This window comes from Melanostigma gelatinosum (assembly GCF_949748355.1).
Source record: "Melanostigma gelatinosum genome assembly, chromosome: 14".
NCBI lineage: Eukaryota > Metazoa > Chordata > Actinopteri > Perciformes > Zoarcidae > Melanostigma > Melanostigma gelatinosum.
Genome location: NC_136647.1, coordinates 5,795,423 through 5,939,601, shown reverse-complemented (window position 1 = coordinate 5,939,601; position 144,179 = coordinate 5,795,423). Strand labels below are relative to the sequence as shown.

Here is a 144,179-nt window from a genome sequence, read left to right as displayed (position 1 = left end):
ATCATAGATCATCTCAGGGTTTATTATGAGGCTGTCAGAGGATGAAGTAGGCTGTAACGGGGAGTAGACACTGTCCGCTGCAAGTGAGAAATCATTCAGCGCTGCCATGTCTTTATGTGATTGATATGGAATGTGTTTAATTATATTCTGAAGCAGTTTGATGTGATCAGATGACATGGAAATCAATCCCAGTGAGGCATTTATTTATGTCAGTTCCACTGGTTCATTTTGCAGCCAGTCATAAAATTAGACAGACAGTTGACACATCATTTGCATTTGGTAAAAGTTGTGTCAAGCCGCAGTTTGACGACAAATCTGATGAATTCGGAAAAACATGATAAACTGTGTAGCTTAACCAAATCATGTGAATGGAGCCGGCAGTAAAGCTGTAAAACATTGATTCATATTTTCTTACATTACTTGCACTTCTTCCAGGCAGCTGCATTAAGTTTGACCCACATGTCTGCTGTAGGATTGATACAGAATGAGGTTAATATAATCCACCAAACATGGTTTGCTTTCAGCATGCCTGCTTTAATAAAAGCGGCTCATATCCCTAAACATTTAATGACCTGTTGTGCTTATTCTTATCCTGCCCAATTATAATGTCACAGCTCTAATTAGCTGTATTCAGTTGGACATACTCTGTGCCCTGTCTTGCCAGCTTTCGGGTTTTTTAATTATGTTTTTTGAGCCCCTGAGTTTAGAATGTTTAGTATAAAATATAGTCGACCTCTGTAATTATATACCAACATTATTTTTATGTTGGAAGTTCAAAATGTACAAAGATCAGCGCTTATGATTAATTATTGGCTTTTATAGTGCTCTGAGCAGGTTGTATCCCAGCACTGTTCATCTACAAGTAATTCGCATTAGCAAATATGGTTTTGATATAACAAGGTCCTGTTTATATTGTACATTTTTTGTATATTTTGACTTGTTTATTGAGCTAAGACTTCAGCTGTGTGCCTAAACATAACGTACATAGCCTCATGACATAGTTCTTTCAACATTTGGATCCATAAGAGACTTCCTGGCCCCCTGTGAGTCGGGTGTCAGGCCCTCCTCCACACTCACCACCCCTCCTTAGTCATGTTCACTGCCTAACAAACACACCCTCTACATATTATACAAGGGCACACTCGCAGAAAGGCTTCGTGCTAAACCAAGCTCTGTATTTATCCGCTGTTGTGCAGAGCCGCAGTGAGCCGACTCCCACAAGCTGGCTGTCAAGAGCAAGGTGTTTTTTCTTTGATGGGGGGGCTCCTTGATCTCCTGTGATCCCTCCCAGGCATCTTCGCCGCAGCTGCACTGCTTCATTATGACATGGCAACCACCAGGCAGCCTCCAAACAACATGGCCCCTTTCAAAATATCACATCTGCCACCTCCGTCTGAGTCCACAGTGGTGGTGAGTGTGAGATGGAGAGCAAGAGAGGGTAAAGAGACAGGAAGGAATGAGTGCTTTGAAACCGGCTGCAGGTACGTTCACAGAATGAACCTGAATGTTGGTCACCGTACTGTTGCACTTCATATCCACTCAGAGTGGTCCGGATTTTACCCCCGTTGCGTAAAAAGCCGTAAGAGAGTATTTATACACAGTGGTGGTGCTACCTTTTACTTTAGTAAAGGATCCGAGTACCTCTTCCACAACTAAAAAAAAAAAAAAAGTATGAGAGCAGTGGGTCACATCGTTCACCTCACACGAAGCAGCAGCAGCTAACTTCTGTGACAAGAAGAAGTAATGATGCTTTAACATGTATTGTTGTTCTCACTGTTTTTAGTAACCAGATATGCACAGATGGTGACGTGTCCAAGACACAATGACCTGTGTAACATGTGAAGACTGTTGCTAGAGGTAGTAAACACCCAGCTGGAATGTTGCAGCTCTAACTGCCATTTGTTTTTTTGTTTTTTTGTTTGTTTTCCCCCAATGTAAGACACAATCCTTCAACGGCTAATGTTATGTCCCTGAGATGACCTATTTTAGTTAATTTGCATGACTTTCATTATTAAATTCAACACTAAGCAGGGAGCGCTGTGACACAACACACTTTCTAAATTATGACACCACCAACGGTTTTTGCAATGCACAAAGACAATATTTAGATTAGTTCCTAAATGTTAATAACATGAGGGCTTCTCAATAACATTATCAAATTTAAGCTAATATTCAAACTCCTCCCATAACTTTGACCAAATCTGGACCACGTCTTCAGCTAACCAACCAGCATATTACTAAATACACATGCGGAAACCCCTGACCTCACTCGCCAAAGCGAAATGTATTTTTCTTGAAATACATGGTTGCTTGTATCAAAAAAGACGACTAGGAGCACTTGAGCAGTGACACACAAACACTGCCCTTGTTCTCCTGTGGAGGTAGGGAAAGATCGCAGCTTCTGTAGCAGTGGGTGATCTGAAGGCCAGCAAGGATCAGGGTGAAAGGCTTTGTGTGAAAACAACTCAATAAGGCAGCTTAGAAGGAAAAAGCATTTTATTATGTAACATATTTCTACTTGAAGGACACGATGGGACCCACAGAAGCATTTATTTTAATGAATAGATTCAATAGCAATTGAGCTAACTGTGATTAATGACAACACTTAAAAATATATATCTAAATATTTAAGTTTATATATATATATAATCTATATTTCCTGATGGGTACAAAGACTGCCCCATTGAAAATGAATAGTGACCTAAGAGTGATTGACGCGCCGTGGTGGTTTTGTTACACAATCAGGATATACATGTTGAATCAGCAGTTTCTCACTGTGTATCATGTCATCACTCATACCAATTGCATGTTGCTTTTTCTGGGTCGGCGACCACAATTTCTAACAAGAAGTAACTGTTGGGTCATCTTCACACTTGAAAGGTTTCTGGTATGTTAATGTCAAGTGGAAACAGCAGGAGGGAGTCCAACCGGAACAAGATGGCTGAGATAGTCTTTCAACTCACTCTTGGCTTTCGAGTGTTTCAAGGAGCTCTCTGTCTTTTAAATATGAGAACACTTTTGTGGGATTTATAGCTGGGTTAAAAGGATTGTTCTGGTGTTTTGAAGTGGGGTGTATAAGTACCTGGGTCGCGTTTCTGGTCACCCGAAAAAGTGTTCTGTGGGATAGAATTACAGTTTTATTCAATCGAATCTTGTGCCTTTGGCGAAAGCACAGACAAAGGCTTTAGTTCTCTGCTTGAAATAGCTTTCTCATGGAAAGGTAAACCAGCTATTATTTTGTAAACATGGCTAAGGTTAATCTGATATCGATTTAATTTTTTATTTTTTTTAGGTGGACCTTTCTTTTGAGTGGCTGAGATACAATTAACGGTTGTGCAACATGTTTTTGCCCATGTGAGAGGAGTCAGAGTGGAAAGTCTGACATTTAAGTTGGGCATTTTGAATGGCAGGGCGTTTCATGTGAACACAAGAGATTTTATACTTGAAGATTGTGCCAAATGTAAAAGCATTGCGTTGTAGCCTTTTGGAAAAAAAAGTGGTTTCGAACTGCAATCTGAATGTGAAGCAGGACGTTTGCTTCTGTTTCAGCAGAATTGGCTCAGGGATTTGGTGCAAGATCACTGTTGTGGGCATTGTGTCTCAAGTACCAGTATTAGTGTGGAAACAATTGAGAGACTGTGATCGGATGCGTCTCAAGGATATAAAACTGAACTAAATGGAGCGGATTTAAATATACACAATATCAACATAATGCTTTAGCAATATTTTAATGAAAATGAAAAGACAGAAGTGCAGAAGAAGGACTGATTAAATAAAAAAGATAATGTGACTGATAATAACAGTCACGTTACTTTTGATTAACTCAAAGGAACATAAGAACAGGGAGTACTCTGATCAGCTGTGCCAAAGAGAGAAAAGCCCCCGAGTCTTAACAACTGCTGAAGCGATGCTAAATGTCCCCATACTTTGGGTTTAGGTGGTGACTACACAGTGATTTGGAAGCCTGGACTTCACCTAGAGTGGGGAGGGAGGAGGTTTTTTTGTAAACAAATGTAATTACCCCCGGCCCACCTTGTCTCACCCATTGTGACACCCAGTGAAAAAAACGTTGATGTGCTCCTCTCAAAAACTAGCAGCAGCCACGAATCACAATTGGTTGCAGACACTTAGGCGAGGCACACTTATCATCGCCTGCTCTCTCTGGATGGGAGCATCCTCGGCTGAAGCCGGGGGAAGAAATGATTTGAATGAAAGAAAGAATCAAGAGAGGGGGGGGGGGGGGGAGTATAAAGCCATACAGTCAGCACAGGTGAAATAGGAGCGAAAGAGCCATTAGAGGATGTATTGATCCCAGAGGATGTATTGATCCCAATTCTCGCATGTCTTAAAGTTTATTTTCACCAGAAAACTCATCCACTCTAATTTTATCTCCACTGCTACTTTTCAATGATGAGATCATGGCAGCTTGATGGGTTTTATTCATGACAACCTCAAAACATGAAATATGTATTTATCTCCATTCGAGGTGACCATGTAGGCCATATCAGAACTGAGGAAGTAGGAGATTAAGTGTTGAACAGGTTCTAATGCAGAGCATCAGCTAGTTGTGTTAGCCGTAGTTTTTGTCGTGGCCATAGATTTGTGAGGCCGATTCTCAGGCAACTTTGCCCTTTAATGTAAATGGTCTGGCAATGGAAGATTATAGTTGCCCATGCTGAGCAGAGACTCGTCAGAAAAACTCATTGCTATTTGTTATTCAATCAAACACTTAAAAAGCATATTTTTATCTTGAGAAACGACCTCCTTTCCTTTCTTCGTGTCAGTTGTGACTGTGAGATATTGTGATTCCCAGCTCCTCCTGTAAACATGTGAAAGTGTCCTTGAGTAAGACACTGAAACAAACTCAAATTGTCAGTGATGAGCTGGCCAGTGCTTTGCGCGCCAGCTCTGCTGCCGTGTGTGTGTGTGTGTGTGTGTGTGTGTGTGTGTGTGTGTGTGTGTGTGTGTGTGTGTGTGTGTGTGTGTGTGTGTGTGTAAAGCACTTTGTCCTTCTCAGGTTGGGAAGTGCTATCTATACACATCCCATTTAGTGTTTAAGTGCCGACTGGTAATATGAGACGGGACGTGATTCCGTGACCACAGGGTCGAATGCAAACATTAAAGGATTGGGTTGCCAACAATGTAAAAGATAAGTTCAAAGTTAAGCTAATGTGAAGTTTCATTAGTCTGAGTTCGGCCTGGCAGTCACGTTAAGGTTTGTTGCCACTTTGTTTTGTCCCAGCAGCAAACCTACATGCAACAAACCCCTCCCATTAAGAAACACTGTTTGTGGGAACTCAACGATGGAATTTTGCAGTGAAAAGACAGATTGCAGATACCAACCTTATTGGCTCAGACAGTCCGTGCATATCTTTTAAGACGCATGCCCATCCACTCATGCATGCGCACGTTTAGTTTACACTGCACTAATGTAACACTATTCACTACTCTGGCACTCAATGTTTACTCAACTCAAAATGTCTTTTTTTTTATGGTTTCCTCTATTTCTTTCAGAGAGTGGTAGACATACACAGCATTACAAACAAAACGTGCATAGAGGGCTTACAGAGTACAGGATTCATTAAAGCTGCCATACTGTTTATCTGCAGCAATCTGCATGGCAAGTGACACTGCACTCGATAACTTGAATAAGAAGAGGAACAATTAGCTTTCACATTGTCACCTACCTCTCAAAGTCTCCTTCTACTCTTCCGGCTTATCGCTGCTTTTAAATTAGCTTCATCACCATCAGCTGTAAAAAGTGACAGATCAGATAATGCGCAGCCTTTCAGAGTTTAGACGGACTCTTCCAAAGACCTGACTATCATTTACCTTTTGTCAGACATCTGTGATGTCCTTCTCCTGCTGTCAGATATGATAGAACAAGAGAAGAAGAAGAAGAACAGGGCAAAGGGAGCGTGAAGCTAAAGGTCACCCTCTCTTTTTGTCCAAACGCAGAGAGGATATATATTCTAGTGTGCTCTGATGGAACAATGAATGAACTGTCGGCTGTGTTGTTCACCTTCTGTTTGCCAGGACCGCCGCTTTTCATTTCTGAAGAAGACCACTGTGTTCAACCCTGCTGTGTGAACCACACTGTTCTCCATCGTCTGTCCTTGTATCTCTTTGAGCCGACAGTATTGTTGCCCTCAGCATGTGGAACTGTGTCCTTGCCGCAGTGTCTCAGTGTTTCTTCTCAATGTGTATTAGGAGGCATTTATTCATTCAGCTCATGCTTCTACCACAATGCCTTATTTAGAAGTGACGCATAAGAGGATTATGAGACCCCTGAGAAACGTTTTCTTGTGAAATGGATTATATCTGATTGGCATGGATTTAGTCGAATTGATGGAAGGAAGGCCATTGGCACAGGAACAAGCTATTTGATCGTTGTGCTGTTCAGAATCCCGATCGAGGAATGTTATTTGTAACACTGCAGGATATTTTAAAATTGGTGTTATTGGCTTATGAAATATTTTGGCTCCAGAGCTCTGAATCACCACCAACATCTCTGAGTTGGTAAACAATGCAGAGCGTGTCTAGCTGGTGTATTTGAGACAGAAAAACATCTTTATCAAAGTTATCAAAGTTACAGTCAAAGAGCCAAACAAACAAAGCATCTCTACTCTAGTTGAACTTGCAGGCAAAAGGTTAGTGGCTAACAGCAGCCTTGATGGAAGAGCTGTGGTTTCCAAGGTACTTCCTTGGTTAAATGTTAGGGTTGCTTTCCATCTCTTTTTTGAAGTTGTGCTGGCTCGCGGGGCTGGCTTTCCATCTGGACCCAGCAGACCTCAGCTCACTCAACATCTTGTGGAATATTTGTAAAGAGAAAAGGTGAAACGCACTGGAACATAACAGGAAATGTCAACTCTGGAGGAGAGATGAAATGATTCAATTCTTCTAAATCCGGATCAAATCTTTTTGATAACTTAAGTGTCCAACGTATTAATATCCGGCTACTTGCTCATTATTCTAAACATACATATTAGTTTTCCATCTCATGTTGATGACACCATTTTTGTATGTCCTCTTCCTGCAAACCAGGTTGTATCGTGGTTGTATTTTGCTTGTGGTAACCTTCTGACTTATTTTTAATTTAGAGGGGATATACTTTCTTACACTTTTTTAGTGCATCACTTGTGGACATACATTAATTTTTCTTTGTGGGCTGCCTAGGTCAGAAAACATGGGATTCAAAACAACATCAAAGCTTGTTCTAGAGACCATGATGTCCTACAAAGCTCGTATTAGTCACTTTGCCTAAAATCTAAGAATTCAACTTGGATGCTTGTACTGTTTCTCAGTTCATAACAGAAATATCAATATTGAGATGCTTACACTGCTGCCAGTAACCTTTACCACAGTGCCCTCGATTCATCCATTATATAGCTCCATATATCTTCATCATACCAGCAGCAAAAAAGTACGAGTAGCTTTCCCTCCGGAGCAGCTCTGCCTCTAAAAAAAACAGGTTGCACGCTTTCTTCAGTGCATCTGTATACTGCAGCATTGGTATGTTTTTAATCTGGCAGTATTTAATTCAATTAAATCATTAGGATTATAGTCTGACCCCTGATTTTAATGAGGGCTAACCAGGCTTTTGAATGAGCTACACTAATTAGGGGCGTATTATTCATGTGCCACAATAAGGGCTTCATTGTGCTTGGATAAAAGAATCGAATAGCTTCACGAATGGAAACCAACCATTTAAGTTTTTTTTTTTTTTTGCGAATGTGAAGAACGACGTGTGTGTAGGGAAAGAATAATCATTTGCATGAAAAATAGCCTGCTTGTATGCTGCGCTGTCAGATGGCTCCGTTCAAGGTTTTTCTTGTGTCTTTGTACTGTGAAGTATTGTCAGCAGACCTTTCTGGCAGGATAATCACAGACAGACAGAAGTGGGAAGGTGGCAGCAGCACATTATGTCATGTGCGAAGCAGCCAACAGTATGACCACGTTTTTTTATTTATTTTTTTTATTAGGCCAAACAGAGCATACATTTATGTTGCGATGAAATGCTTTACATTTTGTGTTGCACTTTCAATGATCATAAACATACTTATAATGCATTATGATCTGCTCATTGCACTGTACATTCACAGTAATAAGCACTTGTAAATAGATCATGCTTTACAACATTAATCATAACAAATGTATAATGACTTACAACTTCAAGTATCATAATGCTTCATAAATGCTGGTCACACGTGTTCCCCATTCCCAGAGCTGTAATACAATATAAGTGAGTGATCAGCAATTATGAAAGAAGGATACTTGACCGTATAAGTCATTTCACTCCGTGTTTAGGACATAGTATACATAAGGATTGCACAACTTGTGAGCTACTTCTCATTTACAATGCCCGGACCAACAAGGGCCTTTAAAGTAACAACCTACAGATTTCAACTAGAAAGGGTCGCTCAATAGAGCGCAGATCTCAGAGCCAGGTGTGTCTGCAACTACCGCTGCTATATTGTCGGTTGAATGAATACAACCCATCATTTGCTCACCGCTCCATCTAGACCGCAAGTGTATCAAACGGATACGCTCTCACTTTGCAGATGCTGGCGCGCGTCTCGAGAGTGTAACCGTGACTTGAAGAGTTTATTTTGGTTTGAAGTCTATTTCTTTCGACAATACACATGTAAATGTGAGGTTGGTAAAGAGGCACGGAAATAACTGTCTGCAGAGCAACAGATATACAGTCTATGGTTTTGCACACACATATAGCCGTGCAGTCGTATTCCTTGTGGACAATCCAAAGGCCTGTAATGGTCGCACCATGTCGCAGAGAGCAGGAGGAGCCTCGCCGTGGTGATACTTGCATTGTTTATTGTAATAAAGCATTATGGATATTTGAGTTCTTACACCTATAATTCTACAGTGCTATGAGCCGATTATCACACCTTATAAGTATGTGTATAATGCATTATAGACCAGGGCATTGTAAAAATGAAGTTTTTTTTCCTTCATGTGGTGGCAAAAAAAGTTTCATCTCCAGTCAGCACTTAATATGTGCCTGATGTTCTCGTTTAATGATGCACAAAATCAATTGTGGTGATTCGTTTTCTCATTTCTTACTGGCCGTCTCCCTCTCTCCTTTTCCAATCACTCTCCCTGTGTCAATCTCGTGACGTTGAAGGCAAATACACCCTGGCAATACAGCAGCATCACCTTCCTTCTGTTCATCTGTCAAATCATAATGTAGCCCGGCATTAAAAAAAAAAACCCTCTGTTTTGAGGTTTTGTGTGCCAGAAGTTTCCATGTTTAATGCTTTAAGCTTTAAGCAATAAAAAAAAAACAGAACCAGCGTACACAGATCTATACAAGGCGAGTGCCGAGTGTAAAGAGCCCGGAGTTGCCGTCAGTCAGACCAGAATTTATCAGCACATCAAAGGGGGATGGAGACGGGTAGGCTTTCATCTCTCCACATGTTGTCATTCTACATTACAGCTGATAGAGTGCGCTTAGGTAGATGGGAAAAACAAGGTAAGGCAAGATGAAAGTGGCTGCACGTGAGCAAGAGATAGGATTCGTGGATTTGTCCTCAATTGCACTGTAGGCCAACTAAATGTCAGCCTCTGTTTATACTGATCATGTTGTTAGCATGTTCTGTATGACTGCACGTGCCAAACAGGACTAAACAGGATGGAGTTATTCAAGTGTAAATTGTGTCTTTCTTTCTGTGATTTTCTTTCATTGGTTTCTCTGGAAAGTTCTTCGAAGCAGACTTGAAGCTATGATGCACTTCAAGCTATAATGACTTGTGGCGTCTTTGTGCATATACAAACTATTAAATATGCATTTTTACACAAACACGCCTTCTCAAAGAGAGGAAGAGGAAAACAGAAAACAACCTCTTATCATTGCTATTGTGCTATTATTATTTGTCTGTAAATGAATAGCTTTAAAAATGAATAGCGTAACAGCATAGCAAGCCTCAGTGTACAAGGAAGCACAGTTTTACAGTTATATACTGTACTTTACACTTCTAGAACTAGGGTTACAATGTCGTAACCGTTCTTACCGTCCATGAAAGTTGACTCCATGATATAACTCATTTCTGTCAACATCATGAAAAACTTTAACTCCCTCTCGCAGCATATGTGTTGACTGAAAGTCATTTATGCTGAACAGATACGTCACTTGCTACTCATTACTCAGGGCGAAATGGAGGCGACCCACCCCTCAAAGAACAGATCACAACAGAGGCAGATTGAAGGAAAGTGTAATGAAATGGCAATTCAGTCTGATTGCCAGGCTGCAGTGGATGACAGAAGAAATAGTAACGGTGAGGTATTCTGACCTCAATCCACTGAGCAAAAAAAGCAAACAAACAGAAAACAAAAAGCTAGAAGTGGAGATGGCACAGCACCTCAGAAGATGTCAGCTATGATGGGGTCTTCTTCCCGTCGTAGACCTCAAACAGTCGATCACTGAAAAGGATTTGACAGCAAATGTTGACATATGATGAGGTTTGGTTTGTCCATTTATGTTTGGCTCACTAAAATCGAGGGATCGAACATAAAAAGGGCTCCAAATCCTACACAGTTCATCTGATTCTAGAGGAGAAAATGTGTCCAAATACTTCACCGGTATGAATAATAAGTAAAGAGTAAAGTTCATTGTTGTATATTCTTTTATGACAGCGTTTGACTTGTGGTATTTACTGGTATTTGACTGCATATGTGTACGTCTTGTATGTGTATATACAGTATTCCATATGAATTGACAAAAGTACCGTGTGTTTTTCTCCTGCAGCACTGAAAGACGCTCGCTTTCAGCTGGTGAACTTCTCCGACAACGAGCTGCGGGTGTCGCTGTCTAATGTCTCTCTGTCAGATGAGGGGCGATATGTTTGCCAGCTCTACACAGACCCCCCCCAGGAAGCCTACGCTGACATCACCGTCCTAAGTACAACCGCAAAACACACACGCACATTAAGATATACACAAACACTCAATGTTATTAGTAGCAGCGAGGCAAAAGCCTTTTAATTAACATTTAGACTGTGGAAGACTGTGGAAAACTTCAAGACAAGGAAACCAGAAGTGCAGAAGTGTTAACAAATTTCTGTGTTTTAGGATACTCTCTCTAAATACCTATGCATTGGTTTTCAGATGAAAAAAGTGGTCTGGGCTTTTAATTACTCTTAAAAAAAAAAAGAAGTCGTCTCTCTGTCAGCTCTGTTTTCTTCTCAACATGTCGTGGCCCAATGTTTACAGAGATTTGTTTGTGTGTCCTGTCGCAGTTCCTCCAGGTAACCCCATCATCGAGGCCCGGGATGAGGTCCTGAGCGAGGGCAACGAGACAGAGATGACCTGCACTGCCATGAGCAGTAAGCCTGCTGCCATCATCAAATGGATGAAGGGAGATAAAGAGCTTCCAGGTAGATCGACTCCGCACATAAAGAGACGCTCACAATCATCTATCATGACAGTTCCTGTGTAAACACAATAAACCTGGTATGTAATATTGCAGACAAAGGTTTTTTTTCAAAAATATTTACTCATCGCTCTACTTTTTTGATTGCTGATCTGAACAAAGAATACTTCTGTGTGAAAGAACACACTGTGTTCCATGAACCAGAGAAAAAGGGCTGAATGATGCGTCACCTCTAAGAAGAAAGAAAACTCCTGCTTCCACCGTTACCCTGGCTTTAAAGAAACATGGTAGCATACATAAATTCCACATGAAAGCAAACCAAAGAAGAAGACCATGAACGTTTTCAATTGCAATTCAATGACATGTTCTCTTAAGAAGTCACAATAACCCTGAAATGTGAATGAACCTGGATCTTCACCTATTACCTCAGCCATTGTGAACATAATAATCTGCTGCTTTTTTTAAGGTGAAGTCAGTCCACCAACACGAAAAGACAACGTTTTACATCTTTGACATCCAAGCAGACATCCCTTCTGGAATTCTGAAAAGTCGTAAAGACTTCAACCAGTGAGGTGGATTCTAAAAGTCTCAATTAACCTATTGTTGAGTAAACTAGACTTAAGCTCCCTCAGAAGGCTAAACGACTAGAGATATGGGGGATAATGTTGCTCATAGTTTACCCTGCTGCTAATCGCTGCTGTGAACTACCTGTAGCTGTGAGCCTTTGGCTACTGTTAGCAAAAGGCTGAAATATTAGCAACATCTCCGTCTGAAACACTGAAACACACCAATATTATCAGACTGTCTTTTCGACAAGTCTGTCAACCATTTTTGGGTTGCTTTGCAGTGTAGGCAGTTGTTGCCAAAGCTGGAATAATCACTTTTTCTGCAGGATATTTCGCCATTAAATCAGGCTTTTACTGTCTGAAACATCCTGCATGTGCATTTATACAACAGCCAACAGGGTCACCTTTTGTCTGAAATGACCTGTGATTGGTCTCAGTTTCCCGGCACGGGGTAGATTTTTTTTCAAAACCTGACAACAGAGAGGAGTCTAGTTTTCCCAGACCACTTGAATTACAACATACTGAAAGGTTATTTTGGATACCGTACTTTGCCAAATGAAAATATACTGCCTTCCCAGTTTTGTGATGGAAGAACTCTAATCATAACTTAAACCAACATGGACGTTTAATCTCAGGACTAAACTTAAAAATAGCTGGCAATATTAAAACTGTTGTTGAGACCAGGTTGACTGCTCCGTTTGCTGATTGAGTAATGGCTCAACCAAAAAGACAAAATGCCTTGAGGGGCAGTATGTCACAGCATGCAAGCTCAGAGAGCCAAACCATTTCAGAAATCAAGACGAAGCGGTTGAGATAGATCCCAAAGTCGATGCCAAATAGTGTCTTGTTACACACCGGTAAAGCACAGGCCCCACCGGTGGGCACCAGGGGACACTGGCGCTCGATGCCCTTTCTGAGCATTTCCTTTATAGAGCAGTCTGCAATCCGTTGGGTTGTTCCACCGAGGGCAGACCATGGAAATAGATACAACTGCTGTAGGTGAAAACAATTTTGGTATATGCACAAAATGACACACCTGCTGCTTGTCATTTCATACACGGTTTGTTGAACAAACCAACAGAAAAAAACATTGTTTTAGGCTTAAAAGGTCATCATGAATTGTTGTTTGGAAATGGAATTCAAATAATTCTGTGAAAACGATCTTTTATTTAACTACTTTGCCACTGGTGATCCAGAATGCACCTGCACACAAGTTTCTGTAGGTTTGCACATTCTACTTTTAAGTGTTGCAGAAATTATTTTTGAACAACTTTTGCATGCACGTGTGCATTTTTTTAAGCCCTCGTGCCATGTGTATCAACGAACCATTTTTAGGGACAGTTTCTTTCCTCCCTCGCTGGCGTCTCATATTTACTGCTTGCATCAATGCTGTTGCTTTTCAAATGGAGCTCTGCTGTGACTTTGAATAGTTTCCATTCAGGCGATGTGCGGTGGTGGCCAGAGTCTGTTGGCACCGCGACAACTTTCATGCCTTCATCAAAGGTAGCTGAGCTTCAGAAGTCAGAGCGGCGCTCAGGGGTGAACAGGCCTCCTGCTAGGCAGCTCCACCTTAGAGCCCAGACAGCAAGCTTTGTAAAGACTTTGAAACAAAGGTGCAAATCTGAAGTTGTGTAGAAGGCCCTGAGCAGCTTCACCTTTACACCGCAGCACATTACACCCTCAGTGGTCTGCTCAAATCCGAGAATGCTCCAATGTGCCACGGTCAGGGATAGTCTTAAAACGAGCTGCTAACGCCACAAAAAAAGACTGTTGACATTCAGTCGAATCCTCTTGCATTGCTATGTTTCTGCTGACCACTAAATACTTAAGTATTGGCAATATTTAAGTATTGAATAGCCAAAGGTAGCTCTCATGTGGTCACTGTTCAGTGAAGCTCCTAAATATAGTATCTTAATTGTGCAAATGCTCTTGTGTCCGATGATAGAAACGGACTCATTTTAGACTTAAAACATGAATATTCTTGAATTTTACTTTTCAGATTCAGTAATCTTGTATTTCAATGTTTTGTACACCAGGATTTACAATCCTGTCACAGTGATAATTTCTCTGAAAACATTTTTACTTGACATTAAGTTAAATGAATAAATGACCAACAGAAATCACAACAACTTAATTCATCTAATCCATTATGATGATTAGTTATTGATGAAGAAATCTGCTGCAGAAAGCTGACGGTAACACTGTAAACGTGGTGTTTGGATGCAGGCTAAGTGGAAGCGGTGACCACTGAAATACCGATCCATTATTCAGGGTTGCACAGCATCTCTGTTTAATGGGATCTTGCCACAGTGCCTGCATACAGAACACTCTCCATCCAGCATGTTCTTGTTTTTCGGTGTGCGATGACTTTATTTGTTTTGAGTAATATTCCCCTCCTTCACTGAGTATTCGCCGGCTCTTTAGCTGAGCTTTCAAACAATGGTCATTTGCTTGTTATAATAAATAGCTGAAAAATGATTTGTATAACGCTGAATGCCACTCGACCCCACGCAGACGCTGTTTTCCCGCACTTGTTGGGAATGGAATCACATTTACAGAATAGGCTCAGCACTCTTTGAAGTTCTACAATTGACAGAATTTTTTTTTTTTTACAACAAAACTACACTCAGTGGTACTTACAGGCTCACCTGTTACAAGACTGCATTTAGAGCATGCCATTTGCTTTTATCCATTTCCGCCGCAGGTGAAAAGGTGCTAATAGCTGAAACAGCCTAACACAGTGGCGGGCACATTTATAAAATCCATCAGGGTTTTTTTTTTTTAATACGTTTACATTCTATATAAGCAAAACTTCACTGATATTCCAGCCATTTTAATGCTAGCTCTTTATATGTCAAATAACTCCTCAGTGTGTTTACACTGCAGCCACGTTGTGAAAAAGAATCTTAGTGTTGCTCTGCTGAAAATGAAAGACTGAAAGAAAAGGAATGGCTGATGGACACAATGACTTAAATTATCTTTGGCTGTGGCTTATTGCCTGGAAGACCTATTTCTAATTAAACCTCCCCAGAATGTAACTTAATTACCTGGAGAGATAATCGGGCTCGCTTACTGTAAATACCATCTAAAGGTTGCAATTGTCATGCTTGCCAATGTAAATCCAACCATCCCTCCTAACATGCACAGGCCAATAATCTCACTATTATCACCTTTTCTTGTCTTTTCTTTCACTGTTATCATTTAGTTGGATTTATTAACACATTGGAAGTCATGCAAAGAGCGAGTTATAGCAGTGTAGGCTGTAGCTATGGAGGTCATTCTCTTCTTTTTAAGACGAAAGGAAGAAAAAGGAAGAGCCAGTAGGTAGAGCAAATCATTGACTGACAGGAACCAGCACAGCCACTGGCCTCCAGTCCTGTGGGACAACCACAATGTGATTTCAAATTACCCAGCAGGAAAGACGCCACGAGTGGATTTTGGGCAAAGAAAAGCGTAGAGACTAATTTGTTTAACTAGACACGGCTCCCTTACTGCTCCACAAGAATGTGGTTGAACAATGACGACAATAAGAAGTGAGAGGAGGGCCAGCTGAGTTTGTATGTTAAGGTCGACAGAACACGCAGTGTCACTTGACCTTCCGCTGACTTTCGGTGACGTTCATCTCTACTGGCCTCGCTCCAAAGTTAGTCTCTTCGTCCTCGACACAGATTGACGAGAGCTTTCACTAATTCATTGTTAATACTCACTCAGGGCTTTTCGACTTGTGTTCTATTGAAGTCACATAATTCTATCAACTCCTTGATAGTTTTACAGGATTCGAGATAAAAACAAAGGCACCAGAATGATTTCTGAGCAGTGTGTTAAGTGTATAAATCCATTTGTTGTTTTTATTTTTGTGGTCAGTGCTGGCCTTTGAAGGAACTCTGTCCAAAACAGAGGAAGTCTATCAGCTGCTCTGTCCGAGTAGTGATGCTTGGAAATCGGAAATTTGACTTAAAACTATTAATTTTTCTAGGCTATAGGTAATGCCCTAAAAGCTTACGGACAACATTTACTATAAAGTATTTTATTTTGCCCCGTAAAATAACATTCTAATAATCAAAAGAGCTGATTCAGAAAAAATGTAAACAATGTTTCATCAGTTGGTGCAGGACTGTGCGGTGGCTTGTCCAGGTGCGCTCCACATTGTTTTTATGTTCATGCGGCTTATGAGGCGCGGCGCAAAAATGCTGGCCGTTTGATGAATCGCAAAGACAACCTGATATGGAGAGTGCCGAAACGAGTACCGACAGCTTGTGAGAAGTGCTGATGCGCAAGAAAAAGTCAAAGTATACCAACGAGTGAACTGATGAAGTGCCGGCCCGAATCTAAAAAAAGAGCCACGGTGTGTAGACAGTTATGAGACGAGCGTCGATGATAAATGCATCTCTATAATGACGCTACTGCGGCTATTGCTAGCATGGTCCTGTCTAGCAGGTAATTGGCTCACCAACAGTCACTACGTTGCCAAGTTTCCAGCGTCTCCTTTCTTTTGAGGATTCATGGATAAGCCGCTTTGCTGCATTTCTGGTGACCCGGCCTGTGCCAAAAACCGCAAAGAGAACGAGCTGTACATCAGGGCTGAAGGGCAATTCACACTGATCCCATCACGTTCTGTGGTGTCATGTGATTTGACCTGTATTATTTGATTCCCGTTAGTAGCACAAACTGGATGCGCTAACACAGAAAAAAAGTAGTCAAGGAGCATTAGCTGGGATGTGCCAAACCCAGGGAGACAATGTGATCGAATTGCTTTCGTGGAGTGTTGACTCCGGGGCCCATCCTGAAGCAGCAATGTGCATAAGCCTTGCATGATGCCTCCAGTGAGTGGGCTTCAGTAGAAAACAATTGGCAAATCGGTATCGATGCATCCAGCGTGTTTCCCTCAAGAGCGACATTGTTTCTATTTGAACACATTAATATTTGATGCAGCACATTTGGAGTTCTCTCACATGTCCCTCTTACTGAAACACTCTGTCTCCTCTGCCTCGAGGAATGGGCACCAGCAACTTCTTGTGCTGTCCAGCGCGCAGCAGGGTTTGCTTGTATTATCTCCACCTAGCACACGTGGATGGTGAGCTCGAGGCTGCTCTGTGGTCATGTGACGATACCTCAATCCAGGCCAAGAGAAAACGAGAACAAGACAAATTCACCTCACAGACTGTAGTTACGATTTGTGACCCTTTCATCGTTTCAGGATGGCACTGAGCGGTAGAATTCGTTCTATATTATCACTGGGTGATATGCAACCTGTGCAAATGGAGCCACACGTTTGAAATGTGTGGTAATTAAGGCTCATGATTATCTCAACCACATTACCGTTTACGATACAATTTATTACAGTTATTATACTTTACATGTCTTCCATAGTCACCTGCCTTTGTACAGGTTCCAAACCCACAGACACTTAGCTTCTGTAGGTGAGTGTTACGATTTCACAATGAATTCCTGAGCTTTAAAGAAAGCGATCCAGAGACCGGACTTGAATAAAGACGTCTCCTCGCCACTGTTTCATGCATCTCAAAAGACAATTTGATTTGAGCAAGGCCCCTTCAGGTTCCCGTTTCAGGTGCTTTCATAAATCTGAAGCCTCTAGTGGTATTTATTCATGGCAACCTGTTCCTTTACACCAGGCACATCACACGCGGGTTTGCTTTCCCCCGCACCCCAAAGAGACAGCTGTCACCGCGGTGACGCCATCGCCACAGTGGCAGAGCTGCAGCACCGGACTGGATGGGATGTGCACTTAGTGCATATTTTACAGCTAAAATACAAACTGATTGATGCAACTACTCGCATTAAAACCGATTTTCTCTCTGTACCAGCATTTCTCTCGGCAGCCTCTTTTTTTTTCTTTCTTTTCCTTGTTTTATTGATGTGACACAAACACACACACATGTGCAACAGACTGTTAGGAAGTAGGACAAAGGGGTAAAAATAATCAATCTGTGTTTGTGACTCCGCCGTGCAGCGCTGTCTCCAGCGATCCCTCTTATTTTGTGTGACTGTGATGAGGTATCCTCTTCATTGCTTTTGAGAACATACTGTCCGTGTGATATTACAGAGCGGCCACTAATCAGAGGAGGGTTACTTTGCAGGCTTCAGATCTGGCAGGGCTGCGCCAAAGGTGGCCACACAATAAATCTGGCTTAATGAGCCTAATGAGTGATTCACAGTCGCACAGTCGCCCCTGACAGCAGGCAATTGTTAGCTGATTCACCTTCTCTGACCATTCTCAAGGACACCCTCCTCATTTCCACTCTACATATTTTGTAAGGTCAATGAAAGGAAGACATTGTGCTTGCAGCCACGCTGGCTGTGTTTATCAGCATTTCCCTTGCAGCCTGGAGAACAAAGGTTTCAGCTTCATTGTTTTCTCAAGTAAAACAAGTGAAACAAGTTGTTCACAAAGTACTCTCAGAGGAACCAAGGGTGCATCAAAAAAATGAGTTTCAGCAAGTTGGAAAGAAATCAAACAATATGAGCTTTTGGTAATGTTTTCAAAGAGTTTAACAATAAAAGCATGCCAACTTCATTCATATTTTCTTTGTTAAGCCAGCCGAAACCCCTCGGGAGCTCAGTTTTCTTGATATGACTGGAGTGTGGAAAGCACACTGAAAATCAATGGAGCCCTGAAGGAGGAAGACAACCAACCAGCAAACTATGGGAAATCATTCAAGTGATTAAGGCAAAAAGCAGTGCTGCGTTTATTGTTTGAATTTGAATTAGACATTACAAATTTGGAGGAAAAAGGAAATTGGAAGAATGATGGGGCAGTGGTGATCACTGATGCCTTGCAGCAAGGAGGGTCCTTGGTTCAAAACCTCCGGCTAGGTGGCGACTCATGTGCAGGTTTTCTCCACTCTATTCCCACAGACCAAACCCACAAAGGTTATATTAATTGGAGCCTGGTGTTAATGGTAGTATGTTCATATTTGTGAACCTTGTATAGACTGACAACCTGTCCAGGGTGTACGCTGCCTGTCACCCATTGTGAGCTGGGATAGGCGCCAAACCCCTGCAACCTTGCAAAGGATAAGTGGCTATGGATGGATAGAGATGAGTGTCATGTTTCCAGAACAGCCTCCATGTTTTTCAACCTTCAGTTACTGAAAACCATTGTAACGCCGTTTGCCTTGCTCAGAGTACATCTTTACCGTACCATGATTTAGCAGCTCACGTTTACGGCAGCTCCACAAGCATGTCGGAGAACTACGGTGGCTTTTTAAGATCACGTAAAAAACGCGAAATGTTCCTGCTAGAGCTATTGGTTTGTCCGTTCAGGCCTACTGTAGAAACCTGCCTTTACAACACGACGGCCTCGGTGAAGAGGACCCACTCCCTATGTAGATATGAAGGGCCTCATTCTAAGCGAAATGAAAACATGGTTGTCAATATTATATTCCTTTTCTATGAATAGATCATCACCAGTACATTTTACGGACTTTCTATGCGATTCTTATTTTGACTGGAATCCAAAATGCACCTGTATTGCTGTGTTTAAGTCTTGCTTGTGTTTTGGCGTTTCCCATAGGCAAGCCCAAGGTTGAGCTGACCTACGACAAGATGTACACAGTAACCAGCCGGCTGACGTTCACTGTGAGTAAGGAGGATGATGGCGTACCAGTGGCTTGCATCGTAGACCACCCTGCAGTCAAGGACTTCCAAGCACAGATATACCTGGAGGTGCAGTGTAAGTACTTTTGGTCAAAAATAACTATAAAATCTGCATGGATATTTAAGCTGTATTGTGCTAGTTTTGTGTGCATCATCAGCTTAACTTGGAAATCCACGAATTAAATGGCATAAACTTGCTACTTCTTCCCGAACTAAAGCTTGGTGTCGTGACATGTATGACAGTGTTGGTGAACCTCCTTGCAAAGGTTATGATGAATACAAAGGAACAATTAGACTGCAATGGAATAGATTCTTCCATCGCTACTAATTAAATGACATAATTTCCACACATTTACCATCCACTGCAACTTCTTCAATGTCATTAGAGGGAAACTATCTCAGTGTATGATGAATAGAAAGTGCAAATAGATTCAAACTCATGTTTACGAACATCTTCCAGAGAAATATACTTATAGACGGCATCAGTTTACCTTTGCACTTCTGTCTGAAAATGATATTTTTTTAGTCAAATCCACTTCATGCAATTTCAAGACTTATGCAGTAACCACTTTTAAAATAGGAGAAAATAACACAATTATACTGCACCCAAAAACTGCATTGTTTTTTCTGCATTTGTTTGTAAATGGGAGATGCCCTTGTGAATAAGGCCAAGTCAGTTTTTCCCTTGCCTAAATTCAGCCTATTTGGAGCTTAATTTAGCCTCCTTTCAGACATGCTAGCATGTTATGGTTGGTACCAATGGATTCCTTAGATTGTATAGTTTAATATGAAACCAATAGGTTTCAAGGGCCAAGGACAACGGCGTCCACGAGGAGTGCAAGAGGTTAATTGAGGTCAGAGGTCATGTTTTTATTGCTACAATGGATTTATTTGGAATGACAAAGGCATCACACATGAGTATTTGCAACAATTTACCACGTATCGTGGTTCATATAAAAGGTATGACTATGACATTGGAAATGAATCTAAACTGACTACTCAGCCATGTGAGAAGTAATTAAAATGCTCGGCCTTTGTAATGTGGCGTTTTAGATCTTTTCATTGATGCAAAATGATAGAATTTATGTATTTTATGCTTCTGTAACCTAATGTCTTTGGCCTCTGGCATGTCCTAGCATTCTATTTAAAAAATAAAAGTCTTCTGTAGCTATCTGACCTTTCCCTGGGGGAGCGAGAAGAGGAGATCAGCTCATCTACGGAGGCAGCATGGCATTTTGTTTGCCTGTGATAACAGGGAGCTCACATGGGCCACCTAGCTCTGCACCTCACACTGCTTCAGGCTCTGTGCGTACTGCAATGGACAGTACTGCACTGCACCTTCTCCTTTGATAATATACAGTTGAATATAAAATGTAGAGTGAGAGAATGATACTGTAGGTGGGGATTTCACAATTCTCTTCTTTGACTTCTCTTCTATGTCATATTTAGGAATCTGGAATGTATGTCTTTCGAGCAGTTTCTTGATTTCCAAAATAATTTCCTTTTTATGTGCACCAACTAAAATTGATGAATGAATTAATTGGAAATGTCTCACTCCCAACACTGTCCAGGTGAGACGCTCACACAAGTATTTATGTTATGCACTAAAACAGACCTAATTACAATGTACTTATTCAGATTAGATTCGGGATTATTTGGTTCATAGCTTCATATGTCATACCAAATGTAATGTCATGTTCTAAATAGTTCCGGATGTCTAAAGATCCCCGGTCTCCATTTCCCCTATAATTAGTCCCAAATTGCATCGTCCTTTCTACACACCGTTAAGAATCCAGTTACGTATCATTTCCTCCCCGTGAAACTACCGGTATAAACAACAGGATCCGTAAATTGAAGCTCACGTTTGCTGTCAAACTGTGTTTGTTTACTGATTATATATTATACTGATAGACAAAGTGATTTACATTACAATCACTCACTGCGTTGGCAATTTGTGAGTGGAATGGAGTGCATTGTGTGGTAGGAAACAACAAAAAGGCCATTGTCAGGGGAAAGCAGAATTAAATCAGCCTGTAATGTTTATGTGTATAAGCAAAGCAAGCTGTTTTGCTCCGTTGCCTGGTTGGTCAGCCGGCTGCGAAAAGATGGACAGTGTCATCTTGAGTGCTTATGAGGTGAGGCACACAATAAAGCAAATAATTCAGTTAGCATAATGATAACGGCCTCCTTGCATACTGTAGATGTTGTTTCATTTCCACTGAAGTGGCAGTATCCAGATATGGCAGTGCAGTGTGTGTGTGTGTGTTGTTGTTTTTTTCCATCAAGCAGAGACAAGAAAGCTCCGACATAACTACTTGAGGCTATCAAACCAACTTACAGATGCCTAGCGTCCTTCATGTTTATGGCTCCGAGATGACGAGGTCAGATGACGTTTTGAGCGACGGAAAAGTTGCAGGATGCCATGTTGCGCCTGGAGTGGAAACGAAACCAAAGGGTTGTTTTCTAAAACCGTGCATGCTCACTGAGCAGAAGACTTTGCTTTTCGCCCGTCTGCTGTCCATCACCAAGACTGAGAGTCGGCCACGGACAGGGTGTGATTTAGACAGATGGATGGCCAGACACGTGTTGTTTGTTGCAGAGAAGGTCGGACAGCAGTGTGAAACTTAACAGCCGGCTTTGAAATCATAACTCAGGCCCTCTGTCTGCAGGCTGATTAAAAATGCAAGTAACGAATGGTGCATTTAGACTATAAAATGGGGAGAAAAGAACGATCAGAAAACTGTAATTACACCATTGTGACTCAGCAGTCTGTAGTGAGATGACTCAGGTATTTATCGTGATGGTGTCTGATGTAGGAGCAACAGAATAACATTGTGTTGCAAACAAGATAGGGCGTAATGTGCAGAAAGCATTCAAGTGTGATCTTCAGGTTAATTAAGCTATTGATGTTTTGCTGAAAAAATCTTTGCCATTATTTTAGATGGCACTGCTGGTGAAACAATCTTTGCTTTTGATGAATGTAGTGATTGTTTGAGCGACAGATTCTCTTCCAATACATACACTTTACACATGCACATTAAAGACATCTTAACATTTCAACGAAGGATATCACAATTTACCCTTGACTAAGCCCCGCCCTCCGTTGCTAATCCGTGAAGCTGTAAGAGCTACCGCGGATCCCACTCTGTCACTAACTGCACTCTTGCGAAGATAAAGATAGAAGTTCAAGCCTACAGATCCCAGTGTAAAAGTGAACCGCCCCATAACCTGGAGATGGAGCCAGAAGACATTCACTGTTACAATCATTAAAAAAACATTTAAAAAAACAAACGCATGTATTTATAGTGGGATACCTGAAAAGGTGTACGTTTGAGCAGGACCTTTGTTGTCCTTGTTTTGTCTCAGTCTTCCTTTCAGCGCATGGTTACACTGAACTCAATCCCTAACCCAGATCCTAGCTTGAATGAAACATTTCATTTCTGTCCAGAATAAAGGATCATCTCTCACACCAAGACGAGAAAAAAACACCAGCAACAGTCAAGGGAGTGGGAACAATAGGAACTCCGTGGTAGCAAAGAAAAGCACAGCAGCGACTGTCAAAGCACCCCACTGATTGTCAAAACAACACCTACATTTTCTTTTCAGTTGCCTCAGCTCGTCAACAGTGTCTTCGGTTTTATGTAGCAACTTATTCGGGCAACGTCTTTGGACATACTCGGGGCTATGTGTGGTTCTGCCCTGCAACCACATCGGTCATTCCCCAAAGCTTTGGCTCGTGTTTTGGTGTAAGGGTTGATTTAAAATACCATCAATACTATGCCCGCGGTAGACCCAACAAGAGTGATTTGATGCAAGGGAAGAGCGGGAAAGGCAGGAGTAGGAGGTGAATATTACTCAGCTGACGTTATCAACTGAGTAATAATGTGAGGAGTCAGGTAAGACTATCTGTGCTGCACACCTCCATGGATATGATTGGATGCTATTAGTCAGCAGGTAGCCTGAAGGAGAGTGTGAAGCCAATCAGCTAATGAGTCACTCAACTGTGGCGCTCTGCCTGAACAACGGTGCCTAATGTCTCTCCTGATGTGACATGAATCCTGACTGTTTGCTGCAGCTCCTCTTTGGAAGAATCAAGCCAAACACTTTGGGAAAGTTTGATAATTTGACACGCTACCAGAAAACCTAGATCACGTCGTTGCACATGGACATCATTTGTAGGATACTGGGTTGTGTTATATATTTTAAATCATATTTTACTGGATACAGTGAGAAAATCTTCTCACTCCTCATTTGGTAGCTGTGCGTGTTTATGAATGCTACAAACAACATAACTGAAAATGGGAATCAATCAGAAAGAACAAGATAGATGCAGAGCAAAGATAATGCATTGTCTGTTGTGTTGTCCCAGTAATTCATTCTCTGTCTCTCTCTCCCTTTCCTTTCAGACAAACCAGAGGTAAAGATCATGGTAGAATTTCCTCAGGGTCTTACCAGGGAAGGAGAGAACCTGGAACTGACGTGTCAGGCCAAAGGCAAACCCCAGTACGATACGCACCCACTCTCACACTCACACAATTAAAAATGTGCCATGGGTAGAGAAAACACATTTATTGATTGCTGCATGTCTGCATGCGAGTGTCTTGTTGCAGTAGCATGCAGAACTATCTTGCTGTTTTTTCTTAGCGTCGGTATATCGCTTAGCTTTTTCAAAATTCAAGAGTTCAGTTCATTTGTTTTGGAACCTAAATGGTTCCAAAAAAAATTATAACCACATTATAATTCAAAGTATAATTCATTCAAATTTACCGGCAGGAGAAGTGTACTAAAACGGTCTTATTGTTACAGACAGACCTGAGGCCACACGATTCTAAATGGCCATTCTTGGATACATAATCACCTATTGAATGGCAGCTTTTTTCTTTTTCAGGAATTTTAAGTGGCCTGTAGTTATGATAGCATCAGAATCACTCTGATATTTTGAGCAGATGTTTAATTGCCACTCTTTTAAAAGGTAGAGGACAGAGCAGAAAGGGTAATTATTGATAGTGAATGGACTGGGTCCTAAAATCTCGAAGGACAAACTTTAGTAGAAAAAGGGTTGAAAAGGAAGGAGGTTGTGTGCTAATATTCTGAAGGTATTTAGTGAGACTGAGAGTATGTTGAGTATCTGCCTCTACTGCCTTTATTCATCTACTGTGAATACTTTTTAAAAACAGCTCAAAACCCACCTTTTTAGGCTGGCGTTTGAGTAAAAACCCATGTCCTAGACCTGCTCTTAAAATATGTTTTAAATTTGTATCTTATTTTAAATTTTTTTAAATTTTTAAATTTTAAATTGTTCTCTGTGTATGTCATTTATTGACCCTAGGGTCACATTGTGTTTTTTATGCTTTTAAATTTCTGCTCTGTTAAGCACTTTGTGATGTTATGTCTGTGAAAAGCGCTCTATAAATACATTTCATTCATTGATTCATTGATGGAATCGAGGCACTGTATGTGCACAGATGTGCACAGATGATTCAAGTTAAAAGATTGTTTGTACACAGTGCTGAGGACAAATAATAAGTATCATTTTGCCCCAGTGTCAGAAATGAACTCTCGGTGGCCTTTATCATTTCTGTGATATTTCCAGCATTAGCATCATGAAGCTCATTAGGTTATGATCCCACATGTGTCATCTGTAAACCAAGGTGCAGTTTTGTTTAGATGACATGTGATATGAGATGTAATGGAGTGCAAATGAAGCCATTAGGGCACTCATGGTTGAGCAAAGGAGTGAGAGCGTTGGGTCTCAGGCAGGAGGCCTGCCGAACTATCCAAACATCAGTGCAGTTGTGCTGTTGGTATCAATCGTATTAGTTTGTTGACAAGGTAGTTCAAATTTGAACGGGACAAAATAATCACCTGTTTAGGCTGGAGCTATGAATATTACATCGGAAACGATGATGTGACCAACTTGCAGGTGTGGCTTTGCAGTGGGTGTTTTCATGTTCAAGTAACTTCAAATTTGCAAAAAAGTTTCTCATTCTGAACGTCTGTATGATTCTCTGAAGAGTCGAAGTACAAGAACACGTAAACACACACATCGAACCGAACACCGTGTAACTCAGACTGCCTCCATCCACCAGCACCCCCGAAGTTTTCATACTTGGCATAGAGACAAGCTAACTACCCGTATTCATTTTACAAAGATGAAAACACAATCAATACAGTGAGCTGGGAATTGGAAGTCATTTTCATTAGAGCTGCTGAGAGTTGTGCAGTCATTACCAGCCGATAGCACAGGGGGCCTCGGCTGCAGGCAGCCATTTGTATTCCAGACGCCTGCCCTTCCTCTCTCCTTGCAGCCCCATCTTACCTCTTTCGTCTATCTCTGTCTATCTTCCTTCTCTGGATTCACTCTCCCCATCTCACAACATCCGATCCACCTTTTTCTAGGTCACGTCTCTCACTCCATCGCATTTATATATTCATCATTTATTTCCATTTCATTTCATCTGGAGAGCACTTGTCATAGACAACGCACTCTCTTCCAAGCCAGCCACAACAAATAAAACCACAGCACATGTGGTTTGTTTGCTTTTGCTCTTGAGCTCAAACAGTTCTTTCATATTTTCTTTTCCTTGGTTTTTCACATTATCTTTTATTCCCCCTTTCATATTTGCTTGCTCCCAAGTCACCAAATGCTTTCAAATGGAGGGAAACAAGTTAAAACACCACAACAAAATGCAACAAGAGAGACCATCAGCACACGCTCATGGGAAATAACAGTAGCTGGCAGTGGCCATTGGAAGTTGCAGCAGCGAAATAGACGTGTTTTGTCTTCTTTTTTTTCTCTTCACCCTCTGTGGCTCTGAGCTCATTGTCATAAAAATTGAATCTGTCACCCCGCTCTAAACCTCAGTCAAGGTAGAGGAGAGAACAAATACAGACACTTGATAGGTGCCCACCTACACAGCAACACAAGTATACAAGTGTAGGAAGCCTGTAATTTGAGAACAACGCTGCTTCATAGTTATTGTTGCTTTTAGCTATACACAGCAGGAGAAATGTCATTTTAGTTTTTTATATCTTAATTAACTCTCTTTGATTATCCTCCAGTAAACAGTTGCTTGAAAATACATTGAAGAAATTAGGTAAATTTGTGTATTTAAAGGAGCCAAATGCAAAATTGTGAGCATATCTAGTGCCTCAACATGGCTTCGGCGGGGGATCACAGCTAACGATGCGAACAGAACTCACAGTGCAAACTAGTGCTGACGGTGCTAATTGTTACGTTTTTGGTGATCCTCTGACCTTTTCGTTGCCACCCTAAGAACAACACTTCTGCTTGTTAGAATAAGTTGATTATTACAGAATTTAAGGTGGACGCATTAACATTTTTCATTTTCTTTCAAAGGTGTAAGAGAAAACATTTTAGAAACACTAACTCAAAGGATAAATGCTATTGATTTTGATCAATGGACTTTTCTTCAGGTCTACCCTGATGTTTTCTTGCACACAAGATATTGTGTGAGATATCATTCGATGATCGATGATCGCATGTGATGATCACAACACATGCTGACGAAGTCCATGTTTCCCAGAGGAAGAAAGCTCTCACATGTGGGAATACCATATACATTAAAATTGTATTTTTTAGCCCTTATTATTAAAATGATCGATTTCTGTTTGCACTCTGGGTAGTTCAATATACATTCAATTGGTTTCTAAAAGGATCACATCATCGATCACGTAGATTCTCAGTTTTGAATGTCTTATTCACGAAATCTTACTGGTGCCCTGGTTTTCATTTCAGGCCACAGCGGGTGAACTGGGTGAAAGTGGACGACGATGTGCCATCCCATGCCGTCATCTCCGGAGCTGATCTTTACATCGAAAACCTGAACAAGTCCTACAACGGAACCTATCGCTGTGTGGCTTCCAACACAGTGGGGGAGTCTTTTGACGACTACATCCTCTACGTCTATGGTACGCAGGTCTAACATTGACCCTTCGTCACTTTACTGTCTCTCTTTCTACCTAACTAACTCTATAACTGCTTTTCTTCTGAGAGATTGTCCAATGAACATGTGAACACCAGAATCATTGATATGTAACCTGTTGATATTTACAAGATTTGTGAGTTGAGGTGATTTGAGTGGGGATGAGGGGGTGTGCCATCGCCCTTGTTAACTAAATGAAAAAAGGCATGCCCTTTGTTCACCTGCAACCCTCTTCATCCCCAAGTTGCTTAGAGGGAGCAGAGGAGTTGTTTAATTGAATTTGTTAGCCTAGTCTGTCTGAGTCATTGATCCTTTATCTGACTCAGGTTTGTGCAAGTTAAAATCTATGGCCCCGACCATGACTCTGAAATATCAGTAGCCTTCACCAACTGCGACATGTCCAGCAGAGCTGAACCCAACGAACCGGGTCCTTCCCCCCCCCCCCCCCCCCCCCTGTTAAAAATAAACAAATCGCCTACTGCCAAAGGCTGGAGCCATTAGCATAATCCAAGGTATGCAGACTGACTTTTAAATAAGGACTGTGTTTGTAAAACAGGTGCAGTATACTTTTGATCCCTCCTTGTTTGCAACTGCACTGTGCATATGGCCAACACCAAAAGAGTGTCCCTTTGCTCTGTCAACTTGGTTCCCTTGACTCCTTCCCTTTCTGCCTTGCATCTGGACAGACAAATGGGCTCCCGAGGCTGCATTAAGATGCACACAATAGAAGAAAAACAAATGCAGGCAATCTGTTTTGATCTCTGATAAGCATAGAAGCATATTGTTATTGTTATGTTACTCAAACTGGATTATGTTGCTTCTTCACACCAGTGTAGCAACACACCAACACCAAAGCAGCTCCTTGAGATGTTTTGAACACAGTGCTATTTTTGCTGCAAAAGAGAAGGTCATGTCCTGAGTGTTGTTTCTCTCGCTCTCTCTCTGTATTGTTTTTCCTTATATTTATGACCTGAAGAGGACTTTACATTCTTCATTGTCATACACATTTACATACACATTTTACATTGTGGATTTTCAAATTAAGAAGGGAATTTGTTTGTCAAACTTATCAGGTGAGAACATACAATTTACGGAAACCTCATGATCTCAGCCATGACCGGAGGCAGAACATTACGCCTTGGTGGCAACGCGTTCCTGCCACCGTGGGTCAGAGGACGCCTTTTTCAGCAGTAACCGTTGTATTGCGCTGTGTGAGTGCTGTATTAGGGCTGCGCAGAGCAGGGGCAAACAGCTTCCATGTATATGAATTGCTCTGTTTGTACCCCCCTTGGAAGTGGGGCAAAATGTTTAATAAATAACGAAATAGTTATGATAGTATGCATGTTTATGATACAATTTTCACAATACAATACAGGCCATTTTGGTAGAGGCATTATATATATGACAGTACAATAGAAATAGCTCTACAGTTGCTCACTGATGTTGCAATGGAACAACCAATGCTATTAATGTAAGTTATTTGGTGTCGGTATCACTTTAAGGGTACTGCTATTAATACTGGCATCGTAAATCTACACGATACTCGACCTTAAAGTCTAGTCAGTGTTATTTATATTGCCCAAAATTACAAATCATGAATTGCCTCAAAGAGCTTTACAACCTGTACAGCATACAACATCTTCTATTCTTAGACCCTTGATTGGGATAACACACATTTTAGTGCTAACCACTGTCCATCAGCATGGTGGAAACCAGTTTTGTAATTGCGTTGAGAACCACAGCCACAACCTAGCTGTGGATCAATAGATGAGTGTGGTGTGTGTGTGTGTGTGTGTGTGTGTGTGTGTGTGTTCGTTCTGCCTCCCGCAAACCTGAGGTAATCCTGAACCTGCCTCCACCTACTTCTGACAGATTTATTCATTTAGCTTCCTGATGATTTCGCTTCCTCCAGTCTTTCTCTGTGTTGTTTTCTCTCATCCTCATAAGCATTATCTTAACATGCTTTTATACTGTTGATACCAGTCGCATTTTCTCCCTGGGCAGGGCGTTACACTCTAATGTGCTCATTTTCCCTGACAAAAATGACTTCACTATCACTTTTGGTCGACCCCGAGCCCGCAGAGAAGTTATTTGGCGGCTATTGTCAGAGGGAATTAGCAGAGTGAAAAGGCCTCTTTTTATGTGAGGGGAAAAAAGGACTCTCAATGCCTGACGGACACCAGCTGAAGGGATGCTATTTACAGCAGAGCGAGTTGCTGTGCTAATGGTGAGTGCAATGAAACAACAGAGGTACTGTTGGAAATGAGGAAACAGCTTACTGCCACCTGCAATATTACAGCTGTTAGTCAATACTAACAGTGCAGTGTAAGCCTCTTTGTGTGTCAGAATCAGTTCTCTCTCACCAATTGACGTATGAAAAAAAAGCCTTTAATGCAGAATAATGACACATGGAAATGTTGTATACACGTTTGTTTATAGGCCTGCTTGACACGTAGATCTTCGGATTGAAGACATTTTCCAGTGCTGAAAGAATTAGTCTGTAATTCAGCAAAACCATTTGGGTTGAGTAACTTTAATAAGTGTTTTCAACTTCATGATGGTTGAGGGTTAAAATGGGAGTATTCAAATCAGATGAGCGACAGTATGGTGAGACAAATGCGTGTGCTTCTTTTTAATCAGATCAACACCAAGACTCATCAAAGACCATCAATAAGAGGAACCATTTTACTTTGAGCCATATTGTTGCTCACCTCTGTACGATCCATTATCCACGGCTTTGCGTGAATTGTGAATATTCTGGTAATTGTTGCAGCTTTTGTGTACGTCTCTCTCTCCCCGGGCCTAAACAACGAAATCCCAGTGACGGACACAAGTCGCCCCTCTCAACTACCCACACATCCCCCCGTGGGGAGAGAAAGACAAAGATAAACACGGTAATGCAACATGTGGGCAACTAAAAGCCTTGCGCCAAAAAAACAGCAGCCATTAAAACCATAGAAGGCATCTATCCTTTTAGAGCTCGTCTTTTGATGACTTTGATGTGTCCGTGGCTCCCACACCACTAATGTCGACTGTAATTCAACAGAAAATAATGCCGAACCTTCGCCTTGCTAATGGAAAGACAGGATGTTGTGGCTGGGCTGTCAGAAGCTGATTTCCTACATCCAGACCCGCCACCACCACCACACACACACACACACACACACCACGTCCTGCACTACCACCACCACGCAAACACCTCTGTAGACCAAACAGAAGCTGGGAGAAGGGCATGTATGTATACACGAGGTCCCAAGTAAGAAATCATACACGTAGCAGAGGTGTTAGCATGTACTAGTAGTGATATAAAGCCACCAGCTGATTGTGACCGAAGTTATCTCTGCATCTGCATCTAAGGAATCTACAGATTTCACTCGTTTCATTTGTCGAGATTGGCGCAGAGTTACCAAAGCGATGTAGCTTAAAGCAGGAGATGCACTTGATGACTGTAGATGCCATGCGGCAGCAGAGTGCTTCATACCTAGGGTTGGGTATCGTTTGGGTTTTTTCCGATACCGGTGCCTAAACGGTGCCTGAACCGATACTTTTTCTTCAAATTGAACAATATATTAACTGTTTAAAGTATACTGTAAATAAATACAAAACACTTGGCTTCAAACTACAGCTTCAAACTTGTTAACTATGAACAATATGTTACCTGTTAACAGTATACTTAAATAAATATAAATAAATACAAAACACAGACACACACTCTGTACACACACTACAGCTTCAAACTTCAGCAATTATTTTGCAGAAATATGAGCATATTTTCCTTCTCTGGCAAAATACGACACGTCTGATGACTTATTTTATTTTACCAGTTGGTGGCGGTAATGCGCCAATTCGTCGTTTGCCAACTGCCAGTACACCTCAAAGGAGGAGAAGAAGAAGCTTTCGCGTGCCTGTGTTGTTGTGCTTATGAGCGGCAGCGCTAAGTACCCCGTTGTAATAATACTATGAGTGAGGAGCGGAGGACCGAGTCCTGCTGCCAGGACGGAGTCATCAGAGTAGTGTCAAAAATGTATTTCAATCGGCTCAGGCACCGAAAGGAGGCACCGAAATCTGCGTTTCGGTCCGGTAGATACCGGACGTATAGGAACCGGTGCCATATTGGCACAGAGTTTCGGTACCCAACCCTATTCATACCTGATGACAGTATATAACTATAGACCCCCGTTGACCACAATGTGGGTTGCAATAGAAGAGTAGCCCGTCCGTATTTCTGCTCATTGACTCCATGGAAAGTGAAGCAACTGCAGAAGTGGCCTCACAGTACCTTCGTCTACATTTATATAAGACGATTTGGCAACCATAGTACCACATATGGGTGTCCCCTTTATGACTTCAGATATTTGTTTTATAGTGGAGCCTGTGTCCTACTCTTTGTATTATAGTAACACCCCGTTAAACAGTGAGTAGAACGAGTGAAACATTGCAACCACTCAGTAAACAAACTGCATACTCCCTTTGATTAACCCTTGGAACAAAAAACAAAGACACTCTTATTTGAACCCTAAAACGTTAACCGCCATACCTCCAGGCTATTTCAGAAAGATGCATCCAGTTAAAATGTGACAAGTAAGGAGGGGAAGACTCGAATAACGTTAAAGTCCCTCCAACAGACAAAAAGTTTTAGATTTATTGCACCAAAATGCCCCAAAAGCTGTTTTGAAATGAGTGTTTTCCACGTCTCTTATGTTAAGATCAAATTTTCTTTATTAAAAGTAAAAAATGAGCCACAGCATCAGCCCAGGATCCCAAGCTGTACATTACAGCTGTGTAATTTAATGATAAAGTCCACATGGCGCCTCCACCGCCAACACTCCCCCTGCTTGACAGCCAGAACAAATGCAGCTATGGCCAGCATCTCTTCTAATGCATCTGGTTCCCGAGTATTGTGACCCTAAGTGATGGAGAGCACCGTGAGACTGGCTGACACTAACAATGTTAACACTGAAAAGAATGCGGTCTGTACTGCTCTAAGTCTCACTGCCGCTCTTACTTCACAGGGTAAGAAAACACCACCATCGGGGTTTTCCTCTCGCAGTCGAGTGAGACCCAGCGCCGAGGGGTTTTAAGTTGTTTACAGGCTGCCGCTTACCCAATAACTGAGTTCTCCTTCTCCCTGCTCCTTTACCAGCACTGGCTTTATTGCACACCAGCCGCATGTTTAGTGACCCCGTTGCACTCAGTCGTCTTCCTACTTACTTTACACTTCTTCTCCATTAAAGCACATGGGAATTTCTCCACAAGTCACTGTTAGCGCTTTAAGTGGCTTCCAACATTTCTTCCAGAGGTGCAAAGTGGCCCAAAACATCTTATTCAAGTTGCAAGCGCTCTTAGTTTGCTGAAATTGCACTTGAGTGGAAGTGAAATTGCTGGTGTAAAATGCTCTGAGGAGGAAAAAGTAATTCATCACCAAAAGCAAATTTGCAAGGAAGTTGTGTTTTGAATTCGGTTTGTCGCTTATGAATTTTAAACGCTTGGATTTCTCTGCCATGTATCAAATCATAGCATTACAGTTGTAATTTGGGGGGAAATCTATAATTTAAGATCCCAACATTTATCTCCTGATCACCATAATGCAGGATTATGTCAGAGTGGCTGTGATCTTGAATTTCACACTTTTTATTTGATGACACATTTAAAATGTCACTCAAAATGACCCCAATATATTTGTGTTCAAATAATCCATACCATATTTTCTATAGACAATACTTGCTTCCAACATGTGCAGATTCCAAAATAACCCAGCCTGGAGAAAACTACCTTTGAGTCTTTTGTTTATAATCTGAAGCTGAACGCCTGGCCACCTTTAAACCCTCTGCCTAGACTTTGTACAGTAAGGTGAGCTTCTTCAATCATCCCTCATAGGGCATTAAAAGATCTGAGATGTACATGAGGCCCAACATCAACTTACTTTGAAAGAACTTATACAGTAGACCAACATTCCTTTTGAACCAGGTAGCCAGTTAAGAAATATCAGAATTGAAGTATTTGAATGACAAGTACTTTTGTTATAATTATTACTTCTTTATGTCTTCGTAACTTCTCTCTGGAAAGGTAAAAGGCAAGACTTCTAATACGCTCTTTCACAACGTTGATACCCACGAATGTCACTTTGAGTCAATGTTGAGTTGATATGTGAAGCCTCTAAACACAGCACTTGTCAGGGTTTCTCTCGTCGGGATTATACAGGGGCCGAGGACAGATACTGAAGGGGCCAAGGAAAAACTTACCCAAACGAAATACCGGGAAATTGGAAGAAACCTTGTAAAGGATAAAATATAGAGATAACTCTTGCAGGGCTAAGAGGCACTAAATGGGACACAAAGCAGCAAATCAATAATACAGTTTGATGGTGTATAGCAGGTCAAAAAACTGAATGAGGCAGGGAAACATGAAAGCAAAAGGGGTAGGAAACTACTTTCTGATGAGGACAAAGCATTTCACAAGGTAACTTCTAGATTTATAGATAAGGCTGCACCGCACTGCATTATACTATACTATACTATACTCCACTGCGCTATTACTTTGACATTTACTCTACTACACCTCACTTCTTATCATGTATCATCAATGCCTCTGTGCTGGAGGTATTCGTTCAGGCTTCATATTGTTTGGAGTGATTACTGGCACTGTGTAGATATGGAGTTATTGTGCTCACATGGAGTTCTTTAACTCACCGATTCATAAGCCTCATCAGTAAACAAGGGCCGGTGACTCAGCGGGAAGAAAAACACATTCAGCCTGTCACATTTGAAAGTAAATAAGCTCCCAGTGTTCTTTGATACATTGCACCAGCTCGTCACCAATAGAGAAATATAGTGTACATTCAGACTTTCTTTTCATCTTTATTTATCTTTTTTTAATTTTTTTTTTACTGCTAAGTTTTTAATGAGATGCTGACACTGATGATCCCAAACATCTGCTGGACCCTCACAGTTCATAATGGGATAAAAACCAATTAGACGGCACCACCCCAGAGCTGGAGTTGTGGCTCTCAAGCATGTGTGAAATTCATCAGCTCAAGCCTCATCTGCCAGCCGACTTCCCAATGGATCCTCTCTACCCGCCTTTGTCTGCGCATTGGTGTGTACAGCCCTTTGTATTGTCAAGGTTGACTTAAAAAAATTGAATTGTTGGTCGTTTAAAAATATACCGCACAGCAACAGAGTTTGAATACGGATCCAGAACACCTGAAGGCATTCATTAGCATTTTAAAATTAGCTTCAGGCAGAGTTCTAAGGGACTACATGGACCTCTCTGCCTGTTATTTGAATTACTTAATACATTTTTCTTAAAGTGCATGAAATAAATGATTTTTTCAAATTGTGAAGGGATTTGTGAAGTAACAACTTCTGCCCTCAGGGAAGACTACTTTTCAACGATAAACAAGCTCTGTAACCTTAGGGGAGACATCCTGCTCTACAAAGAGCAAGGTAACTTGTATTATCTCTTTAATGTGACTTTGGGATGGTATTGCATTTTCAATTCAATGATGTCGCAGTGAAAACCCCTTTACTGGGAACATCTACAGGAACAATTACTGGTGGTGTACATTCAGTTATGCAATAACAAAAAAAATGTGACGCATGACGGTTAACCAAGCTGCAACCTATGGTGCAGAGAAATGAAGCCAACGTGGAAGAGCCAAAAACTGCAGTTCCGCAAAATGGCCTCTAGAGGCTGGCTCCAAAAGCGAGTCAACCCACATAGACCACGTTAAAATGCCCAACATCACAGCAGAAATAAACATGTTTGCAGCCTAATACAGAAAACTGTTGTTCTTTGGCTACACAGATGATACTTATTGGTAAGATCAAGTCATTGTTGGTTGTCGGTCTCTTCATGGGCTTTGTTGGAACACCACCAGCCGTAATACTTAATAGTTAATTTTTTTTTCCAATAGAGCAAAAGCGCCACTAACTTTCGATCGGATTTTGTCCAGCTAGTAATTGCGATTTGAATGTTGTAGCTTCTATGTACAACTGGTTAGCAATTAAAACAAAGACAGGCATTTCATCTCATGTGACATACTGTAACCCAGCGGTAGGCAGAAATAAGTGCCACCATTGGCACACGGTACCAATGGCAAACTAGCAACAAGTGTGCGAGAGAGTTTTTTTGAAATTTTGAAGCACCCTATCAAATGAATGCCAAATTACCTCTTCCACAGCCATTGGCGGTTGGCCTGCCTGTTATTGACGGTAGTTTGAATGAATTTTTAATTATTTTTTGTAAAGCAATACCACATGCAGTTTTGTCATTTACAGCTTGTTCTGGTTCTATAGCCACTGTCGTGTGCGTCCAATAAACTTCAACATAGCCGACGCAACATACCATACGCCATCACATAACAAAACGTGTCATTGCGCAGTGCTTGTAACTGCTAAAAACAGCATCTCTTCTGTCTCCCAGACATCAATCTCCTCCCAATTCTCTGTCCATACACTTTCGCCACCTTCTTATAACGCAGTATTTCATTAAAGTGCAGACTAGCCTTCATCCTTATCAACAGCCAGAAACATATTTTTTCAGCACATTTCAATAACCCTAAAACCTTGTTCAGTCCATTCCCCGGCAATCAGAGCAGCATGGGTGGTCTTTCACAAAGCAGCACTGCCAGCGGCTTCATATCAGTGCAGCACCACCACTTCAACAAGGAAAATGTCACTTTTGATATCTCCCCCTGGTCATTGTCAGGGTGGGGAATCTAACCTGGTTTATGAAGTAAAAAAGGAAAGGCTGTGGGAGGAAAAATGCTCTCTGGTCAAAGTTTGTGTACTCAACAGCCCTGCCTGATGCTATTGATTTATTTCCATGCCTCCGCCCAGGCGACAGCCGTGGCCGGTGGCATGATGTTTACGGGTTGTCCATACGGTCCATTTTCCTGAACGTAATATCTCAGGGATGCCTGAAGGGAATTTCTTCAAATTTGGTACGAGCATCCACCTGAACTCACGGATGAACTGGTTAGATTTTGGAGGTCAAAGGTCAAGGTTGCTTGGATGTGGATGTAACGTGGATGTAAACTACTTGACCAGACACGACTACTACAACCGCAAGGTGGTAATTCTATTTGTTTTGTCCGTGTATTATTTCCCCCCTCCTGTTTTTTTGTGCACTGCCATTTATTGTGTCATCATATTTGAGTTTTTACATTAAATTTCGCTTTTTTTTTTGTTGCCAGTATCGTCTGCTTGCATCTCCTTGGAGATATTAAGAATGCACAGACACGTTTGTTTGTCAAGACAGCTCGCTGCATAACAATGACAGCATAAGTACAACACCAGCATGTGTTACTCATTAGACATTTAATCACTTCTAACAACCATGTGCTCGCAAGCATTGTCAGTATTTCATGTCATGGTGTGTAGCCCGTAAGTAGACATAAAAGCGAGGAGCTCCCAACAAATCTTTGATCAGCTCAGTCGGTGTGAGACCTGATGATGCGTTGCGGTGTCATCGTTATGTTTGCAGTATTTAATGCACTGTCATTACCAATCCATCAAAAGGTCTGCAGCCAGCCTTTAACTCACACACACACACACACACACACATGGTGACACACATTGAGCTGTTGGTGATATATCAAACAACGATACCATCGCTTCACAGTGACTTTACTTTATCTTCATGGCTTTTATACTCATTTGTTTCCCCCCCCCTGTGTTTGTCATGTATTTGTCCTCTCATCCAGATGCTCCCACCACTACCCCTATACCCACCACTGCCACAACCACTTCCACCACCATCACCACCACCATCTCCTTCCCTGAAGCCAATCAAGGTACAGTATCACCCTCACACGATCTGTTTTTCTTTGTGTGTGTGTGTGTGTATGTGTGTGTGCTCCGTTATTCCCCGCACAGCCTTGAATCACTCCATATATCTCCATCCTCATGCTGCAGTGGCAGTCCTATTCATGTGTTCCTTTAACGATGGGTTAAGGTCACCCAGTTTCTGTCATCATTCACCATTTTTGAAAGCTTTTACAGTTTTTCCCAATTCTATCTGTAATTTCTCCCTCTTTCTCTGCATAGCGTTTCGTCGCGCTTTACTTGTGTTTTTTTCCGTGCTGTGACTGCCATTTGTGTAGCTCCCTCTTGAATGCATGCTTACAATCTGGCAGATGCTACGTTTTTATTGAAGTCGATGCCCAGAAACGTCCCAAAACGAAGAAAAAAAAGAGAGAAAATACAGGCAGAGGGCATGGTCAACGCCACACCGTTCTAGTGGGTAATAAGTGATGATTGAGAGGGATTCATGAGTCTGCACATCGTTTCTGAAGGAAAATTCCAACCATTCACCATCGTAAGGATGCTAACGTTGCCATTGGCAATGTTCATTATGATTCTCCATAAATGGACGACAGTTCTATCAAATATTGGTGAACATGGAAACATGACGGATAAAAATAGACTTTGATGGACCAACGTCATCTGTTGCAGTCACGAATTATGAGTAATTACAGTGCTCGACTTCACAAAATGATGTGCCCCCCTACATGTTTTCTTTTTCTTCTTTTCAAATAAGTGTGTGGGTGTGTACGGGTGTTTTTGATTGAGAGGACAAATAATAAGCCAAGGCCCAGCTTGCGTTGCTTTGTTGTCAGTGTGCAACCCTCTCAGAGTAACGTGGTGGCTTTGTTCCCCAAATCCTTTCACGACAGGGTTTCATAACAGGTTTCTATTTTTCCCCCACCAAACTGCAAACCTCTCCATCACACAAGAAATGCATCCATTACGGTTGTAAATAGCAGTATGATATCCCCTGACATGGCATGATGGGAAAAGCTAAATCAAACAAATAGAAGGCTGTAAACCATGAAGCATGGATACTGGATTGGCTGTGGTAATTGTACGAGTTTGATAATTGTTCTACAACAATTAGTCACTGCAAACACAAGAATTGCCTTTTTTTTTATGAAACACATCGCTCATTCATAAAGCAAATTATAGATCATACTCTAGGTGGGTTGTGGAAGGAGGGGATGAACAATAACCAAACATCAGCGCTTGAAAATTAGGCCCTTTTGAAATTGGCAAATTTTATCTTGCTCGTTCAGAAACAGAACTCTGGGCTATTGTGTGTAAATCTCCAAAGGGTGTAGATAGAAAACATCACTTTATGCCTAAAGTCAGAAATCAGCCTGAGCCCCAAATGCAATCAAAGCCTCTCTGACAGACCGCTCAATTGGAACAAATCTCACAAGGCTGGCAGAAATCACAGGCATTGTGCTTGATTATGCCATCTGATTGGATTAAAGAGAATACCTATCTGTGCAGGCTGATTGATAGCTCCTTTGCCTCAGATCATGAAGTCGGGAGTCCGCCCAGGCCTGTTCTGATTATCTCCATTCTGACTGATTAACACTTGGATCTCTGCTGATCCATTGCTAATGTGCCTGCTGAGGATACCGTTGTTACTTAATGGGTAAATGATAATACCAATATTTCCTTCAGGTTACTAGCACAAAATGTGTGAATTAGGCAATGAATAAAAGTGAGATGATTTATTTCTTTAAAAAAAGAACACAGTCACAAATAAAATAGTAAATATAGAACATATATTATACAGTATATAATGAATTGATGAGCAATAAAATGTGCTTTTGCTCGATTCAACTCTTAGTGGTTTTGCTGCTACAACTTTTATAATGTCATCTAATTTAAAGGAGCTGTATTTAACATCCTGACCATTCATTTAGCAGCGTACAACTATTTGCTGTGTAAAGATATGGTGAAGTCATGTCTTCCTGAGCAGAGAATGAGGTCACTCTCCCTCTATTGTGTGTTGTTATCCAAGCTTCTCCTTGCTTTGTTGAGATAACCGGGCCGGATGCACTTGATTTTAGTGCATGTGAGCGTGCCGCACTGGCGAGCTTATGGCCGCGAGTCTGCTCTGCTCTCATACAGCGTTTACAGCTCATGCAACCGTCCAAACTGACAGCGTCGTCGCGGAAGCATAGCACCCACCCTCCGGTTCCCCCTCACGTAAACATATTTTTTAATGCATTACTGTGGGAATTATGGAGTATTATAGTACTTCACCTTGTAAGTCATTGAAAAAAGGCTTTATATTGTATTTGTTATAAAGTATTTGTATTTATGAGTGCTTTTATCTGTAATTATACATTGCTATGAGCAGATTATAAAGCTTTCTAACTATTCTTACAAAGACTACATATGGGGGATGTAGGAAAGGGTTACTTACCAATATCAATTCATGGCATTTTTGTGCAAAAGTGCATGCAAATAAAATATTGCTAGCTCTGAATCTTCTTTCTACTCTCCCAACCTTCGTACTGAATGACAGGGTAAGATAAGACGGAAAACACTGAAAATCACTGTGTACAGTATGTTGGCGAGTTATTTCAGTCCCCAGTGAAACAGGGCTTGCGTTGAGATGTGTGGACTCCACCTGATAAAGCAAACCTCAAGTCTTCAGGGCCAATATCTTCGGGTTAAAACAACCCACTCACAGTTTTCTTCCAGATGTCCTCTCTTTGCTTTCAACTATCAGAGGAATTCCATTATAACTGTGTATAGATTGAAGGCAGACTCATATGGCCATAATTCGCTCTGCCAGTTGATTTCATTTACCCACAGCGTGCCGTCCACCGCCAAATGAATCTATCAGAGTGGGATTGAGATTTTTTTTTTCTATCAGTTACCCATTAGAGGGAAAGAACAGAGCACTTCAAAAAATCTATTAGAGCCCCAACACATGGCTCTTAAGTGTTTGGCATGGTTCTGCAAGTGACATGGGGAAATGACAATTGCTATTTTCACAACAAAATACATTTTTTAATTGAGATATCCTGCAGACCATCTCCTGCAATTAGGAAATATTATTAATAGCAATTCATAGTTTCCCTTTATTTTTTACAACATCTTTCAGGGACTGAATGTTGTGTTTCTCCTTTCTTACTCCGTCTCTTTTCTTGCGTCCTTTGCTGCATCATTTTTTCCTGCCATTTCTGTGTCGGTGCGGCGGAAACACTTTCGTTGAAAAGCAACATTTTGTGCTGCACACTCTCTTCAGGGGCACAGCAGTCGATTGCTTTAGTGGTAGTCGGGGCCAAAAGGAGGTATTTTGTGAAACACAAGCCCAAAAGTACAAATGCACTGCTGTCTTTTGTCAGGATTCAACATTCATCCTCCCATGTATTCCAGCTATCTCATTACCTCAGCTCTCTCTCCCTCATCATCACAACATGACTAATCGTTCCCTCATTCAACATGTCGCCAAATGAACAATGTCACTTTAACCCTGACTGAAGAAGAAAGATAATAGATGTGTACCTTGTGCAAAGAAAACAATCATCGCCAGGCTAGCATTACGTTTTATTGATGAAAGGCCATAAGCGGTGCTGACAACTAATTCATTTAACCCACAGAACAACAGAACAGGCAGGGAAGGGGAAATAAACACATATCTATTCATTTTGTCTGGGTCACATAAACACCATCTGGTGAAGTGACTTAAGAATTTTATGGATTTAGATGTGTCTCCACCTCACATGCTCTGGACTGACACATGCACACAATGTGCCAGATAATGTGTGATATTGTTGCCACTTTGCTCAGTTTGATTCCTTGTCTTGTTTTAAGATTGGAGCAGCCAGCCTCAACTGATTTGATTAAGGTCAATAGCAACACAATAAGTGCCGTCATGTGACATGCAACCCTGAAAGAACATCGATGATATTACAGCATTCAGTATCATGGAAAACACGAGTTTTGAGACCCACAGGTCTTCTTCATGTGGAGGCATAATTGCGCTCCAAAATTCGATGAAAAGGGGGGTAATCAGCTAGCTTCACAATATCTGAAAAGTAGCACCAGTGAAAACTATTTCTGTCTTTATTTTCACATATACTCATAATTAGGGCTCCTAGAGCGCATGGAGTTTGTTTAAATGTGTTCAAATAACTGCTAAATTGTGAATGTATATCAATCCTTTGCTGAAAAATAAAGCCAACACTGAAGTGCCAAAAAATGCAGTTCCTCAGATGGCCACTCGAGGCTGGCTCCTGATCAAACCCCATCGACCCCCATGTTAAAATACCCTTCTTTGAACATGTTTACAAAAAAACAGCGATAGCCAATATCCTGGTTCATTACTGCACAGGGGATGAGTTTTTATACAACTCACCTATTGGAATGAAATATCAAGTGAGCTATCTCCTCTGCTGCGTCACCCGGGTCGCCTCAGCTCCACAAACGAGCCACCTCTTTGCCGATTTTTGGATGAGCAGGAAGTTAGGTTGTAACTGCCAAGATGGTGACGGCTGGAGCCACCCATCTTGAGCTTCACCACAGCACTTTGGAAATTCTCCCTGTTTTTTTTTTCTTAGCAACATTCAACAGTTGTTACAGGGAGAAATCTATTGTTGAAGAAAAGAGATAGGCTGCCGGCTTCTCTATCAACAGAGCTCTGTGGGAGACGGCAACATTCTGGGATATGTAGGAAACTACAAACAAAAGCCAAAGTAGGGAAGGCAGGTTAGAGATCCAACAAAAAAGTAATCTAGCTGCCAGCGGGGATACCCGGCAGGCAACCTGTTGGCATTTCCAGCACCACAGGGTTCCACCTAATCCATTTCTGCCAATACAATTATGATCGGCATGCCGTTATCTCTGCATGTCATGTCACAGTGAGTCACCAAAGGGCTCATGGGAAGTGTGGCGACTAGTAGTGGAGCTGATGTGCCCCCATCATATCTGTGAATGCCAGCGAGAACACTGCCGATGTCTCAGTCGACCTGTGAAGCTGGAGATGGTGGATGAGGAGGAAACTGCCCAAAAGTGGACAGGCAATCACTCAGCAGCAGACATACTGAATGGTCCCACATGGCTGCCACCCACAGTGTAATGAGGGTTACCAGGCCATGCTGCCTGACTGAGGCTTTGCAGGGACAGAGGATTCATTTTACATTTTGAAGCCTATGAACACTAGTGCAGCCATTACATGGCTTCTGGGCTGTTGTGTTAAACAATTGTTCAATCTCATGAAAATAGAAAAACTCCAGTCACTCATTTCCCCATTTTAATTGAATATATGGCCTTTCTTAATCAGCATGTCTATAGTTGTGTTCACATGGACCCGAGCACTTACCTCCAGTCTTTAGTATTTTCCATCCTTTTTTCTGAGAACGCTTTGGGATTAACCCTTTAGATTTAGAGGCACAGTGTGTAGGATTTGGTGCCATCTAGGTGTGTGGTTGTCTAACAGTAGGTCCATGCCCAACATAGGGCATGGAAGGAGAGGACTCGAGAGATTGTTTTCCAGCATTTATTTGCTACCGCAGAGGACAATACATAACCCATGAATGGCCCTCTGGTATCTCTTTCTGCAGCGGCACTGTTTGATTCTTCTTCTTCTTCTTCTTGAAATACATGCATTATTTTGACATTACAGTATGCAGTCTGCTGAGTTTAGTGTATCACATTACTGTGTAGTACATTACTAGTCAAGAGCTATTACAATTTACGGGAAAACGTCTAACTTTAATTTTGACAACGAATCTCAAAACCACGAAAAACGATTTACAATAAGAGAAAGAGTAACACATGGTGGGCAAAGTAAACAGGTGCGGTGGGTGACTAAACAGAGGCAACAACATTATAACATTAAACAAAGACAAACGCATCTAAAATGAACAATTCAATCCAAAGAAAACGAGAAAATAGTATGGCAGCATTTTTCTACACAACTTAACCTCATATAAAATATAAACTTTTATATTTGATACACACCGACGATACCTTCAACACAGATGTTAAGAATCTTTAAATATAAAGTTGCTCCTTGCTCCTCGGGGCTGGAATGATGTAGAACGAGTTCAAAGCCGGCTACAATAAACCAAAACATGTCAAGAATACCGTTGTGTCTGAAAGAATGCCAATGCAATTAATATGCATCTGTAAATATCACCCATTACAGCCAGCTTCCTGTTTGTTACGTTACATTGATATGCTACAAACATTTCGTACATCTCTTAATTACTGTGGAAAGTTGATCGGGTAGATGGGCTGTTTTACACACTTTTTTTTATTGGTTAGCCTTGTCGCAAAGGATACTCAGGTAATCGCATAAATTTAAAAAAAGGAGCTAGCCATATGGTAATCTAAAGCCGTGGTTAAGGTCAAACTTAACCAGCTAACTTCCTTATCTGGCTTTGAGTTAGAAGCACTTTGAACTTTAAGCATGATTTCCCTTCATTGTTTTTACTGAGGTGTGATTCAACCAAATATGCTCGTGAATTGTCAGTGTAATGACTGGCCTGTGGCATTATTTAGCGCTGACCATGTCTCAGCTACTCGAGGACCGAGGAGAGAAACGGGTCCTCAGAGGCCTCGGTAATTCTGAAACGGACTCAAAGCAGTCTCCCCTTGTTGAAATCGTTCCCTGAGCCTCTGGCGGCAGAGCTGAGGTGTGGCATTGGCCTACTGCTCCCCGAACAATTACACATACGGGAGCACCGTCCTCTCTTACACAAACATCTGTCTGTCTCTTAATAGCTTTCCGGCACTTTCTGATGTCTCCGCTGAGACAGACGCTAATGTACATTTAGCCTCTTGAAACGACATTGCGGCTGTTGAAACTCTCCTATTTGAACACAATTTGTTTTGATGTATTTTTCATGCCTATATGCCTATGATTTAACCAAATGTTGCTTTTATCATTTTAAAGTAAATTTCAGCACTTTTGCTGTGGTAGAAATTGGCACTAATGCAGACACACTTTGTGAATCACTCGGAGAGCAATGTTTTTGGACAAGCCCCATTTGCCATCAGAAGGGTTTTTAAATGGCATTTGTTTCTCCAGCACAGATTTCAGTCTGGGCAAGGTGCGATCCCTGCTTCTGTTTCCCATAAGTAGTCTGTAGTCTCAATGTAAGTATTGCTTCAAGGGATGGGAAGATGCACAGGGGAAACAAACACTGGACTTTCACCCAGGAGACTGACGTTTTCTCCCATTTCAAATCAAGTCAATGTGGACTTCATTTACCACAGTAGCACTTCTGTTGAATGAGTAAACCTACCTTGGAAGCTTATTTTGAAAAGCAACTGTATGTACGTAACAAGCAGAAACTGTATGTTTCCAGGTTTATTTTGAAAGGGCACTATGCATGTGAAACTGACTCATCCCCGTCCCTGACTCATCCAAAAACGAATGCTTGAGGGGTCCCTAGAGGGTCAGAGTTTGAAGCTTAGGGCCACTGACCATGCTGCTGTAATTGACGAGTTGGGAGTTGGGGTGTTGGAATATTTCATCCATACCCAGCCATCGCAACAGTAAACACTTTTACTTTGGTAAAACTTCACTTGAGTCCTTGCCATACAAAGCATTCCCCTTGCAAATAGATGGTGAAACGTTTCCAAGTCATACGCTGATACATTAGGACAGCTGCACAATGATTTCCTCTTGATAGTTTGTCTTTTCTCCAAAGCAAAGCTGCCTAAAGCACATGATAATAGTCTCTTCCATATCTCCTCTAGCAGCAGCCACCCTCCCCTCTGAGTGGAACGTCCAGTGTGTGCAATGGAAAGTGTATTTGTGTGTGTGTGTGTGTGTGTGTAAGCTTATGTTTATCTCTGCACTGCCTTTGGTTCCCTTTGATTTCCCTTAAGCCTTATGTCTTTTGTCATGTTCTGGTCTTCTGAATGCTTGCTTATGGGTGTCATTTGTTTTCTCCCCCTGCCCCGCTCCCTCCCTGCCTCCTCCCCCATTTCTCCTTTATTTGCATGCTGTTCCTCCTGTTCCACACCTCCCTCCTCAACTGCCATGTCCTCTCCCTGTGTGCTCAGACACTGCGCCCAGCACTGAACCTGCAGCTCATGGTTGGTATCTCTACTTTCCTCTTCATGTCTCTTTTTTGTTTTGTTTTTAACTTGTATGCTTTCTCTGCAGCATGCTTACTTTTCCTGTTGCACAGTTGACAGTTATGCCGGGCTGCCCAGCCTGGAGATGTCAGCTGTGTGCCTGGTTTCAGTCGTTTATTGATCCTGCTGACCTGTCTTTTGAGGCCACAGAGCACCTGTCGAGTTTTAGTTTTTGTTGCATTAATTGTGCCACAAAGATGTTTATGTCATATACTGTCACTGCATAGATACACCATCTTCTCTTTTAAAAGTAAAAGCTTCTCATACTCCTCGATGGAACTGTATTTATTTAATGGTTGTACCAACTAACCAATTGCAGCGTTTCCCTGAAGGTGTCACAGAGGAATAAAACCCACTCTGAGGCCAGAACTGATTATATCAACAGCATGAAATGATTCTGTGTAAAAATAGACCTCATTTACTCGTTTTCATTCATTTGAATGAAGATGATATGCATCATTTTCTCATTTTGCTTAATTTGCATCCCTTTTTTTCATTATTTTGTGGCAGCAGTTTCATAATTAGTGTGAACAAATTCATGAACGTTTGGCACAAACTGTCTATGAAGCATGAGCTCAGTTTTGATCCATCAGGACATTTTAAACTGACCTCTGTCAAGAAGTCCCTCTCTAGCAATGCCTGGATAAAGAAAAGCATCCAGGAGGCATCCTGATCAGATGCCCAAACCACCTCAGCTTGCCCCTTTAGATGCAGAGGTAAAGTGGCTCTACTCCGAGCTCCCTCTGGATGTCTGAGCTCCTCAACCTCTCAGGCTGAACCCTACAAAGGAAGCTCAATTTGGCCGTTTGTATCCGCGATCTCCTTCTTTTGGTCAATATCCAAAGCTCACGACCATAGGTGAGGGTCGGAACGTAGATTGACTGGTAAATCGAGAGCTTTGCCTTCTGGCTCAGATTCCTCTTCACCATAACGCCTGCATCACTGCCTGTCCATCTCACTTCAGACTTAGAGGTACCCACTCTGATCCCGACCGCTTCACACTCAGCTGTGAACTGCCCCGATGCGTGCTGAAGGTTACAGTCTGATGAAGCACATCAAACCGAACCACCGGCTGATGAATCAAATCATGTGCGAAGAACAGAGACGCAATTCTGAGGTCTCCGAACACGATACTATCCTCCCCGCGGCTGTGCCTTGAGATCCTGTCCATAAAAATCACAAACACAATCGGTGAGAAGGGACAACCCTGAACAACCCTGAGGTTATTCAGTCAAACACAATTATATATTTGGAGACAAAACACACACACTGATAAAATAACCAACCAAGAAGAACATTTGACGCCCAAACCCCTGAGGGCCTGAAACCCCAGAGAAAATACCTATTTTGCCAGGATACTTATTTGTCATTCGGATGATTCCGTTGTTTGTTTGTTTGTTTATTTTCAATGGATGGTCAGATTTGATCAAAATGAAAGATAGGGCCAGATGGGGTCAGGGCTTGCTGAGGCATGTGAGGCGTAAACAACAAGTGTCTTACAGGATCAACAGCAGCCACCTTATCTTTATAAATGATAAAATGTGATGATTCAGTTTAAATGTAAAAGGGATTTTTGCTCTTCTAATGCAATTTAAATGATTTTTTTTTTTTTTACAATTCATGGCATGAGTAATAGTGCGTCTTGTAGGGTTTTACAATGAAATTAGCCTTTTAAGTCTGAGTGCATGAGTGAGGGATCCATTTAATTGTACAGACAATCCAATCTACGGTGATGTTTTTAACACGATGTCCCCACTACAATTTCAATGATAATTTCATCCAATAACTATAATGGCGACGAACCCAGAGTTTACCTTTCCATTGCTCATGCAAGAGATTTCTTGCAGTCTGTGAGTATCTACAGATGAAATGTAGATACTCACAGATCAAATACAGACGCTTGGTCTAAGCTTCAAACTATGACACTCTATAAGTAAATCCCTTGCGTCAGTTTTGGCCGTGTCGCAGACGGCGTGTCAATATGTGCTTTATACATGTTTAGTGTCTCTTAAAAATAAAATTCATAGGAAGTTAGGTTTAGGCAACAAAACTATAGCGTTAGGAAAAGAGCGTGGTTGATAACTTATCCTTACTGTCCCATAATCATTAAATATCAGAGAGTAGATTTAACTTTGAAGCACCTTGTTGCATAAATGCAAAAGCAAATAAAAACGCTTTTCTGAAACGATAACGCTTAAAGATAGTAAGTTCATCTTGATATCACACATCTTTCAAAAATATGTTCAAATTTATGCATGAATGAATTGAATTAATGATGCAATCAGCATAAATTGGCATGTTTAATAAATCACACTGATGGTGTTGGGATGTGAGGCAGTTGAAGTGCCTCCTGACACGGTGTTGATTTCCTGTGTCAGACAGACACGCCTGCAGCAGTCGTGGGGCTCTCTCCCTGTAAATGATGTTGGCAGCTTGTATTGGCCAGGCCACAGATGCTTTAGTCTCCTATTTGTGAGATTTGTTGTCGACATTTATGAGTTTTTGAATGGTTTCCCCAGATGTTATACTGTATCTCAGCGGTTCCTAAGTGTTAGTGAGCTGCGCCTTGAAAAAAATGTGTTTCCTCTCTGGTGCGGTAGTCAGAGAAAACGTGTTGTGCATCAAGGTAGGACTCTCACACGCAGAGAACAAAAGAGATTCCGACGAGTACATTACAGGGCTTCACAGATCAAATGTGCATGGAGTGCAAGAGTGCAAAGGTTTCAGTCCAAGATGAGACATGCATGATGAGTCACACTGGGGTTCCTAATGACTTGACCTTGCTGCTGGCAATTTGCTCAATTAAGCCCTAGATGATGCACCTGTAGAGAAATTCACATATAGGGTGACCAATCATGCACAGGAAAGTCTAATATGGGCTGAAAGTCTGCACTTTTGCACATTTTGTCGCCCTAATGTATCAAATAGAAACATTTAAAGACTCTCGTCTGAACCTCAATTCTCTGCGTGTGAGTTCTCCCCTGATGCACAGCTCAACTCATAATAATTGTCTTTATGTGTAATTATGAACTTCATTGATGCATCATGAATATATGTATAGTAATATCAACTGGAAATTTGACTAGAAATGTTGAACTAATTGCAATAAACAGAGGCTGTCTAGAATCAAGATTGTGCATAATTCAAGGCCAGTGTGAAGTTGCGTGACATATCTTAACATTTTCCGCAAACTTGCTTATTTATCGAACTATTTGTTATATCTTAAATACATCTCCAGATCTCTCTGTCTAAAACTACCACTCCGAGATCATCGGATGATTACGAATGGTGAATGGCGTCCAATGCCATTGTCCAGTGCCGATGCAGAAAGTAGTGCTCTTTATGGAGCAAGGTTTTTCCTTCTTCTTCTCTTCCATTGAAACCAAAATAGCTTTTGATGCTACTTGTGTCTGTATCTTACAATAGCCCTGAGAGGTGAGTGAGAAAAAAAAATGGTGAAACATTTTTGACAGAATATTCTTTCTCAGTTCCTTAAAAGAAAACCGGTTAGAAATAAAGTTTTGGCAGGTGGAAAGTGTTTGTTGTTGTAATACTCATCTTGGCAAGATTATCCTGGCAAAACCTTCTTTTTTTTCCCGCCTGTTCTTAATTCATAAACACAGGAGAGAAAACACTTTAGATCAGACTGGGTATCTCTTTAAGTACATTCAAAATAAATCATCAGCTATGTTTGCTGCTGTAATCCATATAATAACAACATATCAAATAACAATGTGAAAACTATTTGATCTGAAATGTGAAAGAGCCCGCTCTTAGTGATGAACCTACAGAGAATGATCAGCATGGTCTGCTGCTCCCGTCGGCGTTGCGGAGCTATAAAATGCGTTTCAGCTCATTGTTGCTCGTTCTAGCTGTCCAACCCAGAACGTTACTCTTCAGGTTCACTGTCACGTTTCATTTTCGGCCGTAGCAGGCAGCTGTTTTCAGTGAGAAAGCTGTTATAAACCCACTGCACACATAGAGAGAGCATGTCCGTCATATCAACTAAAGTGGTGATGAGAGATGCTGTGTGTTGTCTGGCCAATTAAATCCGTTATTGCAGGTTTAAGTTAATTATCAAGTGAAAAAAGAGGTTTTGACGACCTGTCACTTGTTTGACTTTGTTTACAGTAGATGTGTTAGATGTATCCTAGTTCATCACTGAGTGTTGATTTGTTAAAAAGAAGGGGAAAAAGGTTTTCAGTTACAGTATTTCCCTCATAAAATATTTGTAAAATGCAAAAGAACATGGGCTTAAACCAGATGAATGGGTTTTCAAGGTGGATTGATGGAGATGAGATTTCATTAATATGCATACACGATTTGGTGAATGAACATTAGTGAAGGGTTCAGGTGTTCTATCGAATATTTGAATATAATTAACTCAATTATTCCACAGGGCTCATGTTGATGTGAAATCGGGCTTTCAGTAGAAATATTAGGCAGTTTCTTTTTCAGCTGACTAATCATGTTTTCGACCCCTGAAATGCCAAACAGCAGACACACACAACAGAGCCTTGGAACACGTCTAAATTATCCTTAAATGCAAAGCTCACGACGTATCGATCACATTTTATTACGTCAAATTATTTTTGCTCATTTTTCCTTGAAGGTTAAACCTGCTTTCTTCTAAAATAGCAGGAGATAAAACCATAAAGCCAGCTGCTCTATAGAGGTTACCAACAATGACCGTCCTGTGAGAATGAGAATAGGACGTTGACAAGACACCTTTTACTTTGATATATATATTCAAGGTCATCATTTAGATGTACATTTCATTCAAATACAGATACAGTGTTAGTACCCTGTTCATTTTAACACCCAACAGCATGCTCTATGCATGCCACTGTTTGAAAACACAAGCTTGAACACGTGACCAAATTATAAATCATTTCAAAAACACAAGTTTTCAAATTTCCCGTATCGGTTGTACATGTGCTGATACATCGAGGTCAAAGTTGTTTCGCTTTAAAAAAGATTTAATATTGATATTTTCATAATAACGATGTGTAAAATGACAATGTGGCAAAGTGATTTTGCAGCCTCATGAAAAGTTATTGCATTTCGCCCCAACACAACACCTAATTGATGTAACCACACCTCCAGAACCCAATTGACCCATTCAACATCTTTTCACAAGGCTACTCTTTCAATATCAAAGAATACATGTATTAATCAGCGCACACACACACACAAGAGCGTATCGCACTCAAAGTGCTTAACATGTTTTGAGTTCAAAATCAGCAGAGGCGTGTGGAAACCGCAATGAACGATAACGCTGTTGTGTGTCTACTCGACGTGTAAAGATACTGTTTTCAAGTGTCACCTTAATAGGTGATGTGTCAAAATTCACAGCTTGATTCTGTTGCCTACGAGTAAAAGTAAAATAGTTATTGCAAGTTTAACAAGTTTAAAACAAATCGTAGGGTCATAAATATCAATCAAGCACTTTTTTTACACACCAACACAGTCCTGAGGAGAGGTCTGATCAGGCAGTCACTCGTGTGGGTGTCCAGACCAAATACAATGCAGACGTTTTTTTCAGCAAGCAGTGAATCACTTTGTTATGACTTGGATTTCAAGCCCTGATTCAATGAATGTTGACCGTGATGAGTCAGTGACGGTCAATGCCAGGATAATAGCATCAATAGCATCATGTCCCCAGAGATAGAATGGGCCAGTAGGTAGAGAAAGAGGAAGTTATGAAGATAAAGAATCGACTCAACAAACTCAGTCTGCCATATCTGTAAGAATACCTTACAGCTGTTTGTTTGTGCCTTTTATACATTTCACAAAGGTCCGATACCATGGAAACTCAGCTGCAGCTAATAATAACGAGAGCAAATATGTTTGACTGAAGAAAGGTAAATAAGTTGCAATAACAGTCAATTTTGTGTAGATTTCTGTTTTGTTCTGCTTGAAGCTGAACCTGGTAAAAACTTTTGCTGCAACACAATTCATAATCATCTGGCCATGTCCTGTGTTGGCTAATCAAATACCATAGACTGTATATAAACAGTAGACATGCCATCGCTGTTTGGTTTGTGCACTACGGCTTTGAAGCCTTGAATTCTGTATTTTGGCCGTCGCCATCTTGGTTTTTGGAGCAGGAAGTGACATGAGAGAGTGGAGCTGGAGTACAACTGAAAGCTGAACAGATTTCTTTTTAGGTGACCAAAATTTTACATTTGTTTCCACAAACTGAAAAGGGTTCAAGTTCTCAGACAAAAAAACACAGACATCTCCCAGACTGTACAAGGCCGCGGTAGCGACCTGTCAATCACAATCACAAGCTCCGCCCTGAATTAAAAAAAACTAAGTGCATTTCATTCCTTTTTAGTGCCATTTAAATGATGATGAATAATTTGGGTGTCAACAGGGCAATCTCCAAAAATCCCGGTGTATTTGAAAAAAAAATGCTAATGCATGTCTAGGATCCCTGTGCCCAGTGTGTGACACCAAGTCAGAGCCTGTTAGAAAAGCACCGGCGCTGACCGCCTCGCTCCCCATATCCTTCGCAAATGTTGTTGCCATGGTGATGCCCCGCTTGTCACGACTAAAAAGAGAGAGGAAGCCGAGACACCATTGAGCTCGAAGGCACTTCTCGAGATTGTCCATTTCCCTCTAAAATAGGCCAGGTATGGGGAAGTGGCACAGAGGGCAGGCGGGAACAAATTAAACATGCGCCCGAGCGAAGAAGAGGCTCCGAGATGAGCTGCCGGTGGATAGGAGAAGTGGGTGTTGAAACGTTGTGTTCTTATAAATTAAGCTTTTGCTCTGATGCTGAAATGAGAGCGAGCGAGAGAGAGACCCAGATACCCTGGAAAACTCCGACATAATGACTGCTTTTATTATGCATGTGGATAAACACCACTGCACATCTGGCTCTCGGAAGCTCTCGTGGCACAAAGTCATTTTCACTTGTGAGACCCACAGAGTTAAAGGTGCTCATTTGAAACCAAAACTACAGGAAGAGTTACAGGGAACAAACAAGTTCATCACGAAGACTTTCTCACTTACTTACAGTGTTTATCAGAGCAATACGATTACCTCCTTAAACATTGTGAACCACACTTGAGCGCTTGTTATTTAGGAATGTCAAGTACATGACGATCCACACAAATGAAACAAGGTGAGGTTGGTAACTGACACAAAATTGCTTTTGTCCCTCAAAAACCATTGAGATTTGAATTTTATAGAAAATATATTAAAGTCAAACAATTAAACAAGAAGAGTTTACTTATTTTAATTCTCAGGACGGTGGGATTATGCATTGAGAGATTTGTTACTATACCGAACATCAGTATTTCTAATAATCTGTCAGTATATTGGCACAAATCCCAACCACTCCATCGTCCACTACTTTTGTCAGCTTTCTCCTGTTGCATTGTGGGACAAGTGGCCATCAACACCACAGTCAATAATCATGGCTTTTGCTTTGCTGGAGGATTGTCTTTTGTGTTCATGGTACCTGCATGAGGTAAATCAACTCCCTGTACCTCGTTTCTAAAAATGCAGGTGGTCCACGGTTCAGAGCCAGCGTTTCTGGTGTCGAATGTTCGAGCGGCGCTTGCTCGTCTCATCTCACTTCCCTCTCCTCACTCTGAATGAAAGGGCATGCTAGTCGAAGGTGTCAGTTGCTTTAGCGGATGGCTAGCTGCACTGACTAATTTCCCATCCGGAGAGGTGAGAGCGTCTGGAAAGGACACACCTGCCAACACTGCTGTCAGCAAGCGTGTGGAAGTAGTCGGATAATTGAGCCGCGCTCAGAGATCTAATAGTGGAGAGGAAATACAGCAGTATAATGGCCACTTTGCTCACAGCAGGATTGTGGCAGGTGAAGCACGGGACCTTTCTCTTTAATCCCAGGACTCAGCTGTCACATTTGGATGTCATTAAAGCGACAAGGCATTCATTAAATGACAAGGCCATACTGTGTCAGATTACCATCAGGTATTGATGTGCAACAAATGCAGTGATTGTTTCTTCAGACTCTTGATTACTGCTGCACGGGGCAGCTAACTTGGGGAAGTATTTCGTAAAGGGGAAGTGTGTGTCCGTTTCGTGTTTATGTGTGCGCGCTCCATGTGTATCTCAATGCGTGGTTCCTATGCTGAGGATGGAAACGATTGGGGAAGACGTGTTTGAGGATTTGGCCAAATTCCAAATGCTGTCCTTTTGACTTGAAGACTGAGTCCTTGCTGAGTCAGCAGTGCACTGGTGATCTTGGGCTGACTGGCTATCAAAGGGACAGATGGCCTTGCCAACATCATTGACTGCCTGACATATTGGTAGGTTAAAGGGACACGATGGCAGTTTCTTTTCTTTCTTTCTGTTGACAGCCAGGGCATTAGTATGATGATTGTGTGCATACGAAATGTATTTTTTTGATTTGATGTTTTTGACCTTTGTACGCGGTGAACCCGATTTATGGAATTAGCATTAAAAAAAGCCTCTATTTTTAGACTCATGGAGTACACACAGATGATAATGGTGAAATCAGAGCAGCGGTGTGCGAAGCTTAGCAAAGGGTCAGTTCAGTGTGACTCTCCCTTCTGCATTCACCAACATGTATAGAAATAGGAAATATAGGGTTAAAGCCAGGATGACTCACACTATTAACTTCCTGTTTACAGTGGCCAAAGCACGATGGGAACAAATGTTAATAAGAAAAAGACAAACAACCGGACTGACAAAAATCCAGGAATATTAGCTTTATTTTATTTTCGGCTTTATATTTTTGACAGTCTCACTCTCCTATCCATTTATATTTACTTTAGTTTGTAGTATGTTGAAAACCTGCTGAGAAATACCCGACCAATATACAGTGGCATAAAATGTTTTATTTTCACAAAGGTGCTCTCAAACGCGTGCAGTAGCAGTAAACATGACATTTCTGAGTAAACCTATTCTGAAAATATCAATATATGACATTCCATGCTGAGACTATATGCCATAAACCTGTGAATAGTGAGTGAAAACTCAACAAATCCAGATGAGGGCTGAAAGGTTTTTTGTTGAGCATTGGCACAGATGCTTTATTTCTTATGTGTGGTTTGGCTTAAAGGTGTGTTTCTGAAATGGAAAGAAACTGATTTTTTTGAATTATCTTAGCAGGGCAGAGATGTCAATGGGGTGGTAACCTACTGCTGTGTCACTGCAGGAATATTGCAAAACCTTCAAGTTGTTTCACATATTGACTGCATCATGATTTTAAGTTAGTGGAAACCTGTCTCACCGTCCTTTAGAAACGAAAAGAAGGTTTGCAGCTCACAAACGTGCTGTCATTTAGTTATGAGGTTGCAGAGGGGTTCTTGTTTTTGGTAACGCTGTAAAGTAACATTACCCAACACTGATTATAAGGAGTCTGTTCTACATCAGTGCCACTATGGAATCCCTTTCTTTAAGATGCATGTGCCTGTTTCATATGTGCACACAGAGATAGATGTGTTGGTATTTTGAGACCGGCGTCCGGTGGCTTGAAGCCGCCTTCGGGGCTCTCTACAAATGAGGCACATATGCTCCATTAATTAGTTTTAGACTCGCAACCGAGTATGGCAGGTGACAAAGTTAAGTGAACCTCTAAGGTTACGTCTGGCTTTCACATGGTGAAACAGACAGGGCTGGTGACATGAGATCTTTTTAATTAGTCTGTACAGCAAAGGTACACATTTTAAACATGAGGTCAACAAGTGGCAAACGTGTTTTATGTGTGTATCATTTGTTACAGTCATACTTTTTCATGGTCCAAAGGGTCAACACGGGTGTTGCGATATACTGGCATTGATGATACTTAAAAAGTACAATATTTATTTGATTTTAGTAATACAATAATAATCATATTGTGTAAATAATCCAGAGCCCCGTAGATCATTTCCGTGTCTTTTGCTTCTGGCTTTTGTCAGTTCGTCTCGTAATTTGAGTTTACCGGTAATTCATTTGCCAAGGAAATCAACAAAGCACACAATAAATCAATTTTACCGGCATTTCAGGTGACTCAAATCAAAATATCAAAATATTGCATCCATGCCAGTGCTTACTGTTTCCAATGTACATGGACTATCGTACTTTTTTTGTCAGAAGATGTTCAAAATGACCGAATATTACGATATCATTGGTAATAGTGTCATGTCATTCTATTAAAATCTACATCATTTTCTAATGTCCTAATGCTTTTATTGAAACAGTTTGAATCAGACCACACAAACTATCCGTCAATCATCCAGCTCTGCTAACAACATAGCATATTATGCTGTAATCATATACATACATAGAAAAAAAGAATCACATTATGTTTCTGTAATCTGGCCGTAATCTTCCCTTGATGTCTGCGGACCAAAATGTCACTGCAGTCCATCCAACAGTTAGATATTTTAGTCTGGACTAAAGTGGTGAACATACTGACTGAATGGGCAATTATTGTCTGCACATTGTGTATGCCTCTATTCGCCCACAATGTGTTGTTTTAGGTTAATGGCATACGTCTATTAAATGGTAAAACATTTCTCCGATACAATGCAGGTTGTATGTATTCATATTATATCTATTTCTTCCTTAATAATGATGATAATTTGGTGCTCCAAGCAGGCAGACACAGCAGGTGGTGAGCTTGAGGCTGGCATTATTCCTCACAAGTCTTAGTTGCACAATAGGCTCCCAAGGCATGTGACCTGCATGTTCCTTGCTTTTCAATGCTCTTATTATAATTTGCATTGAGGCTCAGTGTTGTCATGACAGCAGCAAGTCTCGCAACTTTCAGCTGAGACAGTCGTACTGTTCTTTTTATTTATTTATTTTTTAGCTTAGCTGGGCCATTGCTGGCCCCAAGGACAGCAGGGCAGAGACGAGAAAACGAAAACACCTTCACACATCTTCCAAAAGAATGAAAATCACATCTGAGGGGAAATTGAAATTGATTATTAATCGGCATTGCAAGAGGAGCCCCTTCTTCCCTATTTCCCTCTCAGCAAATGCTTCCTTCCGAGGCTTTGGTCACTCTCTTGTGCCGTTCTAAAGTTCTGGGTGTTTTGCAGAAAATGCTGGAATTCCCATGATGCCAAAACCAGGGCTTTGTCATTGCAAGGATATCGGTTTAAAAAAGATATATTAATAAACAATACCCTCAGCATTTAGTGTCGTGGAGATCATCCATCCTCACTGGCTTCGCTCGCTGTTAGCAGCTCGGATTCAAAGTCTGGCGAGCTGTGTGTGGAAAACAGCGGATTTTCTTTTCTCTCTTTTTCTTTTTTTTTTCCTGACACCATCCATGCATGTAAACTGGCCTGAATTTCCTTTGAGGTGAGGCTTGGATTAGAGGCCGACACCCTGTACTCAGCCCTGTTATAGGATTTTATTATCACTGCAGGTTTTTTTTGTCAGCGTTGCTACACCAACGCAGAGATTGTGCCACATCGCTGCTCCTGAAAGACGGACAAAATAGCATGACAAAGCCAGCATACAAGGACTAAGATAACAAAGAAAATATCAGCGCTCGGCCTCTATCTTTACATAATGCCTGAAATCCAGTGTTTTTTTTCTCTTGGCTTACCGGCCAAAATGTGTGCAACAAAGGTCAAACCTCACAGAGTCATTTGATGTACTTTTAAACAACCACACTGTGATGGGGTCAGTAAAAATGAAGACCATGTCCACGTGGATTTGGAACAACCGCCTTTAACACACATTGCAGTTGCTCTTATTTGAGTAGATGTGATTTAAACAATCATCTGCAACTTCAATTATAATCGCCCTTTTCAGACTTCCTGACATTGTTTCTATACATCCTTGTTTTCTCTGGTGGCCGCCCATCGTTATGTACAATGTGTGAGAGCATGCAGAGGCGTCGTCGAGCACTAACTATGAAAAGAGCCGTGCCAAAAAAGTGTCAGAGTAGATCTGCTTGTCCTTGCAGAAGAAGTGGCGTTGGAACCTTCGGCTACGTTTAGATTGCAGGCAAAAGAGGCCCGAAGCCAGTCACAAATTCCCTCGCTTCCACTGCACATCAACTTATAAATGAAATCGTAAAACATGGAGAGTGCCTCCATGTTGACTTTATGCTCAAGCGGGCTGGGAGTGACGCTGTTCTTCTTTTATACTGTTCTTCGTTCATAGCTAAACCTTTGAAAAATAATGAGCAGTAGTTCGTAGATATCCCACAATCTTGTTAAATTAAACTTAAAATGTGATTCAATAGGGTTTAAAAATGAATCGTTATTGGTGCAACCAAGCCTTGGCTTTGTTTCAACCTTAAAGCAACTCAAGGGGAAAACAACCCGGTTAAGGCCTCAACAAAGTGGACTTGAAGTACACTCATGAATGAAATGGGTTGTTTTAAAAGGCAACAACTTATCTCATTTAGTTGTTTAACTCAGAGGGCTCTTGCTTATGGTGTTCCCTGCGTTCAAACTAGAAACATACAAGTTTTAATCTGCAAATCATCGCAACGTATTCTTTTGTTTTTGGATTTGTTGAGTCAGTGAGGTGAGATATGAAAGGTTTGTGTGGACAGATCCTCTCTGCATCCATGCAGTCTGTTGACTGCATGGATGCAGATGTAGTCATTGTCTCGCGCTCTTTTTCCGGGATGAGCCCCTCATTTCCTTGGCACAGTTCCTTCACCCAGGGATGTCTCCGCTGAGTACACAGATCTACACAAAGCCCCCAATGTAATTTCACTGATACTATTCTGTCTCACAACACCGGGGCACACACACTCCTGTTATTGTTATCACTATACCAAGAGCAGGGGAGGAGGCGCAGGACTTGACTTAGGGAGTCAATTTAATCAATGCCTTCCATTTCTGTCACGCTGACCTTGATGGGATTGTTCTCTTCGTATCGCTCGAACACAGTTTAATGTTTTCGTGATGAGTAGCGTCACGGCATTTTCTTTTATAATGAATACGTGATCAATTGTCAGTCATTCATTTTGACCTTATCTCTGCTAAAGTCAAAAGATGACATTTTCTAACACGAGGGAATCCTCAGATGTCTGGTGTCAGGTGAGGAATCATTCAACGTGAGCACACACAAAACGCAAACCCAGGCTTCTGGCCACCTTTCACATCCACAGCCATAAATCCTGGGGAGTTTTTCAGCCGATGAAATGACCGGGGCTGGAGGCAGCTCAGTGGCAGCGGGATGGGAGGAGAGCGTTGGTGGGGGTGGGGGTTGATAATCACGCTTGAGAGAAGAAAGGGCAGTCTGGTGGATGGAGAAAAACTCCACTGGGCTTCTTTTCTTTTTTTCTTTTTTTTTTTCAAACAGTGCCCCCATTAACAGGACTGATGTGCATCTCTGCAACAAGCTGCAAACTCATTTGGCCTTGGGAGCCATAGAGAGTCCTCAATGTGTTAGGATAAGTCACTCCTGAGACCACTAAAAGCCATTATTAGAAGGTGTTTATTGAGCTAGCCGTGGCCCAGATACGGCTTAATATCCTGAGAGCAGTTATAGCCCGTAATTATATGACATTTTGAATGAATACCGAACGTGATTAGATAAATGATGAATAGCTCCATCAAAAAAAAAACAAGGTGCAAGGTTTCTTAAGAGATAATGCACTGTTGGCTTTTGTTCTGCTTGGAACATTTGCTTTCCTTCTGACTGCATTGGTTGCACCCAAAATAGAATTCCTTACATCCACTAATCTACATATATAACATGAGGAATACCACAAAAGAAGAAATACCTGTCGTAAATGTGGCAATATATCCATATATAGTTTCATTTTCAGCTGTGTTTTAGCTTTCTATATTCAATGCAGGCCCACAAGTTTGTACCAGAAAGTATAAATGAACGTTGAATACTGGTGACTTGTTATTTCCAGAAGAACAATGCCTCAGTGTAACCGGTAATTATAACTGTCATTTTGCTGCAAAAGAAGAAATAATTATAGAATGAAAAATTATATGAATTCATATTGAAATGAAGTGTCACTGTCCTCTTTGCTTTGTCTAATTGAATTACAGCAAAATGATGTCACAGCCCCCCTCCCAATCCGCAGAAGTGTAGAAAAGCTCATTATAAGTGGAAGTCCAACAGAATTATATCTCTAATAACTCAAAATTAACGTATTTTTAGTTTTTTCTCGGTATAGCGACTTGTGGCTGTTTGACCAAAATAATTTGTCATATCCGCCTTGAAACCATCTGTGTACGATCACGATTTAAAGAAATTAGATCCTCATTGTTTTTCCCCGCAACAAATCTTTAATGAAACGGTATAATGGTAAATGGACTTGTACTTTAACACCACATGTCATCATTCACATCATTTAGTCTTTCATACACTGATGTCAGGGGCTACCATGCAAGGTACCTGCCCATCAGGACTACTCATCATACCGGTCGACATGGTCTGATGGAGCCGGGATCGAACTGATTGAGAGGCGACCCTGCTTTGCCACTGAGCCACGGTCGCCAACACATGATGCAATCTGCGTCTTGTTGCATCTATCCACATGCTACTTTATCCTCCCTCCCCCCCACACCACCACTAATTTTACACATGGCCACATGAAATAACCCCAATGATCATGTGTCTTCTTATCTCACAGTACATATGGAAATGCTGTCTGTTGCATTGTGGGAAATGTAGGTTCCATCACATTTGGAGCTCGACCGACACTAGGAACCTGTACTATACCTGTACTATACTATATGCCTCTCGAAAGCCCTCCGAATTTATACAAGTGTAGTTCTGAACCGCTGAAGTATTATAATATCACACGTGATCAGGTTGGGATCCTCAAGCCAAGTGTTTTTTTCAGGTCACTGCCACATATCAAAAGTAATGAGGCCTTTAAATAACAGACTTCACTATTCGGAATCAGGGATCAGGCTCGCAAAGCCAGAACTGTCTCTTGAATCACCACAAAAGTAAAAACTTGATGACGTTGGTTTTAATCATTTAATTTTCAACTTTATTTGACCCTTTAGCTACTCTGTTTTTAATGGCGCCGCTGTCTTTTTAACACGAAACCCTTTTTGATACTTTGAAAAAGACTCAGTCTTCGGCCAAGTCGCTCTGTATGTGAGCAGTGTAGTGCGCTACCCGAGAGGCAAACGATTTAACTGACATATTTAAATAGGTTCAATGAATAGGTTCATTGGGACTTGAATTACATTCACTCTTTAACCGAGAGTGTTGTGTGGATCTTGACGAGCCAATGTGCTCTTATGACACCCCACCCGCATCGCGCCGCTGTATTCCTGATTGCCCTTCTATCTGCAGGCAGCACGGGCACACCAGTAAAATCACGAATGCTTCATTAGCAGATTAGGAGATCCAATTCGGAGATCTCCTCTTTCTCAAATCAGGCCTCTGTCAATATGTCTTGTGAAAATGAGATACTCCCACTTAAGGTGAGCGCTTCTCCCACTGAAAAAATGACCACTCTTGATTGAATGTTGCATGCTTTGTTTAGCCCCGTGGATACCTTGTTTGATGCCCATCTGTGATGAATCATTTCTATTGCTGCACATTTCAAAGGGAGACTGAGCTGTGGGTCAGCGTTAAGATAAGTCCAGACAGACATGAACGTAATATGAAATTACAGAGCTGGATTCTGCAACTGTTTGCCTCTGTGTTTACATCGGGTTTCTGCTATACCTTGCTTTTAAACTGACAACTTGCGACTCACAGTTTTATTTGGAAAGGACTTTATATGGATCCAGAACAGAAAGCAGTACTGTTGCTTGTGATATACAGTAATAATAAACACCCCCATTGTGGTTATCATCTATCTTTTTACATCCCTACACCCCTGGGTTATTGCCCGTAGATCCATCATAAAATCTCCCTCTGAGCAGCCTCCAACAGACGACACACAGCAGCTATTTATGCTTTAAAGCTTTATTCATTCATATTCGGCCACTAGGGGGCAGAACAACTCCCAAACAAGCTCACTGACTGAAACTTGATTGTTCCCTTATCAACACAAATAAATAGCAATATTTGATCAACATAAATCCTCGTCTGAATGACCTTAAATTGTATATTTAACCATCCTGCACTTTCACAAATTGAAATGCAAGAAAATAGGGAATCAAAATATATTTCCCATCCTCGGAAAGACTTCTACTTTTACCCAGGTTTACATTTTATTTAATACAACATGTTTGCAACCAGTAATCACCAGCCGCAGAGCAATGTTTTCATTTTCCTTTTGGCTCTGGTTTGGTCTCCGCGTACACTGAGAAAGAAACGTACCTTGCTCTCTAGCTACTAGATGCTCGACTTTCTTCAGTTTGGTGATAAGAGTCTGTTGATTTGACACTCTGGGACGAGAAGGTGGAGGAACGGCTGTCAAACTTGTCTGAAAATTCTAGAGTCGAGATCAAACAGCTGCATGGTTCTTTCAAATGTATATATATAAATGGCACCAACCATTTTGGGACATCGGTTGTGTTTTTAGGCTCCACACATGCGTGAAAGCACTTAACTGAACACTGCAACAGAAGTGACTTTCAAGGAAAGGCAATAAATACAATTGCCTTGAATGTGCACTTCTTTGATTGCTAAAACAATGACCCATGCAATTTTGACTCCCTATGTGAGATAATAACACAAATAAACTGTATTTCAAGAGGTGACAGTAATTGCTCATAATTGATACACACTGATATGACGTGCAAATTGATCGTTGGGACTGAGTGCTTCCAGAAACTGACAGCACATGCTCTGCAGCTGTCAAGCAGACAGTTATTCTGGCTTATAAACAGGGCTCTTTAAAAATGGAACCCAGACAACCCTCTTTTCTTTTTTTTTTGTTTGTTTGATTATGACAGAAATTGTTGGCTTTGTCATTCCATCAAGACCTTTTCATGTTAAGCTCTAGCCCTATTTCTAGGATAGAAATGTCTAAAATAGAACACCAAAAATCATCAACAATAGCTCCTCTACCAAAAGGCTTATGTGCATATTTCTGGTGTCCTTTGAAAAGTGCGCTGATAAGGTATATAAATCCATGTAAGTAAACTATTTATATTCCCATTTCCGAGTAAATAGATGCAATAAAACAAAAAATGTAATTGTTATCATCCCCTCGTATGTAATTTAAATTTCAAAGGCAATATCACCATTAAAACCAAGATTTCATGAACAATAATGCACCTGAATGTTCCCTCCGACTCTTTACTACAGCTGTGACTGTATATTTGATGAAAATATACAAAAATACAGGCGGTATATAGGCACTCTCCATGTTTTGGCCAGGTTTCCTGTTTTAATGACGGCTGTTTGCTGGGAGTTTTGATTCAAAACACAATTCATTTCCACATCGCCATGTTACAATTAACGTAAGTCGCACAAAAAACCTTTGAAATGACAGTTAACAAAAGCAGAGTCCCATGCTGTACAGGCAGATGTGTGGAGAATGGAAGGCCCACGGTACTTTACGAGATATTCCTCAGATTTGTCTCAGCAAGCTGAAGAGCGTGATGGAAGGCTTGTCGGTGTAATTGCTTCGATACAGCCAACGAGTGGTCAGCCAGAGTTCCCTTAGTGCAAGATGACGGCTGACTCCTGTTAGTCCCAACGTCACTGTAGAACCCTTAAGTAACTGAATCAAGAATCTGGATGTAAATTGTGAATTGTGCCTGATTTGTTGGCCCATTTAAAGGTACCGGTACTGTGTTTTTGAGACAAGGTGCGTTTAGGTGCATTAGAAAGCTTGGATTTTCTAGTTCCCACCGATACCAAACATCTTTTAAACACAACTCGCGCTTATATTTTGTACGACTTTATTGTTAAGATTTGACAACATACAGTTGAGTTACGGATACAAAGGAAGGTTGTGTTTTGAAAACGGTATCCCATCCGTACCTTCTGTAGGAAGACCATCTTTCATCGCTCCGTCTGTTGGGCTTATTGTTGCTGCGGCATGAGAGACCTGCAAAGGTCTAGATCCAGCAAACAAGTTGAGCTTCGTGCTGACTTTGATTTTGGGAAAGAGACGGTGTGCATCCTGAGTGATTCAATCATGCATCTTATTTTTTCTTCTCATTTTAAAAATGTAAAATCCAACTTTAAGAAGACTTAATTGCAATCAAACTAAGGAGAGAAAACAGGTGCCAGTGCTCAGTCAGTGATTAAAACACACGCCGCCAAAGCTAAATGTACTTTAGGAAACAGCACAAACACGCTACACGAACATTGCACGATGGAATCCTCCTGTGACAACAACCAATACACATGACGTTTGTTTTCGGTAAGAGGTGTTTGCATGAGAGCAAATATATTCTCTTTTTTTGTAGTTTCCTCTATTTTTCTGTCATGTTGGGAGAACAGAGAAAAGGGTGTTTGTTTTTCAACATGTCATGACATGAAGAATATTTCTCAGTTGGGTACAAACTAAGTGCTTGGAATAAGTTGAGAAAAACATGCACGTATTAACAAGCTGTTTTCTCATTAAAGAGAAGACAAGAACTGCTGGATTCATTAACATCTACATTTTGGATTCAGGGTTTATTTCTGAAACTAAACTTAAATCTCACCCAGCAAATCAACGAACAGCAGAACAGTTAATACAGGAAGAAAGGCAACTGGATTAAATAAACATATTTATAAATTGTACCCGACAATGAAGCTGAAGAATCATTTTTGGTTCATCACAACTCTGGTCTTATATATTTTTAGATCATTCTCAGAGATGACAACCAACCAAGTGAGTAATTCTAAGATCTCAACATTTAAGTACCGGTACAGGGTTATTATTACCCAACTTGTATTAAACCATGAATTATCCTTTCAATTTCACTTTCCATTGGCTACATCTGTGCCCACAGTGTGAAAATCAACCTCTTCAAACACACAGAACTTCAGTTTCAATTCTATCGAAGATCCCAAAGTTTCCAATGATAACAAATACGTCGGGCTGAATTTTGGTGAAATGAGTATGAAATGATGCATATGACATGTACAATATTTATTTTTGATGGAATAGTTATGAAAAAAAGATGTATTGGCTTTGAATATTTCTCTCAGTGTAAGCATCATACAACTTCAATGAAGAAGCTGGAACAAACTGTCAGACTCAAGGATTTATTTATTTTTTAAAGATATTTTTTGGCGTCTCTGCTTTATTGGGTAGTGATAGCTTGAAGACAGATAGGAAAGGAGAGAGAGGGGATGACACAGCAAAAGAATCGAACCCGGGCCACTGCGGTTAGAACCCATACTGATACAGCGCTCTACCAGCATCATATTTAATTGAGTGTCGCTTTAAAATGACAGCTCTTAAGCTAGAATGTCTCATTTTGGGGAATGCCCCTCGCCTCGCCTCCTCTCTCCTTGCGTCTCTTCCTCGCCTCATCTGCTGGCATCTCCGGTGCACAAGGGGCGAAGGAAGGAGGAGAGGAGGCGAGGAAAATAGTCAAGGACGTACAAACTGAGTAATGAGAGAGAGCCCCAGGTGAGGGGAGCCTTAAGGATTTCTGACCTTAAAGCAACCTGCAGGGGTGAAAGTGATTCCCATGTAGTTTATCGCTACTTTCAAGCTCTTTCAAAGTAAGAGGAGGTTTTAGTGACCACACAACCTTCCCTCTAGCACCACCAACAGGCCAGACTAGGGCCAGTCGTGTTCACGCAGGTTAATCCACGAGGCTCCAGTTTATAATGGAACGAAGCAATGTATGATATGGACTTGTGGAGACTTTCATGCCCCCCCCCCTCCCCCTTATCAGAGTTTTAACCAGGAATATTTGATTTAGACAACCAGGAATCGTTTATTACAACCGTCCAAGCTACCCCCCACCACTCTAACCACACCGCACACACCAAACACACACACACACACACACACTCTCCTGCTTCCCCAAAAGCCACAGTCCACATTAACATCGTAATAGGAAAGGGTGTTAAAGCACAGCTTTAGCAGCGGCTGACAAGAGCGAATTGGATGTCAGAGGGATTCCTGCTCAGTTTAATTGAATCTGCCCAGCACTAAAAAAGAAAATCTGAAGTCAAAATAACCTATTAGATCCATCAGGTAATGTTTTGTTGAGTCTGACAGGTGGCACTGCTCTGCCTCCCCCACCTCCCTCTGTTATCCCTGCAGGTTATAGCGCCGGTGTGTAGAGGTGGGTGGTAGCTGATGTTATCCATGATGTTTCTCTCTCTGTTTCTGTTATTCGTTAATAAATTGTGGCCTGCTGCTTCTTTTTCCCGGAGCTCACTCAGCAAATCCCTTGAGTGTAGAACTAGGCGGGAGAAGCGTGTGTCGGGGTTTTAGCGAGTTACTATAGCTAATGGATGGTGGGGGCTGATGGTTTCCTCCACGTGATCCGACTGCTAAGAGCTGGCTGGTGTTCAGTGCTCTGACTTTACTTTTTCTGGCATTCCCTACTTTCTTGTCTTTAAAAAAGACATTATCGAGGACGTGAAGGTTAAGTGTATGGTGTAATGGTATCTTAATAAGCTGAAAGCATGAAAATGCATTGGTAATGCACACATTATATCGTATACCAAAGTGCTAGGTGGATGGCGAATCAATTCCAGGTCACATCTCAATGCAACACTTACGCCGAGTAAGTTATCTTCTCTCCACCACCTTCACCTCCACCTCCACCCCTCCCGTTAATTTTACTCCAGCACATCGTGTGGGCTGGTGATGAAAAAATGTGCTCCTCCTTTGTGCTTAGAAGGGCCAATCACATCCCCTAACGGATATTAACTTTGGGTTGTCATGGATCCCTACACTTGATCAATAGCTTTCACATAGCATTAAAGCCAAGACCTTCAGGGGCTTGTTGTCCAGTCCCTGGCGCTTTTTTAAATTCAATTCAAGACTTAAACACATTATCCAACATTCCCACTCAGTAAATAGTTTGTAAATGTGTTGTTGTCTGCACGGTTGCCTGAAAGTTTCTTCTACAGCTTTCTTCAACAATGGCGTTTTTTTTTAAACTGACATTTGATGCAAGAAAGGTTAAATCGACTGTTAGGTCGTGTTAGGTGCATGTGCTGTTTTTATCAATCAGACACACCAGGCTTGAGTCACAGTGTGCATGTTGCACATAGAATTAACGGAGGATTGCACACATACTAAGAGGAGATGTGTTAGCAGAGATTGATAATGTATTCCATTTGAATGTACTGAGGAAAATGATCTCTGGTAGAAAAGGAGGCATAGCTCAGTTGGGATTGACAAGACCCACAGAGAGTTGTCCATCCATTGGCTATACCCGCGGGTAAACACAGCGTTACTCGGGTGGACATGGAGATGGACAACTATTCAAACCTATGGGCAGGTGCATGTCAGAGATTACGTCACAAATTTACTTTAGCTTGTAATGTTGTTGGTTTTTTTTTGATAAAAGTTCCAGCTTTTAAAACTGCTGCCGTGGTTCGACTTTAATTTGTGCGGGTGAGACGGACATTTTGTGTGTTTCTGTGGGGTCAGGCCAGATTTTTCGATCATACCTTTGTGAATGAAACATGCGTTCTACGTAAAAAAAACTGCCTGGCTTTCCCCTAATAACTGATTATTACATACAGATATGAATAAATTAGGCTAAACAGAGTGAGAGTATGAAATCATAATTTTACGAGCATTATTCAGAGTAATAGTAATGAGCTCTCCTTCAGAGTGTGTCTGGAGGGCAGTACCAGGAGCTGATGAGCTGCTGCCTTAGTAAATCAGGCGCTGAATACACACAGATTGCGGCCACAAAAACTCAAGGAAAATCGCAGCGCACGTTTGCCCGACACCATTTTCTCGGTAAATCTGTCCCCGAGTGATTTCACACAGCACGTCGGGAACATCGTCGTTCCTGTCCTGCTCAGTTTAATCAATTCCTGATTGCAAACCAAACTGTTATCGTCATGGCAATTTTGTAGAGTGGTTATTAAAATGTCGGCTAGATAAAAAGGAGCCAAACTTGTCCCAGGAGTAAAACAAAAGATACCAAAAGAAGACGTATTGCAGTGAATGCAACACATTTGGTGTGGATAAGTTCATTAGAGAATCAAACAAAGATACTCTACTCTTCATGATGAACAGCCATTGAGTGCATATTTTACCAACTATTTAGTCTTGTTGGAACTTTTTAATTATTTTTCATGAGTTTGGCCATTAAAGGGATTTTTTGATGTTTTGAAGTGGGTTTCTATAAGGTACTTATCCTTACTTAGTGTACTACCTACTGCTAGACGGCGGTCGGCAGTACCTGAGTTTGGAGGAAGTTTGGAGTGTACGCTATATTTAGAATATTCTCACGGCTCTATCTTGCCATCACACAGCCCTCTTCAACAGGGAACTGAACCGTAAGTTAAACGTATCCATGTTCTCTTCAAAGCAAGATTCCACGAAGAAATACAGTATAGATAAGTTCCCTTTCAAACTGGTGGCCTGCCGACCGCCGTCTACTGTGCAATGCACTGGCTGTAGATATGTACCTGATACAACCTCACTTAAAAATACCGAACTATCGTTTTAAAGTATCATCTCCAGATGCCTATCGGCACATTTGACTGTCAGACGTCCCAGCAGGGATGTGGTGGCTGATTGCTATTCCCACAATGTAACACAGAGAACTGTCGTCTATCCACACTGAGTTTCTTTTCCCTTTGCGTTCAGATTCACGAGCTGGAGAAGGAGCTCCCAGAACGGTGGACCATGCAGTGATTGGAGGAGTGGTGGCCGTGGTCGTCTTCGCCATGCTCTGTCTACTCATCGTCTTGGGGCGCTACTTCGCAAGACACAAAGGTACTGGACCTGAAAATACAGCTTCATACGCACAACTGACGCATTCACCTTTGCTTTCTAACTAAAGCTGCATTGGGACCGATTATCACATACAGCATGCATCAATGAAACTATGGACAGTAGATGGAAATGTTTACCATCCACAGGCGGTGACAGAGTGAAACAGCAGAGCTCTGGACTCAATCAGCCAATAAAACGCCACCCTATCGTCACACGTGACTGCCATGTTACTGTAGTTACTGTAGAAATTCTGAGGTGGGTGGGTTATAAAGATACTGTTCGACTTTGACTAACAACCACCTGGCAAATAAATCTCCTCTTTATTTGGAGAACATGGGACAGGATGTACAAACTGAGTTTTGGAAAATAAATACATGAAGATACATCACTACCGTACAAACCAAACCGTTCATGTTGATTAAAGGGAGTAAAATAAAATCAACAAACGGCATGAAAAACTGAAAAACTCAGGAAACATTTAGAGGCAGTTTAAAGAAAATGCAGTGTTTACAGACTACACTAACCACTAGCGTATATGTCCTCCTTACTTACAGGAATATTGTACCAAAGATTTTCTTGAAATAGCTTTGAAATGTATTCTATTTGTTTCATGTCTCTCAGCATAAAACAATGGCAATGGAAAGTCAATTAAGATCCTTTTTTGTGGCGAAACATATAAATGAAATGCATCCATGTGACTATGCAGCAGTAAAAGTCAACCAGAGACCACTTTGCCTAATGGCATTGTGTATGGTGCGAGTTGTAAGCTTTTAAAATTGCAGTAGATGCCAGATATGAATATTCATGAAAGAGCAATCATGATATAGAGAGGAGATTTTTTCTTTTGGTTGCCACACCTATGCAGAGCAATGTTGAGATGTGAGACTGGAGCCAGGGGAAGTCATTTAGGAAAAACAATACATCTATACTTTCAGTGGGATTAGAGTTTATTAACCGGCAACGGATGCGGATCACAGCATAGATGACATGACGGTTCAAACTAAGGCCAAAAGTCATCGGGTCGGACACCTTAAAGTGCCAATTTTAATCCATATCGGCAAACATTTTGTACCTATAACCAGGAGCACTTACCTCACCAAATATACACCAATCTTCTTCATCAGCAATGAATTTAACCAATTCTGCAAAGAAGGCAACGAACACTAGCCAATCAGAGGCTGAGTAGTGCCCGAGAACATAAATATGGGGAACAAAAAGAAGGAAACAAATAAATAGGATTTGGCTTCTTATCACATCCTCAAGATATCCCAGGTAACCATCCTTGTGATGCAGCACCACCTTATTTCCATCTATTCAAGCAGCACTTGTGCTTTTATTTCCACATTTTAAGTGCCCATCCTCAGTCGATCCAGAATGTCGCCTCCGTTATCAACCTCTGCTGTGATAGGATGTGAATAAATCTTTGAATAAATTCAGTTTTAAGGGGCTCGCAAGCTCCTTTTTCCCCCTCCTCTGAACTTGACAAGGTTAATTTGAAGGTGTGAGCCATGCTCTTCCACACACTCGATCATTTTAAAACCCTGATTTTCATGTGCCAATTTGAATGAAAAGAAGTGGAAATGATGTATAATCTGAATATTACAGCTTGCTGGTGTTAGGTTTGTGTAAATGGCCACACGGAGAAGGATTTACATAATTAGGTGCTGAGGGATGTAGAGGCACATTTTAATCTTTTGTATCATCTACGCAGCAGGCTATTACCCAGTCCGTGACTCTGTCCTCCATCCCCTCTACCTCAGGCACCTACTTCACACACGAAGCCAAAGGAGCGGACGACGCAGCGGACGCGGATACAGCCATCATCAACGCAGAGGGTGGCCACACCAACTCGGACGAAAAGAAAGAGTACTACATCTAATCAAAACGGGACCCCCTCACTCTAGTGTCCTCTTTGGGACCACGAGCTGTCTTTGGGGCCGGGGCAGGGGGAGAGGGGGGTTTGACGGAGGGATTCGAGTTGGTTCAGGATCACTTTTTAGTGAGAGTCAAGGGTTTAGGGAGTAGAAGAGAGGGGGGGGGGTTTAAAGAAAGGCCTGGTTTTAAGCCGTTGTTTAGTCTAGTCTGCAGATGTAGATGGAATGTTTTGTGTGTAAAAAAAAAAAGAAAATAAATCAAAAAAGGATAAAAAAATGGAAGGGTTGGGGTTTTCAGTAAACTGAGAAGGGGATGGGGTTGTGGGTGGGAAGGCTGTGCCACACGTTGCCAGAAATCACTGTAGAGAGCTTCACCATTTCAACACCTCCCGAACTGCTGGTACGAATTTTACTTAGTTCAACCATTTGCAGAAAATTCTGTGCCTTGTTCTATCCATCCTTTGGATTTGTGTTGATCCTCATTTGCATAACCGTGTTGCTCTCCTTTTTCCCCCGTTTCATCTTTCCCCACTCGTAATCATCGATGTGCTGTTGGCTTTTTTTTTGTGTGAGGGTAAAATTACACAGCCACTGTATTAATTTCCCCAAATGTGTCTGCACACACGCTTCCTCTACTGCATAACAAAAACTCTTTCCAGTATACTGTGATTTGTCTCAAGCCATTACTTCCCTCTCCTTCCCCCCCCCCCCCCCCCGAAGTTTTAACAGCTCCAAAAATGCATGGAATGCTTTACATATCATTGTACAAAGGACATAAATGAGAAACAGGTTTGATGTACTGGATATGCTCTCCCTGCCCCCCCCCCCCTGAACATAACCACATTCAAAACATAATCAAAAAGAAGGCAGCAAGGGATCATGTTAAATTATTTTATTGGGCCAATTCACTTTTTAAATTCATGTTTCGCAACCTCAGTTTGTTCTTCAACGCAGTTTTTACTACTGCCTCTTAAAAAATACCTTTCTTAGTAAAGAGAAGTAGTACATGATTTGTCTTCACGGTGGTGCCATTTCATTATTTCAACTATTATTTATTTTTTCCATTAGTGTGGATGGAAGCTCTGTTTTCCCACCAGCTTTTATTGAGTTGTAATGATGTGATTCAATTGATTTCCATCTGCTTTCACTCTAGAATATTTTTCTTACAAATGGGAAAGTAAGAAAATTGTAAATTGTTTTAAAATTGGTTTTGGTAGCCTCTCAGTCAAGATGTCTCAGTAATAAACGGGCTGTTGAAAAAAAATATTTGCTGTTAATATTGGCCAACTAGCAGCCGAGAGATGCTGGCGTATTGTACATAACTTTACCGATAAGAGAAACGGCCTCAACCAAACGCATTCAAATAGATTTTAGGAACACATAAGCTGCACAAAACATCCTGCGTTCATGTTGTCCCATAGACACGCAAGCCAATGGAATCACAGCTGTATTGTACACTAATCCTTACTAAGAAATATTTTTTACAACTTAATAGAATTGCAGTGGAGTACCTTGGTGGATTTTATTCTGTTACACTCATTGTGAGTTTTGTCAATAAGTAAATGTCTTTAAACTGAAATGCTCTGAAAGACAATCCAGTCTTTCCACTTTCCATCGCCTTCTAATAATATTTTTTTCTTTGATGCAGCAGCTTGAGTGCGTAGACAATTAATATTTTTGCATGTACGTATGTGCTAAAACGTATTAGTTTTGCCTCTCTATCTTGCTTTATGTATCACCTGCCAAAACTGAATGAAGATCTGTTTTGCTGCGCCAGCTGGGGAGCACTGAGGAATGCCAAAAGTAATTAATTGTTAGTAACTGAACCTAATACACATGTTGTGCTCCGGGATGGTAATCCATGGGTTACATTAATGCCCTGGCTTCTTAACATGGCAATAAGGGTCTACTCATGGCATTGTTTGTCATCATTATGTGTTCACACAGCAAGCAGCTCGCCTAATGAGCCCTTACTCCGTTATGTCAGCTGTGGGTAGGTGGCAGTGTACGCCTTCAAAGTTTTGGCTCGGTGTGTCACGATATTTTGTCATTTTATACATTTATTCAACACAAATGATCAACTTAACATCAACCCCAAGAGTGTCTGCAACTATTCCTAAAGTATTGATTTTTTAAGTCACCTATGCCTGCGTTTTTTCACAGCAAAGCTGTTCTGAAGTATTTGTACCAGAATCAATTTGACAAACGTAAATCATAACAAATCGGTAGAGAAAAAAAAGAGTTAAATTATTTGCCTTGTACAGTAACATCAGTGAAATTGTACACGTTATTTAAGCGCAAAAATTAATATGTGCAATGTTTATGCCCTGTATGTGTTGTCAATTTGTGTCATAATTTGCTTGTTTTTTAGTTGATTGATGTATTTTTTCTCACATGAGTTTTTAGCGAATACTGTGGCCTATCGCCACCGTACTTCTTACTCTACCGTTAACCTCAGATTTCACTGAAGCCTTTTGGTTTTCCATTTCATATACATGACGTATATCAACGATAATCATAAAATGTACACGGTTTTGATTTATATGTAGCTCGACGCCATTGTCATAACGGTGTTGCTTGCTGTGTGGACACTCGTATCCAAGATTCAATGCTTTTTTGCCATGTTAACACATTTGATTGGAATTTCTCAATGTGCAGCTCAGATTGCAACACATTAACAATGTGATAGCTTTAATATATATCATAGTCATGCATGAAGACAGCTTTCAGTCTTTCCATATTAAGATTGTGGTTTTGGGTTTTATTCTAAACCTAAACCCCATGCATCCTAAAAATTCTGTTCCCATACAACAAAACTGCATTGCCAATTACGTGTTTGCTCGCGGATTACGTTTGCTTTTGACGTGTCACAAATACCTTCTTAATAGTAGTGTGCGGAACTCTGCGTCGGGGAGAAGTGGGTCGACACGGGACTCTCACCCAGGAGAACCCAAAAGTAAACTTTGACTCATTCTAATTTCAGGTCATAACTTCAAAAACGCGACACTTACCACAATATATTGTTTAAAATAGTGCATCCACAGAGATTTAAGAAAGATGCCTCAAAAAAATGATGACTGTGTGGAAGATATCTGACGATCGGTTGCTAATTCAAATAAGGCGTGTGAGTTCATGGTCCAATGACACTGCCGTGGATAACGTTCCATAAATCTAGAAACACCACCACACAAAATCATATCGTTGATGTAGGCCTATAGCCACATGTTGCAAAAAGACTTCATTGCTCTACCGCAAACAATTCATCACTTGACATGACTGCCTGTCTGAGTCTCACTCCACATGACTATATAACATGCAGGTTGTGCAAGAACTTATCAAGTAATGAGTCGCTGTTCTCTGTTTATCTCATTAAGTAACTGCAGAACATGAGGTGAGCCACGTATAACATTTACTCGCCTGTTCTCGCTTCAAGTCTCTATTTACTTCCTGAAACTCCTCCAATCCTGTGAAATCCCAGATATATCACATAGCTGTACTGCAATGGACCGAGGGAGAGAGAGTGTGAAATCTAGTGGCTGAATGTTATCAGTGGCCCCTTTCAGCCAAACCATGATGTTTTGCAAAATTGAACCAAGAATTATTTTTCTTTTTTTGTTGATTTCAATTTACAATGCTAACCATGTTTCAAACTGCAGCCATAATCCAGGAGAACAGTTTCCTCGAACTATCATTCAGAATGCAGTTTAGTTTAACAGAAACATCATTTTGAAGGCGACAGGTTTGTCAAAAGGGAGTTGAGAAGGTTCTTGTGAGGTGCATTACGCAAATGTCCCTATCCTGAGCATAACGCGTCATTTTAAAAGACGTTTGATACTTTTTCTGCAGTTTTAGAAGACAGTCGGAGGGCTGGGTGGGAGCTGCGAACATATCTTTTCCATATGATATAGCAGTTGTAGTCGGGGGGCCTACAGGAGCGATGTTGCGTACAACGATCAAAGATGACGTGTCCAACGCTCTCCAACTGTCAATTCTGATTTAAAGGTTCTGTACTCGCATAGGAATCACCACTAAGTTAACACTGTATGCTGATGACACTGTTTTGTGTTTGTTACGTGGATGGGTGGGGGTGGGGGTGGGGGAATAGTTCAAATTAGGTTTGATGTTTTACAGTCTGGTGTCTGATAAAACTATTAACTGACTTGTTATTGTTGCTTTATGAATCACAGAGCAGATGCCACTTCATCTGCAAGACTGAGAGTGTGTGATTTGTATTTTACAGTGAGCACTATTTTGCTTCAGTGACATGTGGCAGCTTCCATTTTAATCAGACTTCAAAATATGTACTTGCCAATAAAGGAATAGAACTGAGTATTGTCTTTTCCGTTGAGGCTGATGCATTAATATTTTATTTGTGCATATTAAAGCTGTTGTGCGTTGGAACGGCAGGAGTGTCTCCAAATGTTTTACCTACCATCATTTTGCTCTCCCAAAGTTCCAATATAAAATGTACCATGAGCAAAACAACATAAAACATAGCATTCGAGTAGGTTTAAATATTCAGAAGTGATGAGGATTGAAAACCAATATCAATTTGAAATAAATAGAATATTTTAGGTTACTGTATGTATAATTGTATTTTCTAAATGCCCAGTAAAGTAAAAATGGTCTTACAGTGTAACTGGTGTAGTTTTCTCCACATTAAAATCTTTTGATAATGTCCTGTCTCTGGTTCATGCGTTGCTGACCGATGTGGCTGCATCTCAGGTAGAATGCAAAGTTTAGGCCCCGCCGATGACATAAAAGCAAGTACAATGCATCCTCATCGAATCAAGTGCGACCCATTATTTTAGATCCAAGAAGGAAAATTGGTGGTATTTTGCATATATGTTGTACATGTTTTCTGTATTTTTCTCAATATTTGGTGCACTGTAAAAGACGTGTTAAGTATTGCTTTGTGTTGACATAGATCATAAGGAGTACACTGTTAATTGGAATGAAGCAGGCCCAGGAACTTGTTGTGGCTGTACTATTACTGTGGCGTTCAACGCACCGCCGCCTTTGGAAGCGCGTATGATTCCCGAACAGTTTTGATTGTGTCACCAGTCATTGTTTTTAGAGTGATTCTTTTTGTCTCTCTGCTGTTCTTGGGAAATGTTAATGTGTATTAATGGAGAAAAGGAGTTCCACATTCCCATACACATTTTGTATTGGTTCATAAATAGACATTTTTACAAAACAATGAAGAGTTCTTGTCTTAATAAAAAAGGAAAATATTAATGTCCAAAATAATCAGTGTCGGTATTATTTTTTACTCTAAATGTTAATATATTACGATCATGCACCACAGGTGGAGAACATTTTAAGACACACAGCAACACATTATTTACTTTTCATTTTCAGTAACCATTTGCAGATCATGCAGCCTGACTTATAACCTTTTTATGCTGATGAAAGATTTCAGATTTTGTGAAGTCAACAATTTTTACACCCGTTCCAATCAGTTATATCGCCGACAAATTTTCCGCGCAGAACGTCAATTTTGAGCGTATAAAATGCAGCGTCATTTGTTTTTCTGGTCTTCAACCAATCACGTTGTGCGGAACGGACATATTCAAAACACACACTATAGTAGTGAGACTCCTAAGTTCAAACCAATGTCCACTGCAGTAGAGCCTCCGCCGACTGTCCCCAGTTCAATGAACCCTTTTTACTAGAACAGAGTGCAACGTACAGTGAGAGATACAAAGTTCTCTGGCGCTGTTAAGTTTTACCTGCTGATATTTTAAATAGTTTTTGTGGTTGCTTTAATTGGTGTTTTCTGAGCTGATGAAGATCTAAGCCTCAAAACGAAGCTTAACTAATTAACTACTCTGACTTCAGTCAGCCCGCTCACTCAATGGATTATTATGTGAATATGTGCAGAGATGATATTTGGCGTTCAGGCTCTGATTTCATCACTCCTCACGAGGAAACGCTGCACAACAGGGATAACAACTTCCCCTCCCTGGGGAACATAGACTCAGGTTGTGCTCATGAAATGGTTTATGGACAGCAGCAGCAATAGCAGCAAGAGGTTGCACCTGTTGCAGCATCGAGCTTTCAGGTGGGCAGTGTGGCAGCGACGGAGCAAATCACTGACAACTCAGTCACCACCACCATCATGTCGAGGGGGCATTGGATATAGGTTGCAGTGGGAGGAACAGTTACAAGAGAGCAGCAAGAGACTTGAGTTGAATGCCTGGAGTGGCCATAATTTAGCTCTATAAGGAATAACTGCCGTTACAAGGACTACTGGATGGACTTTTCTCGTCTCAGAATGCCTCACAAATACACCATCATCTCCACAGGTTCAGCTTTAATGTTGCATTGCTGGTCCAACACCTCTTTTTTTTCATCTTGAAGTAAACCTTGTGCTGATGTCATGAAATCTTTATCACATGCATAAACCAGTGTAAACAAGCAGTGTAAAGGGAGCGCTCCTAATTAACACAAGTACAGGGTGATACCTTCAGGAGCACCGTGAAGGCTTGACTAAATCCGACAGGGTTAATACTAAAAAATCAATCTCTGCCTCGGCTGCTTGGTGAGTGCAGTGAAAGGCTTCAACTAACATCTTAAATAAATGGGTATAGCGCTATTCATTCCAGCATAGTAGATTGGACTGATGTGAGGCGAGCTATCTGTCATAGAAAAATACATTTCTCCATTCATATTTCATGTTCATGAGTCAGGCTTTACACTAGACATTAATACACCTATAATATTCAGTATTCCGTTGATGACTTGGGTAGAGGAAGATATTATCTTTTTAATTACATTTTCTCCTCAGGCTCCCATTATACCTCAAGTGCTGTACATAATGAGCCAACACCTTAAATAAGAAAAGGTGATACTGCTATTGATTAGAACGTGAAGGCTCGAGGCAAGCTATCAGTCATGGAAAATGTACTTCTGAGTTCATGCGTAATGCACGTGCTAGTTGGTCTGTTATAGACTCATTACTCAATATCCTTGAATAACTTACATTAGAAAGAAATTCCATTCATTGCAAGCTATCTGACTCTATAACAGCAAATGGCTGCATTTAATAACGGCCGAGTATCATCATTGTGCTGTGTGTTTTCTCTACAGTAATGAAAAGGTCAGTGACGCAGTCTTGTCTTCATGTGTTAACCTTGCAAGCTCAAAAGGTTAAAGCTGCAGTATTCTGAAATGCATAATATAGTATTTATCCATTACATGTGCACGACAACCAAATTAGCCATCAGATCCTGATCTAATGAACTCTGTCCTTGTTACCACTCACATGTTGTTCTCGGATTGGCTGTTGAGCACCTACCCAGAGGCCGTTAAGATTAGAAGGCCACGAAGAGGCTCTGCCAAGCAAACCGCTATAGCCTGATCATGTCAATAGGTGAACCAGAGGTGATTATGAATGATTTATTGATTGTGAGATCGTAAGGGGCAGGAAGGAGCAGACCCGTAGGCTCTTGTGGTAATGGCAAACCTTAAGGGCACTCAGGAAATTAGGTCACCCGTAAGGGCTCACGGCAATTAAGCTACTTGTCCTCGCTCTGCAATCAGACCTGGTCCCTGTTATGCAGGGAGCAGTGCTCTTTGCATAAATGGCGACATTTTTTCATAAAATCATTAAATACAAAGGAACCAGTTCAGACTTTTTTGTAGTCTGTTTGAGTCAACACGTTCTCACACCCAACTCGTCAAATACCGCAGCTTGGTCAGTGCCCAGTGTCTGACCAAAACACTGAGGCACCCTTTAGCATCGACGTGCGACACACCGGGACTTCAGCTAACTCCAATGTAAACCCACCCACATCATTGTTAGACAGTCAGAGCAACTGATGCGGTATACAGAGCACAATAATACTTTCACCCAAGAGGCCGCTGTTTGTGTCCGGAGTGCAACTCAGTCAACGTTGACTTATTTTGTCACGTCAGGGCGTTGGTCACGTGACTCGTTAGTATCGTTAGTCCCATGAGTCATACGTGTCTCTTGTCACGTAACTCATTAGTCAAGTTGACATCAACCACCAACTTATCCTGACCCCAAGTAAGTAGTTGTGTTGCCTAAACCTAACTTCCTGTGAAGATGGAAGTTTATTTTCAAAATTCATGTAAATATGTGTATATCGACACGCCATCCCTGACACATCCATTTAACATTGGTTAAATGTTGAGAAAGTAAACAAATCCTCTCTCATGCTTCATGTCACTTTTAACTATTACAATATTGAACGAAGACCATGATCTCAGCCGAACCGTAAATCCTTGATGCCTTAATATAACAACGAAAAACGGTCCCATGTATCGAAGAAAAGGTTCTCTTACCTGTTTATACCAGAGTGTAACGGTTTACAGTCATTAAAACACAGACATAAAACACTCTTCCAAAACCATGTTTTGATCTGTTGCTCTTGCTGCTTCTTGGTTTTTGTTTTTGTTTCTTGTTTTATTTTAAATCAATAGGCCTAAAACGTTTTCCCCTTTTGTCACCATCACTTGGGGGAAAAAAAAATCATTTATTTTAAAAACTTGTTTCATGCAAAACCTTCCTGTCACAAAGATACTTGTTTTTTGTGAAAACATAACATCCATCCAGCCATGACTCTCTTCTCTTTGAGTTGTAATTTGTGAAATCAGAGCTTCAGCCACTTACCGGTTACAACATCACCTTTGTTTGTTTGACTCCAGCAGAAGATTGCTTTCTGCCATTCAGCATTTGTTGTGATTGTTTTGTTTTCCACTGCAATTTGGGTCAAAGTGGGTCATTTTGAATATTTCCATGTTTATTTGATATAAACTTTGCAACGCGTGGGGGCCAACGTTTGGGCTTGCCATTGCCAATGCCATTACTTTGTGTGTTGTGTGAGGTTGCACATGTGCTTCCCCCCTGAGGGTCTAAATCAAAATGTCTTGGTCAGTAAGTCTGTGGTTGATCTTCGTGTTTGAGCTGCCTCCATGTCATTCAAAGTTTCACCATGTTTACTCCATGGATTTCTTTTGCCTGTGGGTTTTATGTATCTATGTACTTGTCTATTGGGCTCTAGATGATCTGGTACCAGAGTCTGTGAAGAACCTTGTGCCTCCTTGCAGGACGTTTGTCCGTTTTGCCATAAACACCTTCACTAGGTGGTACGACCAAGCCAGCCAGCCATGTTAAGAGGGAAGTTCTGTTGCTGTAGGGCAGGGATTCCCAAAGTGGGGTGCGCGCACCCCTGGGGGTGCGCGAGCTGCCTCTAGGCCCTAGAGGCAGCACCCCCTAGAGTCTAGGGGGTGCGCGAGAGGAAAAGTGTAATGGCGGTCTGATGGTGTAATAATATTAAATATAAAAAAAAATGTAATTTTAATTTAAAAACTGTCAGGTGGGACATCTGAAGCTATCAGTCGTAAAAGAGGAGAGGGACAGAGAGAGAGAGAGGAATCTGAGGCGAGGGGAACGGAGAGGTGCGTGGGGAGAGACCGGGAGAAGAAATCGAGTCAGAGGAAGATGAGACGGAGGAAGGAGGAAGGGATTGCACAGACAAATCGGGAGCACATCGGCCCATCGCGGAGTCAAGGTGAAAAAGAGGAAACGAGAGTGAGCATCAGACTGGGAAAAAAAGAGGAAATATGATGAAAAGTATGTGTGTCTGGGCTTCACTTGTATTGGCAACGCAGATTCCCCAAAGCCACAGTGCGTGGTGTGCAGCGAGGTTCTGGCTAACAGTCTGAAGCTCTTATTTACGTCGCCACCTGAACACCAAGCATGCCAGTGCAAGTCAAAAGCCCCTTACATTCTTTATATCGAAATTGGAGGAGTTACAAAACAGCCAAAAACAACTGCAGTCTCATTCATGTGTTGGTCTATAAATGACGCACTACGGGCTTCATATCTGGTTACAGAATAGCGAGAAAGGGGCTACCGCACACAATCGCCGAAGACGTGAGCTTGCCAGCTGCCAGAGAGATGGTGGAATGTATGATTGGGGAGAAAGAAGCAAAAAAGTTGGACATGATCCCGGTGTCCAACAACACTGTGTGGCGCCGCATCGATGCTTTGTCTGAAGACATCCTGGCTACATTAGTCGCTCATTAATTGTAAATTAAATGTGATAATCTGCCTCTGAGCCTGTGCGTGTGTCCTCACATCCGTATTGCTCTTTAAAAGTGACGCCTTGTGTCACTGAAAGTTATTGAAACTTTGTTGCAGTGTTTCAGGGCGTTTTCACACCTTCAGTTCGTTTGCTTTGTTCTGATTCAGGGTTTAATATGATACAATGTTGCAGTTGCTCCTTTGTTCGGTTTGTGTTCACACTGCAACATTTAACAGCGGACTAAATCTTGTAAACAAATGCCACGCGCGAGCAAACTGTTCTCTCATTGGTCCGATTCTTATGCGGCTATGAAGGCTTAAAAGGCTCTGTTGCGTCTTTTTTTAATTTTTTTTATTAATGGGGGGGGGGGGGGGGGGGGTGCGCGAACCCGGTCGGGATGTAGAAGGGGGTGCGCGGCCTAAAACGTTTGGGAACCGCTGCTGTAGGGGTACGGAGAGGAAGCCCCAAGGCCATGCTTGTGAGCTTGGGGCAAGAGACCTGTAACCTCAGGTCAAACCTTGACTGCAGGAGCAAGTCAGTTGTCAAGTTGTCCAGAGGTGTTGATAGCTTGGCAAAGATTAAGATGATTGCTGTAGCTCAGCTGCTGTCCACATTGATTTTGTTTTAGCAGCTGGAATTCTGCACATTAGCGTGATTAGCTAAATGTGTTCTGGACAACAGCAACACGATGACAACAAGGTCAATAACTTACACTCGTTTACCCTCTAAAAAGAACAAGACCAGGCAAAGATGTATTACTGCCCCTTAGTTGACCCACACAAGGATGCTGATTTCTTTGCATTGTGCATTAATACTTATTTCCTATCATCTATGTTCCCTTTGTGCCTTAATTGTTGTTGTTCCCATGTATAGTTAATTTTCTTTATTTAATTTTAACTCACTGTTTTGTTTCGATTTAATGCTCTCCAGAAATAATACCATTGTGCCAAAAGGCTCAGATATATAAATAATTGAAGTAATGATGAAACATATACTCTACATTGTTTTAATTAAAATAAAATGTTGAGCTGTTTATCTTCCCGTAAGTGATTTTAAATAAGGCATTTCGTTATTAATGGTAGCTCTCATTTTTCATTTTGATCTTTATTTTTTTAGACACACTGTAGATCATTCCCGTCTTGTCTTGATTTCTGCTGCAGGTTCATTTCCATCTGTGTACGTCTAACATGAAATCATAAGTATTTCTGTTATATTCATCTTTCTGAGCTTGTATTGACCCTTTTAACAACAGGGCTCGGCAACCTCAAGAGATGAGCTGACTGAATATGGCGTTAGTGCCTCTGCATGTCATTCTGTCTTTCTTCCAAAGAGAAGGGGATTTTGGAAATTGAGTATAGAATTTGACTCTTTGTTTTGTAGGGCTACGGCTGTGTTATCTTTGAAAAAAATGCTAATTGTGTTCAAATGTTGCAACCCTAATTTGGCCTGCAGATGAGCTCTGAAACAGGTGCTGGAGGGCCTTCTTGTGGTCACCTTAGGAATTGCACAATAAAGGCCGATCAGGGGCAGCTCCTCCACACAGAAAAATCTAGCATTTAAAGGAGCAAGCTGACAAAAATAATGAATCATATGAGGTGAGTGACACATTTCGGGAGTATTGTGACTGTTTTCAGTTCCCCCTTCAAAATACATTCAAACTCTGACTTCAATGAAACCTCCAACCAGGAAGTAGTGATTGTCATGTGTTCAAATGCTGCATTCAGCGCTGAATGTTTCTTTTGTTCATTCATTTTGTGATTGATGGCTTTCTACCAATACCACTCAAAAAGCAGAACTGCTATGAGATAAGTACCACTCTGCAAATTATTGTAATTTGAGTTGAACATGACTAATTGGTTTTACGAAATGTAAGGACTTTCAGGAGCCCTGGTATAATTAACCATTTTGAATGATCTCGCCTCTTTTTTATTGACATTTAGCACAATACATGACAATCCTGAATATCAACCTAATGGATCTTATTAGCCACGTCCTCTGGACCTAAGTGAATTAATCAAAGGAGACTTGCTTTATATACCCCGCCCCTTCCTTTCTTCTTCCGCTCTCTCTCTCAGTTTCTTGCGCTCTCACACACCGAGGCAGCTGGGGATTCATTTGTCTTGCTGATTAATGATGAGAACCATATCCTCCACAACACCAGTAAATTAAAAGAGATTGGGGACGGAGAGAAAGAACATCCAGGTCCATTCATCCCAATCAAATTTCACAGTAGGTCCAATTCATCCGAAGCTGTATTTCCATTGTCTTCTATACAAACACAAAAAAGCACCAGCCATTCACTTTCTCCTCCCAGACCCTCTCTGGCAACATGAGGATTTCAACTGGCAACATTCCAGAGGCACGCTCATTTTTCAAGCCTTCAGGATACAACCATGCCCATTACCGTTTAAGGTGGTAATTGTCATCAGCAGCTGCTACGGCTCCCTGTTAGTGCGGTTGCCTGGCTCTATGTCTTCATGTTCTCCCTGTGTGGTGTCCTCCCAGTCTAAGGAAATACATTTAAGGTCATCTGAGGACATTGGCAGCTCTAGATTAACAAAAGGTTCGTGTATATGATGTGGTCTGTGACACAATGATGTGGTGTGTAAAGCTCTGACGCAGTATTTCGTAGATGGGGGTACAAGTATCCTTTAGTGTACTTTGAAGTATTGCAGGGGGTATGTGAGACTTTTTTTTAAATGTGCATTTAAAAAATATCAGTCATGCATAACGTCTAAAAATGATGATGCCATAACAAGTTCAATTTAAATGTCAGTGGAATCATAAACTGCTGTGAACTGTCTACTGTTGGAATGTCTTTGCTTCAAAGCTGGGTGTTCCAAGACCTGACAAATATCTGTTAATATCTGTAAAACACTCAAATGTCCTCGTCAGTATGCTAATGGTTAGCACGCTGAAGAGAAAGCCGGTCTTTTCTTCAGAGCTCCAGGAGGCTTACCCCTTCCTTCATAAAGCACCCGGCAACGAAAATGCTGCGGACCGCACACACTGCTCGCCTACATTTTCTGTTGACCACAGAGGAAATGCCGATGTAAAAGATCATATTGAAACGACCAGATAGCGATTAATAACTGCCAGAGAATGTGTCACAGTCGGCCATTTAGCCAGAAGCCCGTGCAGTAACAAATGCCTTGTGTCTTGTTTAAAAAGGTATCTGCCAATCGATAATTATATTACACCTCTTCAATCCTTGTCGAGACAGTTTTCAAATAAACGATGTTTTGGTGGATTTTGGGAGACAAAACAGTCATTTTCTTGTCTGCTGTCCATAGTGTTGAAAGGTGCTCTTGGTAGGTGTGCTAAGCACTGAAACAATCGTCCCCCATCCTGATGAAAATGCCGATGGTGTATGCATAAGCACATACATATGCACAGGTATGGATATACACTTAAGGGTCCCACTTTGGGTGTACCTGGCCACCATAGACCAGGAGAATATGAATCAGTGTACAGACTTTCAAAACATATGTGAAGCTGTAATTTAACACAATGATGCTTTTAAGTTGAATTATGCAAACATGCTCAAAATGACTTTCCTGACATGCCAAAGCTGAGCAGGTATTGATTAGCCTAAACTGTTGTTGATCTGTTTTTCTTGCCATTTATTTTTCGCAGTAATGCTTCCTTACCCTGGTATATCACACTCTAGCTGTTGCAACAAACTATTCCTCACATTAGGAATCAACGACTCTTCATCTTATTGCATTTGTTGGACACACTGACCGCTCCACTCTCAGCGAGACCTGCAGTGTGTGGATGGTATTTGTACAGTGTTCAGGGACTAATTCAGTCCCTAAATGTTTCATTTATCTGCAGCGTTTGGCAGCTTCCCAAAAAAGCAGAAGACATCTCAAGTGACTGGTGTCCAGAAGAAACAGATGGAAGCTCTGAAGGAGCACACGTAGCATCCCTAATTAATGCTGCTTTCCTCTGCTGCTTTAAAATCAAGTGTAGTTTCCATCTTTTTTTTTCTCTGTAACACTTTCTTCTTTCTGTGTTACCTGCTACTGCTTTCAAAGTCACTAGAGACTCATCTTGGATCAAAAGACAAGGAGTTACACAGAGGAGTTGACAGTATGAAAATGTGCACCTCTGCCAGGGCAGCAGCAGGAGCATGAGATGGTCTGTGAGGTTTGTCACCCACTGACATTCACAGATTCATTGATCTCTGTAAGAAATATGCAGTAATTAAAAAAGGCAGGGATGAGAAAACTATTAAATCAGTCAGCTCTTGTGGAAAATAGTTGTGTCAGTAAACAATACAAGACTCAAACCTGAATATTGTGCTTTTTTAGCTCCATCTGCATGGGCGGAAGTTATTGGACATTTTTGATGATTTTGCTGGAGGAAATGCCAGAGGATCACCAAAGTCTGTCCTCTGGTGATAATGTATGTCTGTACCAAATATATCCCCTGTGCAATATAAATATAAATGATTATGTCATACTTTTGTTGTTTTTGACGATTTTTTACTTATTTATTTACTTATGTCTCTTGTTCATTTACACTGTCCACTCTGCTGCTGTAATCCTGTAAATGGGACAAATTAAGGGTTATCTTATTTTATCTTATCTTATCTCATAGTTGCTAAATTTCAGTATGGACCAAACCAATGGACAAACTGGCATTGCCATCCATAGAGCATGGCTCAAACTGATGCTGATTCACTGTATTCCAAAAAAATCTAGACATTAATATTCAGTCTCAACATATCTCAACAGATTGATTTGCAAGTCCTCTACTTAATCTGCCTGCATTTGGCATATCATGATATCCATGACCCCGAAATGATTCACCTCAAAATGCAGTCAAATGCTCATCAAAGTCTGCAAAACTATTATTTTTACCAAATAAAGCTGCTTTGATAGCAGGAATGTTGTTGCTGCTGCTTGAGTTTTAAATACATTTAGTTGCACTTCTTTATCAGTATGTTGTACACCTCTCAGTTCTAAACTCCTCAATGCATTTGAAATCATTGAATGTGAATACTGGAATAGGTCATATTTATACATTTAATTCTCTTCTCATTCTTCGAACCGTGCAGATGTTTTATCGATTCAGCCAGTGAGCAGCCCTTGAACTTTGCCACCACCCTTTGAATTATTAAGCCAGCTCATTGTTCTTTGGTGTTTGCCACGTTGTTGTCCTCGTCTTGCTTACCTGTGGACCTTTTCACACCTCACCCTTTCATACATTCTCTCCCATCTCCTGCTTTTTTGGATGAAAGTAATGTGCAAGATGTCACAGGGGAAGGAACCTTTTTTTAACAGCCGTCGATAAGAAGGCTGCCCTTTCAATTGTGAGGAAGTTCTTTGACTGCAAATGGCAACTCTGCTGCACTTCCTGCTCACCCAGGTTCTTTGGGAGAAATAAGGACAAAGTCATAGTCCTACTCATATTTTACGAATATCCCAGTTGGGTCCTACAGGATGCTCTGATGCTTCCATTGACAGCCAAAATGGGAACACGTTACTCTAATAAATATATGTACCAAAAATGACAACTTCTAACCAGGAAGCAACCAACATCATGTAACAACATGTTACCCAAAGTAGTCGCCATGTGATGTTTTGGGAATATCCGACATTGGCAGTTCTCTAAGGTTTTGCAGAAACATTCAACAGACGCTCTTAATTTACACCTTTTTAAAATGACATTCTGAATAACAAATTGTGTTGTAGTCAGCCGCAGTCAAAGTGAACAGATCAGATCATGACCTACTAAAACCATCCGCCCTCTAATGGAATATATTTACTTTAGATTAACTGCAGAATTTCAACATGTTTCTTTTTCAAATGTTCACACGTTCAGATACAATATTTGAATTGACACTTGTGAATGATAACTGCCCTCTCCAGGAAAATGATACCCTATATACCTTGTACAGTATAACAGACATACTTTACTCATTATTCCTGAATGTGTTGCCCGTACAAAGCAACATATAATTGATCTCCATCCCTGAGTCAGTGAGACATGAGTCAGCGTTCACACTGACTCATTTCCCGCTGAGTCAGAGCGAGCTGCTCCAGCAGATCATTTTGCACAAATGTGTGTCCAGGTTGATTTATGCTCATCCGTAGTATATCATATACTGTATATGCAGTAAATGAACTCTCAAACTCTTCTGGAGTCACTACACTGTCTCTCTGCTATCATATGTTTTCCTGGTGAAGTTACTTTTCGACAGCACTTTACTTTGGTTACTTTGATTCACTTAAGGGGCAGTAACACTAAAGCAATGGCTAGCCAGGCTCACAATAGCATGCCAGTTGATTCTCCTGACCTTTGAGCCTCCGAAGGGTTTGGAAAAGGCAATGTTAGCTCATAGATCAATCATGACATATAGAGTCAAGACACTGTCAAGCTACTGTACACGGATGGTGACAAATTAAAACAATAGCTGTGTTGGAAGGGGCTCACAGGATACATCCATCTCTGTATCTCTGTTGTGCAGGGCCTTTGCCTTTTCCATGAGGTATATTTATTACATCTGTTGCATGTCATGTCACACAGCACTCTCCTCTTCGGGCTGTACTCGCAGAGATCTTAAAGCATTCAACACCTTCAGATTGCATGACTGATTGTGTTTCTTACTCTCCTGTGGCTTCGTTGAAGTGATGCTGCCGTGTTTCCCAGATGTCAACATTTAGGTACAGTTGTATCATCATTGATTGAAATAATGGCCTCGGCTCTCAAAGTAGGACTCAAGATGTGATAACCCAAAGTATCCTTTAAAATTGGATTAAATGGCGTTACTTTTCGAACTGCATCCTCAGTGTCAAGCTGATCCTGGCCCCGCCGCCTGTACTTCCTTTAACGAAGACACCGTGCTCCTTTCATTACATTTCTTGGACATATTCTCAGCTGAGCAACTGGTGTCTGGCTCATGTTGCCACAGCAATGTACCATCAACTCATACCAAGAGCAGAAATGTAGTGAGTGAATCACTCGTTGTCGGATGTGTTCTCATTTGGTATCTGCTTCAAGCTCACTATCACAGCCAGAAACACGAATACCACAGATGATGGCGCAGCCCTCAAAGCTCAGCAGTACAACAACAGGGTGTCAGGGTTGCAAGATCTGCAAACATTGGCTTCTTTCTACCCGCGGAACGCATACATGGAAACACAGGCACGCAACCCTCCACCACCGCAGCTGCCTCCAGCATGTGCTATTTTGCCAACTGCAACCCTGGGCAAGATAATAAGATGGCTAGCAGACATTTTGTCAATATTTCAGTCTTGGCTCAGAGTGCGCCTGGTTGGCTGCTTACTGATAGATGTGTTGACTGAGTTTTTTTTTTTTTTGGTTCGTTGGTTCTTTTTTTTTTTTTCACAGGAGCTCTGCCCTTGTTTTGCCGGGGACTGCGAGAGAGCAAGTACCAAGAGGCAAGTGTAGAGGGAGGAGAGAAGGGCTCACTAATGCAAAGCAGTTCATTAAAATCAGGCACAAAGCATATATCAGGGGGGAGGGATGCTGCTAATCAGAGCCTGTGGTTAGTCCAGCGATATGTAAAAAGTAGATGCTGCACTCCTCGGCTATGATCTTTTCTGGGAAGCAGCAGAGTTTTCTGATGCAGATGATTGATTTTCCAGAAGCATGCTCGGAGACCCTGCTCTTGGTCTGCCATCTGATTAACATACATAGCATTATTCATGTCATGAATATACAAGGAGGCAATGAACAAATAAATACTGACATGCATCCAGGAGCTGATAAATATTAAATGGAGCACACATGGCTTCATATTTTACCATTTCTCAATTTGAACATTCATGATGTGAGGCCCCTAGCCAAGGTCTAATTTTCAGTTCAAACAGGTTGAGCAGCCATGTGGGGAGACGAGGATTCTTCACAAACATCATATTTGGGCTTCTGTTCGGTGTCATGAATACTGGAGTTCTGATTCCTGTATAATCATTCAACGTTTGCAGTGTTTCAGACACTTCCTACGGTACCATACGTAGAACCAAAAGGCAGCCTCTCATTTGATTCCAACTGAAAAGATAAATTATGTTTTAATGCTGATATGTCATAGCAATAGCCTTTGACAACGACACATGATTGATTGACACACACACCGACACGGATATCTGTTGGGACTCGGGACACCCAGCTTGAAACTGGGACAATCACGGACAAACTGGGCCGTCTGGTTACCTTTGCATGTTGTGTGATGATCCGTTAAACGAATCACATAAGCTCATAATTGACATGATCATTTCTAAATGGTGAGCAGCAGCAATCCACGATAAATCCTGCATTCATTCGCAGTGACTCATGCTTTACGTAAGCATGTGTTCTGTATTATTATAAAGTGTTAGGCTTCCACATTTTCTTATATTAATACATTGTATGCTACATGCCTCTACTCCAGATCTAGATCTGGGATATTGCACCTTTAAGGGACCCTCAAAGTGATTGCAATTCATCCGAAGGGGGGCATGAATGTCTGGATCAGATGTCAAGACATTTCACTAAAAGCCAAAAATCTCAACCTAGAGAAAGTCAGGGGTTCACCAAAGTCAGTTGTATTCATCTTCTGAGGACCCTGGTTGGCTCGTTGAACAGTCATTTGTGCATTAAAATCGTCCTGTGCAAATGTTTTTAAACTCCTGATTGAAAAGCTTCCTGGATGACAATGTGCAGCTTTGAAGTAAGAGGACATTATGTGGTATAAGCGGACCAGATATGAGCTTCAAAACTTCATCAAAGGTGCTAAAAGGGGATACTCCACACTGCTGGCTGGACAAGAACACATGTAGCATGTGGCAAAGAATCCAATCTGTCACTCGCAACAGGAGAAGAACGAACAGGGCCGAGACCCAAGACACCCTACTGGACAACCTTTACAGTTTCTGTGCCAGATTCGACAGACTGAACTGAGACATCCTCTTGTACCCCTGAGGAGACTGCACTCCAGGTGAGACACACACACAGGTTCTCAGGGCTTTGAAGTAAGTACACCCCCACAAAGCAGCAGGACCTGATGGAGTGCCCCTGAGAGTCCTGAGGGCCTTAGCTGAACTGCTGGCAGGTGTGTTGACAGATATTTTTAACTCCTCTTTCACACCGTGATCGTTAAGTCCTCCGTTATCGTACCGGTGCATGAAGTGGTGCCTCAGCCCCAAACTTTATGCCTTGTACACTTGTGACTGTGTTTCCAACCCGGACAACAACAACATCATTATTGTTGAATATGCAGACAAAGACAAAGGGGTATTTTGACACGCAGAAATATATCCAGCTCTGGCGTCATGCACAGGTCTACCACAGAGGTTTCGGATTCAGAGGCTGCAAAAGAGCTACTTGAGAGCAGTAGATGTCAGTTTCAATTTATACTCACAATATCATCAAGAAAATTGTAAAACTGAATTCAGATTCTCACCAATCGGAGTAGAATGACATTTAGAATGGTGAAAGCCAGATTGAGAAAGTTAAGAAACTTAATTTAGTGTCAAGTAAAAAATGAACACAGGGTTTAGCTGTTGCGTAGCTTTGTGTTGTGTAACTCTTCTTTCCATACATATGTATTCAATTAGGTTATCATTCACATACATGGAGCGGTGCCTTCTCTTTTGTCGTGTATAGAAGTCTATATTGCTTATTTAGGCTTTAACATGCCCCACATATCATGAAAAAGTGTTGCTGCATTACCTGATTTTTCATCTTCTTTTGCAGCACTGCTGTTTTATTTATTTTTATTTTTTGAAACCTTCCTCTGATGCAGGAAATTCCTTTTTACCCCTAGTCTGAACAGACCAATTTGTGTTTATTGTTGTTTAATTAAGACTGAATTGTACACAAAAGAAAATGATCTCATGTGAGTAGATGGTAGAAAATGCCTTGCTCGTGAAACCTGGAGGTGAGGATGTCCTCAAAGAGTACAAGTCCGAAAATTCACTGAAGCACCGCACCCGTAGACAGCTTGTCAACATATTGGCTAGCCATATGATGGAAATGCATGGGTAAGTGTTTCTTCAATAAATTGTAGAATTTTAAACCATTTCAGACTGAAAGGGTTTATATTAATAAGGAATGTAATTCATTTTCAGAATGCATGGCAGGGAATTAACAAAGGTGGTTCCCTATAGTTATTAGGGGGCATTTCAATTTCATGTTTTTTTTTATCGTCTTTGCTCTAAAGGAGGATTCCTTCCCGTAACCAGAAGGAGAAGTTTGCCCTGGGAATCATTACGCTCTTTCCTTCGCTGAAGGATCCCTTTTCTCCAAAGGGCTATGTATGTATGTATATATGTATATATATGTATATGTGGCTCCACAGTATCGTACCGAACTGAACCGTAAATTTTGTGAACTGTTACACCCCTATTTAACACCATTAAAGAGTTCAAATATCAACACTATCCAAAGTGTTAATTTAACTTGGAACCCGTGAGGATTATATAAACACCAGCAAAGTGTTAATATTAACACTATGCGAGTTAAATTCACACTTCCGATTTTGCTGTGCATCCTTGGCCCCATCAAGGGTGGGGACAGGTAACTGGTAAACAAAACCTGATCTGGGCCAGAAAACACTGTGGCAACAGTGAAAAAAGCAAAGCGGCAGATTTACTTCATGAGGTTCCTGAAGGTCTGTTGAGGCCGGGTTCATTGAGAACATTCTCACCAGTGGGATCGCCGTGTGTTTTTGGAAACAACACCCAGGCTGAGAGGAAATCCCTTCAACGAGTCCTTAAAAACTGCAGAGAGAATCATCGCCTCTGACCTCCCCTCCATGGACACGCAGCTTTTTTACAGCCGTAGTTAGACTGATTGCAAAGGACATGAAGGCTGGAAGAAAATAACACCCCCCCCCCCCCCACACACACCTCGCTCACAGTATGGACACTTAGCACTTCATGCTCACACCTTACAGACTGTGTTTCTACCTTCACCTCTGTCATACAGCGTCCATTGTTCTGTGCAATAATTAATCATTATTCAGTGTGAGTTATATATGTGTTTATATATGTATTTTTATTTGTATAAAGTGTGCATTTCCACAGATACTGGATTTACTGGAGTAAGTATTTTATGTAACTGGTGTTAGTAAAATACAGAAGTTATAAAAAAACCTCCAATAACGCAGTACACGAACAGCAGCAGTGTCCCGGGAGAAGGTCCTGTGTTTGTTAGACCATCCAACCTCCTCTCCCGCTCACCCAATTATGACTTTCGCAATATTTAAACTATGTCAGTCTCTCTGACCGTCTAATGATGACACAGATGGATTTGAATTGGTGTTAAAAGCCTGGTGCGTCTCACACAGGCACTAAAGGGTGCCTCTGAGCCTTGACTGCTTCCATCTATCAATGTAATATTGTGTTTGGCAGCTCATGTAAACGGAAAACTTTACTGCATGCTGACCACATCTGTTACGGCCGCTATGTAACTCAGAAAATATTATGCAAAAGTTTGCAGTGTACAGTTAGAAACCGTTCAGATAAATAGTTTGAAATTAATTCAACAGCAATGAATTTCAGCTGATCTTCATGGAAACAGTCAAGGTCTTGACACCTTTTAAGTCCCATCTCTTGGCGCATTTCTGCAAGAAAAAAGAAGGCGCATATTTGGATTCAGCTCTTGTCTCTTTATGGGGCATCCGCAGTGTGGGCTTCGATTGGCGTGTATCAAATGAGGTGAAGTGCTGGTATGTGTGTTGTACTTATTAACTGAATCATCTGCAGTGTGGAGAACGTACTTTAAAGTAGAAAATGTGTCCTTTTAAGTTTACTGGAAAGGAGAGAAAAGTTGAGTCAGCATTTAATTGAGGCCAAGGTAAGTTTGAACCAAAGTAGTTTCGAAAAAATTAAAGTTCTAAGACACCAGAAAAGTTGCACCTAAGACCACAATCCAGGCTCTGATTCAAACTCCAGAGAGAAACTACAAGTCAAAGTATTTCTTGCGCTTGCCTAGGTGTCTTGTGTATGCATCACAGAGGTTATTAGCCCACAGTCTGGGGTTGTTGCCTTTGAATCATTAAGTAACGGGTGAGTGTTTGAAGCGCCTTGATATAATGATCCTTGGCAACTCAGAGAGTTCAAAGTAAATTGGCAAGGGTAGAAAAGGCTTTTTTTGCCACTGAGCAAAATAGAGAAATCAGCCAGCTATGTTTAATAGAATTTTCCATCAGTGCTCAACCAGTCTCTCAAATTGGTTATCTAAGATAATGGCTGCACGGGTTCATTACCTCCTTGTCAAATTAAATTTCTTTTTCTCCTCAAGGGGGATTGGATAGTGATTACAGATCTAACCAAAAGAAGGCTCTAACTTTCCCTGTGTAAAACTGGGGAGAGGCCACAATGACAGCAAAATTAATCTATTTCATCTTAAGACCTTTTGTTGTACGCTGAGCCGCTGACTTCACAAAGAGAGTTGGTGTTTAATGTGGTTGCACCGAGGATCTTTGTTTGCCTCTTTTTTCTTTCTTTGTGTGGCTCTTGTTCCTCTTAAGTGAAGGACTTTTGTGAAAATGGGGTGATGTACAAGGCAACTATTGACTTAAATGAAACAGAATCAGTGGATGAGACATTGCTGTGCTTAATGGATTCCTATTCATTGTTTTTTGAAAAAGGAAATTAAAATGTTAAATGGTACGTAGAGAAAACACTCTGCAGTCAACTGAAAATACATACTGAATATATTCACTTACTGGTGGTAACAGTAAGTGAATTTTAATATGATGTTGTCCAGATGTGAGCAGCTTCTTTACTTCATTTGTGCATTGCATTGTGGGAGAATACAGAGCATCTGTAACTGTATTGATATTGATTAAACGGCTGTTCTTGTGCCATGTTCACATGAGAGTTATCATAATTACAAGATTTTGAGTTGTAAATGACATTCAGGTCAATGTCCAAGTCATAATTAAAACAGGAAACTCAGACTGCATCAGTCATTAGCAATAGCCCCTTCCCCATTCCCTGCCTTCCTTCCTTCCTTCCTTCTCTTTCAAATGATGTGTAATACACCAAAGTTTTGGCCACAGACTTGCCTTCAACATTTGGGATGTGCAAAGCCAAGTGAACAAAGCAGCTAGGAGCCACCTCCAAAAAGCATTTTCTTATGGCACTCTTTGAGGAAGACTTACATCAGACTGCACCTCTCAGGGTGAGGAGGATCTACAAATAGACAGCTTCAAAGCGTTGGAGGTGCCACCTGTATGATGAGTGAACTTTAATCATCAAAGTGGAATGGGTGGAGCATGTTGTGTCCAGAAGGCAATTAGCATTTTAATATGTTATAAATTGTTTGAGCCAAATCTCATTTCCGCAAATCCATGGCTCACTGAAGAGTTCCCTAATAGTCTACAAAATATTAAAACACACTGATGAAGGCTTATGATGCCTTCAAGTGCCGTTGTTTTTAGGTTTAGTTTAGTGTTTGAATCCCTCTCCTTCAAAATAAACTAACATATTCACAAGAAGTTAGATTTAGGCACTTGTAGGCACTTGTAGAACTGGAAAAAAAAAACTGAAAGAAAAAAAAACTGGAAAAAAAGAGTCTGCATTTGGGTCCTTGAACACACCACATCATGAACCGGGGCAAATCTGCCCTTGAGCTTGTGTTGTCCTCATTGCACTGTCCCCTTAATCTCATAGTATCCCAGCCTTTCAGAACCTGTTGGTGATGATGGATTCTTTCACACTGTTCCGGGCTGTTAGGATCCACTGGCAGACTTGAGAAAAAGCTGATCTTCTCTGCTCATAGCTCTGAATAGCATTTACGGCTAACTGGCTTGGCCAGTTGCTGCTAGCACAACAGCTATTCAGAGCTATGAGCAACAACAGGTATTGCCTCATTGCTTTTCGTTTGGTAGCCGTGAGAGACCTTAGTCTGTAATGCAAGTATGTCTGCATGAAAAGATGTACAAAGATATATTATATATTCGCTAATGCTAATCGAGGTTAGCATTTCCCCATTGGCCGTAATGTTAAAATTAGCTTAGAAGCTAGCAACATGTTATGATGTTCATAGAAGAAGACAACTTTAGTACTGTTAAAAGCATCTTGCTGTTCAACGGGGACACCTGCGGCTTATAGACTAGTGCGGCTTATCTATGTGCGAATTCTTTTTTTTCTTTTAAAAATCAGCTGGTGCGGCCTGTATACCGGTGCGCTCTATAGTCCGGAAAGTACGGTAGTCACATGAATCCATTCATGGTAGAGGAAAATTATGTTTGCAGTATTCATACAACACAATCTCATTTCAGAGTTAATTCTCATTTCATGAAATTTGATGAGACGGTGTTATTTATGAGCAGATGCAGCCCCATCCCCAAACTGACTAAACAACAGCAGCTGTGGGCTGCACCATCCAAACCCAAAGAGGAGGTGAAGTGCTTCTCATGTGGTGGCTGGCTTCATACGCAGGATACTGTGATCCGGACGACCTTTTGCCCAGGATCAACACGAATCCGGGCCCAATTTTGTCAACGAACACAGGATTATGTTGTTTACAATTCTTGTGTGGCAGGTCTGAATGGTGAGCGGTGTGTGATGTGTGCGAGTTGGCCTGGATCTCATACTCAGTGGTGCTGCTGAGAAAGCACTCTAATGTGTCAATATGAAATATGTGGAAGTCAATGTGCACATCAGACACCATCAATATGAAGCTGGGAGCCGCTGAAAAACTGTGCTTGATTCATCTTTCAAGGTAAAATGTAAGTAATTTCTGGTCATTATTTACAGTCTTATTTTTCGGAACTTGGCCGTCATTTCTTCCGGTTATGATAACACTGTAATGTAATTGCAAAGCTCTGGGAACAAGATGACATCACTGCAAAAGCACGTCCATGGGGCGAGATGAGCAGGACGATCAGAGAGGTTGTAAACAAACCAGCAGTTTCACAGATTATCTGAGTCAATTTATTGTGGGCTAAACCTAACTTCCGATGAAGACCACATTTTTTTTTTTTTTTGAAAAGTGGAAAATGACACACCAGCACTGACACGTCCAAAACTGACGCAAGAGGGGTACCTGGAGCCTCCTGGTTTGAAGTGTAGGGCTACTAATCAAAATGAATTTGACGAGTTGGGAATGAGAATGTGCTGCATTTTATATGTATAATTGTCATTAAGATCAAATTCAGCTTAGTCCCATCAACCCAGTGACAAGACAATCAAATTGTTGATGGTGTCAAAAGTTGAGCAGTCACTGTGTCTCCAGTTGTGACAAGTTTCACCACTTTTTGATTACATTTCCCAAAGTGACACATCCAATGTTTGGAGATGATGAGCAGCAGGTTATCTTGAGCTCAGCATGAGGGTTGCTCGCTGCAGATATCCTGATTGGTTGGTGTGTGTCTGCACACTGAGAAGAAGATGCCTTCGCAGCCTGTTCGACAGTTCAAGCTCTACTCGAAACACCAACTTCTAAAGTATAGAGAGATAAAGTGTGAGTCACGCTTCCTCAAACGAATGCTCTGTTAAAAGTGTTTTTTTACATATAGAATAACAACTGCTGCATTCAGTGTGCGAATAAAATGTTTGTATCATCAGCCAAAGCAGGTGATGCTTATCTGTATTTTTGCCTGATACATTTCCTCTAATTAACCCTGTCTCCTACAAAATGACATTCCCATACAAACTACTCTGCACTCTCAATGACGGTTCGAGGGAAACCTATTTTCTTCTGCTTCTGAATTACGGATGTAGGTTTTCGGAGACAGGGCTGCCTTAATGTGAATCATTGATGAACTTCTCGTGTTTAATAATTGACAATTAATAAGGGTGAGAAGTTCAAACCCCCGGCTCCTCCTACCCACATACCAAAGAGTCCTTGGGAAAGACACTGAAGCCCAAATTGCCCCGGATGGTTTGGCAGCACCTTGCATGGTAGCTTGCTGCTGTCTGTGTGTGAGTGTGTGTGAATGGGTTCATGAGAAGAATATCGTAAAGCCCTTTGGGGAAAAAAGCGCACTATCAATGCAGCTATTTATTCTTTATATGCTGGAACTGAGGAAGTCATATTTATGATACAAGACAGCCTACAGCTTTGTATCGATAAACCAAAGTGTGGCCATCTGCTGTCCTTACGTCACCATAAGTGGAGCCGTGGAGAAGAGCTTGATGCTTAGAGGGCCGCACAGAAACATGTGAGCGTGATTAGTTGTCTGTCAATGCGCGTCAGCCCTGCAATAGTCTGGCGGCCAATAATATGTTGTAAGACTGGTTTCACTGAGACAAAAGTTGAATCTACTTTTGATTTGAATGTTGGATCATTTCTTCAAGGTAAGATTCGAGATTGAGGGCGATCTAACTGCGTAGGGTGGAGTTTTATTTCAAATGTTTGGCAGTCCCTCCCCTGTGGTAATATGAACAAATAATTTAAAAGCTGATGGTGGTTCAACATAAAACAGACAGTTGCCCTGAGGGCAAAACGAAGAGTTCATTCTGGCTATGAACAAATCATCATCCTGGCATTGGAACTGAGCTGATATATCATCATCAAATCAAATGTATAATACTTATAGAAATAAAAAGTGTGGGGTTTATGGAGGGCCATAACCTTTTATCTGCTGTTATATCACCTTAGCATTACTGTTGCCTAATATAGGAGATTAGTGTGTCTAATGTAGAATTAATGTAAGTTTGGCTGATCTCCAGTGGTATCACATTTAATATTCATGTATGGCACAGTGGACGACCATAATACAGTACAGTGTATCTATGGCAAAGGTTACTCCCTCTCGTATCTTAGAGCACTGGCGACACCTTGTGTCAGGATGGGTGTCCGTTTCACAGCAGAATGGAAGCAATGTGTCATTAAAACCAAACCGTTTCATTTTATGGATGCAAATCACAGTGCTGCACTTTAAAAGGATGTGCCCGTGCTGTGTCTGTGTCCGTTCAAAGTCTAGTGGTTTACCTGTCGCCTAAACTGAATTCAAATATCTTGTAACAATAGTTAAGCCATGCTTGTTTTCCCTAAAATTCTCAGAAATGAATTGAACGCTTTTCCGATCAAGAAACGCAATTCAGCGTCTTCGTGTTTGAATAGGAAGTTATAATAAAACATTACTTCGTCCTGTTTACAAGTTGCATGAAGCGAATTGAGAATGTAACACCAGGGCCAATGTTAAAAATATATACAGTCTATATATATTGGGTTTATTGGAAGGTGCCGAATTAAAGAATGGCTCCCAAAGCGTACTGTGGCCTGTGAAGTTTTTTCATCTGAATTGAATACATTTGGGTAAAAATGAGACAACTTTAAATTCATACGCTTGTAAAGGAAGATTTGTCACAAGAGACAATGGAGTGCATCTGTGCCTGGTTGTAGCCGGTCCCACTGTATAATGTGAATGTTGTTAATAAAAAGCTTTCTGTATTAATAAAGCATATATGAAGTTACTATTATAATCTGGGGGCGTTTCTGCCCCTGCACCAGCTGCGGGAGGAGCTTTAAGCGGCAGTAGACCTGCTTCTGTAACACCATGAGCAGATCCTCCAATTGGCCAATCGGAAATCATAACAACCCTGCCGTGATGAGGAACTACGCGCTCATTGGATGTCCTTTGTATGACGCACAGAGTCGAGCAGCGCGGATTGGTCGCTCGCTTACCTTTATTTATGCAGGCATCCCACCACTTTTGTACCGGAACACCAGCAACCTTCACAAGGTACAGAAGCCGACTCTTTGAATTGTTATATATAACGTTATATTAACAATATGACAGTGGAGTTTATCTGCAAATACCACCGTTTTGTGTTGCATTTATCAGTGTAGTAATGTTTAGCTTTCGGTGAAGTTGTCACACGTAACGGTCGGTCAGGAAGTTGTATAAGTGTGACATCTTGATTACAGAATGAACGTAACGTACACGAATGGTTATCATGTATTTATACATGTGAGTTCGTGTCACTCTGTGGTTCATGTGGCTTAGTGTTTATGCAGAAATGACATCCGTTGTAAAGTGGTGGAGTCAGGATCTGGACACATCAGGGATCAGAGAGACAAATCAAGACAATAACATAAGTGTTCATAACACTCGTTCACAGTGTTAATGATTTGTTATCTGCATGCATTGTAGTTTGCTAAAAACAGATATTTTTATTGATTAATCATTTTTTTTATTTTTTTTTATTACATTGTCAGATAAAACCTTAACAGGCGGTTTGAAACTGTTTAGAAATGTGTTTAAATCGAATTAAAACATGGAGCTTTTTTTTTAAAGTCTAACCTCAATGTCCACTTATTAGATGTCCTTTAGAGCTTTCAGCCTCAAATTATGACTTTCATCAGAAGGAGTTTTTTTTGTTGTTGAAGACTTTTCTAACATTTAGTAACTGTGCAATATTATGCTGTCAATCATTTAATATCAATTTGACACCTGTTATGGATACCTAAAAGGCTGTAGTTGACAAGAAACACTTATTAAACACTTGCAACCTAATACATATTGTGGTGTGTTTTAATTAAACCATGTATTAATTGTTAATACATGCATAAATAAACACGCAAAGTTTTTCCATAAACATGTCTCAAAAGAGATGACCACAAACAACTGGGCTTCTGGGAAACGCAGTGCTCTTGGCATCTCTTTTTATAACGTGTGCTCTCTCCATACTTCACAGATTCGACCATGGATCTTGTGCTGGACGTTGCCGACTATTACGTCCTGTCCCCGTATGTGTACCCTGCATCGTGGCCTGAGGGCGGAGCCCTGCGGCAGATTATCAGCCTGTTGGTGCTGACCAACCTCGGGGCTGCAGTCCTCTACCTGGGCCTGGGAGTCATCAACTACTTCCTCGTCTTTGACCACAGTCTAATGAAACACCCACAATTCCTAGAGGTATGAACTTAAGCCTATATCTCGCTTGTACACACATGGTCGAATGCACTAGTTGTAAGTCGCTTTGGTGAAAAGTGTCAGCTAAATAAATGTAATGTACTAGAAAAGTGACAAAAATTGTTTTGTGAAGAATGAAAATAAAAAGCTTGCGAGAGAAGTTCAAATCCTGCCTCCTGGCACACCTCACACCTGGCCAGACAATCCTTCTCCAGACTGGAGCAGACTGCTTTGCTACTCTGCCGGTACTACCGCTTTTGTCCACAGGGGCCGCCAAAATCAACACAATGTGAAGTTTCCTTGTTGTAGCTTTAAGTAAATATGAATAATGGTTGAAATGGTCTTATTGTTTAAAACGAAAGTTACGAATGTAACTACGGTTCTATGAATCCTGGATGACCGCCAGAGGCAGTGCTTCACACTGGATATCTTCCGTCTCGCGCATGCGCAGGTCGAATATTTATATCAACAAAGTCACGTGTGACCTCGGATGACCTCCGTCGTCTATAAGTTCCGGTGTCATCCTGAGCTCAGTCCTATGGAATCTTCTCGCGAGTTCACGGGATTCCGAGTGACCAAGAACTCTGGCGGTCATCCAGGATTCATAGAACCGTAGCTCAGGATGACACCGGAACTTATAGACGACGGGGGTCATCCGAGGTTACACGTGACTTTGTTGATATAAATATTCGACCTGTGCATGCGCAAGACGGAAGATATCCAGTGTGAAGCACTGCCTCTGGCGGTCAGTAAGGATGAAATAGAACTGTGTGTTGCTGGGACACAGTCAAGTGTCTTGTCTTTAGCTGTGGTCGAAACCACAAAACACAACGTTAAAGAGAGAAGAGTCACCGTAAAGGAAAAGGCTGGCGTTTATATCTGTTTATATTTTTCCAATTTTTGCCAAATCCATTTTGTATATTTTTTTTATCCTACTTAGAATCAGGTTCAGAGGGAGATCAAATATGCGATGACCTCTCTTCCCTTGATCAGCATCCCCACAGTGGCCTTGTTTTTCGCTGAAGTCAGAGGATACAGCAAACTGTACGACACCGTCGATGAGTCTCCGCTGGGTGAGTTGAAGAGCGACCTCACCAGCTTTCAGTTGTTCTGTTATCTTGTCGTTTACAAGGACGTACCAAGTGCGGTGACGTGGTCTGTGTGCTTTCAGGTTGGCCGGGGCTGTTCCTGAGTATGATCTCCTTCCTGCTTTTCACTGACATGTGTATCTACTGGATTCATCGCTTCCTACATCATAAGAGTATTTACAAGGTGAGTACAAATGTGGGGTTTTCTTTCTTTATTTGTCAAGGTTTCATTTCTGTTTGGCAACTTCTTGTTATTTAGTGACAGCCATATTCCCCAAATAACATCAGCAGATAATATTGGCCCAGCCAAAAGACATATTTCATGTTTTATTGAATGTTATTTTGTATATATGTGTGTGTGTGTGTGTGTGTGTGTGTGTGTGTGTGTGTGTGTGTGTGTGTGTGTGTGTATGTATATATATATATATATATATATATATATATATATACACATATATATATATACACATATATATATATATATATATATATATATATATATATATATATATATATATATATATATATATATATATATATATATATATATATATATATACACATATATATATATATATACACATATATATATATATATATATATATCCTTTTGATCTCCAGAAACGTCCTTTAGGGTTAGGGGTTAGGGTTAACACAACACAAATAAAGAGCAGGACAGCAGGTATGAATTATTATTTTGTCATTTAGTCCCTAACCAAAGTTATACAACATGCAGGAACCACATTCACTGCATCTATTCTTAACTCCATTATTCATATCTTCTGTAGTGTCTTCACATGTTTTTATCATAACCATATATAAAAGGACATGATATAAAATGATTTTCACAGAAAGCGGTTACTTTCTCTCTCTCCGACCTCTTTGCCTTCTTCTCCCCGACAGCTGTTTCACAAACCACACCACTTGTGGAAGATCCCCTCTCCCTTCGCTAGCCACGCCTTTCATCCAGTCGACGGCTTCATGCAGGGACTCCCATACCACATCTACCCCTTCCTCTTCCCCCTCCACAAGGTGCTCTACTTGGCCCTGTACATTTTCGTCAACATCTGGACCATCTCTATCCACGACGGTGACTACCGCGTCCCCGGCGCTCTGACGAGCGCCATTAACGGCTCGGCTCACCACACTGACCACCACCTCTTCTTCGACTACAACTACGGCCAGTACTTCACTCTGTGGGACCGCCTGGGAGGCTCCTACAGGCACCCGTCGGCTCTGATGGGGAAGGGTCCCCATGATCTGATCCGGAAACTCCAAGCGGAGGGAAAGTTAGGAGACTGCAGAGCGAAGGCTGTAGGGCAAGTGAATGGAGATGCTCAGAGAAAAGTCACATTTAAAGAGGAGTAACAGAAGGGGAGGTTCCATTTAAATGCTGAAAGATTAATATTTTTTATAAAGACAATGTGCTCCACCCATACTCAGCTGGGAAACAAATCGCAGCTTTATTTCAGTTCTTGTATTTGCCAAATATGCTGTTGTGCTATAAAACGCAGATCGGCAGAGATCTTTTCCAGACGTGGTTTGTGTGCGAGTAATTGCAGAATTGCGGCAGTGTATGGTTGATTGCGTGCAGCGTAATGTCTCAGGGAGACATCAATTATTGTTTCAATGTATGTTTTAAATCTCCTTTACTTTTGCCTTATGTTTTGATGCTTTTAATGGTTTTATGTGAAGCACTTTAAATTTTAAAGAACTTTAAAGAGCTAATTTGTCGACCCTGAGTTTGGATTGTTTTATCAAACTAGAGCAATGCAGTTCAAACATTGATGGTTTGTTAGTTGTATGTAACCAACCAATGATTTTAGATCACCATTCATAATTATCTTTGAATACATCAATTTATTTCCCACTACAGTTTCGTCAAGCTTTTTAGTGTAAAATCCATGCAGCAGATTAAAGAAGAGTCGGATAAAAAATCGACTTCCTGGCTTGTGCCGTCATGTCAGTGATGGAGATGATCTCAGCAGAAAAAGAAGGGCATCCAGAGGAAGGATCGCATGGCTGTCCCTGCTGCCATGCCTGCCAGCAATCCCAGAGCCAGGTGCTCCATGACTCCATCAAATGGGTCCCTCTGAACAACCACCTGGTGGGTTCCTTAGAGAAAAGACAAAGAGAAATCATTTTATTTGGTGGCCTAAAAGTAGTCAAAATGAAATAAGTTGAGTCTATGGTTGCTAAATCAAAGGCAGCTTAAGGTTATCTTTTGTGTGTCCTGCATCATTTTGGTGAAATACCTGGTCCTGCTCCAGGTGTGACGTAGACAGTATGGTAGCTGTTGACGGGGACGGCTTGGTAGGAGTCGTCATATGGGTCGTATGTGAACAGCTACAGGCAGAAAACCGTTAGCAAACATCACTGAGAGTGAATTATGTCTCAGGTCTGACGGAGAACGATGGATCACTCACCGGGTTTCTCCTGGCGTCTAACAGAGTCAGTTTCCACGCTCTGAAAAAGACATGAAAAGGAAAGAAGAACTGATGGATGTAAAGGGCAGTGGTGGAGGAAGTATTCATCATTTCTACAGGAAAATAACTGTGAAAATAACTACAAGTAAAAGGTCTGCATTCAAAACCTTCCTTAAGTAAAAGTATGTAAGTATTATTAGCAAAATGTGAAAAGTAAAACTACACATCGTGCAGTAAAATATTTTCCGTTGACACCAGACCGGCATTCATTTCCAACAATGCAATGCGGTTGTGACGACAAGGTTAATATAACAGACAATGGCGGACAGCTCTGTAGCGTCAATACCGCTTACATTTAAGTGTAAGTAGGCCTATACGATTTAAGTCATAGGCTTACACACTAAAGTAAGTCTGTTATTTGTCCTTTGTGTGTACTTTTATGTGTGAATCTTTTATGCAGCCATCTTGGCCAGGAGCCCCTTGGAAAAGAGATTTTAAATCTCAATGGGACCATGTTGACTAAATAAAGGTTAAATAAAATAAAAAGTACCTCAAATGTGTACTTAAGTAGGCCTAGTACTTGAGTAAATGTACTCAGTTGCATGCCACTACTGGTAAAAGGAGGCAGAGCAGACGAGAGTGAAGTGAGAGGACCTACATGGATTCATCCTCGCTGTTAGCACACAGGTTGACTGCTGAGCCGCTTGTGAGCTGAACCACGATGAGATTCTCCCTGGGATTGCTCTCCGGTGGACTCACACCTGCAGTTAAAGAAGACATTCACCCAAACATGAGCATGTTGTCATCATGTCTTCTGTCAGTCAAAACCTCAAAGAAAGGAAGATCATACATTAAGTGTAGTTGGGTCCAATTAAATCGTGCATTTCGGAAGATATCGACTATGTTCCTGATTCAATTAAATCAGTGAAACACATGAACTTTTTATAAGATTTACAAACTAGTAGTCTGCTGATACTCAAACTGATTGTAATGTTTATATTGTCAATACTTTATGACTTGATGAAACAAAGTACATGATATCGAGACTCTTTAAGGAGTCGAGCCATTTGTGAGCCTTAAGAACAGCTTTAGTCATGTTTTCATGTTTTCACACCGGTACTGGAGGTCCATATAAAGCTTTAGGGAGGTCTGCATGGATCCAATATCTACACTACGAAAGACATTTGGTTTGCTCTTCTCTTTGTGAAACCATTTCATATTTTTCTTAAGCTGTGCCTATTGTTGTCCTTGCATGAAAATGTGTGGTGAAAGATCTGTGTGTGCGCTGATACGGGGCATCTGGGTCTGTGAAATGCTCTCGTACTCGGCTGCTGAATGCCCCTGCAGAGCAATCCTCAAACAAAACCAGTGTTCTAGTTCCATACTAAATACTTATTATGCAGTACATTAAACTTCTGCTGCCTCGCCTATTTTTCACTTCTGGATCAAACGCAGTTGTATTTGTTCTTCCGGTTTAGCGCTAGTAGTGTAAACAACGATGAATATTTGGGACTACACTGTGCAATCGGATGGTTTTACAGTACAAGTCCAATCAGCCATCAGTGACTGGAAGGCTAGATGAAGGCCTGAAATCACATGTGAGGACATTTTGAATTTCTTTGCCGTGTCTCTTGGTGTAGATGGCTCCTCTATGAGGAACTTCAAAAGCACCATAGCATCATCAGTACACCTACCGATCGGACTCTTGAAATTTATAACATGGGTTCATCTTAAATAAACCCATCTGTCTGCCAACTAGCTGAACCACTTCAAAATATGGATAAAAGTGTAAAGTTTGGTGTATGTTTAAATATGCAAATGAGCCATAACGTAATGCTAACTTAGTGAATTTATGAGAAATCTTTGCAAAAGTAGTAAATGAAGCACTTTTAACGTGTATTGTGGATGTTGTCTTTCCACTAGCCCGAAGGAGACATGAAGAAGCCCAAAACCTAAAGATGGATCAGTGCATGGAAAAACAAGTGTTGGCCTTGCCTGTCTTGCCCTGTGATGAATGTGTGTGGGTTTGAACAATGCTCAGTCGTCCATCTTTATTTATTTTTAAAGATGGACTTGCCGAAAAGGCTCAAGGCAGCTCGCTTTACCTGGACACTCCAGGCCCGACCTCACATCCACGCATGCTGTCTTGAGGCTGACGCGGTGCTCCAGCTCTCGCCTGCTGTCGGTCTTATAGAAGCAAAGACTCCCGTCTATCCAAAGGTCACACCAGTTCAGCTTCCAGCGTTTTAAGAGGGAAGCTAGAGGGGAGACACGTCACAGTGAGTGGACCATCGGTGTTCATGCTGGAAGGGGTAGGATGAGTCAAAATTAAGAAATTTACCATTTATTGAGCTCAAATTGATGGTCAAGTAATTGTTGAGTCGGTGCTGTGATCAATTTTAGAAGTAACAAAGGTTGTAGTTTCATAACAGCTACAGTTTTCACTTATACGTACTGTGTGGAGCATTTAAGGGGATCTGTTGGCAGAAATGGCTTATAATACCAATGTGTATGTTTTCTGGATTGTATTATCGCTCTCTCTCTGGTGTTGTACTTGTGCAATCACATAGAAAATAACAAAATGCGGAAAGCAGGAAAGTCGTGCAGTTTGTAATTTAAAAAAAAAGAAGCTAATATGAAGAGAGAGAGAGAAAAGCAATGCTCATGTTATAGGTATTGGAATTGTGCAATTATTATGAAAGCCAAAGTTATCATCCTTCCTTCAATAACACATAGGCTTGAATAATCCGGCCTCTACTCACTTTGTCTCCACAGCCAGCCTGACCTCAGGAGCGCCATGTGTCGCTGTCCCAGTTCTTATGATAATAATGGAGATAATCCAGTCGAGGCAAAAGAATAAATTGAGTTTTGGTGTACACAAGACTAAAGGATCCAGCAGCTGCTTTTGGACTCCTCTGACTCTGTTTACAGAGAGTGAGATACTGTCAGATTATTGTGGACTGAGGTTGACTCACTGGATCATTCTGGATTAGGAGAGTGTTTGGCCCCTCCCCCTCTTCTCATCTTCCTCACTCTTTCTTGACTGATCTGTCTTGTTGACTCTCACGCCGTGTGCCATACCTTGTTTATATTGATGAATACTCTCGTTACATGCTCATAAACTAAACTCATGTGAACCGTGTCCCATTCATTTCTGTGCTCATATATAGCATGCTTTTACAAGTTAATCCCTGCACTTAAATAACAACCTGAGGATTAACCTAAGTGTCAGCCGGTTCAGTGATGAGAGTCTTCCCAAGATGTCGGCAGGGCGGCCTGTGACACTCTGGTGACATCATTTCCTTTTTATAGCTTCCAGAAAACACTAGGCTCCTCCAGCTGAGTCGCCTGATTGTCTAATTAGAGTAATTTCTTAATTGTGGTTATTGTCTGCAGTGGAATAATTGTCAAACTCATCTCGGAGACCTTCTGTTTTTTCCATGAAACCAACTCCTTTGTCAGCTTCTTTGTGACCATATTCCCCTGCAGTGACGGGTTAAAATCATTGTATATCTCTGAAGAGCTTTGGCGGCACTTGGACAGACACATCCACAACAACTCCTGACAATCTGGAGAGAAAGCAAGAACACAATGCTTGAATTGACCATAACTGTGATCCGTGAGTTGTTTTAGGAACAGATTGGTGTCTGTTGACTCGGTTTGGAACATGGTGCTGTTGGAAATAATGTTGAAACAATCTGTTTTTGTGCCGTTCCGGCAGTACAACAATATATTCATTGTAGCTTTTCTCTACGACACAGCAAACTATCCAGAGACATTTCCTAAAAGAGACGGAAATCTAATGGAGTCTGGCGAGCTTTAATAAACCCTTCAGGACCTCAAATAAATGTAATTGATAATCATATACACAGACACAATGGTTCACTGTGGGTGCATTGGCCATTTAATGGCCAAATGGTGTGTGTCTGTCCAGCATCCCATCCAGCACCGCTCCCAACAGCCACACTGGTGGCTAAAGAAGCACATTGAGCTGATGATTACATTTGCTTAATTGCAGGACTTTTACTTTTAATCAGGTTTTTTATATATTTTTTTATTTCTACTGGTACTTTTACTTAAGTAATGGATCTTTGTACTTCTTCCACCACTGCTTTTTTGGTGGATGGCTCTTCACATACACGGTGGTCTGCTACTTTGTTTCTCCCAGGAAGATCAACTCATCCTTTTCCCTCCGCACAACGCTGCCATCTGGTGGCAGCCTGTGGCAGATCTATTCCATCCCATTAAAGCCTCCGTCACAATGTTCAGCTGCGAATCATTATAAATGAAGTCAAATGGATAAATACATGTCGAACTCAGACAACAGATATCTTTCTGTATTTGGTGAAATTTTAACAGCTACTTTTCTTCTTCAGCTTTTTCTCTTTTAAGCTAACACTAAAAGGACCAAGTAACAGGAAGTCTACATTTGAATGAATATGTACAGTATGTAAACTACAGTTTCACTACATTAAATGTTGTCTCTCTTTAATGCTTGAATTATAATCTGTGTATAGTCTTTGAAAAGAATAATACAGTGAAGCAAACGAGGGGGAAAAACAAGACATTTAAACAACGTCACTTCCTGAAAATTGGGCGTGTCTTAAACTGTCAACTAACCGAAGAATAACAACAACAAACAGAACACCGAGGCGCTTCCGAGGACGGTGAGTGCCGTGCTCTCGAAATGAACCGCATCAGTTACAAAATGCAACGTGGAGAGTCACATGCGACGTTGATGACGACCCTAAAGATCAGTACCTCGGTGAAGGCGGCGACACTGCTGCTACATTGCGCACCTTTTCGAGGTTGACTGTGACGCACTGTCGTGAGCTTGCGTGTCTGTGCAATGGATACACGATGTGACAACTGCTACTTCTAAAACGACAACGTTTAAATTCGTTATTTTGTACATTCGTTTTGTGCGCCAGCTACATTGTGCAACCATGGACTCGGTCGTAAACGCCCCCAAATGGACCGTGTTGAAGAATGTTTCCCCAAACCAGGTTGAACAACCTGTTAAACTGCCCTTGCTTGCTAGTTAGTGCATTGAAGGTACAATAATACTTTTTTTTTTTTTATCGTTATAGGTCACCATTTAATTCGGCATCAGTTTGTCAATAAAAATCAATTTGTTACTTCATGTAAAACCGAATCTTTACATTTTTTTTGCAGTGTTGCCACTAAACTACACCGCGGAGGGCAGTAGCGAGTAGTTTAAAAGTTGAACTCTTATTAGGACCTTGCTGCTTGTTCGTCATGCCGACTTGAAGAACTTTTAAACAACGGTTTCTATGTAAAATACCCAGGAAGTGTAACTGGTGACCCTAGAAATGTAACTTTATGTGGAGAGGTTATAAATAGATGTTTTTCTTTTAATAATGGAGAATATCAACCTAGTCTGGCATGTGTTCATCAAACCTGCTTGGCCCTGCTAGGAACCCAGCTGGCACTCTAAAGTTATAATCCGTAAAATGCAAGTTTCATTCATTTTGACGTCTTCCGGCGTCGTTTTTCTGCCATTGTGCAGCTCTAGAAGACTCTTAATATTTGCATGAATAAATTAGCTTTCTCTGGTTCCCAACCCCTCTTATCGCTCCTTTTTTGTTTGTTGTTGTTGTTGTTTGCCTTCTCATTTCATCAAAGCTCTCATCAACATTTTCTCTCAGCAGCAGCAGGGGAGCGTGTGATCTGATGTGAAGTTGGAAAACAGGCTTCCCTTTGGTCTCTGCGACATCAGAGGTATGAATCAGGGAACCTGTGAAACAAGAAACTATCTATGACAGAAACATCAGACGCAGTCCGGACGTAACGCTCAGCCATTTTGCAAACACACCTCCTCAGGCGGGCTGAGTTTTTAAGATGATCAGACCCCGTTTGTCTGAAACCGATAGGGCTGATCGGGGTTGAAGGGAGTAGGGTGAGACCTGGGTGCCGTGTGTGTGTGTGTGTGTGTGTGTGTGTGTGTGGACGCACAAACTCACGGCAATATCCTCTGTTATGAGTGATGTCATCACAAAATCATACCAAATATAAATAATGTCTTTGTGTACTAATAGATTAATGCAGCATGCATCAAAGTACTTTTCGGTCATTTTGCTTTAAACATTGTCAACGAGATCTTAACAGCTTTCTGTGAATCCGCTGATCGGTTGTTAATTGTTTCAGCACCACACTAACATGGCTTTCAGCAGGAACAGGTGGTGGAGCTGCACTCAGGAGTGCATCGGTGTCAACTGTGCACCTGTTCCTGTCGGTGCTGCGTCGCCTCTCACGTTTCTGCTTCTGTGTCGGTCATGCTACTGCGTTGATGGGTTATTTTTAGACCTTTTTATGCAACACATACTCAGAAGAAAAGTATCTGCCAACGAGGAGACCAAGTGAGATGGTGTGAATCCGGTTGACAGCCATGTCAACACCTGTACAGTACATATAGGCTATTAATAGTCATTGTATTTTTATTTCAACAGCCCACCCAGGCAGGGGGCTGCATATTAGCTTCAGCTAAACGCTCTGTATAGCGGCCTGACTGCTCGTTCCTGTGCATGTTTACCTTGTTTTCCTTTTTTTTAAACTACTGTTGTTGCTCCTGCTTTGAGCTGTGGCCGGATTATATGGCCGATCGGGATGAAAATAGGTAACAATGAGTTGATCGTGCTGACTTTCCATTATCTGGATAATCGTGAATATTGTCGCAAGTGACTTGGAAAAAGCCGTCCAGGTCGCCATCATGGCAGAGAAATGGAAATTAGAGCCTGCTGAAATGAACTGACTGTGTTTGTTTGCACCCTCTCTTTCTTTGTCTTCGCCTCTGATACCTGCTCAGGGCTGGCGCCATGGAGCCGTCCTCTGATGAGGAGGAGGTGCGCACCTTCGTCCAAGTCCTCTGTGAGAAATACAGCCCGGAGAATTTCCCCTACGGCCAAGGAGTCGTGGTGATGCCCAGCCCGCAAGGATCCCCTGTGAAAGGTTGAGAGATGAACGATGCCGGGTTTTACGTCATGATTACGATCACCGGGACATTGATTGTGCGAAGTCAGCACTGACGTCGCCTACAGCTTTACATTTTCGTATCGTCTGTTTGCAGATCGCCTGTTCTTGCCGAGCAGACTGGTTCTGAGTGACTCTGGAATCCGTAAAGCTGGAGACAAGTCCGACATTGCAGTGTTCTGTGCCCATGTGGTAGAGCTGGACCTGTCCCACAATCAGCTTAACGACTGGACAGAGGTGGGTGTCCTTCAAAGACTTACAAAGCCTACAGGGAGACACACACACACACACGTTTCTTTTATTGCTTCATTTTTTATTTCTGTTAATGCTTGTGGGTTTCCAGATCTGCGACATCGTTTCCAACATCCCCCACCTGGACTTCCTCAATCTGAGCATGAACCCTCTGAGCGGCGTCGAGCTGGAGCCCAGCATCGCCGAGGTGTTCCCCAGGGTCCGACAACTTGTCCTCATCAACACACAAATCAGCTGGGACACCGTGCACACGCTCACGCAACATACGCCAGAGTAAGTGATCGACTGTGGTTGGTAATAGAATGACTGCACGGTGAAGTATTAAGACCAGTATACACAGCAGATATGTGTCCTTATTGGTGATCATGTCAAAGATAGTAATATAGCTGAAAGCTGCTGCTGTAAATACTCACCTGAGCACCAAATGTGTATCAACCCGCAGCTGAAAATGTACTGCTGAAAGTTACTGTGAGGAACTTTGAACTGGTTATGGAAGTCTCAGCTTAATTATGACGCATCTACATCAGACCATCAGCCGTAAGAGTGTCGATTTCTATGTCGTCAAAAATATTTGTATTTCTCAACTTTAACCAACTGACGTCATGATGCAGGCTGGAGGAGCTTTTCCTGTGCCTGAATGGCTACAACACTGTGTCCGAATCCCAGACGTCCTGTCCGTCGCTACGCCTGCTGCAGATCACAGACAACCAGCTGCAGGAATGGGCCGAAGTGCGCAAGTTTGGGCAGATGTACCCGAGTCTGAGAACACTGGTTCTGGCCAATAACAGTGTGGACTCTGTGGGGGACAGTCCCGACACACTGCAGCGGCTCTTTCCCAACCTGCGCAGCATCAACCTCAACAACTCAGGTCTGAGAGGGACGGGGACGGGGGGGGGGGGAGGCTGTGCACATTTTCATCCACAGTATGAAACAGTATTCAGTGCATGGTGGGAATTTTAAATACTTTATGTGGCCCTAAAACAACTCTGTTGTTGTGTTGTTCAGGGCTTAGCAAATGGGAGGACATTGAGAGGCTGAATTACTTCCCCAAGCTGGAGGAGGTCAAAGCAAAGGGGATTCCTTTATTGCAGCCTTACGCCACCCACGAAAGACGTAGCCTCCTTTTAGCACAGTGAGTCTGAACTTGCACACACACACACATCAAACTATTACTCTCCATGCAGGATGGCATGTTTTCTTATTTCCTATCTCATCTTCACACTTGCAAACGTCCCTGCCTGCAGGCTGCCATCTGTCATGCTGCTGAACGGGAGTTCAGTGTCAAAGGGAGAGAGAGAGGATGCTGAGAGGCTTTTCATCCGTTACTACCAGGACTACCCAGAACAGGAACGTCCTGAGAGGTACTCAGACGTACAGTATGCTTGTACTATACACACACACGCACACACACGTTTATCACCGTACTCCTGATTTTGATTTTTTTTTTCGTGATTGCTGATGTGTTTTTCATGAGTTCTACACTCTTAAATGTTACTTCTTCCATCTCCATCACCAGTTAGTTACTCGTGCTTCAATGCAATATTAAGGTGGAGCTTTGCGTGTATTTGTATCTGGCAGGTATTTATCTCAATGATTGTCGTTGTTTTCATAGCTCTTATCGTTCAGGAGCCTGAATATGTCGCACAAAGTGCTTCCAAGTTCACTGTGAACACCTGTGAAGTTGTAACAACAGCAACAACCCACTCCTTGTCCTCAATATGTTAACAGTATGTGATATAATATTTGGAAAGCCCTTCTTGAAGGGGGGGGGGGGCTGACAGCGGTCAAATAATTGCCAGTGCTCTTCACCGACTGCATTCCACTTAACCTCAGCAGAATGTTGGAGAGGGATTTGTGAAGGAAGGTGTAGTCTCTGACTGGGGGGAAACTAACCTTTGGGAGACAATGCCACCAGTCTCTCGCTGCTCAATGAGTCCTTTGTGCAGGGAATTCTCTGATTGGAAAAGTGATACACAAGGTAGCAGTTGTTTTTTTCATGTATACACCTACTCTGTCAACCTCAAACCTTAAGTTGAGAGATTGATTTGTTTTCTGATGTCACTGGAGCTGGAATGGAGCTCCTGGCTATGAATCACTTTTTCTTATGGCAGACGAGTGCTCTTTGACCTTTGTGAAGATCCAGGATGTATTTTTGGTGATGACGCTGCACATATTTTATGTCACACATAGCATCATGTCCCGTTCGCCACCGCTTCCTGTTAGTGACTGCAACATATTGGTGGTCTTGTTTCGGAGCCAGGTTCTCGGTGTAGGTCCCCGAGGTTAGGGATCACCGTGACTGCACGTGGGTGCTACGGGGGTGTCTGACACGCTCTGTAAGCAGTGAACACACCGATATCCCCTTACCTTTCGGATTGGAGCTGTGGCCTTGCTACCCAGAGAGATCAGAGCCCTGCAGGGTGGGTCACAGCCTCTCAAGTGAACAAATCCGACACAGCCTGGCTTTGAGTAACTATAAACGCAGCTCAAACCATAAATCAGACAGGTAGAGACTGATACACCTCAATACTCTCCAAAGGATTTGCAGAGAATTGTGAATAATCTGGGTAAAGGAAAAGGAGTTGTGGGAAAAACAAATATAAAGAAACAAATGTGTTGGCTGGACAGGAAGGATTAGCTGCAAGGAATAAGTGAAAGAGAGGACTGGGTTGAAAACGAAATCTGAGTATCCAGTAGAATAAGTAGAGAGGGACTGAAAGGAACGCTGGACCTGGAACAGTGGATATTGAGGGCCAGCCTGGGAGGGAAGAGAAGCAATCGACATTTTAACTTTTTAAGCAGGTTATCTTTCAGCCAGAGGACTGGAGAGAGTGAAGATGAAACACCAAAAGAGATCTGCTCTAGATAGGTTATGGAGCCGATACTGACCCTGTCGTCGGCTACTTTACTCTCCATTATCGAAGAATGCTTGAAAAGACAACTGGAATGCTGCCTTGTTATCACCTGCGGCGTTATTTGCTCCATTATACCATGCTAACCACCTTTAAATGAAAGCCTGTTTCGCTAAATGGCTTCTCTTAGAATGGCACTTTGTGCACTGTGGCCTTAGAGGAGAATTCCCAGGGTGGACCACAGGTTTTGGCCAGAAACCCCGTGGCCAGGGGATCGGCTTTGTCGGGGAGGAGAGGGAAATTGCTTTGATTGGCCCAGCTGTTACAGTAGCTTTGAAAGCACAGGCCCTTTCTCCTGGATTTTATTTAATCGTTCCTGGGTCCTTATCTCAAACACGCATTCCCCTGAGGTGGCTGAGAGCTTTCTCACGGCTACCAAGAGGCAGAGAACTCGGTGTATCTCTGCCTCTAAACACACACACACACACACACACACACACACAAGGGACGCTTCGATTTACCTCTTTTTATGCTAGTTTTTAAGTGGAAATGCCCAAAATTCAAGGATAAATATGAAATATAGCACAAAACATTTTGGGCTGAGCTGGAGGAGTTGGCACAAAGAATAAGAGAGTGCATAATTGCAACGTCCCTGGCTTGTGTCCGGACGGGGCCGCTTGTCGTATATCGCCCTCCTCTGCACAACCATAGCGGCTGATTAAACACAACACAGGGTACACGAGGGAGAAAATAGTCTAGAGCCCTAAAAACACAAATGCAGCGGGGCAATCGATTTGTTTTAGCGGTGGTGGTAGATTTATTATTTGACTTTTTGGACTTTGGAGAAAGCCAGGAGAGGTGTTTCCTGCTTCTTCCAGTCCTCATGCTTTGTGCTTCTACTCATGGAGAGAAAGAGGATAAGTGTATTTCCCAAAATGTTGATTTATTCCTTTTAGTTTTAATGGAAACAGTCTTCAGTCAAATTAACAGATATTGACCTCTTAATAAGAGTGTTTAAAGACCAACATGATCATATGATGCAGGTTACTTTTTCTGGTTCTATTCAGTCGACAAAAACAAAAAAGCAAAAACCCGTCAGTGATCTGACATGCTTCCTTCCAGGTACCACAGCCTTGTATCAAAGTATGGTCAGTTGGCCCCGCTGGCGGAGGTGGACCTGAGCCCCCGCTGCACCATGGTGGATGTTCGCCTGGGTGACAGGGTGGAGGCCGTCAGCCTCCGTCTGGAGCAGACGGTAGGCGACCTGAAGAAACGGCTCCGAGCTCTGCTGCAGCTGCCCACCAGTGGGATCAGGCTCTTCTACATCAACCGGGAGATGTGTTCGGTCTTGGGACCAGAGGAGTTGAAGTGGGGCAGCCGGGCCCTGCATTCCTACAGCATCCGAGATGGGGATGAGATTCTCGTTGTGCCCAAAGTCAAAAGTCACTGCAGCTCCTCCGATCTTTGAGTCCGGCTTTGGATGAATCGGTCAGACGAACACTTACTTCGAATGAGAAGGTGAATTTGTTCAGCTTTGAATGTAGAGATGATCGCTGTCCACCACACTGAATAAATCTATACAATAGTCTATTTGCACATGTATGGAGTGTGCACATTCACATAGCGTGTATCTTTTGAGTGGCACATTTCTGTGTTGCTTGAGGTAAGACTGCAGTTTACATCTCAATTATGAAAAATATCATGCAAATCTAGACATGGTACAAAAAACAAACAGCTGCATAATTACCAACTGAATGCACAATTTGCACTAAAACTATTTTACAATTGAAGTGTTTATCCGATTAGGTTTAAGATTTTAGGATGAAAAAGCTTCCCCTTGCTTGTGCCATGCATGGAACTTATTGGTAATTATTTGAGTATTAAAAAATAATAAAAAAATCTTTTTGTACCCCTCGGATAACCCCCGAGCTGAAATCGTAACTGCGGTGTGTCGGCGGGGGGGGGGGGATAACGCAGAGCACATTGGAGCTGCTGCTCAGTCAAGACGCCCCGGCAGAAAGACGAGACAAGCCTGAGGTGAGCTTGGGTCTGTGAGGGAGAACAGAAGGAGCGTCGACGCTCAAGTTACCGCAGGTCTTCTGGCCGTCCAGCCCGTGAATGAAGTAGCTCTCTCCCTGCAGAGGCGGTTGAGAAGCGATGAGGCCCAGTCGGTATGGTAACCACACACCCGCCCGCCGCTGTGTCACGGACACTTCCGCTGCATTTAGGTTAGAATGGGTTCTCGTCCCTCACCCAGTCACCTCAGTCTCTCCTTCACATCCGTCTTACACACCCGACACTTCCAGCGTCTGCTGTTTCACAGGACGGGGGTCGTGGCAATTGACAGCCTCTTCCACTGCAGCCGCAATATTCATGAAAGTTTTTCACACGCTGCTGTAGGGTGGGTGGGCCTGAGAACTCCCCAAAATTGTAGCCAAAACATCTCCGTCTGGCGGTTAGCTTCGGCAGAGTTCTCCATGAGCGGAGCCCGCATTTTAAACGTCACCGTCATCATCGATCACGTTCATTTAATTCATTTTGGGAAGCCAAAATTGTGATCGTGCTTAATATTCGATTGATTTTGCAGCCCTATACTGAGTGCAGATTGTTGTGATCGCCAAAATCCTGAACGAAGCTGAGTTTTGAGCGCGAGTACAGATGTTGCTCGCTGTTTATTCATAAACATTATTATACACTATATTATAATTGAGTGCATTCTAGAGTTGTTCTGGTACAAGTAGCGGAAATGCTCAGTCTCCTGCCAAAAATGCTGGATTGGATATCGGCGAGTATGCGAGTCTATGCACCGATCCGATACCACCTTATCATGTCATTTATCAGCCCGTTTGCGCTCCATAAAAATGACGACTTGTGTCAATCGATACCTGATCCGTCCATCCTGTCCGATCGGTACTGCACATGTGCAAACTAGTACGACACGCCTGTGGTTAAACACTCACTTGCCCCCCCCTGTGTTCTCCCTGATGTTGATACATTGTGAACAAACACATCTGGTTAAAAACATTATCAGGGGTCAGTGGTGGGCAGCACAGTCCTGCTTGGTTAAATAACAAAGCTAACAACAAACATGAATGGAGGTTGCATTGAGTTACCCTATAATCCGCTCGTGCTCTATTCAGTGGCAATGAGATGTGGTATCAGAACATCTCTCGTGCTTACATGGGAAGTAATGGGATGAGAATAAAGCATTGTATTTCTAAAGTAGTGTTTGATGTGTTGGTGGTTTGCATGTGCGGATATTTCTTGATATATATTTGATTAAAATGTGTACGAGATGTGTCATTCCAGGGAAACTGTGTTTCCTGTGTGTTGTTGATGGGCATTTGTAATTTTGATACTTTTAAAGTATTATCTGTGCTCCTGTCACCCTCATCCTTCAGTACTACCAAATACAAAGATTACATACAGATTTTAAAATCTAAAGATGTTGCTTATCTATCATATAGTTTGCCTTGTGTTAATTTATCATGTTTGCTTTCTGTTTCTCAAATGTGGAACTAAATATTTTTGATGGTAAATCCTTGTTTTCTTTCTTGAGATCATCTTGCCTTATCTACACCTGTACGCTCTCACTTCTCTTTAAGAAATAAATTATAATTATTTCAGCTAATTCCAGTGTTTCATTTTTACAACATCGCTGTTTATATGTGTTGTATGTGTTGATGGACCATGACGTTTTGATCGGCTATCGGTGCTAGATGAGAGTTAAGATTCACAAAATGAATTATAATTAATCCTCTGGGGATCAGCGATATGGCAACCTGGCCAGTAGTTGTCAAGATGTATATCTTGCTCCAGATCAAAGTGTTAGCCAGACTAATGCACCAACAATCATCTTTATCCAAACTGTCACAGGGAAATAAACACTTAACAAACACGCATCACTGCATTATTGCAATAACTATATAAATATTCAGACTAAGTTAGTGCAATAATAAAGCACCTGGTCTAAAAGAACTTGCATGTTACCTACTGTTGACCATTTCAAGGTCATTAATGAAAGACAAGAGTGTCACGTTACAGGCAGAATGTACACGTGAACACTTGGTCGTGGAGAAGATGGTATTCTGCAGATCTTCTCTCATTCTGGCAGCCGGGTTTTAGTCGAGCTGCAAAAAGTCCATTCCATACGTGTCAGGCAGTGTTGTGTTTCTGGGGCATTCCCTCTTATTTTCCCCCTTTCTCTTCCAAGCAGCATGGCTCTAATCCTGTGTGGGATATCTAAGCCAAATATATCTGGAAGCCAACCCCCCCCCCCCCCCTCAACACACCGTCACCAGCAGGAAACCCTTCTCAGAGTTCGGGAGTGAAGGTGTTCTCCACATATTATTGGATTGTAACAAGGACCTAAACACAGACATTGACGCACCGTTCAGAAATACAGTAGAAGCTGTTTTACCTTGGTGACTGGTTTGGAATTATGAAAATCCAAAAATCACCTCTAAGTAACGACTGAAGTTCTTAAGGAGCTTATCTGATTTCTATCTCCTAATCTGTGTATCACTCATAATCTAAAATAAGACCAAAGTAAACACACCTGCTTAGCATTGTCATTGGTGATGTAAGCATGCTGACGTCAGCATTCAGCTCGAGGCACCGTTGTGCCGAAGTACAGTCTCTCAGAGATGTTCACGAGGTCAAGTTTAGACTTTGGTTGGAAGATAGATGCGGTTGTTTTGTACAGATCACACCTTGCTGCGTAAACGGGACCCGGCTGCACGGTTGGTACTCTGATCTGCCCTTGATCTGCCCCATTGCATTATGAAGTGGGATCGGGGGCAGGGGGGCTGAACAGGGCCTATTGTGTGCCGAGGTGAAGGAGTCGCTAGGGTAAGAAGGTTTGGGTTACTGGAAGGAGGTTCACCATTGTGAATGGAAAGGAAGGAGAGGAGGGCAGGTGCAGAGCCAACCGCTGGGCATCAGGGTCGAATTAGAGTGGCCCACTCCACGGATTAGGTATCTGCCGAATAGAGCTCAGCGGGTATCCAGTCCAGGACCTTCTTTGTGAAGGTCAGGCTTGATGGATTCTCCAAAACGTGTGATGCTGGATACTTTGACCCTGTTCCCACAAGGTGCCCTCTTACTGCAGAGAAACCTTTGATGTCATTTCTGTCTCTGTCTCTTGCAAACTATCTTAAAGGTGGTATGAGCCACTCACCGGCAGCCACACTGATACTCTGCCACTCCCATGTTCAAAACCTTCGGGTATACTTACTGCGATGATGGTCTTACGGACATGAGCTGACGCGGACACCTTTGGATCTTTTGTACTCTGTGCGGGTTTCTCCTTGCGGCAAGCCGACATTCTCAAAGCTCCTCAAAGTTCTACATTTTTCCCCTCTGCGTAGGTACAAAATGTTGAATGTGCACAGGCAGGCGATAAACTGCCACACGGAGCCCCCCGTAAAAGGCCCCGCTCACTGTCTAACTTAAGAGCGATTGCTTTTATCTCCCTTTCGGTCAATCTTTCAGCATCAAAGGTGACATTTATTACTTTTGTTAAGAGCTGATTGCATCCAACCACAAGACAAAGGTCACAGACTGAGTCATCGAAGTTGCAGTGTTGCAAAAAGGATGGATGTGAGTGAATGATTGTGGGACTCGGAATTCTTCAAATGAAATCAAGCCGTACGAGTCACCTGACCAGGTTCGAAGGTGTTTGTGCATATTGATTAGCTCAGCTTCAAGTTGACCACCAAAGTATTGAGAAGAAAAAAAGAGCATTATGAGATTTCCTTTCAATGTTTTCTGTTCCTAGTGAGCTGTTTTGAGGGTCACTGAATGGGAAAGCAAGAGCGCAAGCGCGAGAAACCAGATGCATCAGCGATCTCGATCCGTCCCACTTCTACATCCTCAACATTTCCCAAAACGCAAAACCCTACATCAGGAAGCTTCCCCCGCCCAGTGGGTCATCAGTCCTTTTTTTTTTTTGGTCCCTCTTTGTGCGACGTTCTCTTTCAAAGGTTGGTGAAGAGTATGTGTCCATTTCCATGACAAGACGTGGGAGGTGTAAAAGAAGCCTCCACAGAGAGCCTCGGTGCTGCTTAATGGGAGCCCGGGTCCTGCCCTCAGACCTGGAGCCTTTCACACATCTTGCTCCCTGCCTCTCCAATTACTTCCACTGTCCTGCAACAAAGACCCAACTGACTGCCCTCTCCTTCCCAGACCCTAACAGCGTGGATCCACCTGAGATTTACCCTCGCTATCTCTCCAGCATCTATTGAAATGCAGTGTCTTGTGTAACCTTGTAAATGAGGCTATTCCTAAATTAAAAAAGGGGGTACACAGAGTATCCAAAGTGACTCATGTTAATTCTGTAACTCTACCTACCACTGAGCTTGAAAAGCAAGGTTTCAGACTGTGTGTGTGTTTCTGGTTTTTGTCCATAAATGCCCCAGAGTGAGACTGGACTACTAGTTGTTGTGCTCCGGTGCCCTGAAGCTGCCCTAGCTGCACTGAATGAACTCTGGTAAAGTATTTGCCACAATTCAGGTCCAATCCAAAGGCAAAGTCTCTATTTTATACTTGCTAAGGACTTCTCAAACAAATAATTCAATAACACTGTCCACTTACATTGAACTTATCTCCAAATGTTTTTTAAAAGCTGCTTCAGATGCTTTGTTTGAAACATGATTCAAATGTCATCGTTCCACAAAGATAAAGGCTGCAGTGTTTCCGCCACATTTTTCCAGCAAAGACATATTTTATCATCATTTGGCACTTTGCAGGTGTTAATGACAGATCCTGCACAAAAGGCTTGACATTCATCCGTTATGAGAGCCTCTCTTTGTGCTAAACATTCCTTTTATACTGCATTTAAAATATGTCCCCAAGCAGTAATTCTCTTTGGTTTTTCCACTTCCCTCCATCATTTCCACATCTCTGACATCTCCTCTCCTCTTCTTACATATTGGTCTGTTTCCACTCCCTCGCTTCCTCAGATTCCTATGCTGTCCCTCCCCTCAACTCCCTTCTCCTCCCCACCTACCCCCCTCCCCAAACACCGATCTCAGATTAAGTTGAACAGTATCCCAGGTAAAGTTTGCACCTGCTTTTTTAGGCAAAGCTCCTTCCACAGCTTCAACAGGTTATTTTCAATCTTTTTTTCGTGCAAGGACATCATCGTTTTACTGCTCAACACAAACCTTTTGGATTGTTGTTGCTTCTGCTGATAACCCTGTGGGGCTGGGTTTGGTCAAGGAGTGCTCTTTTATCTGGACATCCAGCTCCTCTACAGACCCTCTTCTCTTTTCATCACTTCAGCAACTATCCCCTCCACTGCCTCATTTTACTCCCTTCATCGCCACCACTCTGTGGATGGTCCTTTGCTGAATGGGACACATCCATAAGGAGGTTGCCAGGTTAGACGACTGAGGTGCTTGATGTCCATCTTCTGAAGGCAGGTGAGAGCAAAATGTCCTCTTCTTTATTCATGGCCTGACTGTGTGGCAAGGGAAACCTGAACTTTCATTATTACACTCTATAGGCTGCTGTTGGTGATCTCACTTTTGCTTCATGGTCTAATATAATTGCTGGTATCTAGAACATCCCTCTTAAAACTTGGTGAAAGTCTCCTTCAGCCCCCTCCCCATCATCACAGGTTATGATCAAAGCTCAACCAAATAGTGATCGTTTCTACTCACATTATTTATTTTTGGGATTTTTAGTATTTCAACAAAAGATAAAAGCAAACAACTACAAATGTCATAGAGATACACATTTGTGTAACAGAAATCATCTAGTTTGTTTCTTGGGACCCCTTTTGGTTCCCAAACCACAGGTTGGGAACCACTGATCTGCTCTTGCAGGTATATTTACCCTAATGTCAGTATTAAGACAGAAAAAGACAAAAACCTTTCACATCAACACAATTATGAAGTCAAAATTCGGACTTAACCCAGTTTCCAACCTGAACTGCAAAAAAAGTACCGAAATTGAATTAATGAGCTTTCGAGAGCAAACTAACTTTTGATGAAGCATGTGGCTTACCTGATACAATAAGAGTTGTCTCTCTCTGAGCTTGACCCCGGAGATAAACATGTCGGAGTGGCTTGCTCATCCTTTACGTCCCAGGGGCTTTATCTTAATTGCCCCACTAAAAGGCAACGTGTTAACGCCACTCAGATAAGATGGAGAGTCAAAAGAGCAATTGTGTTAATCTTCCTGTTGACAATGTATGATGAGAGGCTGATGACATTAGAGCAGACCTCTCTCAGCAGTGCTCACTAACATTGGCCCACCTGAACACAATTTACCATCCAGCTGAATAGAACTCACACATTAGAGAGAAGATTTGAGAGAATGATCCTCACATACCTTACGTATCAACAGTATTGTATTTAGGACATTTAAAAGGTAGGGCTGCGGGTATATAGTTTCCTAAATCATATCAAGGTTTCATTGGTTCGTATTTAAAACAAAGGTGGCTGGTCCAGACTGAGCTCAGCCAGGTTTTGGGGATTACACTTCAACATTACTACACACCTGTTGTGTGGCAAATTAATCTCAACTCAAAAGTCAATTTTCTAGATTTGTATTCAGCGGCATCAACTGCAACTTGAAGCCAACTGAACACCTGTTATCCTCACTGCAATGTTTGTGTACAACAATACAAAAAAAATAACATCATGCATCACCAACCTTTGTTCATTTTCATTTAGAATTATATGTACATGTAAGACGCCTTATGACGTTCACTAGTAGCTAGCAGGCCAGCTTGCCAGTGATCATCATTCAGTTATAATTTTGATAAATCGGCCATGCATAAGAAACCTTTCTCTTCTAAAAGTTGGCAGATTAAATCTGGTGACAGAAAAAACAGTGGTAGTACCCAAAGTTATAACAGTTAATGTTTAAATTCACTGAATGTACAGAGAATAAAATCTGCCTACTTGGCTGTACACTCTCCTTTTCCAATGGGAAGCTTGCCAAGCCCAGCCCTGAAGAGTCCCAAAGGGCCACTGCAAGGACCTCGGCAATTCAAACCTACTCACTTAAAGCCATTAGTGCCCCAGTGTCTACGCCTCTCTCCCTTTAGCCAACAAGGCATGGATGGATCCCAAACAGAAGTGGTAATGAGGTCCTAAGCAGCCTTGCGGCTTCAGACACAGAGACACTGGAGCAGACCGGGCCAGGTCGGTCAGCTGCAGGGAATCGAGGCACAGAGAGGCCCGTAGTCCACTGTTGGCGGCTCACATGGGACTGTAAGGCAAATGTGATCCTGACACATTGTTCTGGCATGTATAATGGGGCCTTTTCAGGGCTCCTCAGGGGAGACCTGGGAGCCTGATCTTAAAGAAGTAATGTGACGTTGGTTTGATGGTTCTCCCTCCTCTCCACTTTTGTCTCAGGGCCTCGTTTATGAGAAGTTGTCCTATGACTCATGTCTGCCTGCATTTCTATTAACTTTAAGGAAAAGGCAAGACAGATAATGTGACAGTTGCATCGACATCTCATTCTGTTTCTCTGTTTTTTTTAAGAATGGTCAGGCCAGGCTGTCCAGTCATTCTGCTCCACCTCTTCAGCATCTTTGTACAGACGGGAGGTACAAGTCATCCTCCACATCAGTTCCTTCATCTTTTAGGGTGGAGAAAAGTCAATTTAATGAGCTGTTTATTCTCCTTTTAGGTAGTAAGGATATCCTGTATCCGTATGGACTCAGCCATAGGGATCTAGAGACTCCAAAGATGGATGATGGGAGTTCTGCTGAAATTACTTTGCTCATTCACTTCATTTTCTTCAATATCCCCTACCGTTCCATCTATGTAAGCCTTGATCAAAACTGTTATTACTGCACAGAAATGTGTCATCCATCCATCTTAAAATGATTTATTGCAATGTATGAAGCATGAAATACAACCCTGTGTGTTCTGCCCACAGATCAACAACAACGGTGTGATCTCCTTCAACGTGCAGGTTAGCCAGTTCACACCAGAAGCTTTTCCCCTGAGTGACAGTCGATCGTTCATTGCTCCACTTTGGGCAGATGTGCACAACGGCATCCGCGGAGATGTGTTCTACCGAGAGTCCACCGAACCAGAAATACTGGAAAAGGCAACGCACGATGTCCGGAAGTACTTCAAAACCATACCCACTTTCACAGCCACTTGGGTCTTTATTGCAACATGGCACCAAGTCACCTTCTATGGGGGAAGCCAGACAACGCCGGTAAAGTCCAAACACATTTCCACACAGTAGTGTTTAGCTTAGCTTAGCTCGGTCAGCTAAGCTGTGGAAGCAGCAGTTATATCTCGAACATTTAGAAAAAAAGAAATTCACGACCACAGATCCTTGTTTTAACGAGCAGACACCGAGACATGATTTGATCTGCAAATCACCAAAACCATGGGGGACACAAATGAGATTAACTTGACATCACTTTGAATCGATATAATATGATTTCCATCAAATGTTGGCAATCGTAATTCCCAAAATGTTTTTGTTGAATGTTGAAATGTTTCGTCTCCGTTGGGGCATTCTTCTTTTTCTTATGTTATGTTGTTTTTCTCTTTTTAAAACTATTTTCATCCTCTTGTTTGATTAAAAGGTGAACACATTCCAAAGTGTACTAATCTCAGATAGCGTGACGTCCTTCACCATGTTCAACTACGGAGAAATCACATGGAGCACGGGAACAGCCAGTGGTGGAGATCCTTTAACAGGACTGGGTGGGACGACAGCTCAGGTATTCTCACTATGGCCGTGGCTATTTCGTACGTATGTTAATCCTTTCAATGATACTGACAAACATTTCACCTCACGACCCTCACACCTTTCCCCCTTTCAGTCAGGTTTTAATGGTGGAGACATTGGTCACTTCTTCAACCTGCCGGGATCACGGTCAAATGATGTAGTGAACATTGAACAGACAACCAATGTTAATACCCCTGGGCGCTGGTTCTTCCGCGTAGACACTGAACTGGTAGATCCTGCCAATGGCTGCAGCTACAATGGTAAGTTCAAACGTCAAACACTGATATTTATGTCCACACAGGCTTCTCTTATGAAGAACTGTACTTGTAAATATCTTCTCTGTCTTCCACACATCCTGTCCAGGGCGTTTTTACCGACGAGGGGAAGTTTTCTGGCTGTCTGACCAGTGTTTACAGCGATGCCGCTGCCTTGACATTGACAATGAGGTGCAATGCCACGAGGCTCCATGCGGGCAGCTGGAGACCTGCGAGCAGCAAGAAGGGGCCTTTTACTGCCAGCCAACCCGCTCCAGCACTTGCGTGGTATTTGGCGACCCTCATTACCACACCTTCGACGGCTTCCTTTATCACTTCCAGGGAACCTGCTCCTACCTGCTGGCTCGGCCCTGCTGGGAGGTGGCGGGGCTGCCTTTCTTCAGCATCGAGGCCAAAAATGAGAACCGTGGGGTCCCCTTTGTTTCTTGGCTTCGAGATGTCACAGTGGAGGTGTATGGTCACAGAGTCATGTTACCCAAAGGCAGTTTTGGAACAGTCCTGGTGAGAATCTGTGGACCACGTTTTTTGAGTGTTAAGTCGGGTTATGTGGCTACATTTAGAGTAGTTTGGACAGTAAATCAATTACTAATCATCTCTTGGATGCATCTACCTGGATGAATCATAATATCCGAGTACAAGCAGACAATACAGGATTTAAGTTTTAAGAGTTTTGTCACGATAAAGGTAGAAGAAGAAAGTGACAGTACCAAGATGTCTACCATTATCCTTTGTTCCTTTTCTGATTGTTCCTTTCTTCATCTCTCTAGGTGGACGGCTTGGTGAAGACTTTACCGGTCCAACTCCAGCTTGGTGCTATCAGGGTATACCAGTCTGGGGTTGCCATTGCTTTAGAAACAGACTTTGGACTCTTGGTAACCTACGACGGCCAACACTATGCATCCATCTCCCTACCCAGCTCCTACTTCAACAACACTTGTGGCCTTTGCGGTAACTACAACGATGACCCCGCCGATGATCCTGTGCTTCCTGACGGCTCGCTAGCAGAGAGCGTAGTGGAATTAGGGGGCAGCTGGCGAGCAGAGAACACAGACTGGAGGTGTACAGATGGCTGCGCCCAGAACTGCAGCGTGTGTGACGCTCTTACGGAAGCCTTCTACTTTCGCTCAGACTACTGTGGGCTCATCAACAAAACCGATGGACCTTTTAGGGACTGCAGAGCTGTAGTGGACCCTACGGCCTTTGTGTACAGCTGTGTGTATGACATGTGCAGCAACAGGGATAACATCACCACGCTCTGCCACGCCATCCAGGCCTATGCTTTGGCCTGTCAGGCCATTGGTGTCACGATACGACCGTGGAGATCTCGTACCTTCTGCGGTGAGATTCAGTTTGATTCAGTCTACGTAGATTCTTCATCTTACATTCATTCACTTGTGTTATCTGACATCGTTTTTTCTCTCTTACTGGTTCTCAGTCTTGTCGTGTCCGGAATTCAGCCATTACCAAGTTTGCACGAGTGCCTGCCCGGCCTCCTGCTCGGACCTCACCGCTCCCCTGTATTGTGCTCACCCTTGCACTGAGGGCTGCCAGTGTGACCCGGGCTATGTTCTCAGCGGCAGCCGTTGTGTTCAGCTTGAGGACTGTGGCTGTGAGCACAACGACCTCTATTACCCTCTTAATGACACTTTCTGGGCAGGCCTCAGTGGTGAGGAAGGTGAATGTACCCTCCGCTGCACCTGCGGGCCTGCCGGGGAAGTCTCCTGCTTCAACGATTCCTGCAAGGAGGGCGAGGTGTGTGTGGTGGAGGTGGGCTTGCTGGGTTGCTACCCTCGGAGGGAGGGAGTGTGCTCAATCAACCAGAACTCGGTGACAGCCTCCTTTGATGGCACCTTCCTGCTGATCCCAGACGACGGCTCCTACTTCCTGCTGAAGCTGTGCAGTGCAGTGCCAGCGAATGGCTCGATGGTTGAGGTGAAGATGGGCAGACGGCTGGTGAACAAAGGCCCCACTTGGAAAAGACCTGTGATAGTTACAGTGGCTAACCTGGAAGCTCAGATGGGAGGGATAGATTTTGATATCGTAAAGGTTAGTATATTCTCTACAGAGCAAAATCCTTTTTCTCATCTATGTTTAGCTGTTGCATACCTATGGCTGTGTCACCTTTTGTGTTCCAGGTGAATGGTGAACCAGTGGTGCTCCCATACGTCCATCCGATGGAGAAAATGATGATCTACAGAGCACCAGGCAATGCTACAGTGGTGGAGTCCCGTGGTCTGCTTCGTGTCCAGTACACTCGCCAGGGATACCTCAACATCTCCCTCTCCACCCTCTTCTACAACATTACTTGTGGTCTATGTGGCGTCTTCAATAGCAATGCCACTGATGACCTTCGTCTTCCAAATGGACGCCTGGCGGAGTCTGCTGAACAGTTCACAGAGGGCTGGCGGTCCATCGCTGATGACCTCACCTGTAATGGTGACTGCGATGCTCTGTATCAGACGTGCACAGGCTTGCGCCTCTACCAGAATCCTTGGATGTGTGGCAACATCAATGACCCGGGGAATAGTTCATTTCTGGCATGTCATGCAGTGGTCAACCCCTCGCCATTCTTCAGGAACTGCTTGTACAACATGTGTGTAAAGGAAGGGAATCGCTCAGCCCTGTGTTCTTCACTGCAGGCGTATGCCACCGCCTGTGAGGACGCTCAAGTAGGCCTCACTTCCTGGAGGAGCGTCACCAACTGCCGTGAGTTTATGCATCTTCACTTCAAAGCACAGACACTTCCAAAACTGTCTTACTTTGTAGTAACCTGTTAGCAAGAAATCTGGTCGACACATCAAAAACTGAAAAGGTTTTTTTTTAATCTGTATTAACATATAGGACATGACATTAAGTGAGGGGCATATTTCTTCAAAGAATCTTGGCAAGCAGTTTCTTTCTGCTTCCTGTCGCTGTGGTAGATACACAAATATACCAGTGTTTTCATATTTAATTTCCTCTATAACTGCCTATATGTTCCCTTTTTTGGAAGCCAAAAAGTTCATATTTTTCCCGTGTAAAAACACCAAATTGAACTTTACATGTCATTTTGCTTTCTGAAGAACCTGAATATTGATCGTGTTGCTAGCATCAGAACACTGATGTTTCTTGATTGTGCCCAAATCCGATTCACAGGCCTGTTTCAGAGCAGTCCTTTTGACAAAGCTGGAAAAGCACAGCTGGAACGAATAACAATGACAGCGACTCTGTTCCAGCAATTATTGAGATGCAATGTAGCAATTCATTCATTTATTAGTCACACCTGTGTTTAACAATTGAAATTAAAAAGGCCTACCAGTGTTCTTCTTTATATCCACTCCCCCGGTGCTCAATAGTGTTGCACTAATATTTACCTCTTCTTTAAAAGTACTCCACCAAATTCTCAAGCCTTGTAGGCTTGAAAGGTGACTCTGTAAAGCTTGCTCCTTCGCCGACCATTGAAACTTTTCAAAATCACTTCTTCAGCATAATCCCCCTCTCAGCTCTCAGCAATCATATTTTTTTGCCAACATATGGCTCAATTCACTGCTTCCGTTTGTCGCTAGCAGCACAAGATCGTAAAAACATACACATGGATGGACGCTCATGTGGTGGATTATGCTGCAGGAGTGGTTTGAGAACACAATCATTTTCTTTTGCCATAAACTTGTTCACCAGTGGATTCAATTGTAACTGTGGTGAGTCAAAGCTGTCTACATCTGCTACTGGGGGGAGAGATTAAAACTCCTCAAAGCCGCCATTCAATCCTACAGTGGGCGACTCAAATCAAAGGTTTTTGGAGGATTATTCTTGTAATATGGTTTTGATCGTCTTTGCTCCTCTCTTGCCTTCTCTTCCAATGCTCTTCTGTCTTAGCTCTTCCCTGTCCACAGAACAGTCATTTTGACGAGTGCACCGGTGCCTGCCCTCTGACCTGTGCCAACTTAGATGAACCTGAAGAGCCATGCCCTCTGCCATGCCAGGAAGGGTGTCAATGTGAGGAGGGCTTTGCACTCCGAGATGGCCTGTGTGTGGCACGCAGTGATTGTGGCTGCATGAGCCACGGGCGCCAGCTGGTCACTAATCAGACGTTCTGGACGGACTGGGAGTGCCAGGAGCGCTGCTACTGCAATGGTTCTGACAACAGTGTATACTGTCAGTTCACACCCTGTTACCCTGAGGAATACTGCAAGGAGAACGACGGCCTGTACTTTTGCCAGCCGCGCACTGAGGCCCTGTGTGTGGTGGCCGGTTATGGACATTTTCTGCCATTTGGCGGCGTCCCGTTTGAACTGCAGAGCTCTTGTACTCTAAGGATGGCCACCACCAGTTGTGGGAGAGAGAACAGCGACCACACAACCACGAGTGAAACGTTTCCTCAATTTAAATTGGCAGCTCGTAATGAGGAAAGGGACACAGGCCAGGCTATTTGGGTGAGGGGCTTTGTTCTGGAGGTCTACGAGTATGAGATTGAAGTGTCTCGAAGCTACAAAAACACTGTCACGGTGAGTGCATGACGCGTGAATTAAACAAGAGCTATGATTATATAATGTGTTCATATCAGGGCATGCCTGTAATATGCATGACCCCTGAAAGTCACGGTTGTTGTATTTGTGAGGACATGTTATTTCTAATCAAGCCGATTGAATGACCAGGCAGAGGGTGAATTCCTCTTTGATTGGCTTAAGGTGGATCTAATTTCAATGGGCATCTTTTATCAGGCTGGATTTGGCTCAGACAAAATCCCGACCCTGAGCGACATTTGGACTGGGTTCACAAAGCGACTAAAAGATCTGAGGAGGAATAGAAATGACACACATAACCCAACTCACACACACACACACACACACACCAGACTCTTTCTTTTTTATACAATTAGATTATATGAGAAAACGCATATCAGCTCTTTCAGTGAGTCTTCATGTTATCCATTCATCCCCTGGATTTCTACTGCACACTTTGAAAACATGCAGGTCAGTTGGATTAGAAACTATGACTTGGTACAAAAAAATGCTTCTGTCTGAATGTGTGTGTGTGTGTGTGTGTGTGTGTGTGTGTGTGTGTGTGTGTGTGTGTGTGTGTGTGTGTGTGTGTGTGTGTGTGTGTAGGTGTGTGTGTGTGTGTGTGTCAGCTGGTGTGCATCCTAGAATAAGAGCTAAACCTGTTCAAAGTAGAACCAGTTTTATTGAATCTCTCTTCTCTCAGGTGAATAAGGAGCGTTTGGTCCTTCCTCTGAAGCTGGGCACGGGGAAGGTCAACATCTTCACCTGGGGCATGCAGCTCATTCTGGAGACAGACTTTGGCCTGAAGGTGGCCTTTGACTGGAACACTCTCCTCCTGTTGACGTTGCCCCGCGACCTGTACAACGCTTGCTGCGGCCTCTGCCAGGGCATGCCCTTGTCCCCTCCTACCCTTACCACCACTGACTGGGGCATGGCCTGGGCAGAGAGGGACACCTTCTGCCAGGTGGGCTGTGGAGACTCCTGTCCACGCTGTGGCCTGGGAGAGACTAGCGCAGCAAATGACTCCCCTCTCATGGTGGCTGATGCCAACACGAACGCCGACACGGACAATGGGGGAAATGAAGTCGACACAGGCATGCGCTTCCACATCGGGAATGGACTGTATGTGTTTGTGGAGCCGGAGGCGGTGAGGCTTTGTGGGCAAATTGTGGATCGAGGTGGTGCGTTTGCGCGTTGTCACAGCAAGGTGACGCCAGCGTTTTTTTATCGAAGCTGCCTGCAGGACACCTGTTTGGACCAGGGAGCTCAGGATACAGTCTGTAACTGGCTGCAGATGTATGCCAGCACCTGTCAGACCCAAGGGGTGCCTGTTACCGGCTGGAGGAGCGACACGCCGTGTGGTGAGTGCAAGTCTGGGCTCACCGTAGATTGTTTTATTTGTTCAGGTTTCTGAAAACTTGTCTTTCCAACGAAAATGTCTTTGAAACTGTAAATAAGTCCACAGAATACACTGTTAAAAGTTTTAACTGGGACTTTTTTTTGGTGGAAAGTAGTTCCAGTGAACTCCCCTAAAACCAAAGATTGTCTTTTTTCAACATTAATGTTGGTGTGGGTTCAGCAAATGAGATAAGAAGTGTTAATTAGTGGGCTTTATAGGTGTTGGTAGGATTATTCTTGAACTTTGGATGGAGCACTGCTGTTTCTTCTACTTCTTGTCCTTATGCTAAGCTAGGCTAACCATGCCCTGACTCATCTCAAAAAGAAAGTGAATAAGCATGTTTCCCAAAATGTTGAACCGCTCCTTTAAAGAGCTGCCGTAGAGCCACGTAAGCTCTATGAGTGGACTCTCCAATCAAAACTCCGCAAATATTTACCCTTGAAAAGTCATACTGGAAAATGTCCTATGTGCACGATGTATTCAGCGCAGTCGTTCCCTAATATCTTTGCCAACCTGCCTGCCCCCAGTCCAGAGCTGTTCACCTAACAGCCATTACTCCAGCTGTGTGTCGGCCTGCCCGCCCCAGTGCGCCCCAGCCCGCGGCCAGAGGGACTGCAGCCAGGACTGTGTGGAGGGCTGCCAGTGTGACCAGGGCTTCGTGCTCAACGGCAAGGGCTGCGTCCTGCCTCAAAACTGTGGCTGCTACACTGATGGCAAGTACTATGAGGTCAGTCTCACATCCAGCACTACACGGAATTAACTCACCTTAAATCAGGCAGGTATTACAATCTATAAAGGAAGAACTTCACACTGAACTTATGAATTGGAATGTTTCATCAGAATTTTGAATTGTTTGAATCGGGCTGAAACTAAAGATTATTTCCTGTTAATTTTGTTTTTGATTAACTGATTAATTATTGAGGCTGTAGAATATCGGAAAATATAGAAAAATACCCATTCAAATATTGTACATGCCGCACGTGACTAACTGGAGTGCCTACCAACCCTAAAACTGTGAAATAAGACAACCTTGTCCTTTTTTTATGGGCTGCCACATGTGATTCAACAAGCCGTTTAGATTTGGCACCCCATTAGAATATACCTCCATCACCATATTTTTCTCACAAGCCAATCAGAGCAAACTGGACTTTTTCATAAGGGGGGCTAAAAGAGACTAAAATGGAGCGTTTCAGATGGAGGGTGAATACTGTCAGACAGATAGTGTGAGAAAAATAATGTTGGTTTTTTTAACATGTTCTAGTAGAAACCCATAATAGAAGTATGACCCTGATAATGAGCATGATATGTCCCCTATAAAGGCCAAGATGCATTTTTTTTTTTGTCAATCAACTAATACATTCCATGTTTGTGCTCTGGTTTTAACGGAAATCTTTCTTTATTTCAGCCCAAACAGCTGTTTTGGAACAACGACTGTACCAAACGCTGCCAGTGCATCGGACGAAACCTGGTCCAGTGCGACCCGAGGCGCTGTAAGGCAGAGGAAGAGTGCGCCCTGCGGTACGGAGTGCGGGGCTGCTTTGCGCGGCGCTCCCAGCACTGCGTGGCGTCGGGCGGTGGCGTTTTCAGGACCTTCGACGGGGCGTCGCTGCGGCTCCCGGCCTCCTGCTCCTTCGTCTTGTCCACCAACTGTCATAAGCTGCCCGACCTCTCCTTCCAGCTCATTGCTAACTTCGATAAATGGAGCACACCCAACCTCACCACCATCTCTCATGTCTACCTTTACATCAATGAGGAGAATATACTCATCTCAGGCAGCACTGTCAAGGTGAGAGAAGCGGCGGACCCTCGTGCATTTGTCAGTACATCAGCCACATTTTTGAAATACGGATTGACCTTGTTATGATTTCTACACAGCAGTTTGGTTAAATTGCATTGACGCTGACATGTTACATGTAATGTGAAAGGTGTTATATATATAATTAACACCTGACTTTTGGTGTCTTTCAGCTCATTGTTTTGGTTTTATGGTCCACAACTTCAATTTGTCCTTCACTCTCAAAATGTTCTCGAAAATCTTTTCACCAAAAAAAGCTCTGATAAACCCACTGTACACTACCTGATGCTTGGTCCCTTAGCATCACTTTCTTATACTCTGAGTATAAGTGTGTCAGTGCCAAAACGGTCGCAGTAAACACGTGAACATTGTGAATTCAGACAAAAACACTTGCTTACGTTTAGGAAAAAAAGATTGTGGTTTGGGTTAAAAATGCTACTTTCGTCAATTGAAAGTCACACAAAGACAAACATTGTTTGTTTCACGCAGGACATGAACAGCTGCCTCCTGGTTGAAAGTCCTGTGTTTGTTTGAGTGGCCGAAACCCTTTTCTTTGTAAGAGGAAGTTTGTGATATTTCTTCTTTCAAATGCTCCTTGGTCTTGCTTTGATGACATGATTATCTCTATAGGGAGACGATTTCTTGATGTCATCCACTTTCTTTTCATCTGGCTATGTGCCGTCTGCCTTTATCAAACCTCTCCTCTGGAAACTAAACAAACGGTCCCAAGTCAAATCTGCCTTTTCTTGCCAGAGTACTTGCAGTCCAATTTACCAATTACCACTAATAGCCTGGTAGAGCTCCTCGAGTTGAAGCTTTAGGCCATAACATTCCACTGAAAGTGCACTCACAGAGGAAGATAATGGGTTGCTGATTTTTTTTAAATTTCGTCTTAATCCTGCTTGATCTGAGTGAGCTATTTACAGCACGTTTTTCTCAACTGCCTTAAGAACTGTGTTAGCGATAATGGGCTCGGGTCATATTTGCCAGAACAGTAATTACAACACCGTCATAATCTTTGCTTTGGGCTTTCATCTGTTCCTTTCTTTTCTGTTATATGCTACACCTCAGTGACATCCTTTATGAAAATGAAATCAGTTTATGCAGATGACACCCTAATCTACATCCCTGCCCCAGGTAATCACGCTTGCATGTCTGAGCTCAAACACCACTTCTCTGTTTTCATGTCTCTCAGGCTGTAGAAACAAACTGCAATATGTGTTGTCTAACATCACCTTGGTACATTAATTGCAAAAGATTGCACTCATGGTTTCATCTTCGAATTCCCTCCTCATGTTCAACAATTAAGGACATGACTAGAATTATGATATTTCCTTATTCTATGAGAATTTCTGGACATGATTTTGACCTAAGGGCATGTCTCAGAGGTCTCCAGCTGTAAAACATGGTTGAAAACGACCGAAATGAACTCAAACTAACCCACCATAATCGGTTTATTTCGATTTCTGTTACTAGAGTTTTGAATTCTATTAAGTTATGTATTAAGGAGTAACATAAGTGACGTCACCGCCATCAAATCTGCAATCCTGCTTGTGTCAAAGGGAAGGCCTATTATTACTTAAGTGACAGTGCAGAAGTTGGCATGTAATGGTGTGTTATGCTGGCCACTGAAAATAAATGAAATAAAGTAACTTGTGTCTTATCTCAGATATGTAAAGCTGTCCATCTCCTGTGTCTTCACAGGTCAATGGTACACCAGTATCAGTACCGTTTCTAACTGGGCTGATGACACGTCTGTCGACGTCCGAAGGTTTCATTGTCATCGACACACCCCAGGACATCCAGGTCCGGTACAACCACTTTAACACCCTGAGCATCACGATGGGCCAGCGGCTTCAGAACAAGGTGTGTGGCCTCTGTGGGAATTTCAATGGAGACCCCAGTGACGACTACATCACCTCCAGGGGGAAGCCGGCTGTCAGCGCCCTGGAGCTGGCCCAGAGCTGGAAGACCAACGGTATGCAGAACAGGTGGGTGAGGCTTACAAACATGTACACTGTTTACATGTATATCATCCAACAACTCATCTTTCAGACATCAAAACGCAACATTAGAGCTGTTCTAATCGCCATAGTAACAATGACGACATGTATTGTGAAAGGGGTCTGTCATAGTGACGAACTCTCAGAGATTCATCACAAAGCTCTGCAGTTCTTTCAGCGTCTTTCGTTTATTGTTTTGGCTTTGCAGGCAACAAACACATCCCTCTCCATCATGCTGGTTTAGAAAGTGAAATATCTCACAGCACCAGATATTGTTGCCGACTAGCTTAGAGGGTGCTGCTTCTCCCATCACTCAAATGGCTGGCACTTCTTCTGCCATCGTGTGTCTTTTAACCAGTCCTTGCTCAGCGTACATACACTAGTTACAGATCGGAAAAAGTGTCACAAGCAAATAAGAATAGTGATAAAATAATAACTTTGATAGTTGGCCGTTTGGTCTTCCTCCTCCAGTTGTGATGAAACCCAGTTTGTGGCTCTGGCTCAGTCCTGTGACAACACGGTGGTGCTGGCGCTGCAAAGTGAAGATGCCTGTCAGAAGCTCACCCAGCTGAAGGGTTTCTTCCAGCCGTGCCACGGCCTGCTGGATCCCCGGCCCTTCTACCAGTCCTGCTACCTGGACGGCTGCTACAATCACCAAAAGGCTCAGGTCTGCGGCTCTCTGGCGGCCTACGCAGAGGCCTGCCGCTCCATGGGCACCCTCACCACCAAGTGGATCACCCAGGAGAACTGCTGTAAGGGCACCGCGAGGCACCAGCCTCTCTCAACACACACACACACACACACACACACACACACACACACACGGCTCTGCATGTGTCTTGTAAAGATTTATGGTTGGCAGATGAGTGTATGAAATGTTTTTTGTTTTTTTTAGTAAGAGGAAACTAACCTTTCAAGCTAATCGAGATGAAACTATAATAGTTGGGCGTTAACAGGCTCTTGTTTGTTCCTCTCATTACTGAAACAAGCCTTTGATATTATATTTAATATTATAAGCAGGCAACAATAATTAGAATACCGGCATTCAGGCTCCCTCATGTGGCTCAAAGGTGTACTGCAGAAGTAAACATTAAATAAGAGAATATGGAAGAAATTCTACAAATGTATTTCTCCTGCATCTTTGTGAATGATGAATATGCGTGTGAACTTCTTGAGCTAACAGCGTGTGTGACAGCTCACATTGTGTGTGGACCTGTCTTTAGCAGAATGGATCTACGACCCCTGTGCAGGAGAGATCTGCACAAACTCCACCTGTGAGCTGGAGAGCGATGGTGACCTGTGTGGCTGCCCGGAGTTGCCTACCAGCACTGGAGGTGAGTGCTTCACAATGCAATGAGGTATCATCACACCTTTCCCCTGTTTTAATCCTGACCCAAGTAGTTTGCAGTAAATTAGGGGTAGCCAAACTTTTTTTGATTCTGGTCCACATTCAGAAACAAAATCTAAGGAGTCACAGGCCACGCCACAGTGAATGAGTCGTTTTCAACCAGTGACACTGCAAAAACAAAATCAGTCTCACGCTGCCATGTGCAGTACTTGATGTCTGTCCGTGTGTCTGGCAGGCGATGATGACATCATCCAGGCGGAGGTGAACTGTAAGCATGCTCAGATGGAGGTCTCCATCTCCAAGTGTAAGCTCTTCCAGCTGGGCTTTGAACGAGAGGACGTCAGGGTCAACGACGAGCACTGTGCCGGCATCGAGGGAGAAGACTTCATCTCCTTCCACATCAACAACACTCAGGGACACTGTGGCTCCATCGTGCAGGTCAGCTTTCATTCAGTCATTTTCTTACTTGCTTCACGAGTGTTGGCTGTTCTGATTACTTTGCTTTCCAGCTAGATCGGCTTTTTTTATCACCGTTTATTTTTCTAAAACCTGCCTCTATTCTTTTTACTTTTCTTCCACTCAAAGTCTGGCAAGATACATTATTCCCCAAACTCGTACTCAGGCACCTTGAAGCCAAAGCAGTGGCTTAAACTTGCATTCTTTCGAATAGCCATCAGGGGCTTACCGGATTGATCGTGATCTTCTCATCTCACTTGCTTCCCTGTTTTCCTGGCAGTCGAATGGCACACACATCATGTATAAGAATACTGTGTGGATAGAGAGCGTGAACAACACCGGGAACGTCATCACCAGAGACAAGACCATCAACGTGGAGTTCTCCTGCGCCTACGAACTGGACCTGAGGATCTCGCTGGAGACCGTCATCAAGCCCATTCTCAGGTTAGATAGAGCACATGTAGGATAATAGGTGTACTTCAGTGGAAACATAATGTCTATGGCTAGCCATAACAAGCAGCTACGTCTTCTCCTCCAGTGTGATAAACCTCACCTTACCGACCCAGGAAGGAAACTTCATCACCAAGATGGCTCTGTATAAGAACTCCTCGTACCGAAACCCGTACAGGGAGGGCGAGGTGGTGCTGAGCACGCGAGACATCCTCTTCGTGGGCGTGTTTGTGGAAGGAGCAGATGAAAACCAGCTGATCCTCATAGTAAACATGTGCTGGGCCACGCCGTCCCGCCACAGCAGCGACCGACTCCGCTACATCATCATAGAGAGAGGGTAGGCTTGGACACCCCACAAACACACACACAATGTAATCCTCCTTGGCATCACACACGCAACTAATGATTTTTCTCATTGCTGATTAAACCGGGGGGCCGATAAAATCGTGAAAATTGCTGATCAAAATGTCCTAGACCCACAGATGGTGTCTTCAAATAGCTTGTTTTGTCCAAAACAGTTAAAAAGCCAAAGATATTTGATTTTCAAGGATAAACAGCAGCAAATCCCAACACCACAACCAGTGAATGTTTGGAATTTTTGCTCGAAGCTGAAACATTGAATCTCTCATCAGATTATTTCAGGATGAAAAGAACTGATAAAAAGCCAAATTTTAAAGTAGCAGTGCTTATTTTCCGCAGTATGAAGTGCAGATGGTGGCTGATGCTGTGGATAAAGGCCAATGGACACTCAACACAGTCTATTCCTGTAATACCTGTCTCTCTCTAGGTGTCCAAACATTAAGGACAACACCATCGGCATGGCAGAGAACGGCGTCTCACTCACCTGTCGCTTCCACGTCACCGTCTTCAAGTTCATTGGGGATTACGATGAGGTCCACCTCCACTGTGACGTCACCCTGTGCGACTCTGAAACGCACGCCTGCAAAGTGGTGAGAAAACCTCAAAAGTGAAAAGTGGTGATGAAACAATGCGTGCTGTACTGATGTGTGTGTGTCCTGTGCATCCAGAACTGTCCACACAAGAGACGCATGTACTCGGAGGACAGTGATCATAAAGAGCACATATTGTCTGTGGGACCCATAAGAAGGAGAGGTAAGTAAGGTATTTTAAGAGCTGACCTACTAGCTGTCATAATTCTCTTTGGTATTCCCTCTTAAATCTGTGGAAATCTGCACAGGAGTCAAAGCAAAACAACTCATAATTGAATTTCTCATATCCTCAAGAAACATTTTAAATACATGGCCGGTGTTGTCCAAGTTCACGTCACAGAAATGATTCATTTCCAAATCTAATTCCAGCACTTTCCACAGCTATTCAGTCAAATTCCAAAGCTTTTTGGGGACTTTCATGACTCCCCTGTGACGTCTACCTTTAGAATCAGACTGGTGCGAGGAGGAAAACGGAGGCTGTGAGCAGATCTGCTCCAGTAAGACGACCGGACCGGTCTGCAGCTGTGTGACTGGGATGCTGCAACGAGATAGGAAAAGCTGCCGGAGTAAGCACCAGACACACAAGTACTCACGAAAAAACACATAGTACTGCAAAGCTGGTTAATGTCACACGAGGTAGAATCATACCAACTCAAGATGAAGTGATTATAAAGCAGAGCGCTGCGATGATCTGACGTACCCGTAGTAGGAATGCTGAATTCATCTCTACTTGTGTATTACTTGTTCACATCTACGTCTCCCTCATTTTTCCAACAAGCCTCGCTTGTCACAGTCTCTTCATGAAACACTGCTGTGGATATTTCACAGGAGCAGCCTGTACAACTTCACAAGTAACACAAGCTGGACAATTGGTGCAACTTTGATACCGATTTGATCAAGAAATGTTGGTTTATCTCATTTACCTAATGTACTAATGTACCACATGTGTTTATTTATTTAAATATATAACAATCAAAGCTATATACGTATATATGCATATGTATACACAACACATTTGTGACGTAACACAAGAAAAAGCGCCACCGAGCGTCCTATATAATTAATTGTTTCTTCTTTTCCCAGCTGTGAGCTCGAGCTGTAACCTCACACCTGCGGTCTCTCTGCTGAGCATCAGCGCTGTGATCTCCATGCTCCCGGCTCGTGTTCACACTCTCCTCTCCTAACACCCTGCGAGCCAAGGGGACATATGAAAAAGAATAAAACACAGAGAAGACTTGAAGATGCACAACGTTTACCAGCATTAATTAGCCAGTAGATCAGCTGTGTTCCAGTCAAAAATATCCAAACAGGACACTGTGCATTCACAAATGTTTGAGTCCACTTATTATTGATGAGACCCGAAGGTAACTAAACAAGAAAAGTAAGTCCCTCCTCCTTTGTTTCCACACATCAGGACACCTCACTGTGTATTATCATCTACTTAAAGCCAGTATGTGTCGAGATTTTAACATCTTTGGCTCTTTTTTGTTGAAGAATGTGTGCATTACTGTCTGCCACAGTGTCTTTTTATACCACCACCAGATGGCACCAAAGTCAGACATTTTCGTATCCCTGCTATGTTGTGTTTAAGGCAGTCATTCCATAGACTTGTTCAGGACCCATGGGTGGGTTAATTAGGGTCGCCAAATAAATTAGCAGAACTTCCTCTGTCGTCTTTTATTCAACATTCAAATCTGCAGTCCACCTTTGAGACACGTGACGGAGCCTTCATGTGTGTTCTGATAACTGTAGCCTACTTATGATTCTGAAACTAATGTGACAGGCTACCGATCGTACGTTCTGTTCTTTTTAACCGATTAGATAAAACAAACAAGAGCCTGTGAACTATTATGAGGCCGATTGTGAATTGGGTCGGGCCAAGAATTGATACCTCAGGAAAAGAAACAGCAGATGAATCAATAATGGAAATAATGATTACATTCAGCCCTAAAAGCAGCAGACCTGCATGTATCCTGCATTAATTACCATGGTCAATACCATCCAGGTGTGTCATAAGTTATCCAGGTGTGTCTGAAATTAAAAGTGTATGGATAAAAATTCTTCTGACTTAGACGGTAGATCTACTGGCTTTAACCAGAGCAGAGCTGATCTATTAACTTCCTGTTTGAACTACTCAAATTATAATGTACATCAGTTTGTGGCAGCAAAGAGGAAAGGATGATGTATTTCATAATGTAAAATGAAGTGAGTATTTATGTGTGAGAAGGGCACCTTGTGAAATGAATACTCTTGTTTTTAACTCAAATTTTGGTTTCACAGATTAGTGCCCAGGTTGTAAGATATGCAATCAGTTTTTATTCATTTTTATTCACTTATATCTTAATCAGTTGTAGTGTTGTAACACTTCTGCCATAAATATTGACTGTTGGCTGTGACTTTTTGATTCATTGAGCATGTTGCCTGTAAAGATGGACACGTGAGGGCTTATTATAATACTGTCCATAGAGTAAGGTTCTCTAAGCATGGTCCCTGGTCAATGTGTCCTATTTGGCACCTTATGCGTTCTCAATGTAAATCTGTGTCACCACACGTCTGATGGAACCCTTCAGTGTTCTTTACTGGAGTTTTGGATTAGTTAGATGGCAGTTTTTCACAGGTAGGCCTGTTTTGCTACCTTCTATGTACAAATGTACAGTCATTTCCTGTCACTTCGGTAGTTGATGTCATGACTTTTTTTGTTTTTTTTAATAACACAGTATCTTTGTTTGATGCTTAAAAAACATGACCAAAGGATGTTTTTTTCTTTGAGAGCAGTGCCACCCGACTTTTAATAAATGAATAAGTTCTCAAAGTCAGTGCGAGTCGAGTTTATTTGATGCATGGCATGCAGCTATATGGCCATTCCGGGCTACAAGTGTATTGGAAGAAGTATTCATCTTTTTCTTAAAGGGCCAGTGTGTGGCATTTTTGGGAAGTATGGGCAGAAATTAAACATTATATTCATAACTATGTTTTCATTGGTTTATGATCACCTGAAACTAAGAATCGTTGTGTTTTTGTTAGCTTAGCTTAAAGCTACCCCTTCACTTAAAGGGAGCGGGTCCTCTTCACGGTGTCCACCACGTTGCCCCGCCATGTTTCTACAGCAGCCCAGAACGGCCAAACCAAACACTGGCTCCACCGAGAACCTTTTGCATATTTCAGAACAATTATATTATATTTGTGGATTATAATTACCGATGCATTAATGTGTTCATCATATTAATGTTGCAGCTGGTTAAGATGGGGATCATCTGTATTACTTTACAGGCTGCTGGGTAGTTAATATGATATTACGTAATCATTTATTAGATGATTACATTTATCTAAATAAGCAAAGAAACTAATGCTTATAAAATATATGTAGTCGAGTAAAAAGTACAATATTTACTTCTGAAATGTAGTTAAGTAAAAGTAACTTATAAAGTAGCAGTAAATACAATAACTCAAGTAAACTACAAGTACCTCAAAATTACTATTAATTACTTTCCACCGCTGAAAACAGTGTCAGTATAGTTACACCAATCAAAATACACCTTTACAATCTTTACAGTTTCTTTATTTCACTTTAAAATATTTAATTACCATACATTTTAAAGAGTACATGTTCAGTTTTATTTCATTTTTCGTGTGAGCGTTTAAAAAAGCCTGAACATAAGTCGTTCTGCAGTGTTTTGAATTTGGGTCAATGCAACTGTCTCCTAGCAACATAATTACAAGAAAGGTATTATGCCTCATTCAGTCCACACCTTGTGATTATGTTCAGTTGTTTAGAAGTTGCAAAGTCTACTCAGGTGAATTCCTTCCACAGTGAAACATGCCTTCAAGGCATTTATGTACACTTTAGTCATCCGTCAGCTATCGGTGACATCTGACACCAGCTGAATGTGGAGTGAAAGGACGTAGATTGGGCTGGACTGTTCAAAAAAGGCTGAAAGAAAATGCATCATTGATTATAGTTGCAATGTCATTTATAACCTTTGTTATTTTGTAGGTGTTGCACTGCCTTTATAAGTCTTCTGCCCACACAATGCAGCTGTGCAGCGAGCTAAACACACATTGAAAGTTAAAGTCACGAGACGGCCTTTGAGATTTCATATCAAACAAAAGCATTGTAGACCTTTCCCAGTCAGTTAAATACATCAAAAGATTATCTGCATATAACTTTACACTGATACTTACCTATACCGGTTTATATACATTTTTATTTTTATTTGCTGTTCGGCTCATACCATCCTCAAAAAGCAGTTTCCATGCATCTATTCCGTATTGTGTCTTCTTGCTTGTATTTGACGATGCATGATTCACTGCTCTTTGTAAAGGCAGCTGTGTGACTCACGGTGAAGTTTAGGTGAGGTGACGTTTACAGAAAAGGGTTCCCTTAGTTTGCTCATGCGTGATTACTGCTCAAGGTATTCCCTCGCTGATGTGTACAGGATGCAGGCCTCGCCTGGGGGTGGAGGAGCAAAGTGGAAGTACATATTTGCATGTTGCAATGAAGGGAGCGACTCTGTAACGACGGAAAAGGTGTGTTTGAAATTGAAATTGTTGGAATTATTTGGGAGTGTGCTTTCAGGGCGATTTTTTTCTCTCTAGCTGCAAACAGTATCACCTTCATACCTGTATGTCTGTGAGATAATATGTCAGTTGGACACATTTTATAGATTCACATATTAATGGTTTATTAATCACATTAATGATTTAGTAAAGTTTGTTTGAACAAAAGAAATCAAGTGAGTTCATCTGCTTGAAATGTGAATGTGCTCTGTTACTGATAAACCTGGAATGTGATCAGAAAATGTGTGCTTTTGAATGTGCAGTGGAAGTCTGCTGTGGCTGGAATGTGTCGAAGTTAGCTGGTCACATTCTTCTTCAATGCGTTTGGGTGGTTCATTATTACGTTTGTAGAAAGGGATTCCCTGACTCGGTGTTCCTGTTGGGTCGGCTTGTACATCTGTTTGAGGTGTTCTCTCACTGTACACTGTGTTTTTACCGTGTGGCAGTTGGGTGTGAATGGAATTCCATGTTTGAGTGTTTTGTCCTACTAGTCAGTTACTGGTCAGATTAACGTACAATTTTATTTAAATATTCACAATCTCCAGAGGATAGATCATAATATTATATGTGACCCCCTAACTTTTCTTCTAGCGCTACAATCAAGCCAAGATGTGCCATTTTACAAAAATAAATATCTGAATGAAAACAAGACATTGTGTTGAGTTTTCCTGAGCATAGTCGTGCTCCCAAGGGGGTAAACCCTTCTGTTACTCACTCCATTCAAGAGACTCACAGTTATTTCGTTCTGCTCAAGAGACATGTTGTGTGGTTTCGCTGCTCCCCAAATGCAATAATACAGGTATAAAACCTGATTCATCAGCTAAGTATCGCGTGTTACATGACCCTAAAAGCACTGGACTTAGTGATTTGTAAGGACACGTAAAGGTTTACGAGGCCAGCTATCAAGTTTCTTATCAGACTCACAGCTGTTTCTGTGTAAAATCAGACCCACAGTCGAAAGATCAAAGTCAAGGACAGCAAGTCTTTCTGCTGAGGTTTTTGGGCGGTGGAATAAAGTTGATTGTATCAAGAAAGTTAAGAAACAAGTGGTTCCCAACAAGTCAAAAAACAGTCTCTGGTTGTTGCCCCTTGTCAAATTTCAGATGTTTATGTGTTGATAGCAGTTCTACTAAAAACACATGGTTTCATTTAAATAAATCTTAACATATATTTTACAACAAAAAAAGAAATGAGTAGATAAAAAAGTAAAGAATTTCTCTATCACAACTTCTTCTGTCCTTCCTTAATAATGACCCTTTGGAGGGGCCCGACTTCCTAGGCCAGGAACCTCTGGACTAAACAACAATGTTATAAAATAGTTGTTGAAACTAGCTCCACCTCAACCAGCTACAACAGTAAAAATGCTGCTTACACAATAAACCTAATATTGTCACATATTAAAACAAAAGTACAGGACATTTTACTGCAGAATTAGTTATTTTACTTTTGATACTTTACTATTTTGTAGTCTAGAGGTCTATTTTGCTGATAATACTCACATAAATAGTACGTTTATCTATACAGAACCTTTACTTCTAATCTGGTATTTTTTTTACATTGTAGTGTTTTTACATATAAGTGAATAATCCGAGTGCTTTTCTCCATCTAGCTCACATGTGTCAAACTCAAGGCCCGCGGGCCGAATCCGGCCCGCCACGTCATTTTATGTGGCCCGAGAATCCGCCAGCAAAAAAAAAAAAAAATAAAATAAAAGGATTTTTTTTTTTTTTTTTTGAAAAATAATTAAAAGTTAGACTTGAAAATAAAAGTATCCCCATGGTCGAAATTATGAGATAGAAAGTTGAAATTATGAGATTGCATGTTGTCTGTGTACCGACATTAAAACTATCACAACAGGTGGACAGGAGAGGCAACAGCCCGAAAAGAGGTTTCCCAACAATTGAAAAAGATCGACAAATAAAGAGAAAGATTGATGCCGAGGGAAGAACATGTAATGAAAGATGTGAAAGCGAACACATGTTTGTGCTTCAAGGAGAACGTGTCTGTCTTCTGTCTTATGAGGCGTGTCGGTGATGAAGGATATAATTCACGTCGGCATTTTGACACCAAACACGGAGCTAAATTTAGCCTCCAAGAAAACATCAAATTGTCCAAGAATTAAAAGGCAGACTGCAATCACAGCAGAATATATTTACACAGCTACAGCCCAGTGCATGCTGAAGGTATGTGAGCAGTGCTCCGACCAGATACAGACTTTTACAAATGTCAGTTTGTGAAGAAACACCATCGCAGACCGAGTTCATGAACTAGCAGCAATCTAACAACACAGCAGCTAAGAGACGAGCAGGTACTTGTGTTTCTAATGAACTGTTGATGAAAGCACAGACAACACGGATACATCATCTATCATGTTCATCAGACCTGACTCTCAGTGAGGAGCTCTTGGATGTAGCTGCATGCACAGGACGACGACAGGGAGGAACATTAGTGATGCAGAGAGGTGACACAAACAGCTTTGAACAAAGTTAATGTAATAACTTGTGTTTGATATTTGTCTTTGTTATTTTCTTTAATAGTTTGATCTTTGATAGAGTCATGTGGGTTTCTTAACCCTCAATTAAAATGATTTATGTTATAATAACAGAAATGTGTTTAAATATAATTTTTCATTCTCATATAACTGAATGTACAATATGTTTACACTTGAATAAACAATAATCAAATGCAGAGAGAGTTATTTAACAATATGTTAGGAGAAGTTAGTTATACAGTCTGCCAGCTACAACCGGCCCTTTGAGGGCGATCGTGATGCTGATGTGGCCCAGAGTGGAGATGAGTTTGACACCCCTGATTCTAGCTCTTTCACTGCTACTTTGTCGCTGTACCGTTGGCGGTTCCGATATTTCCTACGGCACGTGAAGGCAGCGCCTCGCTGGGTGGGAGGGGCTGTTTAAAGCACGCAGTAAAAACTCCAACACACGCCACCGCTCTGTTATTCTCCAGCATTGGTTGTGTAACTTACTAGTGCGGGACAGACGAGACCGACAGCCCGCAGACACGAGCAGGACGACAAAACCGACCGTCTAGCCTTGTCGATTGATTATTCATTGATTCGTATTTCTGCACTACCGCCACCATCCAAACACCGCTACCGAGCATGCCGTCTCTGCGACACTCGTACACGGTGACTGTGCCGGAGGAGCCTGCCGCTTTCTCCGTAGACAAGCCCGACCTGCGGCGGAAGAGTCCGTCGTTGTCCCGGTCCAAGCTGGTGTCCACGTTCATGGGTCTGATCATCAACCAGGCCA

The 144,179-nt window shown here is 42.0% G+C and overlaps 5 protein-coding genes across 5 annotated transcripts in view; 4 read left to right on the top strand and 1 right to left on the bottom strand.

The window, feature by feature from the left end:
- The window catches only part of cadm1a (cell adhesion molecule 1a), a 318,772-nt gene extending 248,754 nt beyond the window's left edge, over positions 1–70,018 (top strand). Inside the window, exons 4-11 of the mRNA XM_079283399.1 lie at positions 10,763–10,915; positions 11,253–11,390; positions 19,487–19,645; positions 23,976–24,072; positions 27,329–27,501; positions 37,222–37,311; positions 67,995–68,123; positions 69,884–70,018. Of these exons, the coding sequence (XP_079139525.1) occupies positions 10,763–10,915; positions 11,253–11,390; positions 19,487–19,645; positions 23,976–24,072; positions 27,329–27,501; positions 37,222–37,311; positions 67,995–68,123; positions 69,884–70,002 (1,058 nt within the window). The 3' untranslated portion in view covers positions 70,003–70,018. The remainder of the gene's footprint in view (positions 1–10,762; positions 10,916–11,252; positions 11,391–19,486; positions 19,646–23,975; positions 24,073–27,328; positions 27,502–37,221; positions 37,312–67,994; positions 68,124–69,883) is intronic.
- A 27,638-nt stretch (positions 70,019–97,656) lies between these two features.
- On the top strand, positions 97,657–101,499 carry sc5d (sterol-C5-desaturase). The gene is made up of 5 exons (XM_079283119.1): positions 97,657–97,705; positions 98,661–98,878; positions 99,816–99,948; positions 100,047–100,147; positions 100,867–101,499. Exons 2-5 carry the CDS (start codon positions 98,669–98,671, stop codon positions 101,329–101,331), a joined length of 909 nt encoding a protein of 302 aa, XP_079139245.1. The 5' UTR covers positions 97,657–97,705; positions 98,661–98,668; the 3' UTR covers positions 101,332–101,499.
- Positions 101,500–101,944: 445 nt separating this feature from the next.
- On the bottom strand, positions 101,945–105,188 carry plekhb1 (pleckstrin homology domain containing B1; the record flags this gene model as incomplete). The annotated part of the gene is made up of 6 exons (XM_079283075.1): positions 101,945–102,078; positions 102,219–102,309; positions 102,390–102,429; positions 103,048–103,150; positions 104,495–104,647; positions 105,152–105,188. 6 exons carry the CDS (start codon positions 105,186–105,188, stop codon positions 101,945–101,947), a joined length of 558 nt encoding a protein of 185 aa, XP_079139201.1.
- Positions 105,189–106,998: 1,810 nt separating this feature from the next.
- tecta (tectorin alpha) lies at positions 106,999–137,537 on the top strand (the record flags this gene model as incomplete). Its single annotated transcript, XM_079283307.1, has 32 exons — positions 106,999–107,056; positions 108,062–108,131; positions 109,216–109,358; positions 109,477–109,616; positions 109,723–109,904; positions 110,243–110,499; positions 110,637–110,763; positions 110,876–110,992; positions 113,606–113,946; positions 121,917–122,048; positions 122,132–122,268; positions 122,384–122,671; positions 123,051–123,188; positions 123,291–123,456; positions 123,560–123,972; positions 124,239–124,809; positions 124,907–125,517; positions 125,607–126,177; positions 127,327–127,955; positions 128,656–129,313; positions 129,879–130,078; positions 130,757–131,137; positions 132,851–133,137; positions 133,621–133,901; positions 134,373–134,483; positions 134,733–134,935; positions 135,234–135,397; positions 135,492–135,740; positions 136,191–136,353; positions 136,432–136,516; positions 136,800–136,919; positions 137,437–137,537. The coding sequence occupies exons 3-32, from the start codon at positions 109,226–109,228 to the stop codon at positions 137,535–137,537; spliced, it is 7,956 nt and encodes a 2,651-aa protein (XP_079139433.1). The 5' UTR covers positions 106,999–107,056; positions 108,062–108,131; positions 109,216–109,225.
- A 6,355-nt stretch (positions 137,538–143,892) lies between these two features.
- Positions 143,893–144,179, top strand: part of usp2b (ubiquitin specific peptidase 2b) — an 8,833-nt gene continuing 8,546 nt past the window's right edge. The window contains exon 1 of the mRNA XM_079284117.1: positions 143,893–144,179. This exon is cut by the window's right edge and continues 2 nt beyond it. Within this exon, the coding sequence (XP_079140243.1) occupies positions 144,029–144,179 (151 nt within the window). The 5' untranslated portion in view covers positions 143,893–144,028.

What these genes read in the sequence shown, in the direction of transcription:
- sc5d (XM_079283119.1), top strand. Translation starts at nt 98,669, where the DNA reads ATGGATCTTGTGCTGGACGTTGCCGACTATTACGTCCTGTCCCCGTAT. An exon ending in AACACCCACAATTCCTAGAG is followed by an intron (nt 98,879 to 99,815) that starts GTATGAACTTAA and finishes TATCCTACTTAG; the next exon opens with AATCAGGTTCAGAGGGAGAT. An exon ending in CGTCGATGAGTCTCCGCTGG is followed by an intron (nt 99,949 to 100,046) that starts GTGAGTTGAAGA and finishes GTGTGCTTTCAG; the next exon opens with GTTGGCCGGGGCTGTTCCTG.